General features: G+C 44.4%; 4 protein-coding genes and 1 long non-coding RNA gene across 10 annotated transcripts; 2 read left to right on the top strand and 3 right to left on the bottom strand.

The window, feature by feature from the left end:
* Positions 1 to 10165: 10165 nt before the first annotated feature.
* On the bottom strand, positions 10166 to 29572 carry GP2 (glycoprotein 2). 4 transcript variants are annotated; one of them, XM_043914442.1, is made up of 12 exons: positions 27952 to 29572; positions 26547 to 26646; positions 25173 to 25368; positions 22239 to 22679; positions 21637 to 21747; positions 20234 to 20451; positions 19590 to 19738; positions 18246 to 18491; positions 17203 to 17365; positions 15468 to 15552; positions 13955 to 13999; positions 10166 to 10649 (listed from the first exon to the last, which is right to left on the bottom strand). In XM_043914442.1, the coding sequence occupies exons 3-12, from the start codon at positions 25258 to 25260 to the stop codon at positions 10591 to 10593; spliced, it is 1605 nt and encodes a 534-aa protein (XP_043770377.1). In that variant the 5' UTR covers positions 25261 to 25368; positions 26547 to 26646; positions 27952 to 29572; the 3' UTR covers positions 10166 to 10590. The 4 variants fall into 4 exon arrangements, with proteins under 4 accessions (XP_043770377.1, XP_043770376.1, XP_043770379.1 ...); XM_043914441.1 differs by having other exon boundaries at positions 25173 to 25348; positions 26547 to 26690; XM_043914444.1 differs by having other exon boundaries at positions 25173 to 25344; positions 27952 to 29571.
* A 1552-nt stretch (positions 29573 to 31124) lies between these two features.
* UMOD (uromodulin) lies at positions 31125 to 46353 on the bottom strand. Its single transcript, XM_043914445.1, has 11 exons — positions 46238 to 46353; positions 44561 to 44757; positions 42667 to 43443; positions 42463 to 42570; positions 41035 to 41243; positions 39949 to 40097; positions 37451 to 37696; positions 34429 to 34591; positions 33757 to 33838; positions 32571 to 32612; positions 31125 to 31457 (listed from the first exon to the last, which is right to left on the bottom strand). Exons 2-11 carry the CDS (start codon positions 44652 to 44654, stop codon positions 31396 to 31398), a joined length of 1932 nt encoding a protein of 643 aa, XP_043770380.1. The 5' UTR covers positions 44655 to 44757; positions 46238 to 46353; the 3' UTR covers positions 31125 to 31395.
* Positions 46354 to 50241: 3888 nt separating this feature from the next.
* Positions 50242 to 91316, bottom strand: PDILT (protein disulfide isomerase like, testis expressed). Its single transcript, XM_043915601.1, has 11 exons — positions 91115 to 91316; positions 80009 to 80215; positions 71378 to 71511; positions 69929 to 70066; positions 65757 to 65867; positions 65550 to 65675; positions 60328 to 60525; positions 56816 to 56936; positions 54602 to 54780; positions 51421 to 51510; positions 50242 to 50614 (listed from the first exon to the last, which is right to left on the bottom strand). Exons 1-11 carry the CDS (start codon positions 91314 to 91316, stop codon positions 50384 to 50386), a joined length of 1737 nt encoding a protein of 578 aa, XP_043771536.1. The 3' UTR covers positions 50242 to 50383.
* LOC122702095 lies at positions 55805 to 71353 on the top strand. The gene is made up of 3 exons (XR_006343183.1): positions 55805 to 55888; positions 56196 to 56291; positions 71234 to 71353. It is a non-coding gene; the product is annotated as an uncharacterized LOC122702095 (long non-coding RNA).
* Positions 91317 to 101401: 10085 nt separating the features above from the next.
* ACSM5 (acyl-CoA synthetase medium chain family member 5) lies at positions 101402 to 128838 on the top strand. Of its 3 annotated transcripts, none has more exons than XM_043914446.1 (14): positions 101404 to 101591; positions 104238 to 104453; positions 108150 to 108360; positions 111281 to 111488; positions 114258 to 114401; positions 115878 to 116031; positions 118222 to 118301; positions 119683 to 119806; positions 120660 to 120740; positions 120879 to 120980; positions 124665 to 124792; positions 124877 to 124976; positions 127334 to 127453; positions 127859 to 128838. In XM_043914446.1, the coding sequence occupies exons 1-14, from the start codon at positions 101514 to 101516 to the stop codon at positions 127973 to 127975; spliced, it is 1863 nt and encodes a 620-aa protein (XP_043770381.1). In that variant the 5' UTR covers positions 101404 to 101513; the 3' UTR covers positions 127976 to 128838. The 3 variants fall into 3 exon arrangements, with proteins under 3 accessions (XP_043770383.1, XP_043770381.1, XP_043770382.1); XM_043914447.1 differs by lacking the exon at positions 101404 to 101591 and adding an exon at positions 101642 to 101791; XM_043914448.1 differs by lacking the exons at positions 115878 to 116031; positions 118222 to 118301 and having other exon boundaries at positions 101402 to 101591.
* The last annotated feature ends 14334 nt before the right edge of the window (positions 128839 to 143172 follow it).

The raw sequence follows: 143172 nt of genomic DNA on the forward strand, positions 1-143172 counted from the left end.
ATGGTTTGGGTCTGCAGAATGAAGATCCCTTCCGGCTCTGACTCTGACCGCTCCCTGCTTCCTTGGACATGTTCCCACAGTGCCCTCTGCTGGCCGTTCCGTAGAGAACAGGAAGCTCAGCTTCCCTGAACGGGAAGCGCAGCTCCCGGAAGATAGGAGGCCTGCGGAGATCTCCCCCTGCTAATGCTCCCCCAACCCCCCACTGTCCCCCCCCCCCAACCCCCAAAGGATTTAGGACACTTAGGGGGTACATATGGATCAGCACATCAGAATAAGAGTCAGGAAATCTGACTTCCTGGAATCATAATTTCGGAGAGAGAAACGTGGTCGTTTTTTCCTTTTTGCAAAGAGACTATTTATTGCAACAACAGCAGTATTAACTAACATTTGCTTACTGCTGGCTATTTACCAGGCCGGGCTGGTTGCAGTGCATGAAGTGGTGAGCGTAACAGTCACAGGCTTGAAAGGGGCGCATCAGTAATGAGACCTACAGGGTGAGCACTTGTCTATCCTTCACCTGGAAAGATTATGACAGGCCACGAGGATAGCATGTGCAAAGGCCCTGAAGGAGGCAAGGGTCTTGGTGTGCTCAAGGAATGGAAGAAAATAGAGTCAATAATCACTAGATACTGGCGGATAAAGAATCTTGGGATGTTTAAAAATAATTAAAAAGAAGCAGGTAGGATATAAGTACAATCACCTTGAAAAATGGCCCTAGTTGTTAATACTGTAGTTGAATATACACACTTCATCAGAAATGGGTACCTGTGCTCACCAAAAGTGATGAACAAGAGGCAGCACACTTCAGAACAGCTGAAAACTGGAAACAACTGACAAGCTTGTCAATAGTAGAAGTGATGCCTAATTTAGGTTGCATTCTTTGAATAGAATAATGTCGGTTAAACTATAATTAACACAACAACATGGATCAAGTTCACAAAGATAGCACTGACTATAAGAAGCCAGGCTCAAAAGAGACATTGTAGGATTCCTCTTAGATAAAGTTAAAAATCAGACAGAGCTACTCTGTGGTGCTGGAAGCTGGTACAGGTGCTGCATTTGGGAGATGCAATAACCAGGGGGACAGGAAGGGGGCTTCTATTTTTGAACTGGGTAGTGTTTGCATTGGAGTGCTCACTTTGTTAAAATTCATCAAACCGTATACATGAGATATGCACTTGACATGTGTATTGTTGTTCAGTCACTCAATCGTGTCCGACCCTTTGGGACCCCGTGGACTACAGCATGCCAGACCTCCCTGTCCTTCACCATCTCTCGGAACTTGCTCAAACTCATGTCCGTTGAGTCAGTAATGCTATCCAACCATCTCGTCCTCTGTCATCCCCTTCTCCTCCTGCCTTCAGTCTTTCCCAGCATCAGGGTCTTTTCTAATGTGTCAGATCTTCATATCAGGTGGCCAAAGTATTGGAGGTTCAGTTTCAGCATCAGTCCTTCCAATGAATATTTGGGACAGATTTCCTTTAGGATTGACTGGTTTGATCTCTTTGCAGTTCAAGGGACTCTCCAAAATCTTCTCCAACACCACAGTTCAAAAGCATCAGTTCTTCATAACTCAGCCTTCTTTATGGTTCAACTCTCACATCCATACATGACTACTGGAAAAACCATAGCTTTGACTATATGGACCTTTGTTGGCAAAATGATGTCTCTGCTTTTTAATATACTGTCTAGGTTTGTCATAACTTTTCTTCCAATGTAAGTGTTAGTTGCTCAGTCATGTCTGACTCTGTGCAACCCCAAGGACTGCAGCCCACCAGGCTCCCCCGTTCATGGAATTCTCCAGGCAAGAATACTGGAATGGGTTGCCTTTCCCTTCTCCATTTCCTCTAAAGAGCAAGAGTCTTTTAATTTCATGGCTGCAGTCACCGTCTGCAGTGATTTTGGAGCCCGAGAAAATAAAGTCTGTCACTATTTCCATTGTTTCCCCATCTATTTGCCATGAAGTGATGGGACCGGATGCCATGATCTCAGATATGTGTATTATACACCAGTAAAAGCATTCTGTGGCTACAAAGTGACATCACCTTTTCAATCACAGTTGCATTACTGTCGTTCACAATGTAACACAGCCACAACTATTTTGAGGACAAAAAAGGCTTTATGTGCCATTTTTCCACCTGAGAAGTTTCAGCTGGAAGGGACACTTGGCAAAGTAAACCAGTTCCAGGGAGTCCCCGAAGAGCAAAGAAAGACTAACACAAGAACTGGCCTACTGGACTCTTCAGAAAGAGCTTGAAGGAATCAAGGTAGGGAGCAGTCTCTGAGTACTGAACCGCCTTCCCGCCTAGCATTTCAGGACCAGAGAAGTCTTCTCCCAGGTTCTGAGGCGAATAGAGGGTTCTGAGGCCAAGTTTACCATGGAGAATGTATCTTGAGATAGCCCCAGGCTAGACAGAGACGACTGTGCTGGGACTAGAACGTGTGACAGCCACCGCCTGTCAATGGCAGAGTCAAAGATCATTAAGTGCAGTAGAGGAGATAGCATTATTTTCATTTACTGATGGCCTGAGGGAAGTTGAGTGGCATTCTTGAACTCACATCAGCAGATATCAGTCTAAAATCTGAATTTCTTGATTTTTGCCCCAGTGCATTTTGGGTGTTACTTTAGTTGTGGACACACGAGTGGATAGGATTAGATCGTCTGTAAATCTCCTCAGGTCTCCCAGGTCCAAAGAGCCTTCGGAATTCCTACTGAGTGGGAAAGGGTTTCAAGGATGTCTCAGGAAAAGTGGTTTTTATATCATTCAGCTTACAGTTAGTTATCTAGAGGCTGCCAAAACGCACATGCACATACACATGCGTGCATACACATACAAATACACGAAAAAGTGTGTGCATGTGTGTGTCTGTGCTCAGCCACTTCAGTCATGTCTGACTCTTTGCGACCCTCTGGACTGTAACCCGCCAGGCTCCTCTGTCTTTGGGCTTCTCCAGTGGGTTGCCATGCCCTTTGCCAAGGGATCTTCCCAACCCAGGGATCGAACCCACGTCTCTGTGTCTCCTGCATTGCAGGCAGATTCTTTACCCACCGAACCACCTGGGAAGCCCGTGTGCTTGCATACACACACACACATATGCATGTGCACATTTTGCCATAGTTCTGAGGTAGGCTTTTCACTGTCTTTGCAGAGCATCAAGGTTCATGCGGGGAGGCCAGTGTGATATGGAGGCAAGAGCACATATTTTAAATTTCTGCAACTCTGAGTTCCAGCCTCGGAGTCTGTCACTCCCTCACCGTGCAACCTTGAGCAAGTTACTAGTGTTTCAGGATCTCAGCTTCCTCCTCTGTAATATGTGAAATCTGAACTGCGGACCCATCGAGCACAGTACATAAATGACGGGTGTGTGCTATGCATGTGATGATGAGTCCCTTACATCTCCCAATACCTCAGTTTCTTCCTCTGTTAAGTGGGCATAATAGCACGTATCTCAAAGGATTATTGTGAGGATTAAGTTAGGTACTAAATGTAAAATGTGCAGCACACTGGTTTGTATGGAGTCCCGCCCCAAGGCCACAGGTGTGGGGCCTTGTACCAAGGCCACAGAAGCGGAGCCCAGAATCAAGGTCACTTTCGAAGCTGACTGAGCCCCACTGTAACCATTGTCAAAAGCCCCCCGATCATCACCAGCAAGCTTCTTGACCCCAAATTAGGCAAAAATGCCCACCCCGGTACTCTCTGTAGTGTTCTAACCATTCACCTAATACCAGCCTACCAGCAGGAATGTTCTTTACCTTGAGGCTATAAAAATTAGCTACTAACCCATGAAAAGCATCAGCTCTCCCTGGTCTGTCAGGAGGTCGGCCCACTGCATTTGCTGTGACTTCATTATGTCTGCTCCTGCCCTTAATAAACTCACTCCCTTCTGAAATTCTCTGTGTCAGGGAATTCTTTTTCCAACCTGTGCTCAGACAACACAAACAACAGTTTGTATGTACTAAGTTCTCATAAAGCATTACTCCATGTCTGAGGGAGGGAGTATACCCTTCCACATGCTGGCAAACACAAAGACTGTGGAAAACAATCTCTTTTGGTCCCATCTAGAAGCTAGGAGGACAAAGAGAGATGTGAGAAGGAGCTTACTACACTACAATGGGGAAATAGCCACGATATAGATGATTGGTCATGTTGGTGGTACTGCAGTCATCATCTGAATGTTTGCAAAGTGACTTCATGTCTTATATCTTCTTTACTTCGCTGGCAACCTTGCAACTCCCATTTTTACATTTAAGGAATGGGGGCACTTGCATGGGTTGTTTGGGACCCAGAGTCCGAGTGTGCTGCCCTTAAAAATCGTAGCTCTTCTCAATGAGTTTAGAACCAGGTTTAGGCACTGAAATAAGCTATGTACAAACCAGGCCCCTCTGCCTCCTTGCCAACCCAATTCACATGCAAAGTATTCTATGAAACAAAGCTAATTTTTCTCGAAGACAAGGGCTCCCAGATTCCGGTATTGTGGCTGGAGTGCACAACAGACTTTCTCTAATACTTGTCTGTTTGAAAGTTCCTCTCTGTGATTTTCTAAGACTTGTTTGCTGATTGGCTGCCAAGGGGGACAGAATTCACCACTACAAAATATGATACATGGGCATAAGGATCATTCTGAACTGTTATTTTTAAGAAATAGCAGACACAGGAGACTCTCTGAAACCTGAGTAGAAGTTATCTTTTGTAAGAGACATTCACATTTATGAGGGGAAACTCCATCTGTAAGGGTGTCTCCTCTGTACCAGAAAGAGAAAGATGACTCAAATCTTCTAGAAACCTCTATCAAAGGAGAAGCAAAGACTTAAATCTGTATAACAACTTAATTCCGCAAAACAACTTAACCCTTGTTTACCAGGTGACTGCCCGTAACTGACCTCCTCCCCACTCAGCTCCCCCAAATCTTCCTTCACCTTTAGCTGGAGATGATATTTAAGATGATGGCTTGGGCCATTTCAGGGAGTTACACAGTTTTCCTGGGCATCTCTCTTGTATACAGGAGGTATACATGTTATTAAGGTAGACATGTTATTAAGTTTGTTTGCTCTTCTCCTGTTAATCTGTCTTTTATTACTGTGTGTGTATGCGTGTGTGCGTGGGGGATGTGTCTCAACCTCCACTTGTAAGGGTAGTGGTGGTGGATTAGTCGCTAAGTTGTGCCGGACTCCTGTGACCCCACGGACTGTAACCTGCCAGGCTCCTCTGTCCATGGGATTCTCCAGGCCAGAATACTGGAGTGAGTTGCCATTTTCTTCTCCAGGGAAATCTTCCCGACCCAGGAATAGAACCCAGGTCTTCTAAATTGCAGGCAGATTCTTTACTGGCTGAGCTGCAAGGGAAGCCCTCTAAGGGTAGAAGGAATGCTATTTTTCCACCCAGTTGCTGTGTGCATTCAGTTCTGGGCTTAGTCTCCCTAGCACTTATGGGCTTGGTTTTTGTGGGCTTTTGTGTGTGTTTACCCCACTGCTGCTAAGTAGTAATCACTCTTCAGCCCTCTCAATTTGCTCTCCACCAATAACCACTTCATCAGTTTCATTATAACCCCTCTCAGTGAGAAAAAGAGGAAGAAAATACTCAGATTTCCAATCAACTTCCCCTGAAGCCAGAGAAGATGGAAACTAAAGGGAGAGAAAATTGATCCTCGGTGAGACTGGCTGACCCTGGGATGTGAGTGCACATTTGGGGTTGAACCCAGAGCTCCTATTCACATTCTGAGTTGGTTCTTTTATCATAATTATCCAAGTGAGAAGTTCTTCTTTATTTTTGAGTTAAGCTGTTTCTTCCCCTCCTGGAAGATGACAGCATGATGCAGCCTATGTCTTCATTTATCCAGTCAGTAATGTATGGATATGGCAAAGCCTCTGCCTTCAAAAAACCCAGCAGTCCAGGGTGGGGGATGTGGGGGATGAGTGTAAATAGATCACTTTAGAGGCAGATAACACACATGAACATGAGGTTCTGTAGAGGAGGGCTCACAGGGTGGAATGTGGTCAGCTCTAGACTGGGAAGCAGGGTCAGGAAGGCTTCTCAGAAGAAATGACCCTAAAGCTGATTAGGATCACAGGGTCACATCCCCAGCATGGGAAGGGTCTTCCAGGCAGTGAGACCAGCACATGTGAAGGCAGCACAGGTGAGGTAGAACAGGTCAGAGATCCAGGAAATTCAAAGCAGCCAGAACAAGGATATAAAACAGATGCATATAAGATCTAAGGCTGAAGAGACAGGCAGGGTTCAGACCGTGGAGGACTTTTCCAGCTAGGAGGCCAATCCCATCCCATAGAAGGTAAAGAGCTGGTGAAGGGGTTTCAAGAGAGAAGTAAAGTTGCTTTAAATGCTGGCTCACTGAAGAGTAGAGAGTGGATCAGGAGGGGTGAGACTGGAGACAGGCCACTTGAGGAACTACTATAGAGGTGAGAGAGGGCAGTAACTCAGAGAAGATCTGGGTCAGAGGAGTGGAAGAAAAGTGACTGAATGTACTAGTGTTTTAGAAGGGAGAATCTACTGTGATGAGGAAGGAAAAGAAAAGGGTGACTTCCAGTCCTTTGTAAGAGAAAGAGGTGGAAGTAGAAGGAGAGGATGAGAAGAGATTATGAAATGACTTAGGTGGATGGAATTTATCCTTTAGGGTCCTCATTCCAATTTCCTTCAGGTGACCCTTTGCAGGGGACCACTTTCTCCCTGCCCCACCCAGCTGGTTACAATATATCTTCTAGGATCCCTTATAGGATTAAGAATGGATGTGCTTGTTTCTCTTTTGGGGACCTCAGTTTCCACCCAGAAAATAAAGGAACTAAAAGTTCTCTGAGATGGGATCCTTGCCTCTTCTCCCAGGGTAAATCGAGTTTTCCTTTCTATGTTGCAGCAGTGTCTTTGTCACTCTCACACTGCTTGGCTTGGGCTGTCTGGAGTTTGCACGCTTGGCTTCCCCAGGTTGCCTCCAAGGTCCTAGAGGGCAGGGCTGCCCTGTTCTCTGCATCCTCAATCGCTGCTATGAGGAGATGCTCACACCCTCAAGGATGGAGACACCGGTGTTCCTGATACAGGTCAAGTTCCTTCTCACTGTCTCTCTCATCCTTCTACTCCAGGACTTCCAGATGCTGAGTCTAGAGTCTATTTTCACTGTGTCTTGGGATGGACTTCTTATCTCAGTGCTCAGCTGGGCAGGACTGGGGATGGAGGAGAGGAAAATGAATGAGAGAGGAGACATGGTTGGAATCCTGGCTCCTGGGGAGCTGGATTCAGGTCCTGTGTGTTGTAGGTATGTGTGCATATGCTTGTGTACCTGTAAGTATTTGTATGGGTGTGTATATATCATAAGATGTGTTTCTGGCTTTATTTTTCTGTACTAAGTTGTATGTGTCTGCATCTACATGGCCACACATAAGTCAGCGTGCACCTTAGCATCTGTGTGTCCATTAATATTCATGCCTGTCTATGTGTGAGGGTCTCTGTGTAAGCAAATGTATATGTCTGTCCACATGTGAGTGTCACTGTGTATGTATGTATTCCCACGTGTCTTATGTGAGTGGGTGCATGTTATATATATGGTGATACACGTGTGGGTATATGAGTATGTCTGTGTATGCGTGTGTGTGTGTGTGTGTGTGTGTGTGTGTGTGTGAGTGCTCTGTGTATAGAGGAAGCATAGAGTGTCTAGTTAACAGCAAATGCTCCAAATTCAGGCTACTTGTGTTCAAGCCCTGAATACAGCATTTAAAAGCTATAAGCTCTTGAGTGAGTAATTCCTTACTCCTTGGTTTACTCATCTCTAACTAGGGGTAATAAAAGTATGTATCTTCAGTATCTAATGTGAGGGTGGAATGATACAATGTCCAGAGTGCATCTAGAATGATGCACAGGGTAAAATGTTGGCTGTTACTAAGTTATTCATGGCAATAAATATGTAAGTGACTGAGCTTGAGGGCCCAGGTCAGGATCTCTGTGTATGAGATGCATCTTTGAGCACAAAAAGTTGACGTGTATATCAGTTGCAAGTGTATGTTGGCATGGGTGTGAGGACTAGGCCTGAGGGTCAGTGGTAAGTGAGTGTGTGTGAGTGTGATATGCATGCATGTGCCTCTGTGAATGTCTGCATTCCACCAGTTTTGAATGTCTTAGGGACAGGGACTGTGTTTCTTCATTATTTTACCCAGGCCCTTAGACTTGGAGTATAGCAATTGCTCAGCAGATTAGTGTTGATTGAATGAATGACACAGACTGAATATTCAGCGGCTGTTACTCATTCAGCATGCCCTTCATAGAAAACAAAAGGTTGTAAGTACATCAGTGATAGGCAGACAGACAGAGGGGGAAAGAGAGAGTAGGACTAGATGGATAGATAGATAGATAAATAGATAGATAGATAGATAGACAGATAGGAGACAGACAGATAGGATTGAGTCTAGTTAAGTAGAATACTGTGTAATTTATACTGGAAGAGATATTAGAGGTTGTATGTTCCAGGCAATTCCAAAAGTTTGCCCCTGGTAACCCTGTGGGTTATGGAGTTTCTCTGAGGGATCGAGGAGGGAAGCACAGAATGGAAGAGGTAAACCCTGGCATCAACAAGAGTCTGTTAACTTCTATATATTGGATGCTCAGGCAGACTTGTATTTATGAAAAAAAAGGCTCCTCTATAAATGTGAATCTTGTAATAGCCAAGCCCCTTTTCCCTACAAAAGGGAGAAGATGAGCCTCAGAGAGGGGAAAAATTTGGACCTCTGACCGCCTTTGAGATCCCTTCCTAGCACACCACCTTCCTTGGAATGTGGCAGTTGTGAATCCTCCCACTTACTGGGAAACAGAAAGCAATTCCTCCCAGGAACCCGCCTTTCAAAGAAGCCACTATCATAGTGGTCTTCTGAGAGATCTGTCCAAGGAGCACCCCCATTTATCTGAGACTTGCCCCCTCAGGTCATCCCTACTGGCTCTGTCTGTGCTAGACGATCCCACTCACATGGCCTCAACAGCTGGACCAGGGGAAGCACTCAGACCCATGCAGGGAGCTCATACTCCCTAGGTACAATTTGGATGTGGGATACCAAAATGCCAGTTGGTCTCTGTAGTCCCTGAAGTGATGTGAAGCTGCAATATCCATATTTAGTCAATAATGATGAATGAATGGGAAAAGTTAATTTCACAGAGAGAAGGGGAAATGAAGGGGACACACAAAAATAAGCAGGTATAAAGGCGGTGTGATTTCAGGAAGACTGACAGGAGGAAGAAGACAATCTGTTTCTCGTGGTTCTCCTTGTGCAGTCAGGCTGTATCTTTTGTCCTTGGACCTTGTGCTCCTTTATCCTTACAGTTAATCCCCCTTTGGTCTGAGTCCATTGAAGTGGGTTTTTTTTTTCTTGCAAACACATCATCTCTGACCAATGCAGCATTTTGCAAAGTCTCCTCCTGGCAGACGAATAGGCTCTGCCCCTGGTCACTTATGGGCTTCCCAGGCGGCGCAGTGGTAAAGAATCCACCTGCCAATGCAGGCGATGCAAGAGATGCAGGTTTAGTCCCTGGGTTGGGAAGATCCTCTGGGCTAGGAAATGGCAACTCACTCCAGTATTCTTGCCTGGAAAATTCCATGGACAGAGAAACCTGGCGGCTACAATCCATGGGGTCTCAAAGAGTCGGACAGGACCATGCATGCACTCCTGCTGATCTCCTAGCCTTAATCCTGTCCTGAAGCCCTTTCCCTGAAGCTGGCTTGGAGGGGCCTCAAGCATAGCATTCTCTATCTGAGGCATCTTTGTGGAATCTTTGTGAAGGTTCATTCAAGGTTTCCAGAAAGGGATTTTGCTCACCCTCCAGGCTCTGCTGCTATATCCTCAGGGCAGAATTGGTGCATTATTTTATACTGGGATTCCCTGCTGAACCCTTCAGAGCAAGGGCATCACTATTTATCACTAGAGGTGTGCTCTTGGGAGACAACATCTCTGCACCCAAACTGAGCAGTTCTTCTAGCATCCAGGTCCCAGGGGTAGGAGTTTGTATAGTTCCAGGTATGTCAAAGCAGGTCTGCAGTGTGGCGGGGTCAGCAGAGCAATGGGGACTAGTCCTCTCTGGTGCAAGTTCTCCAAAACTGGCCATGTTACAACATGTTTCCATAGAAATTGTTGAAACCATGATGGAAATACACCAGAGGAAGTGAGGTGAAAGCAAACATCAGTCTGTTCAATTTATTGGCAGTCAGAATGGAGGTACTTCAGCAGATCGTGGAGGGTACCTCATTTACAAGCTCTGCCCCTGCTCCTTCCCCTCATTGACATAGCCCCTCTTCCCTGAAGCTGTGAACATATGTTATACTTGTAGACACACAAGCACCTAGCAAGTTTGCTTTCAAGAGCCTGCTAATGAATGAGAAAAGTCAGTCCAGGCCAGGTATCAGAGCCCCCACCATGAGAAAAAGAGGAATATAAAGGCATTGAGAGTGTTAAATGAGGGGAAGCTCTTCTTTTTCTCCAAAACTAGTCAGGCCTGGAGACTACGTGATTTGTTTGAAGACAGAACCAGCAGAGTGGCAGGGTGACTGGAAGCCATCGCCAGAGGGAAGAACACAAGCTTCAAGGCCAGATGCCCAGCTGAGCTCTCAGAGCAGCCCAGCCAGGAGGACAGGCAGGAGAACCACGGACCAGGCCACCAGGAACCCTGAAACACAAGAGAGGACTGTCGGGTGCTGGGCTCTGGAACTCAGCAGCCAACATGAGGCATCCCTATCGTCTGCTGGACAAGGATGACAAAGCCAGAGTATCCTTAATATCCGTTTTAGATTTCCGCCCCTGGGAGGTGGCAAAGGGCCATGTTGTAGAGGCAAAGCTGACTCACCACCACCAAACACGTCATTTCCCTGTGGGCACGCAGGAAGGTACTTTTTCCCACATGCATTGCAGTAGGTAGGACCGTATGACTAGATCTGACCAGTAGAATGTGGGTAGAAGTCACATGTGCCGCTTTTAGACCTGGTTCTTAAAGCCTCCTACATAATTTTCCATGCTCCCTCATCCAGCATCTAGGGACCAGATGCAGAGGCTCCAAGAGGGGACTTTCAAGGGACAGCAGAGTTCCCAGAATTTACCAGAAGGTAAGAACTCCAGTTCCTAATGACTGTAAAGGGCACTGAGCTGCATCTTCCAGTGATTTCATGGGAAATAAACTGTTGCATAAAAGCACAGAAAGCTGTGGCTCGCTTGTCACAGTAGCTAGCATTACTCACTCTAATACTGAAGAGGCAGAAAGACACTGAGGGCAGAGAGAGAGGTTAAAAAAGCATTACCTCTGACGCCTGACTACTTAGTTTAGAATCCCAGCTCTGCAACTAGCTATGCAGGCCCAGGCGAGTTATTGAACCTCTCTGTGCCTGAAAGTCCTTGTGTGCAAAATAAGATCATTACTAACAGCTATTGCTACATGAGATTTTTGTAAGGTGAATGAGTGAACTCATAGCAAACATTTAGAACAGTGCCTGACGCATGGTAAACACCAGGTAAGTATTGGTTTTGAAAATCAGACTCTAAGATCTGGGAGGTTGGAATCATATCTCTTCTGAACATTACTGTATACTAAGGGTTAAAGAAGGGCTTGTCTCCTGGATCATAGCTGTCTCATATTAGAGGACCTAGGAAAGGCATGTGCAAGCCCCTTCCACCCAATACCAGATTACAGTGGCTCCCTAAGCCCTAAATTTCAAAATAACTTGCTGATATCCTTAGGAGGGAGAGGGAGAAGAATATCACAATTTTCAGAAATATATCATTATATGACAACCAGTTTATAATTACGAAACATAGGTTGATGTTCAATTAATTCTAAAATGTCATAAATGGCTGTGGGAAATAGCAAACTATGAAAACCATGAGTGTACTCTTGCGGTAATCTGCTACCACATCAGGTTGGAGTGATTCCCTCCATTTTCAAAAGTCTCCAGAAACCAGTACCCACCAAGAAATTAGTCAATTTAGCAAAGTCCATTGTGAAGCCAGGCTGTTCCAGGGACTATGCTAACCCAAAGGCCTGGAAGAAATGAATGAGATTGAGGTCCCTGACCTCAAGCTGCTTGCAGTCTGAGCTCTAACCATCTTCGATGAGTACTGCTTTTCTGAGCATTGTCTGAATGTTAGCACTGAGGTTACTTGGAAACATTTAGACTGTTACCTAGTTGGAGATTTGAGGATGGGCAGAACTTTTTAATGTCTGGGTTGACCAGTATAGGCCATTTTGGGGGATAGTGAAATCTTAATAGCATTGCTTTCCCTTTGGACCAAAATATATTTCTTAGATTTGTCTCCCTACTGAACTCCAATTCATTCATCAAAACCACATTCAGATGTTAACATCAGCTGAAATTCTCTTCTAATCTTATCCGATACAATTAATTACTCTTCTGCACTATCTACTTGCTTGTGATTTATTTGCTTATATGAGTATCTCATTTTTGCAACAGTTGTGCATTTTTCCTACAGGGCTTGTTCTGCTAATATTTGCATACCTGGCTCCTTTTTCTCATTTAGTTCAAATATTACCTCCTTCAAAACATTTTCTGACTATTTATCCATTTTGATATTCACTCTTCCTTCCTTATCTTGTTAACAGATCCATCAAACATTGGTTGGGTGTGTGACCATCCAGGATAAAGACTATTTCCCAACTTCCTTTGCAGCCAGATGTGGCCATGTGACTCAGCACTGATCAATGAGACGTAAGTGAAGATATAAGGTGTCAGCTTCCAGGATTGTTTCTTAAAAGTCATTGACTTCTTCCAAGTTCCCTCCATCCTGGCCTAGATACAAAGATTGGTGTTCTGTCTGCCATCTTGGACCATGAGTATGATGGCCACATCCTAAACATAGTAGAGGGGTGAAATGGAAGGAGCCTGGATTCTTTTGTTTTTTTTTAGAACCCAATCCCAACTAGTATGTGTGGCATGAGTAGTCCCCATCATAAGGTAGCAAAATCATTGCTAAAAAATTTCATCAGTTAGTGACTCAAGAGAACGTTCCTATTGAGGAGGGGAATTCTCTGTCCAGTGCAATGATTCCCCTTTAAGTACAGGGGAAATGGACTTAGTTAATTACTACTGCTTTATAGTAATGCCCTATTGCAGAAAGATGAGAAATGGAGGGGTTTTAATAGTTAGGGCCAAGTGAGAGAGCCAGAGTGTCTCTTTGGTAGGTAACTTTGTAAGAGGCCCTTATCTCCAGCATTAGGAGAGTGGATACCCCTGAGGAGCAAATTTGGACTCATTGTAGTTGCCAGGCTTAAAAGATGGTTGAATGGTCTGTCTCGGCAGCTTTGCAACAATGTCAGAGCCCTGGTTGGAAAAACCTGGGGGCTGAGGAACATGGGGTGGGATCATCTGGATAGAGGCTCCTATGGATTGTGATCCCTGAACCAATGCCTTCAGAGCCTCGCTCTCTTGATTAGGAGCTAGCCTTCCCTAACCCAAGAAGAGAGTCTGGATTCTTGATGACCTCATGATGCTGGCCTGCTAGTCCTGGATTGCTTGCCTTATTGACTTCATTTATGTGTGAGAGAAATCAACTTCTGTGTTGTTGAAGGCAGTATTACCCATGCTGGTAACTTTCTATCACATCATCATTCTCTTTTATTTCTAAACTGCCTTCTTAACTTTTTTTTAATCTATTTTGAAACTGGAACACAATCTCCATTAAGGCAGGCAACTGACCTGTACCATTCACCACTATAGCTTTAGCGCCAATAACAATGCCTAACACAGTTGGTGCTCAATAAACATTTTTTGGTCTAATGATGGCGCTCCTGCTGCACTGTGAGCATCTCTAGAGCCAGTCTAGGATTTGATTCATTTCAGGGTTCATAGTTCTTAGCACAGTTCTTGGGGCCTGGCACATAGAAGAAGCTAAATAAATATGCCTTGATTTAAAAAGAAGGAGAGTTGGGAGGGAGGGCTGTGGGAAAGGCGAGAGAAAATAATGTACCTGCAGTGCTGGGTGTTCCACTCATGACACCAAGAGCCTGGGCACCTGGAGACAAGATCAGAAGGTGAGGGTTTCCACAGTCATGCTCCGCTGGCTATGGCTCTGTAGCCATAGTTGCTCCAAGACCTCCTGGACCTGGTCATCACAGTCACTGGCAGTCCACATTGTGGAAACATCTATTATTTAGCAAGTACCTTTCAAAACACATTTCAGGCATTTGAAACTTAATCCCCCTGAGAGATTTGTGAAGAGTGTTCTCATTCCCATTTGACAGATGAGAAGACTGAGGCTCAGCAATGTCTGCCAATAAGTGGAAGAGTTTGGATTCGAACCCCAGTCTACCTGCTTACAAAGTGGAAGTTCTCAATCCCTCCTCCCTCCTCCCTGATCCACCCTGTGACAACACATGAGCTTCTAGTGGAAGATTCAATAAAAGAACAAGATAACTAGAGGCAGAGGCTTCTTCATGAGACAGCCTCAGTTTACTTATCTGGAGAATGGTAGTGGTAATAGTGCTTATGTCCCTAGACTGTTGTGAACATTCCATGTGATGATGCATATCAATATGGTGCCAGGCAGGAGGTATTATTATTAATGTTACTACTATTAATATTATTAATGTTGCATGCGTGCTAAGTCGCTTTAGTCGTTTCCGACTCTTTGCGACCCTATGGACTGTAGCCCACCAGGCTCCTCTGTCCATGGGATTCTCCAGGCAAGAATACTGGAGTGGGTTGCCATGCCCTCCTCCAGGGGATCTTCCTGTTCTAGGAATTGAGCCAGGGTCTTTTATGTCTCCGTATTGGCAGGTGGGTTCTTTCCCACTAGGGCCACCTGGGAAACCCATTATTAATGTTATTGCTCCTTAATTTCTCTAGGACAGAAAAAATGCTTTCAGTTTTTTGGATTTCTTGATTCTGTCAATTCAGTGCAAGTAAAAGCCATGAGAGTGCTGCTAACCTGCGGGATAGACAGATGAAAATTTAAGGAGCGTTTGGAAAGCTTCTCCTACGTCATGCCCCAGAACGCCATAACTGGATTTTGAGAAACATGGTCATTCTTCAGAAACCTAAGTTGGTTTAGCACTTAGACCTCAAAGGGATTGAGTTATAGGCACCTGGCTGGAGGAAAACGACAAAAGACACATGCTTGGGAATCAGCCTGAGCGGTGTTCAACGCTAACTCCAGCTGCTCATGAGTGGGTGATCTTAGGTGAGTCACTTAATCTCTCTGAGCTTCAGTTTCTCACCTGTAAAATGGATGCAGTCGGGGAGGATTGAGTCAGTGCATTCTGAGAGCTTAGCCTGATCTCTAGCACACAGGAAGCCCAGCACAAGTGGCAAATGCTATTATCATTACCCAGAACATCTCCTGGAAAGATGCATTCACCACTGGGTTTCCTGAGCAGGCAGAAAAGGACCTGGGCTGTTAAGTTGGTGACCCCCAGGCACCTGAGGTTAATGGTCAGCACTTGGCCAGCTGGAGCCATCAGCAGGACTTGGCTACTTCTTACCTTTGCGAGTGATGGGTCCCAGATCTAGAACCCGGGCTGGGTCAATAGCCACTCCTTCACTGCGGAGTTGACTTCTTGAGCAAGACTGTGGGGATGGAGAATTCTCATTATATCAAAATGTAAAGGCACGTTCCTATCCAAAGTGCTCCTGCCATGAACAGCTCTGGCCCAGGAATGGGCCCCCACCCACGATATGATCCTGACTCTGGTGCTGTGGTTTTCTCAGTCTAGAGAATTCTCAGTCATGTCAAATGAACCTGGGTTTGAATCTCCTCTCTTTTTTTCCAGTTGTCTAACTTGGGATAAATGACAATACCTCTCTACTATTATTAAATCATATCTTGGCTGTGAAGTTTAATAGGAAATATGTGTGCAACATACTGGCACACAGCAAGCACTCAAGAAATGCCAACTGTTAGTAGGCAGTGTTGAATCTGGGTTAAGAAAATGGGCATGTAAGTCACACCTCAGCCAGAGCATACTCAGCCCTGGTACTTTCTAGCTCTGAGACCCTTAGGCAAGTAACCTCTCTGAGCTCAGTTCCTTCACCTGTAAGATGTGGTTGATAAAAGAATCTACTTAAAAGTGTGCTGTGAGAATTAAATTGGATAAGGCATATAAAAGTTTTAGAATGGTGCTTGACACAGGCTTAAAACTCAACATTCAAAAAACCAAGATCATGGCATCCTGTCCCATCACTTCATGGCAAATAGATGGGGAAACAATGGAAACAGTGACAGACTTTATTTTCTTGGCCTCCAAAATCACTGCAGATGGTGATTGCAGCCATGAAATTAAAAAATGCTTGCTCCTTAGAAGAAAAGTTATGACCAACCTAGACAGCATATTAAAAAGAAGAGACATTAGTTTGTCAACAAAGGTCCATCTAGTCAAATCTATGATTTTTCCAGTGGTCATGTATGGATGTGAGAGTTGGACTATAAAGAAAGCTGAGAACCAAAGAACTGATGCTTTTGAAATGTGGTGTTGGAGAAGACTCTTGAGAGTCCCTTGGACAGCAAGGAGATCCAACCAGTCCATCCTAAAGGAGATCTGTCCTGAATATTCTTTGGAAGGACTGATGCTGAAGCCGAAACTCCAAAACTTTGGCCACCTGATGCGAAAAACTGACTCATTTGAAAAGACCCTGATGCTGGGAAAGATTGAAGGCAGGAGGAGAAGGGGACGACAGAGGATGAGGTGGTTGGATGGCACCACCGACTTGATGAACATGAGTTTGAGCAAGCTCTGGGAGTTGGTGATGGACACGGAAGCCCGATGTGCTACAGTCTATGGGGTCACAAAGAGTCGGACACGACTGAGCAACTGAACTGAACTGATCTGACACAGAGTAAGCACTAAAAGAAGTCAGCTATTATTAAAATCATTTAAAATGTTCTGTACCAAGGAAACGTAGTAGACACGCTCTTTCATCTAATATGATTCCTGGGGATACTCTAATTACTTACACATGAGCTTTTAGAGACTTAAGTTATATCCATTCATCCTTTCTTCCCTCTCTTTCTCTGTTTCTTCTTCCCTCCCTTCCATTAATTCATCCATCCATCCATCTTTCCCTTTCATCATCTATCTGATTTTCTTTCTCTCCCTTCCTCCCTTCCTTTCTCCTTCCCACCCTTTCTTCTTTCAATCCATCCATAATTCCAATAAACATATATGGAGGTACCAGGCCCCATCTCAGGCACTGGATAGTTTAGTCCGAAGAGATACTCACCGGTTGGCACTCTTCTTTAATGAAGTCGCAGAGAGAAACCTCGCAATGCAGGAAAACTAGGTCATAATTTCCAGCAAACCTGAACATCTGAACTGAGAACCGGCTTTCCGCTGACACCCCATTCTCTTCCACGGAGATAGTGGAATCATGTTGATTTGGGCAACTGGGAGGGTGACAGAGATAAGGATCTAGCTTCTAGGAAAACTCAGGGGGTCTGAGCTCTAATTGCATTTCTAATCTGCATCCAATGTAAAAACAACATTGGAGAGAAATAAAGAGCCTCCCCACCCCCCAACCAAGGTTTATTCCAACCTATAGCACAGACTTCTATTCGTCCTGGTTTTCTCCACAATGTGACCAATAAACTCACATGATTTAAATTTGGGGGCCTACAGTCCCCAGAATGAGACAGACTGATTTCAAATTTCAACCCAACCCACTTTCTAACTAAATGATCGTGAGCTGATTACTTAATTTTACTGAACCTCAGTTTTCTTCTCTGAAAAGTAGGGACAGGAATATGTACTTCCTAGGGTTGATGTGAGCATTTAATGAGATAATCCTTGTATTCTGCTTGGCACAATGCTTGGCACACAGCTAAACTCTATGCTAAATACTCACTAGTATTTTTACTACAGTTTGAAGCATGATCTATAGATAGGCATTTTCCTTTGTGTTTGCCAGTTAACAATATCCAATAATATTTTGTCCCATAACACACTGTTTTCATGTTGTTTAGTCAGTGTTAACCTCAGTATAAAAGTCCCCTTTGATCTATGACCCTACTGCCAAAATGATAAAAGATACTGAAATGAAAAATAACTGGCACTTCTTTACCTTGCCCATCTATTGTGCATTAATCTTTTAAGGCTACAATTTCAGGAGAGATATTTCTGAGTCAAAGGGTCTGCTCATGTCATACCGAATTGTTTTCCAAAAGAGGCAAGCCGATTTACACATCTGCCAGGCAGGGATGAGCTGATCACTGTTCTCTACCCCAAACCTCATTGAAGTCGAAAGATAACCCCGGATTGTCCAGTTACCTGTTCCTGATGATGAAGTATTTCACAGGGTCAGTCTTGTCTCCAGTGGGCGTGGCATAGCAGTTCTTCAACACCAGGTTAAATCGGGACGTGTCCCCTCTCTCCAAGATGGCGCCCACATAGAGCATGGATTCAACAGACAGAACGACTGTGGTCCCTTCATAGGGAGACCTGTAGTCCTGGTCTTGAAAGAGGGCCATCCGGACAGTGAACTCTCCCTCCCCATCCATAGTGATGTTCAGGGAACTGTGAACACAAAAACCACAAGAGTGAGGTTTTGAACAGTGAGAATAAAATCAAGTCCCACACTTGCGTAAGATTATGAAGCCAGAGGCACACCTTTGATTCCTAAATGCACTATTCATTTACTTATATCAAACATTTACTATCTTCTAGGCATTAAACTCAACAAACGGATGTCTGACTTCAGGTTTCCTACCAGTCTTTCCTGCATACCTCCTTCACTCAAAGAACACCTCCATCTTCTCACCTGTAGAACTGGGCTAATTTTCAGTGCAACATAATTTTCAGTGAAACATCAATTTTAACAAGATAAATAAAATAGCTTTAATATTTATTTTTTTATGAACCTTGGGCCCCAACATATTACAGACTGAAAACTAGAAATTGAACTAACAAAATTTCTAATCCTGATTCTGCCATTCTGTGAGCCCAGGAGACAAAAAGGTAATGGGGACAGGCACTCTGGGTTTCTAATACCCCAGAAAGTCTCCTAGCACATCTAGGAATGCCGAGGAATTCCTTCAACAGGGACCATTCCAGGCACAGTTAGATAGCAGTGAACAAACGACGAGACCCCCTACCCAAATTGAATTTCACCCAAATTGCTATTTGGTTCTATATTTGATGAGTTTATCCATTCAAAGCTGGTCTGGCTTAAATCCCACATGTGCAGGGAAGCTTCCTGCCCCCAGCTTTCCTCCCCAACCAAGATGAGGTCAGGGACCCTTGTTTCCTGCTCCCACAGCACCCTGTGCCTCCTCTACATTGCCTGCATCTCACTTGTAAATGATTTTTGATATAATGAGTTGTTTAATGCCTTTCTACCTCAAGATAAATGAAATCATCATGCTCTTCTGTTCCTCAGCTTATTTAATTAACACTGTTTCATGTCGTTGCATTGCTTCATAGTAATAATCTTCAATATCCATAAAATATTCTATGCCTGATTTGTTCATGCCAAACATCCTAATACATAATCAACAAATATTTGTGGAATGAATGGAAGTTCCTGAGGGAGGTGGGCAGCATCCTGTGGACATGATAAAATGTGCGTGAAGTCAGTCAGGGGTATAGGTCAAAGGGGAAAGATCAGTGCCATACCTTACAATGGGCTGCAGGGCAGTTTGAAGGCTCACTTTCATGTCCAGTGGGTAGGCACACTGGAAGCTGATGCTGAGGATGGTGTCTCTGATGATGAAATCATTGACCAAGGAGAGGGTGTTTTTGTAGATGGCATGGGTCTGGTTACTCTTTGGCATAAAAACAAGACCACATATATGTCGACATGGATGCAGGTACAAGTGTGTCTGGGATTCAGGTGTGTGTGACTCCAGAGCTGATGCTGTCAATCAAGCGGACAACCCTGTCCTCTGATCTCATGGGGGCAGTGAGCCTCCTCCCCCAGGGGCACTGGCACTTTATTGGAAGGGGAATGAGGACCCCAGATCGAAAACTAGAAGAATAAACTGCTGACTTTCAGGAACAGTCAGGAACTGCCACGCTTGCTCCTTTGTGAACCCCTCCCACATCATCCCTAAGTGAAAGAATCATAATCATAGCTTTCATTTACTGAGCTTAAGCATCAAGCCTATTCTAAGCTGCCTCCTGGACCAACATGTGTAATCTCACATGCCCCTAGAGGTCCGTGTAGGCTAAGTGACTTGTCCAGGGACTCACAGTTACTGAGACAGACCTCCCCTGCCGAGCTCCTGCACTCTGGCAGCAGGGATATAAACATCACTCACCTCCAGAATGTTTCCGCAGGCACCAGCCTGGGTGGGATTGGTCACGGATATCCAGTTCTCCTCTTCACTCTGCCCGAGGCTGCTGCAGTTCCAGTTCCCGTCTCGCAGGTAGGCATGGACCTCATCTCCAAAACCCAGGCTTCCCAGCAGACACTTGTCCAGTGACACTTTGATCTCCTTGTCCCCACAGTCCAGCTGAGGCTGCAAACTGTGCACATCTGGAAAGTCAAGGGGAAGGTAGGTAGAGTGGATAGGGGTCTGGAAGGAGTGGGCAGAGCTCGCACACTGTGCCCTTTGGCAAACCACCTTGCCCACAAGGAGGCTGGGGAGACTAGAGGGGCCTGAGGCCCACGTGGGGTTTACACTCAGGCTTGCAGTAGGTGAGGCTGGCCAAGATGCCCCGGGCCAAGATTTCCAAGCATGCTGTGTGCAGGCTTGGTGAAGGCTCTCACATCTGGTCCCCGTTGGGACCCAGAGTAGATGATCTCAAAATATGCCAAATGGTGTATTGATTATTTTGAATTAAAGTTACTTAAGTTGCAACTAATGCAAGAGCCACACTCTGACACACCTCTCTGTTTCCCTGAAAACAGAAAATGATTCTCCCATATGAAAGGTGATCTCTCTGCATGTGGAGTAGAAGGACACACTTGCCACCACGGATAGGTGACAGGCTCCTTCTTGTCCCTCAACATAGAACACTCTCTCCTCCTCAGGGGTGAGGAGTATGCACAGAGGAAAGCAGGCTTGTGCCCAAAGCAAGACTCAGAGGCCCTCATTCGAGTCTAGCAGGGAAGGAGATTGTCTCACTGGGAAGCTCCCCCAACTCCCACCCAGGGCTTACGGCTCATCTGTAGCCGTGGGTCACCTGCCTATGCTTGCTTACCTGCTGGGATGACAAGAACATCACCTCCAGAGCCTGCCCATTTGGACTGTTCTTACCAAATTCTCATAAAAGCCCTGCATGGTGGTTCTTTTTTTTTTTTAATTATTATCTCACTGCATTTTACAGATAAGGACATTAAGTTTCAGAGAGGGTAGTGGCTGGTCCCAGGTCCCAGACCCCACCCGACAAATCCAAGACTGACAGGAGACTGCCCCTGTTCCTCACGTGGAGACCATGCCGACACCTGAACACAACTTCCAACACCGGCAGAGTCCTCATCCTCAGTATCTTTGTCCCTCGTGAGTCAAGCCCACCCATTCCTGAGGCCGCAGTCCAGTGGCTGACCTGGAAATGTGCCCCACCCTTGCCCGCATCCTTGCAAACTCACTGGCTGGGCACGTCTCCTCCGCGGACCCCGGTTCCACCACCGCTGACTGTGATCCACACCTAGTCCTGACCCTTGGGAGCTCCCTCCCTCCTGCCCTGCCCGCTGGGTCAGCACAGTCCCAGCGCTCACCGGAGACGTTGAGGTCCTCTCTGCAGAAGCAGCCCCAGGTGCCACTGACCAGGCGACACTCTTCCTCGGGGCGGCAGGTCCTATCACACTTGTCCTCCGAGGTGGTAGGGTCTGGGATGAGGCATGGAGGAAGAAGATCAGGGTGCATAGCAGGGTGGACTTGAGGCCACCAAGGCCTACCTTATCATTCTACAGAAGATTTGCCATGTTTGGCAAGGGTTGCACCAACTTTGGTGGAAGCGATAAGCCTCAAACTTGAATTTCCCAACTCCCGGTCAGGTGGGGTGAGAACCTTGGAGCTGCCATCCTGGTGCTTTGACTACAGGGCAGGTGCTGTTCCCAGAACTTTCCACGCATGAACTCTTTCAGTTCACGTGTAGACCTCGTGGGGGTGGGGGTAGCGTGTGGATCGTGGAGCTGGGGTGCTAGGTTCAAATCTGGTTCTGCCACATTTCCAGCTCTGTGATGTTGGGAGAATGGCTTAACCTGTCTGTGCCCACTGCAGGCGCTGAATCGAGGCTGTTCTGTTCAGTCTCCTCCTGCCCCGCTGCGCCCACTTTACTGACCCTGGGCACTTCACCAGGCTGCCCCGCCCCACTCACCTGTGCAGTATCTCAGGTTGCATTGAGGGGTGCCCTCCAACTGATAGACGTGGTATGGGCCCGGACAGGCCTTCACCAGCACCTCTGTCTTCCAGAGGCAGCAGTTGGCACTCCAGTGGGCACAGGCGGTGCGGCTGACGATGCCCTCCCCAAGGCTGGGGTGGGTGCCATTCAGCCACAGGGGCGCAGACGTCTGGCATCGGAATGCGGGGACACAGGACTCCGGCATCCTGACCCCTCCGTCCCCCACAAATCGGTACCAGCCGTGTTTGTCACTGTCACAGCCCTGGAGGTCTTCTGTGTTCTCCGTGCTTCGAAAGGGTTCATTCAGGAGGGTGTAATTCTGGCAGGGGTCAAAACAGAACTGGGCGTCTGGGGTGCCAGGGGCTCCGCAATCCAGGTCCTCTTCATAGGAACCGGTGTCAGTGGAGTTGCTGTAACCTGGAGAATGAGGGTATGCTTGGGTTTACGGAGCAGACCCTGGGGCCGACAGGGTTTTTGTGCCCTACACGCTCTGTTTTGGGAATGCTAGGGAATGCAGTGAGGGCAAGAGGCACCCGATCCGTCAGTTGCCCATCAGCCTTCATCGCCTTGGGGTCAGAATAACAGTGAGGGCTTTGTGTGGTATATTATAGGCATTAAGGACATCAGAGTCCCCACCCTCTCTGCATAGCCCCGGAGGGTGTCACCCATACTGAGCCTCAGTGTTGATCCGGGCTCTGGACCTGCGCAGGGCTCCCCTCTGCCACCACACTCTGTGGTTCTGCCTGCCAGTATTTGTTTTCCCCATTGGAAATGCAGTACAGGCTCATGGGAGAAAACTCAAAGGTCATTAAACTGAATAAAGTAGAAACGACACCTGTCATAGTGCATTCCATTCCCAGACGTAACCATAAATTTGTCATACAGTTTTCGGACCCTTCCTATGCATATGTTTAAAACACAGTTTTTGTTTTTTTTTTAATAAAAATGGGTTTAATACTGTACAGCTTTCTTTCCACTTGCATTTATTATTTAGTATATCATAGAGGTTTTTCCTTTATCAGTAGATGGTGATCTCTCAGCCTCAGCTCTACTGATATTCAGGCTGGATAATTCTATGAGGGGATGGGCGCTGTCCCGTGCTCTGTAGGATGTTTGGCAGCTTCCTTGAGTTTTCTTCCTAGATGCCAAGAGTACTCCTCCCTGAAGTTGTTTCCAGATACTGCCAATTGTCCCCTGAAAAGCAAAATCACCCCCAACTGAGAACCACTGGGTCTAATAGGGCCATTCCCCATTGCTGGTCTCATGGTTTTTAACAGATTCAAGGACTGTGATATGTGAAGATCTGGAGAAGTAAAGCAGGGGTGGACACAGGGAGGAAGTCATAGGCCAGACAGTCTGGGTTTAAATCCAGCTCTGCACCTGCTGGCTGGCTGACCTTGGCAGATGGTTTAATTCCCCTGAGACTCTTCTGCAAAACACCACCTGTAAGCTAATACAAATATCATCCATTCCTATACTTTAGGTCATGGTTGTCCTTGTATTTGTCTCATGTGTTTTTTTCTCTTTATTTATACACTTAAATTTTGTACATTTATTGTGTTTAAGTTTATCTCAAAAAAGAAAAAAAACAACTGAAAGTAATATTGAACTCAGACTAATCATTTGCATGCTGAAATATTTACAGATAAAATGCACTGATGCCTGTAGTTTACTTTTTAAATTTTTTAAAAACCTTTTATTTTGTATTGAGTGATTAACAAGGTCATTATATATTTCATATGTTTCTTTCAGTGATTCTCTTTATAGATTCATTTCATCCTAAGGAATAGTATCCATAGGTATGATGTATTAGTTATATGATTTAATACCCATGAAGAAAAGTACATATAGCTTAGCTACCAAAAATTCTCTCTCTCTCTCTCTCTCTTTTTTTTTTGGCTATACCCTGAAGCATGTGGGATCTTAGTTTCCCAATCAAGAAGTGAACTCTTGCCCCTGCAGTTAAGAGTTTGCCATGCAACCTCATTTCGGGATATGCACGCCCCATTTGGGAGAATAAACCTTTAAAAAGCTGTTAGAAGGTTAAATGAGGTACTAGGTGTAAAATGGCATGCACAGCCCTGGAGCCTAGTAGTTCAAGCTAGTTCTCTCCTCTAGTTCTGAGATGCTGAATAGTACAAATGCCCTCATGATGAATTAAGTATATTCTACCAGGGTCACATTCCTTTTTTTCTTTTGATGCATTAAACTATTTAATGGGTGATCGTGTGCCCAGCACTGATGCATTGATTACTGGGGCTCAGTCCATCCCCACAAAGCTGGGATCACATTAGAGGAACTTTTAAGGAAAGAGCTTTTCAAGCCTTGCTTGTGTACATGCTTGTTTTAAGGAAAGAAGTCACTGCACTTATTATTCTTGGATTGGTTACTGCACACACTATTTTCCCAACGGAGGCCATGAGCTCAGTGCCTCCAGCCCCCTCCACAGGACACAGGCAGAAATTTTCACCCTTGTGCAAAGCCTGAGAACCCTTTCTACAAGCGTCTAAGATGCCCAATCCATGGATCTTTGGAGGGACCACAGAGAGATCACTAAGCCTGGTCTCTTCATCTTACAGATAAGAAAACTGATCTGGAGGAAAGAGAGATGCTTGCCAAAACAAGGCACAGAGGGACTGGGTGCTTCATGTCCTCATGAACCCCAGCACTCTGATTGCCACCATATCGGCATAGGAGCTTTTAGCTGGCTCTCACTGCCCTTGAGGGGGAATTTCTGATTTGGCTCTTTGAGAGACTGTGACTAGATCCCGGTTTCTCTCATCTTGTTTCCCTCAGGTTTTTATCATGCCCCTGTCTCCTCACTGACCCTGAACCACATTTTCTGCTCTCCCCTGCTGCCTCTCCAGGTATCACGGGTCATCTGAGATGCCAGGTGAACAGAGTACTCACCTTGCTGCTCTGTAGATGACAGGGTCAGAATGTAGGAGGCCAGGGCCAGCCACAGGATAGAAGTCATCCTTTCCAGGAGCTGAGACATGCGGGTCACTCAGCAACCTGCAGACTCTCCATGCAGTGGTCGTGGGGAGACCCAGATACGATCAGGGAGACGGAGGTTGTTCCCCTGACTGCAGGGGTAAGAAGGGAACTAGGGAACTCACATCAGATAGCACATGACTTGTACCAAGCCCCTTGCACACCTTAGCTCATTTAAGACACCAAACCACCCTCCAGGAAGGTATATTTATCATTCCCATTTTACAGATGAAATAGCTGTGACGCAGAGTAAATTAATCCCAGAAATATTTATTGAATTCCTCCTATGTGCAAGTACTATGCTGGAAGTGAAATAGGTTGCTTAGGCCCATTTTCTCAGAAATGTTCTGATGGTTTCTTTCATAAAGCCTGTATTGTTTTCAAGTCCTTTCTGTGACTTACAGAAAAGAGATGTTATAACAGGAGCAGGAGATTTGTCAAGTGGGTGAGGTTGACAACAAGAGAACCAGAGGTTGACAGCAAGAGAACCAAAGGCAAGCACAGAGCCAGCCAAGACTACTGAATGTCCTAAAAGGTCTCAGGGCAGTTCCTACTCGGATCAAGGTAGAGGCTCTTGGAGACTGGATGGAGGGGAGGGTGACCGTGCTATGAATGTCTGCAGACAAAAGTAGCCACTCCCCTTTCTCGGTTCTGTGCATCACGCACCATGCTGAGAGAGCCTGAAGCGTCCTCTGTGTATGTAGATGTCTGTGAGGGTGAGACCATGTCAGACTGAGCCCATCATAGGCTCCTCACACGGTGCCCAGAGCACAAGAGGTGCTCAGGAGACATTTGAGGGATGTGTGAATAAGAAGCAAGGAGGGAGTGGATAGAAACAAGGAACTGTGAAGAGCCTGCCAACACTCAAACAAATAACATCTCCTCTTCTGGGAAATTCGTTTCTCAAATGGGAAACTCTTTGGATAATGCCCTACAGCCTCTGAAAGACTTCAATTGAAGATAGAAGTTTGTTTCTGGAAGGGATATCGTGGCTATGTTATGAGAGAGTGCCCGGGACTGGTAATTCTTGGAGGTGAAATCCTAAGTAGACGCCTGTCTTCCTGGGGAGTAGGGGGCAGGCAGTGTCCAGAGACAAGGGAAGGGGGCACTTTTTGCCCTGGAGCAGCCAGCATATAGCTGGAGGCACAGTTGAACTGGAAATACAGTGCTATCTGGAGTCTTCAATAAAGGCCAGGGTCCAAACTCCTTGCTGGGTTCTGAAAGGGTCAAGTATCAGAGGAGGCCCCCAGGCTGGGGAGAAAGCCTTCCGGGGCTCGAAGCAGGACTTACCTGGTGGTGAGAACGCGGAATGTTCTTCCTTCTCTGACTGTGGAAATGCACATCTGCTGTGGACCGTCCTTTTATTGCCGTTTCCCACCCATGTGGCTCTCTAGGATTGGTGCAGAGATGTTAGCCTCCCAGGCATACACTGGGCTGGTTGGGTGCAGGTAAGATAAACAATTTACCAGAAAGGGTGGAGAAGGGAAGGCCCCTTTGTTCCCACAGCCCCTGCCCACCGCGCCCCCCCCCCCCCCCCCCCCCCCCCCCCGGCCCGCCGCAGGTAACCCTTCCAGCAGTCTCTCCTCCATGCAAATGCTTCTCTATAAACAAGAGCAGCATGTACTAAATGCTGAACACACCTGAGCACTGCTTTGCACCCATTATTTCTCACATTTAATCTTCACAATGAAACCATAAAGTAGTACCATGTTTATTACTGGAAACCAAACATTAATCAAAAGGAAGCTTAATATCCAAAGGGAAGTGGAGAGAAATCAAACAGGCACTTGTTTGCACAATAGATTTCCAATTGTTTCTTGCATTCCTAGCTAATCACCTTAAAACACTTCTGTTTCTGTCTGGAACCACTCAACTTGAAGTCAGTTAGGACCAGGGACTAAATAAAGAAGGGCGGATGGGTGTTTCTCGTTTTTGGCCCATAGAATCTACCCAACTGCAGATGCTCCATGCTGAGAAGTCTGGGAAAGGCCAATCTGGAGACATGTGAATCACAGACTAGCAAAGGCTAGCCTAGACCCTTGGACAAAATAAGCATCTGAAAAGCCTGTCCATATGTGGGCCACCCCAGAGACTGGGAGGTAGAGAACTGAGAGGAAGCTGAAGATCTTGGACTTTTAAATTTCAAGCTTGAACCTGGCTTTGTAGGAAAGTGGATATTATGGAATTAACAAAAGAGTCAAAGCTTCAGCAGAATCAATGGCCATTGCCTTTCTGTGTTACTCTGGGACTCTTCAAGGAGCCAAGGCTACAGGGTCAGGGAGCTGGGGGTCCTGGGAGCTGGGGGTCCTGCCTTGGTAACACCTTCCAGCAAAAACTCAACATGGACAAAGAAGAGATGGACAAGCCACCTTCTTAAACATAGTGCATTTGGAGAAGAAACCCCTAAATGTGGAACTTACAACAACTACAAATGCTGGATTCAGAAATCCATCTGAGCCCACAAAATAGCCCACGTGTCCATTCCTTTAAACCAGGTACCCACCCTAGTCTCCCCAGTGGCCGCTCTCAACCTTCTTTCTTTTAAACAGTCTCTGCGGCCATTCCTACTCACTTCACTCTCCCACTTTCTCTGTTCTCAGCAGGTGTCTTACGTTCCACTTCAAGAAAATGTAGGCCATCACACTTGACCTCGCTCAACTTTGTGTCCCCTTCCTCTAGAAACATAAACACCTACCTCCACTTTCCACCTCCTCCCCAGCTTCTGATAAGGTGATCTTTCCTCTTTTCAAAATCAGTTCCTCCACCTGTCTCTGACTTCTCCATTCCAATCTGAAAGTGAAAGTGAAGTTGCTCAGTCATGATTGACTCTTTGCGACCCCGTGGACTGTTTGAGGCATATGGCTAAGACTGCCTTGCAAACGTCCCCTCTTATGCAAGTCCACTGGGCATTTTCCCTGGCCTCTTGTCAATGGATTTTTTTGCTGCTTCCTTTAGGCACTCTGCGTTTCCCTGACTCCCCTGCACCAATTGCTTTCTTTATTCTCCTCTATCTGGATACTTGTGCTCTAAAATTATCATGATCATTGTCATGATAATTACCTTCTTCCTCCAGTTGTCCTTGAGAGGGCTGCTGGGTCTTATCTCTGTTACTCCAGGGAATCTCCCTGGGAGGTGTCAAGTTATCTCATGGTTTCAAGTACCATCCACAGGCTGATGAGTTCCAAATCTGTACCTCCATCCCTGACTACTTCCTTAATTTCAGATCCACCTTCCCAGGTGCCTGCTGGACTGCTTTACTTGGACTGAGATGCTCAAGGCACCTTGAACCTTAGCAGGTCCACATCCTAACTCATCATTTCCCCTATATCCTGCTCTCCTCATTGCATCATCTATCTTAATAATCGGCACCACTGCTCACCTGGTCACCTGAACTAGAAACCTGGTTCCTGCCTTTACCCCTCAGTCTAACATTTTCAGTAATTGCTAATATCTCAAATATTTGTGAACCTGTCTTTCCTTCTTCATGCCCATTTCATCAACCTTAAGTCAGGCCACCATCATCTCTTAGAAGAGTGATTTTAACAGCTGCCTACTGGGTCTCTTTTGTTCTTGTCCCCTTTGATTCTGTTATCTCCCTGCAGCCAGATGTCACGGCATCACCTCTCTGCATTATTCCCCACCAATTGCATGTGAAGTATCCTGGGATCTGACCCCTGTTCACAGCTCCCACCTCATCTACAGCTTCTCCCAGCATACCATATGCTTGCTTGGATCACTCTGTGCCCAGCCTCTTGCTACCGCTTACCTTCAGGCTTGCCTCTCCCAGGAAGTCTTTCCTAAATTCCACAGGTTGGCTGGAGCTGCTCATCTGTGCTCCTGTGCCTCTCTGGGCTGATTGCAGTTGCACTCAATTACCCACTAATGTATCTGTCTCCCTCTGAAGGTTGTAAGGTCTTTGCAGATTTCAATCTTATCTTTGCAGTTCTAATGAGCACCTAGTAAGTACTAGTTGAGTTAGCAAATGGACAAAAATGACAGTATGTATGTTTAAGACCCTTTCCTGTGAGTGATGCCTCAAACTTTAGGTGTCCAAGTCTCAGTGAAAGCTTGGTAGAAAGACACAAGGCCTCAAGGCATTTGCACTTGCTGGCCCACCACTGGTAGTCTTCCTCAGATATTCATTTTCTTCTCTCAGTTTCTGCATCTCAGTGAGACCTTTCCCCAGTCATCCTGTATAAACTAACACCTTCTTTGCCTTATTACTGCTGTTTCCCCCTGCCCCCCTGTCAGTTGCTTCAGTCATGTCTGACTCTTTGCGACCCTATGGACTGTGACCCACCAGGCTCCTCTGCGCATGGGGATTCTCCAGGCAAGAATACTGGAGTGGGTTGCCATGCTCTCTTCCAGGGGACCTTCCTGACCCAGGGATCGAAGCTACGTCTCTTTATGTCTCCTGCACTGGCAGGCAGGTTCTTTACCACTAGCGCCAACTGGGAAGCCCCAGGTGGCTTATCACATAGCTATTGTTTAAACTTATCCCCCCTTTAAACATAAGGTCCTTATCAGCAAGGGCTCTGTTCTGATCACTGGTAATTTCCCTGCTACCTATAAAAGTGTCAAGTCTTGAATCTATGCTCAAAATACTTGTCAAATATTGAGTTGAACAACTATTAGATAGCAAACAAGAGTGAAACATAAAGGGAAGGGGAAAAAAGGAACAGAGGGATAAAGGGATAAATTCTGATATATTTTTTCCTCCTGGCTGTTGACCCTTGTTTTCATTTTTTTATGTTATCTTGTACCGGAATCAAAGTATAGATTGTGCACACATCTAGCTGGCCCATCTGACCCTGGACGTCCTCCCATAGCTCTGACATAAAGGCAGCGGGCGTGGGGATTCAGTGCATGTCTGTGTGTGATAAGAGGTTCCTTAACTTGAGATGTGCTGACCTCACAGCTCCCTGTTTGCTGATACACACGTGTGGCTTTCCCTGGGATCAGAGGTTCTAAAAATGGGTCAGGGCCTTGGTCTCTTCTGAAAGCCACAGCTGGGGTCCAGGGAAGCAGCTGGCATCAAGGTGGACATTTCCCACGAGCATCAGCTTCCTTTGGTCCACTTGTTAAAGAAGTCCAGAGCCCCTTGAGATATCTGGGTCTCCTGGGCGGTCTCCAGCTGTGCCTCCAAGGAACCTCATAGAGGTCTCCCTTGCAAAACATCCTCTCTCAATGGAGTTAATGGTCTGTTTTCTGTTTTTGCTGCCAAGTCCTTGTAAACAGGTCTACCTCTCCTGCATTGGGCAGGGAGAGAAGTGCAAAGGATGGCGGAACATGCCATCTAAGTCCCTTATATAAGGATTGTGACACTCCAGAAAGCCTGGGACTGTGTCTATTCTATTCAGGACTATCCTTTCCTAGCACCTAGCATAGTTCCTGGCACATACTGGGTGCTCAAATAAATGTTTCTGGAATCCTGAATGAACCCTGGGAGGGTATCACAATTATCCCCATAATATAGAAGCAGCAGCCTCCTGTTATACCCTCCATTTCTGCAATGCCTGACAGACTTATGATTACTTGTTCAAGTTCTTTTCCCCTGGCAGGCCTTAAGCTCCGGGAAGGCAGAGATTGTTTACAGCTGTATCCCCAGTACATTGCTTCGATCATAGTAGGTGACCAGCAAATATTTCTTGACTGAGTGAAAGGATAGATGGATGGATAAAGTTCAGAGACAGTGTGCATTTTATTTAAGCTCATAAAATCAGAGCTGAACCCAGTCTGTGACCAGACCAAGAAGTCCATGAGGGCAGGAATGGAGTCTGGTTTTTCTCACCATCAGATCCTTAGCACCACGGACAGTGCCGACATGGAGCAGGAGCATAATAAATACTTGTTGAATGAATGAATGACTCACGGACTGAGCTTGTTTTAATTATTATTTTGCAACACCCTTCAAGGAGATAGGGACCTTATGAACAGACATATCACAAGTCCCATTTTGAGAGAAAGCATTTAAAGACAGGCTGTTTTTCTGTAGCAAAGATTAAAGGGGAGAAAAATAGGAGCAGAGTGACTGAAGTGTTGGCTCCTTTATCTGTGGGTGGAGTGCTAGCGTGCATCGCCTCGCCAGTCAGTAGGAAGTGAGTTGGTAGCCACAGAGTACTGGATTTCTGGCCACTGATCACGGAGACGTCAGGGTCAAAGTGGCCGACAGAAGCAGAGGCAGCCAGACCTGCAGGAGCCCTGAAAAGAAAGAGATTACAGGGTTGCTCCTAGCACTGGCGTGCACATTTAATGTGCAAAACTAACAAAAAATGCCTCCTCTAAACTGACGAGTTAGGAAAGGACATGTTCTCTGAGCGGGTCAGTTAGAAAAAGGAAGTTTTTAATCGCTTCTCGGCCTTTTGGCTAAGATCAAGTGTAGAAAAAGGAAGTTTTTTCTTTATCTGCCCTGAAAACCAGTTAGAAAAAGGTGCCCTCCCAGATGGGCCAATCTGAAAAAGGTAGCCTTTCTGCAGGCACTAGCTGGTATCCACTCAAAAGGGTACTCCTGTGCAGTGACCAAACTACTCAACCTTGGTGACCTTGAGGGATAGTCACAAAGGGCAAGCCTTTTGGGGTACCTTGCCTCTCCAGGACTGGGCTCACTGATACTGGGATGAACTAGCTCATGTCAAACACTAGGCTGGTGTAACAACCCACTCAGATCTAGGTGCCAAGAGCCAAGCAGAGCAACAGTTACACAGATTCACTTTTTATCCAGATTTTCAGACCATTCAGTGGCCATAAAAGTCAAGGGCCATTAAAATGCTGCCAGTCTCCGGTCTTTGTGGTCAGAGGAGCAGAGAAGCAGAAAACAGAGTGTTTTGTTTGTCTGCCGTGTTCATCCTGGCACCAAACATCCTGACAAAGGCATTAGAGATACATCTTGAAGCTTCAGGAAACGCCCAAGATGCAGATCACAATGCAGCGTGCTTGTCCACTACGTCCAGGTGTGTAACAAGCATGCGTATGTCTGCATTTGCAGATTCACACACAAGCAGCTGCAGCTGTCATGACGTTTGTGTGCGAGTGTGACTATATGCATGTGACCTCGTGGGCGTGTCTGAAAAAGCCTAGGTGATGTCTGCTCTTGTGCACCCATCTGTGTGTGCCTGTGTCCTTGTGCACTGTCGTGGGACAGCACAGGTGTGTGTGCACATGCGCAGCCCCAGGTCCAAGACTTCCCCAAACGCAGTCACCCCTTCAGAGCTTAGGCCAAGCAGGCCGGGAGCTCCAGGGCACCCTAGGCCAACAGATAAAAGCCCCAGACAGAGGTTTTGGTCAAATCCCTGTGCAAAGAGGATCTGAACTTACCCAAGCTACTGGGAGCAGCCCTTGACACTGCAGCCTGGCCCCCTGTGGGAGGAAACAGAAGGATCAGCACACGGGAAGCCTGGAAGAAGCCCCTTCCATCTGCTCTTCCTTGCAGCTAGAGTGTGGTCTTTTTGAAACCCCAATCTGATCATCTCACTCCGCTGCTTGGATCCCTCGGGAGCTGCCGTCTACTTTCAGGAGAAAGGGCCCAAAACCTTAGCAAGAACTACATGTCATCTATAGTTCAAGTAGAAGAAGGAGAAAGGGAAGGGGAAGGAGAAGAAGAAAAAAGAGAAGTACTATCATTGGAAGGACTGATGTTGAAGCTGAAACTCCAATGCTTTGGCCACCTCATGTGAAGAGCTGACTCATTTGAAAAGACCCTGATGCTGGGAAAGATTGAGGGCAGGAGGAGAAGGGGACAACAGAGGATGAGATGATTGGATGGCATCACCAACTCAACGGACATGAGTCTGGGTAAGCTCCGGGAGTTGGTGATGGACAGGGAGGCCTGGTGTGCTGTGGTTCATGAGGTTGCAAAGAGTCGGACACAACTGAGCGACTGAACTGAACTGATAAGGCCTCACGTGGTCTGGTCCCCCACCTCCATCAGCTCGCCCACACCAACCTCTCCTCCTCCTCTAGCATCCTGGGTTCCCTCCTGCTCAGGCCTTTTGCTCATTCTCTACTCTCTCCCTGGGATGCCTCCCTCTTTTCCGCTTCTCCTGACCCCTGTTACTTAATCCTTTCTCAGTTTCCAAACCTTACTTCCTTTTTCCCCCAATCCTCCAGACTAGGTCTGCTTCCCCTGCAGCAAGAGCTCAGAGTTCCTGATCCATCTTCACGCCTGCACTTATCACAACTCCAGAGACACATGATTATTTAAATGATGTCTTCTCTACCAGTCCATAAGTGGCACATGAGCCAGGCTTGTACCCACCGCTGCTCATCCTGAGACCCCAGCCACTAACACAAGGCCTGGCACAAGGCAGGCATGAGAAGACAGCTGTGCAATGAATGAGAACTGCAGGAGGAAGGCAGCTTATAGACTACCTCGCCTCACAGGATTTACTTGCTCCAGTTCTTCAGATCCCGGTAAGATCCCAAGTGCCAGGTTCTCTCAGCTCTCCTCATCTCCAGAGAACATTTCTCACTGGGAACATGGAGAGGGGAGTGGCCTTCTTACCCTTCCGTGTGATGGGACCCAAGTTCAGGACCCGGGTTTGGTCTATGATGCTCCCACTGCGGAATCTGGTCTCAGGGCAGGTCTGCAGAGAGAGGGTGACAAAGAAACCTTTCCACAAGAGAGACTGAATGAGGCCCTGCCATGGAAACCTGGGTGCCCCCTTTGTAAGAGCAACCTCTTGCCTTAGGCTGGGACTTGAGGATGGTAGAGGCAGGGGTTGTTAGGAGAACTGAATACATGGGTTCCTGTCCCAGCTCTGCCATCTGTTAGATGTATGATCTTAGGAAAGTCACTTACATTTTCCAAGCCTCTCTCCCCATATGGAAAAGGGGCTGGTAAAATACCTCCCTTATAGAGTTGCCATGAAGTATCAAAAAGTTAACACACGCAAGTCGTACACAGTGCTTAAAAATGTCAGTTTCTGCTATTAGCACACAAGCTTGCAGATAAGTGAGAGGTTTACCAGCCTACTGCAGCGCCCTGATCTCACCCAGCTTCCCCACAGCCTAGTCTCCTGTCTGGCCAGGCCAGCCTCATCTTATAGCTCTGTCTACCCCTGCACTAAAATGAAAATACGGCAGAGATGTTTGTTTTCTTTTAACTTGTGGCCAAGCGTCTTCAGTGGGGTGTGAGGTGTGGCAAGCAGACTGAGGGAAGAGGGGTCTGACTCACAGGTCGGCACTTTTCATTCACGGTGTCACAGAGATACACTTCACAATGCAGGTACACCAGATCGTAGTTTCCAGCAAAACGGAACATCTGAACAGAAAAGCGGCCCTGAGGAGACTCCCCATTCTCCTCCACTTGGATGGTTGAGTCCGCAGTGCGTGGACATCTGGGAAGCATACATCATATAACATGGTTGGTTGTGCAAACACTCTGGGGCCAGGCTTCCTGGGTTCCGATATCACTCTATCACTTATCAGCTGTGTGACTATGGGCAATTTACTCAGTCTCCCTGAGCCTGTTGCCCTATCTATGTGTGAAGAATAATAATTTTAGCTTGCATCACAAAGATAGCTGCGACAATTAAATGAGTTAAATTGTCAGCATGGGCCGTACAATAGGTGCTACGTGTATGTGACTCCAAAATACAAATGTAATCAGTTCAGAGCTTAAACTATCCTCAAGTAAGCACTTTCTGATTTCCCAGGAAATGGCATTCAGGAGTCATTACCTACCATTTATTGGCTACCTCCTAGTGCCTGGTGTTAATTCTCACATTGGAAACATCTCAGCACTGAAGGCCGCTGGCCAAACTGGGCTGTGTGTTTGCTCATCAGCATACATTATTACCCAGCGCACCCAAACACACAGATAGAAACTCAAAACTGCATGTGCAGAGACTCACGTGTACTGGGCTGGATCAGGGCATGCAGGCACCCTGAGCAGGCAAATCAGGCACCCCGTCTGCTCTTTGACACAACCCGCTCAAAATGGACTTTAAAAAGGGGCTGAAGGCGTCAGACCAAGAAGGGAACTCCTCGGGATGGTGTTCACTTTGTTCTGTGTCCCCCACAATTCAAATCTGACTCCATTTGGCAAAAGAAAAGCCCTGTAGTTAAGGGAACCCACCTTCCAAAAAGCAGAGAGAGTGGCAGCCAGCACTGCCCTTGGCAGCCCCAGGCAGTCAACCCAAGAAAGGCGCCTACTTGTCTCCCCCAGCCCCTAAGCACCTCCCCAATTCATCCCCTCCTTACACCCCTGTGATATTCTGAGTGTCTCACAGACTGGCAGTCCTCAGCCCGGCTCCCACCCATGACACGGCAGACACACAGGGCCACAGCCAGCATTTCTTCATGCTTCGTTTTCAAGACTTTGTAAGCTTTTCACAATGCACATGCTCTACCTTTATACTCAGAAGAAAAAAAACAAAGCTTAAAAATCCCTGCACAGTAGGTTTTCTTCATGCCTGTTTCACATATGAGAACATAAATAGACAGATGAGCTGACTTGTGTCTTGAACTAAGAAACAGCAAACCCATGCTATGAACCCAAGTCTCTGTGATGTCCCAGTCAAGGTCACGTCAGCATTTTTCAAATTTTAGTTCTTTTAGCTTTATACAGAAACCACCGCCCTGAATGTTTTCCAGTTTACCAATATTTGTACTATTATTTTACATTATTATATTATTATTACTACTTTCTTCAAATCTACATACGTTTTTGTTGAACTACATTTATTTTTTAAAAAGATCATGACCACAAATAGCAAACCAAGGGCTTCCCAGGTGGCAAAAAAAAAAAAAGAACCTCCACCTGCCAATGCAGGAGATGCAAGAGATGAGGGTTCCATCCTGAGGTCAGGAAGATCCCCTGGAGTAGGAAATGGCAACCCACTTCAGTACTCCTGCCTGCAGACTTAACGTGGACAGAGGAGCCTGGCAGGCTACAGTCCGTGGGGTCACAAAGAAGTGAACGACTGAGAACACAGCACATTACTTGCCATAAATAAAACACAACCATACAAACACAGTCAGATACTGCTATTACATTTTACTTCAACACTGTTGATTGTAAAAGACCCCCAAAAGATTTCTGTTCTTCTTTCCTTTTGTTGTAAAGGGAGATTAGCAAATAACAAAAGTGTGAACACCAGATGAGCACCCAACTGAGCCTTTTCCCCTTAATGCGACCAGGCGGATTCTAAAAAAACTGAGACAGAAATAGGTCAGGGTCTCCTGGGAATGCTTTCTCTGACTGCACTATTAAAAACAGCAAATCCCCTCCCTTTTCCCTACTTCATTTTTTTCTCTAAAGCCCCGTCATCATTAACATGCCATGGATGGTACTTTCGTTTAATTGTTGATCTCCCCACTTAGAATATCAGCTATAAGGGTGCAGAGACTTTTGTCTCTTCTATTCACTGTTATCCACATAGCCTGGCACCCAGTGAGCTTCCAAAAATATCTGTTCGATTTATGAATGAAAATGTGAACTACTTTCTCGCAGTGTGGTTCCTGTTTCCCTAATGTGCTTGAGTCAAAAGTAGTCCATCTGTGTCCTCCCTGTTTCAACTGACTCTTGTCTAACCATGCCTCTGCTGTACTCCCAGCCAAGTGCCAGCCTGCTCCTGTCCAGGGCCTGCCTTTCCATCAGGTTCCTTATCCTTCTCTGAATCCTAGACCCCCTCCGCCATCTGGTGAAGCCCATGCATTCCTCCTCAAAAGTAATGCTTTAAATGCATACAGTAAATTACATTAGATAATAAAGAAAACCAATTAAATATAATTCTTAAAATATTAAACTTAATGCATTATATATTTACATATCTAGATATAGATATCTACATATTTACAAATACCTATATTTGATATATATAAAATAATAAGATCTAGTAGAAATTCTAATACTATAATATAGTAACTAAAAATACTGACTTGTATGCTGCTGCTGCTAAGTCATGTCAGTCGTGTCCAACTCTGTGAGACCCCATGGACTGTAACCTACCAGGCTCCTCCGTCCATGGGGTTCTCCAGGCAAGAGTACTGGAGTGGGTTGCCATTGCCTTCTCCGACTGACTTGTATAAATGTCTTCAAATGTCCTGCTAATACTTTTCTGGCTTGTTGCCTATATCATACTGAATGCCAGTGCTAAATTTCAGCTAGAGGTGAATGAATGTGAAGATGTACTTTGTACCCATCCAAGTCTAAAGACCCTCCACAGCCCCAAATTCCATCCGACGGGCCTTACCTGTCCTGGATGATAAAGTATTTCAAGGGGTCTGTGGCATTGCTGCTGGGCGTGGCATAGCAGTTGGTCATGAGCAGTACAAACCGGGACAAGTCGCCCCCGTCCAGCATGGTACCGACGTAGAGAAACGCCTCGGTGGACAGGGTCACGGAGGAGCCTTGGTAGGGCTGTGTGTAGGCAGGGCTCTGGAAAAGTGCCATCCGCACGGTGAATGTGCCGGTCCCGCCCATGCTGATATTGAGGGCGCTGCAGGGGGAGAGAGGCTGGTGAGAGAACCAGAACCAAAAACAGCAACAGATAGGCCACTCTCTCTGATCTGCATTCCTGGGCAGTCCCTGGCAGTTATTTGGATTTTTATCCAGCAACAGGACTGGAATCCACCAACCATTGCTCTGCAAAACACAATAATCACACACAGGTCTCTTAGGGATCTTGTTGAAATGCAGATTCTGGATCTGTAGCTTTGGGATAGGGCTCAAGGTTCTGCATTTCTAATAAGCTCCCAGGTGATGCCGCTGCTTCTGATCCAGAGATCATATTTTTCCGTAACATGTCCACCCCCTCACATGGTGGTCTTTGCATCCAAGAAGTGCAGCAAACGCATTCTCAAGGGAATCATCTAGATTCCTTTTTTTTTTAATCTTAATATAGAACAGTTTTAAAAGATGGGCTATGAGTCCTATAGGCCTTAGAGTTCTGGCTCCACCTACAGCAGAAGATTAGGTTAAACAGCCACACTGATGGCAAATCCATGGGGATTATTCTACAAAGGACACTGAAAGACTGATGCCCCAGGAAAGGGGGTACTTGAGAACAGTAATGCGGAAGTCCATTTTAGAGGTGAGTACTGGGTTATTTATTTGGACTTGGTGTTCAACTGGGGTGAGATTTCTAGCTTAAGCCAGAGAGAGATCTGCATACAGATGTTTTGTTCCCTGGAACCTATCAGGTCTGGGACATGGCCACATTGCTCCAGAGCACTTCTTGGCCAGGTGATATTCCACACAGAGGCAGACAAGGAGCAGCTGTCTTCCTTCAAGTCAGCCGAGCACCTTCATCAGCATCAGGTGCCCTTCCCCAAGTCTGGCTGGCCCAGAAAACACGTGCCCATGGACAAGCTTCAAAGAAGAGGTCATGGTAGAGTGGAGGCTCTATGCCTGACGGCCTGGGTTTGAATCCCAGCTCTGTAACTTACTATCGTCTACCACTTTGGACAAGTTACCAAACTTTCTTCGAACTTCAATTTCAATAACAATACTAACACCTTCTAGGCCATGCTAAGATTTCAATGAGGTGTTCCATGTAGAGCACTTAGCACAATGCCTGACATATGGTCAGCTCTTGATAAACACTTGCTATTATCACAACATTATTTTTTCCCCAGTATCTGCATCACTGGCTTGTGATTCATCCTATTCAGAAACTTTCAAGTTTATTTAGCAACAAGATCCTTTTATTTTTTTAAGTAATAAAATTGATAGAGAAGATGTGGTACATATACACAATGGAATACTACTCAGCTATAAAAAAGGATGGGATAATGCCATTTGCAGCACATGGAAGAAACTAGAGATTGTCATACTAAGTAAAGTCAGAAAGAGAAAGATAAATATTATATGATATCACTTACATGTAGAATCTAAAATATGGCACAAATGAAGCAATCTATGAAACAGAAATAGACCCACAGATATATAGAACAGACTTGTGGCTGTCAGGGGAAGGGGGGATGGAGTGGGGGGGGTTGGGGTTAGCAAATTTAAGCTATTATACACAGAATGGATAAATAGTAAGGTCCTACTGTATAGCACTGGAAACTAGAATCAATAACCTATGATAAACCATAATGGAAAAGAATATAAAAAAAAAGAATGTATAAAAATTAACACAACACTGTAAATCAACTATACTTCAATTAAAAAACTAAAATTAAAAAAGTTCTCTGGTTCACATCCCCAAATCACCTCCTTAAAGACCTTCACACTCTAAGAAGCATAATTTGTAAACCCCTCTTTATTCAAAGTTCTCCTATTTACAGAGAAAGAAACTGAGGTCCAAATATGGGGTACGATTTGCCCAGTCCCACAGCAGGTCTGAACTGAGACGCCTCCCTTCTTTCCTCTGGTCCAACCACCCTACCCCTCAGATAAACCAGGGACCTTAATATTGGTTTCACCTCTGCAGAGCACTTTTGTGCTTCTAAGAAAGACAGTACATTACTGCTAAATCCATTTCACATACAAGAAGACTGATGCCTAGAATAGGGCTATCAATTTCCCAAAGCCATTTGTGTGATAGAGCCAGGATTTGAAAGTGGGCTCCAGATTTCCTAGCTGGGCTCCTCATGGACTCTTTTTGGAGTCCAACACTGCCTCCCAGCTGACCGCCTCCAATCAACTCCTTATTGGTGGCAGCTGACAGAGAAGCTGAGGTCCTGGTGGCCAAGGGTTTGTGGGGTGGAGTTGGCCAGGGACACTGGGGACCCTCTCTGGCCGCACCTGACCATTGGCTGCAGCGAGGTCTTCAGGCTGACTTTCATGTCCAGGGGATAGGAGCACGCAAAGTTGATTCTGATGTTGAGGTCACGGATGATGATCTCATCTGCCAGGTAGAGAGTGTTGCTGTATGTGGCGTGGGTCTCATTCCTCTGTATTGGGGTAGGAAGGTGGGGGGAGGAAGGGTGGAAAAGGCATATAATCTGAGTAGGTTTCAAAACCAAAGGCATTGTAATTGCTGAAAGTGCCTTCCCAGTTTCCATGAGCACAAGTCATGAGCTAGGCACCCCCCGCCCAAGCTGAACGTCCTGACTGCACCTTTGCATGGATCCTTCAATGACCCTGAAAGGCAGGATGACCACCTCCCTAATATAGATGGGAGTTCATGGGAACTGGGTAACTTATCCATGGTACAGGGGGTCTAAGAAGCCTGGACTCTTCCCATCACCTCATGCCTCCTCTCGCACATGCCAAAAGACTAAAAATCACATTCTGAGTCATCATTAATGGTAGATTGTCAAAAAGTCATATTTGGCAAATGACAATTATTTCCTTGTTTCTTGTGTCTTTTTTTTTTTTCCTCTGTGCAGGATGAGGGAGATGCGAGGAAGCAGAACCCACTCACACAGATATTTACCTCTGGGTCTTTTTGGAGGAGGCTTCTGTAGCTGAGGCCCTGGCTCTCTGAACACTGAAGGTGCAGACCCTGCCTCCCAGGAACCATCAGAGACAAACAGATCTGCTTCTGAACTCAGTGCTTGTACCTACTGGCTTAGAATTGCCCTGTTGCGGCATTACCTTTCCCATCTGTCAAACAGGGAACTATCACTATAGATTGTCCTCTTTATTTGAAACTGACATTTATTGAGCACTTACTTTGTGCCAGTCACTGTCCTAATCACTTTGCACATAGTAACTCCTTTAACTCTCCTAACCCTGTGAAGGAGTTACTATCAGTCCATTTTCAGCAGAGGAAGCTGAGCCACATCCAGGTTAAATAACTCACCCAGTTCACACAACTAGTAAGTGGTGGGGCTGGGCTTGACCCAGGCAGTGCTCCGACCCTGCCCCACACCGGCCAGAACATACCGTCATCACTGTCCCACAGGGGCCAGCCCTGGCTGGGGTCACCACAGACATCCAGTCCCGGTCACCCCTCTCAGGGAAGCCTGAGCACTGGCTGTCATGCAGGTACATGAAGACCTTCTCAAAGCCCAGACTCTTCAGCTGGCACTTGCTCAGGGACAACTTAATGTCATCAACCCCACATTCCAGCCTGCGCTCCAGGAGGGAGAGATCTGAAACGGTCAGGGAAGGCAGGATTGGAGGCCTGTGACCACAGTTCAGGGTTCAGCACATCCCCAGGGCCCGGGTCCAGCTAGCCGGGTTGGCCACCAGCTGGGGGTACTCAGAGCCATGCTGTGGTCTCCCCTCTCAGAGAGGTGAAGACATGAGACTGGGTTCCCAGCATCACTGGATGGATCCGTGTAACTAACCACCCAGCTCATGTTACCCTAAGCATAGGCTGTATGCAAAGAAAAGTAACACATTTGGGTCATTCACTACTCTCTGTGTATTCAGACATGTCCAACTCTTTGCAACTCTATGGACAGACTGTAGCCTGCCAGACTCCACAGCCCCAGCATTAAATAACATTGAATCCTAGTAAAACAAAACAAATAACAAGCAAACAAAGCTAATAAGTTAATGGCAATTTCTTTCCATCCTTCTGCATCAAGGGGACGGTCCCCAAGATTTGCTAATATTTTTATTATTAACACCATACACTTGCTAATTTTCCTTGAAACCACAGAGAGCAGACCTCTGGTTAAGTATTTGCAGCATATAAAGAGATCCAGTTAGATTTTTAAAATTAAAGTATTACATAGTTTATGTAGTTTATGTAGTAAATGAAGTTTAACAACTTTCATTGTATTCATTATTAGCTACTGCCTATCTAAGGTGTTACTTGCCACAGATAAGTCACAGTAGTGAACTTCAACAGCCCAAGTTTACTTAAAAGAAGGTTGTGACTAAGACCAAGACTGAAATTTGGGAAACACTAGCCTGCTTCAATCATTATGTATACAGGGAAACAGGTTTAGAGATGGCCAAGGCTCTGCTCAGGGTCCTCAGCTGGTCAGTGGAGGGTCCAGTCCAAGAAACCCCAGACTGCTGGCCAGGCCTGTGTTCTTGTGCTGTGGGAATACAGCTCAGGTTAGCCTTTGGCCAACAGGTGGCAACCTCCTGCTTATCCATCCCGGTGTTGGGGGCCTCAGAAGCAAGCCTGGGGGTGGGGTTGTTCCTCAAGCTCTGGGAACTTATGGGTCAACCAAGGGGAGACTCCAGGAACCCAGAGAGCTTCTTGCTGATTTTAATGGGTATTACTGGCCTGACTTTCCACTCAGATTGGATAAGATGCAGTCCTTGGGTCATCCCCACAGGCCCCCAATTTACACACAGGAATAGCTGTCCCTGGCATTTCTGAGCACCACCCCGCCTCCCCACCGGCCTCACCAGTGACGTTGGAGTCCTGTTGGCACTGGCAGTGCCATTCGCCATTATCCGATTTGCAGTCCTCGTCCACACGGCACTCCTCACACGTCCCCTCCACAGAGCTGGGGTCTGCAGGGGCCACAGATACAGGCAACAAGGATGAGCCCCAGGCTCTCGGGGCGCCCACAGGGCCCAGGGTGGGGCTGCTGGGAGACACCCGCTCACCTGTGCAGTAAGCCAGATGGCACTCAGGGGGCGCCGTCAGATTGTACACGTAGTAGCCGCCGGCACAGGCCTTCACTTGGACGGGCGCGTCCCACAGACAGCAGTCGCCGCTCCAGTGCGCGCAGGCCACGCGGTTCACGACGCCGTCGTCACTCGACGGGTGCGTGCCGTTGAGCCACATAGGCGCGGCCGTGTTGCAGTGCAGGGTGGGCACGCAGGTCTCGGGCAGGCGCACGCCGCCCTGGCCCACGAAGCGGTACCAGCCGCCCAGACTGACATCACAGACGTAGCCGGGGCCGTACTCTGCGCTGCGCCAGTATTCGTCCAGAATGCGATGCGCCTGGCACGGGTCAGCACACACGAGCTCGCCGCCCTCCCGCACGCAGTCTAGCCCGGGCCCGCAGGAGCCCGGGGAACACTCACAGTGCCGTCCGTCCCCCCGGTAGCCCGCGGGACACACGCACGAGTAGTTGCCCTCGCCATTGACACAGGTGGCCAGGGCGTGGCAGCGGCTGAGCCCTGGTTCTGCACACTCGTCCACGTCCACGCAGCCGAGCTCCGGGCTCAGGAGGAAACCTTCGGGGCAGACGCACGTGTAGGAGCCCAGCGTGTTCACGCAGCTGCTGCTGGTGGAGCAGTTGTGTGCCCCCGGAATGGCGCATTCGTCCAGATCCGCGCACTCGAGGCCGTCGCCAGAGAAGCCCTCCTGGCAGGCGCAGGTCGTGGCAGCCCCGTCCACCGTACAAGTGGCGTTGGCGTGACATTCAGAGCAGCTTTCTGCAGACAGAAAAGCCCAGATTGAAAGTGGGGGCCGCTAGGCCACTGTTCACCAAGAGACTCTTTCCATGGTCCTTAGGGGTCTTTAAGATATAGCAGACCCCCTTCAAAAGAAACAAATCAACCTTCCCTGATGTCTAAACACCCGCCTGCATTCTTGTGTTAAGCACTGCATTCAAGCTGTATCGTCTTTTCAAACATCCACCTTTCCACCCCCAGAGGAATAAGGCAGAGTTCTTGACACTTCGGTAAGGATTTAGGGAACCCTGTCACCCCTTCCCCAACTTGATATATTCTATGCCTCTTGCTCAGATCTCCTTCCCTTGGACCCCCTCTCTACCTAGCAATAGTACCCACACTTTGTGTGTTCCTCTGTGACAATAATAACAGTAAAGATGTCATCTATCAAGCACTTAGGATATGCCAGACACTGGGATAGGCATTTTCTACCCATTGTCTCACAGAATCCTCTCCAGTGGCCCTGGAAAATGATTTTTGTATTTAGCCATATTTTAAAGGTGAGGAAACTTGAGATTCAGAAGGTTTAAGCTACTTGCTTCATTGGTAAGCAGCAGAGCCAGGACACAAATCGAGGTTGCAGGACCACAGTGTGTGTGCTCCATGATGACACAATGGTATTTACTCTGCTCCAGAGAACTCCAGTTGGGGTTTGTGTAGAGGTGTCTAGCTCCCTTCTCCAAGAAAAAGCTAACAGCAATATGCAACCCAATGGAAGGGTCACTTATGTATGAAAGGGGATGTCTTTGGGTACCACCTGGGTATGTTCACATCTCTCGTGTGGTTGAGTATGTTGACCTTCCAGTAAAGTGCCAGGGGGGCTTAGTGATGTTCTAAACTCTGGTTTCTCAATATGTGATCCAAGGATCACACCATCAGCATCATCTGGGAGCTTGTTAGAACGCAGAGTCTCAGGCCCCACCCCAGGTCTACTGAATCAGAATCTGCATTTTAGTAAAATTCCTGGGTGAGTCCTATGTACATTAAAGTATAAGAAATGAATTTAGAATAAAGACTATGCAAATCCCAAGTATAAAAGGAGAGGGACTGAGACTTCTCTGCTAACGGTAACACTGCTCTCTACACACACAACACTCACTTGCTGATGAGGCGTCAGTTGCTGCAGGTATGATGACCCAAGAGGTCACCACCACTGCCATCCACATCAAGGTGGGAGAGAAAAGACACTTCATCCTTTCTGCTCCTCACAGCTTCTTCTGTTCTGGGAAGACTTTCCCAAAGGCAAGGAAAGGCTGGCCTCTTGAGATTTCCTCCCCACCCCTGATCCCTGAAGTCCTGTGAACAGAGACAAATGAGATAAATACATGATGGAACTCCCTTCCCCGCAGCTGGGAAAATGCTTTGGTTGTGCACTGTGCAAGTTCAGGAGATGCCATTTATGTGAACCACAAAAAGTGCGTAGTGCTGTGGTCCTTGCTTTGGTAAAGATTTCCCCTCTGTGGCCTTACTCTTAATTCCCACCACATCCCAGCCTCAGCTCCCCAAGTCTCAGTGCATTTGAAAGAGCTGAGTCTCTCATCTGGAGCAGGAACCTGCAAGATGGGGCGGGGTTGGGGGGGGGATGTTCTGGACTCACCATTTTATTGGACGCACCCTTGGGTTTTAACAGTCAACTCCTGATCCCCTCATGGAAAACTTTAAACTTTCCTAGATGCAGTTATTCATTCAACAGATATTTATTGAGTAGTGCCAAACAGGAAGCTATGAACCAAATGACAGACAAGATCCCTGACTTCATGCAATTCACGTATTGTAAAGAAGTGGCTTGAGATAAGCAGCTTGAGAGGTGATTAACCTTCATAATGTATTTTAATGTTTCCAGAGTGCTCACATATTATTTCACTCACCCGGCAAAATAATCTACTAATACCCCCAATTTTTATAGCAGCAAAATAAGGTAGCATAGTGGTTAAAGGTATAGGACCTGGAGGCTGCAACAAGGATTTGAACCCCTATTTTACCAATCACTATGATTGGTAAACTCACATGTGACATTGGGCAGTGTATTTCAATTCACTAAGACTCAGTTTCCTCATCTATGAAATAGATTATTGCTTGCACAGACTGAGTGGCTACAATGCATCAGGCTCAGTGTGAAGTCTCCTGTTAGTTAAAGAACCTGCTTCCTAGGAAAGTGTTTTACAAACCTTTGTGACCACGATCTGCTATAAGGAAAATATTTTATTCCATGATCCAGTACAGTTGCATGTACACATACACACACATGCACACATGAAATAAATGTTTTATAAAACAATTCTTACCATTACTATGTGCATTCCTTGCTGATATATCCTATCACATCTAATTAAAAGAAAATTCTGTATGTAACCCACAAATCATTCTGTAATCCACTAACGGGTTGTGAACTATAGTTTGGCTAATAATGGACTGCATATTGTCTTCCCGGTATTAACAAAGATGATATATGCAAAGCAGGTTCAGAGCAGATGCTCTTGTTTACTGCTCTATCCATCCCCAATGCCTGGTATATAACAGGAACTTCACTCATGTACATTGAACAAATGGAAAAATTGTAGTCATTGTTACTAGGGAAGTGCAAGATCAAAGAGAGGGAAGTTGATTTGCCAAAGCCCTTAAAGTCAATAGTCAGCCGAATAATGACTTATCCTAGGTTTGATTCAAGTGTCCAATCTCTTCATTTCCAGACCCCCATCCCTCAAACAGAATGGGAGTCAGCAAAGACTAGATGGGAGAAGTGGCTAGGAGAAGTGAGAGCTGCAGACAGCCTTACCTGAAACCAGAAAGGTAGAATTAATCCTTTAACAAGTAGGTGACTTTCATATCTATATATATATACATCTGTCCCCCACTGGCAATCTCTCCTCCAATTATCCTCTGCTGTTTCTTAATTATTTTAATGGGGGTGGAATATTTTTCCCTTTGACACAGTGTTTTCCTTTTTTAGGCTGTGAGGTGGTTGTTGTTCTTTTCCCTAATAGGTAGAGACCCCAAATGATTGACATTGGGGGTCACAGTTGTGCCCACAATTACAAGGGCTCTGTTTTATACCTTTTGGCAACAAGAGGTTCTTTAGTTAGGAATTAACTGGGTAAACAATTCCAAGGGCCTGGGCTTTTCTTGGTCATTGAAAAGCACAAGGTGGAGCCAAGCAAAGGCAAGAATCTGAAGCCAGGCTGCTCCAGGAGCAAAGGGGAGTTCATCGTTCCCACTGGGGTGTGTACTTGTGGCCACTCAGTTCCAAAGCAAATTCCATCCTCACGGGTTCAGCCAGCTCCCCTGGGGTCCAGATGTGAGCAGGAAAGGAGCTGAGAATGGCTGAAGGTCAGAGACAGAAGACGATTCAGACATCATTGGACCAGATGCTCTGTGAATCAAGAAATTTGAATTCCCATGAAGGAAGGTCCTTGAGAAGTAGATAATTTTGTAAATGAACAGACTGACTTTGGAGTCAGTCTATCTGAATCCTGGTCAGCATTTTCTTGTGTGTGTGCCAGTGAGCTCACTTCTTTCCTTCCTGAGGTAATTTTCATCATCTTTAAAACAAGAATACCTGTGTCCTAGGATTGTTATGTCCATTAAAGGAGATGATGCAAGTTAAGGCATATAGCGATGGTACCATCTGTGGGAGTCACTGCCAATGCTGCTTTGGTGATGTGCAGTCATGGGGTAGAGGATGACAGGGCTTGGTTCAACCTTATGTCTCCTGACCTAATTCCACATTAATGACAATGCCATATTGAGAAAAATCAGGTGCGTGTGAACTCAGGCTGAGCAGGAAATATGACAGTGATCCATAGCATCTACTCTTTGAGGGCTTTCTCCTTCTGTCTGGCTTAGTAGTTGGGTGACTATCAGCAGTGGCTCACTCACCTCCTCAGGGGAATTTCATAGGAAAAGAGGAAGCACAGTTTTCGTTGATATTTCTTCCCAAATAGCACCCCAGAGAGATCTATAACAATTAGTTTACAATCCCAGTGCTGTACTCAGCCACCCTGGGCATTAACTTTCCTCTTTGTGGAAAAGTGAGAAATATCTCATTGTTATTTACTTTTGCAGTTCTTTGATGCAAAAGGAAGTTATCTTTTCATTTTCTTCCTATTTATTCTTTTCTGAACTGCTTGTATCCTTTGCCCGTTTCCTCCCCCCCCCCCATATGAATGTTTTTTTCCCTTTGCTATAACTTAAGAAGAAAATAAAGGTTCTTAATATTTTTTTCTCAATCCTAGATGGTGAATGTCATTTCTGGTTGGTGAACATGAGGCTCTGTCAAAACCTAAGTCTGGGTGTCTTTAATGGATTAAAGATGGAGCTCCAGGTAGCTCCTGAAGCTGTCTGAGCAGAGATCTCGGGTAGGAAAATAGGGAGTTTGGGCTGAGACTATTCTTAAGTCTAATAGCCAACCACATTATTTAAGCTTTTGTGTTTGATGCTTTTACATCTTGAACCTTTGGTGATTCTGGAGGGATTGCCCCACTGAGGGTGAACTAGAGGTAGCATTGGAGATACACCTCGCTACCTCTAGGAACATCATATTCCTGAAAGCATGCCTTTCATATGCAAAACAGTCTAGATCCTTCACCCAAGCTCTCCTCTGTCAAGCTCACACTCAGGACCAGATACCAGATAACTAGGGACAATTTTCCAAGTCCCAGAGCCTACTGACATTATTCCAGCTAGCCAATCCTAAATCTGCTTACCTTGCCTCTTCTGTTCCTTCCTATGGAAACCACAATAAAGGCTACATTTTCAGATTATAGTCAGGTTTCCCCCTTGCTTCCTCTGCCCTCTGACCAACCCTAACACTTTCCTATGTGCCCCCCTCATGGCATGACATATACCCTCCTCTTAGAATCTGAGAGTATAATAAACTATCTTTTGATGACAGTTATCTCCTGATCTGTTGCCCTTGTCATACCTGAATTATAATAAAATCTGTATTTTAAAACAGTAAACATCAACTTCATTTAACACAACTGGATCATCTTGTGGTATTTCTCTAATCAGCTTTTTCCACTCTTTGTTCTTCCCACCCTCCCCCCTCCCACCCACCCCACACACTCAATGATGACATGGCATACTTCATTGGAATCATTAAGCCATGCCTCCCACATCTTCTCCATCTACCTGCCTCTGGACTCATCTTCCTCATCCCCTTCTCCTTTCATAGAGACAATATCCTTCTGTAAAAGGTCTTTCTCTCCCTGTATGCTCTAATGACCTCCCAGCAGAGAGTCATCACCTGCCCTATCTACCCACACTGTATTTACCCATCTGAGCCCCCACTTCCTAAGGCCCCACTGCATCTGGGGGACAGGCAAGTAGCACATCCATTTTCTGGCTCACGGCCAGTCAGGAGCTCTGTTCCATGTGATTTAGTTCCACGTGATTTCCTAGCAGCACCCGGGGACCCCTCCTTCAACTGGCAGCCACATGGCTTTAAGGTTGAAGCAGGTGAGCTTGGAATCGTGTCTTGAATACTAACACCTGCTCCTGCCAGGGCAACTGGTTCAGGTGAGTTCCAGGGCCCCAGGCTGTTCCCTGCTTGGTCTGGATGACAAGGCCCAGTTTGGGGAAGGAGAGACTGGGGCACTGGCTATTGAGGCCTGATAAAATACAATCAGCCTTTGTGTTACATAATGGGAAGGCTGTGGAGAGGCCCGGGTGGTTTGTGTAGACCTTAGTCCCTAAAATATTATGCCCTCCTTTTACCAAGAGGAGGTCTGTTATACATGAATTAAGTGAATGTCACAAACCAGCAGCGTGAATATGAATGACCTCGTAATATGTTTATGTCCTAATCCCCAGAACCTGTAAATGTTACCTTACATGGCAAAAGGGACTTTGTGGGTATAATTAAGATCGGCATCTTGAGACCAGATTATCTGGGCAGGCCCAGTGCAATTACAGTGATGCTTATGAGAGAGATACATGAAGAATTAGAGGAAGCAAGAAGAGTGAGGATGGAAGCAAATGGTCAGAGTTCTTTGAGGAAGAAATCATGAAAGGCAGGTCGCCACTAGAAGCTAGAAAAATGGGATAGTACCATGAGCTCTCATGATACGGCTTTTTAAAAGATCACTTTAACAGCTTTAGAGAATGTGGATTGTGTGTATGTGTGTTGGGGGGGCTTCGAGGTACAAAGCAGCAGTAGAGGGACCAATTGGAAGACTTCTGTGGCTGAGACTGGTGGTTGGAGATGGGGAATAGTGGATGGAATCACTTGGAAGGAAATAGGAGTCATGTGGTTTGGTGGAGTTACTTTTATGGTAATAAAAGGAAAGAAGGGACTTGAGGGTTAGCCTAGCATGTGGTTGCTTACGAGAATGGGTCATTTTGAGATGTGAAAGACTAGGGAGAGATTTTGGATCGAATCTCTTTCCTACTGTGCTACAATGAAGCATAAAAAGATCATTCCACCTCTTTGAAAGCATCAGCTACCATCTCTGGGGATCCCAATGTGGTAGTGGTGATGGTGATGTATGCACCACCTGTGGAGTGAGATTGCCCAGAATCATTTTTCAAGGACTTTCTAGCCTTGTGATCCTGCCTGGTTGTTCAACCTCTCTTTGCCTCAGTTTCCTCATCTGAAAAATGGGGATGATGAAACCTAGCTCTCAGTGAGGCTGTGAGAACTAAGCGAATGCCCAGCATGTTGTAAACACTCATTAAATGCTACTATTATGGCTTCCCTTGCAGCCCTATCTGAATTCGAGGCCAAACAGCTCTTCTAAGGCAACACCAAGCAGAGAAAAAGAGATAATGAGTGACACGGGGCCAAAGACATTCAAGGGCTTTTATTATCCAGCCTCCACCCACCTACCACAATGATATAGAATTTTATTTGGAGTAGATCCACTCAGAAAATGATGCCAGGGTCTGGAAAATGGGCACCCTCTCTTCCTGGCTCTGGAGAGCCTTACAGTTCTTCCTTCACTCTTGGTTCCTTCCCCTGTGTTGGAGGTTCCTTTGGCTCAGCTGCCTTCTCCTCCTCAGCCTTTTCTTTCTGCTCAGCTGCCCCTTCGAATTTGGTCACATTCTCCAACTCAGGCAAATTCCTTTCTGGTAGCTCTTTCTTCATAAAAGCTTCCTCCTTTTCCCCCGCTAACACCTCCTTTTCTGTCTCTTCACTTTCCTCAATAGAGAGTAGCTATTTAAGAAAAGAAGAGTGAGAGGGAGAAAGGGTTGGAGGAGGAAAAATAGAGGCAAGAATTATGCAGTAATTGTCATTGTACTGCCAAGCAGCCTTTCGCTGCTCTAAGCCCAGAGATGCCGTTGCCCCAGGCCTGGCTACTGAGATTCTTCCCAGGACATGTGCTAGGACTACTAAAGACCTGGTATTATTAATAATACTTTCTTTGCAAGCTGAGAAGGTGTTAGCTGAGAGCTGTGGAGCAGTCACTGCCCCTCCGTGGGGAAATGCCTGCTTGGGAATGAAGCAAACAGGAAAAGAGAGATGGGGAGACAGAAAATGACTCTGAGCTTCAGAATCCACCCACATTTGATGTTCTCCCAGTTATAGAGGATAAATTCCCATTGCTGCTTAAGCCAAACAGTGCTATAGTTTCTGACATTTGCAACTGAAAGGGTCCTAACTAACACAGATGACCCCTTCCAGCAGACGGCCTTACTGAGGCATGGCCAGAATTAGGAGGGAATGAAGATTGTAGAACGATGTCAGGGCACCGGAGCCCATCAGGACACGTGGTTAAGCTCTCGAGAATAGTGGACCTAGGGGAGCAGCTTAGGAGCTGTGTGAGACCTTGTCCTTCTCTGTGTCTCATTTCTGCCTTTCTAGTAGCATGTGTCCTTGAAATAAAGTCATCCAACCTGGATCCAGCCTCCATTCTCTCCCATAAGATTATAGAACCCTTGGCACCCTCTTTCCTAATCTACTGAGCTCTTGATGGTTCTGTGTGGGACAGAATGGTCTAGGGTACTGCTGCTTCACCTTACCTCATCTTCATCCTCAATCTGGATCTTGATTTGACTTTCCAGGAAGTCAGAAAAGCCTTTCAGGGTATATTCACCGTTATACTGTACATCCTAGGAAGAAAATGGAGCAGAGTTGAAATGGTAGCCCCTTCCCGCAGGATACTCAGGGATTGCTCCACAGGCAAATCCGGAGTCAAATTCTTAACAACCTGAGCGCAGTGAGCAAGTTCCTTAACTTCTCTGAGCTTTCATTACCATAAGAATAAGGAAATATCCTCCATCATAAGGCTGTGATGTAGTTGTTCAGAGCAAGAACTACGGGGCCACAGTGTTGGGGCTCAAACCCTGGCTTCATCACTTTGCAGTGTTGTCTGGAAGCTTAAATACTCTGTGACTCAGTTTCCTTAACTGTAACATGAAGTCCCTCTCTCACGGTGTTGTTATGTGGATTTAACGAGTTACTATGTGAAAAGGAGGCTTCCCTGGTGGCTCAGAGGTAAATCTGCCTTCAATGCAGGAGACCTGTGTTCTATTCCTGGGCTGGGAAGAGCCCCTGGAGAAAAAAAAAAAGGCAATCCACTCCAGTACTCTTGTTTGGGAAATCTCATGGACAGAGAAGCCTGGTGGGCTTACAGTCCATGGGGTCGCAAACAACATGCAAAAGGCACTTAAAATAATGCCTGACTCATAGGAGCACTATATATATCTATATGCTATTTTATTATTAAAGATTAAGAATATTTGTTTTACAAAGTGTCTGGCATATGTTCTTGCTCAGCTATCACTAGCTTCCTTTCCTTTTTCAGTCTTTAAGAAGATTAGGAAACTGCTTATTGCCCTCTGGCTGTCTAAACTCCTTTTCAGACAACTGAAGATCTGAACCAGTTCCATCCACCTTTCAATCTAGCCTCATTTTCCGTGTGCATCTTCTATACCAGGACGATGACATCTCTTTCAAAGTTCTGTGGTGAGCCTTCTGCCTGCCCCCTTGTTTATATATGCTCCCTACTTATAATTCACACACTTCTGATTTAAATCCCTACCATTCTTTAAAGTGTCATATTTTCATGAAGACTTCCAGCCATACCTGCCCTCCCGAATCTGCCCTATTTAATGCCAGTTGCATTTGGAGATGAGGCTATACCATGACTTTCAGTTCAGTTCAGTTCAGTCGCTCAGTCGCGTCCAACTCTTTGCGACTCCATGAACCGCAGCATGCCAGGCCTCCCTGTCCATCACCAACTCCCGGAGTTTACCCAAACTCATGTCCATTGAGTCGGTGATGCCATCTAACCATCACATCCTCTGTCGTCCCCTTCTCCTCCCGCCTTCAATCTTTCCCAGCATCAGGGTCTTTTCAAATGAGTCAGCTCTTCGCATCAGGTGACCAAAATATTGGAGTTTCAGCTTCAACATCAGTCCTTCCAATGAACACCCAGGACTGATTTCCTCCAGGATGGATTGGTTGGATCTCTTTGCAGTCCAAGGGACTCTCAAGAGTCTTCTCCAACACCACAGTTCAAAAGCATCAATTCTACACTCAGCTTTCTTTATAGTCCAACTCTCACATCCATACATGACCACAGGAAAAACCATAGCCTTGACTAGATGGATCTTTGTTGACAAAGTAATGTCTCTACTTTTTAATATGCTATCTATATTGGTCATAACTGTCCTTCCAAGGAGTAAACTGTCTTTTAATTTCATGGCTGCAATCACCATCTGCAGTGATTTTGGAGCCCCCAAAAATAAAGTCAGCCATTGTTTACACTGTTTCCCCATCTATTTGCCATGAAGTGATGCCATGATCTTTGTTTTCTGAATGTTGAGCTTTAAGCCAACTTTTTCACTCTCCTCTTTCACTTTCATCAAGAGGCTCTTTAGTTCTTCTTCACTTTCTGCCATAAGGGTGGTGTCATCTGTATATCTGAGGTTATTGATATTTCTCCTGGTGGTCTTGATTCCAGCTTGTGCTTCTTCCAGCCCAGCATTTCTCATGATGTACTCTGCATATAAGTTAAATAATCAGGGTGACAATATGCAGCCTTGACATACTCCTTTTTCTATTTGGAACCAGTCTGTTGTTCCATGTCCAGTTCTAACTGTTGCTTCCTGACCTGCATACAGGTTTCTCAAGAAGCAAGTCAGGTGGTCTGGTATTCCCATCTCTTTAAGAATTTTCCACAGTTTATTGTGATCCACTCAGTCAGAGGTTTTGGCATAGTCAATAAAGCAGAAATAGATGTTTTTCTGGAACTCTTTTGCTTTTATGATGATCCAGCGAATGTTGGCAATTTGATCTCTGGTTCCTCTGCCTTTTCTAAAACCAGCTTGAACATCTGGAAGTTCATAGTTCACGTATTGCTGAAGCCTGGCTTGGAGAATTTTGAGCATTACTTAGCTAGCGTGTGAGATGAGTGCAATTGTGCGGTAGTTTGAGCATTCTTTGGGATTGCCTTTCTTTGGGATTGGAATGAAAACTGACCTTTTCCAGTCCTGTGGCCACTGCTGAGTTTTCCAAGTTTGCTGACATATTGTGTGCAGCACTTTCCCAGCATTGTCTTTTAGGATTTGAAATAGCTCAACTGGAATTCCATCACCGCCACTGTGAAGTATCATTCACAGTGATACTTCCTAAGGCCCACTTGACTTCACATTCCATGACTTTACCCAACACTTAATCATACTCTTCTTGGGACCAAAGACCTTGGCTTGTGATTCTTTGACGTTCTTCCCCACATACCAAAGTAGCATGAAGTATGTGTTCCATGAACACTGGTGATGTTCAATGGCTCTAAAGCCAAAGTGTAAAGTACTTAATTGTCTCCATCATGCAGTCTTCCTTCTTCTGGTACCACCCCACCCCCAATATTCACATGGTGACTCCTCCTGCCTTATTCCATATAGTCTGAGTCAAGCTCAGCTCTAATACCAGAGGGAACCATTTGACCTAGGCCTGACCATCAAAACACCCACATCCTCTTTGCCCCAATGATTGGGTTAGGAGGACCCAATCAGACTGAGTTGGGAATTTTCTGAAAGCTAGTGGAAATTATTCTCTAACTTGAATATGAAAAGTTAATAGGAGTTGGAGCTAAGAATGAAGTTGATTTGGTAAAAGGTAGAGATGGAGACTGAGAGACACTGAGTCCTTGACAATAATATAACATTTCCAGTTATGTGAATCCCAAGAGCCCCTCACTTTTTGAGAGTCAGCGGGGAAGAGTCTGAAGAAGGGGTACCGGTCCTGGTATGTCAGCTGAATATCATTTGCCGTGATGTCGATCTTGGCGATGGTGACTGTGGAGTGGTTTTGATACTTTCTGCCCAACTCTTCCAACACTGGGAATAGCACCATGCACTTCTGGGACCAGGGTGCATCTGAAAAAGAAGGGCCATCACTCAAGCTCACACTCATAAAGACCCTGAAAGCCACACTCCCCCATAGACACCATCACTGTGCTCCACTAATGGTCTGCTGCCATGCAAATTGCACTCCCTGTCTCTTTTAAAGTATGTTAGGTTATCTTGGGCTTCCCTGGTAGCTCAGTTGATAAAGAAACCACCTGCAATGCAGAAGACCCTGATTTGATTCCTGGGTTGGGAAGATCCCCTGGAGAAGGGATAGGCTACCCACGCCAGTATTCTTGGACTTCCCTTGTGGCTCAGCTGGTAAAGAATCCACCTGCAATGTGGGATACCAGGGTTCGATCCCTGGGTTGGGACAATCCCCTGGAGAAGGGAATGGCTACCCACTCCAGTATGCTGGCCTGGAGAATGGGGTCACAAAGAGTCAGACACAACTGAGCAACATTCACTTTCACTTACTTCATTTAGGTTATCTTACATTTCAGCTATAGTATCTGGTCATCACTATATAAACTAGAAAAAAAATAATAACCTAGTCCCCTTCCACTCAGGCATTAACATGTTGGGACATTTTCTTCCATTCTCTAATTTCCCTTTAACATTTCCTTCCATCCAGCTGAACAGGAAAACCAAACCAAGAAAAAAATATTTGTGTTCTGCCAAAAAGTGTGTGTATTTGTGTATGTGAGAGAGAGCACAAGAGTTTTCCAACAGCAGTTAAGCTTAGAGCTCAAGGTCACTTAATGATTTAAGCAGAGAAAGTGGGATTAGCAGGCAGGCTGCTTTGACTTGTGACCACTGTATCACACCCCTTTCAGTCCCATGGAGAGTACACCCAGGAAGTGAAGACTTCCTGCAGACTATAAACACCTGACTCTGTGGATGAATGTCCATTTCAATGAGAGTTTTAAAGGCCTGCATAATGTAACCTGATCCTTGTTTCACCCTCTAGGAAATGATGGCATCAGACCTGGATTTGAATTTTTTGTCTTGCAGCTTACTTGCTATGTGATCTGGGGTAAAGTAATTCATTTCTCTGAGGCTAGGTTCTCTGATCTGTATCATGGGGAAATCCACTGTACCTTCCCAAGAGGCTTGGTTAGAGGAGGAATGAGAACAGGTATATAAACAGCAAACTCATCAGTGCTCAATAAATATTAACTCCTCCTGTTAAGTAAAAGAGGGATCCGAAGTCACTGCATTACCACCCTTCTCTGTGTCTCAGGATGAAAGAGAAGATCCCTTGGCTTTGGCTTTCACATGCAAATCAGAAACAATGGAGGAAGAGCAACAGTCCTCTTGACTATGAAAATAATCAAAATTATGATTATGATTATTATGAAAATAATCAATAATATGATTATGGAAATAATTGTAACAGGGAAAATAATGGCAATAGTACCTGACTTTTTTTTTTTTTTTTTTAGTACCTGACTTTTATCATGTGCTTACAAGATGCCAGACACTGTTCCAGGTCTTTTACATGCATGACGTGAGTCTTCATTTTGGTTGCTCCAACTCAGGTGTGTTAAATATGGGCTATTTGATGTTACTTAACTTATACTGGTACAGTAGTTACCCATGTAGCCACTGGATTCAGACTGACTAGGTTTCAATCCCTTACTTACTTAAGGTTACCCACTAGCTGCATAACTTTAGTAAAGTTTCACTTCCCTGGGACTCTGTTTACTCACCTGTTAGGTGAGAGCAATAAAGTAGCTACTTTCAAAAGCAAGGTGTGAGGATTGAGTGAGATAGCATAGAGACTGACAGTGCAGTCTAGCATTCAGCGTCAGCCATCAGTGTTACTGTTGTTACAAATAGCCACAGGCTTCGATTGTGTGAAAGCTATTCCACACACTTCAAGAATTTGATCTGGGGGGAGCGTTGCTTTGTAGCTGATAGCATCTTGATGGATGTCTGAAGACCATTCTTGGCATGATGCTTTGATAGGATTTGGAGATTTGGGCACCCAAGAATTCAGGAACCTACACTTGAAAAAGTAACGTTGGAGCCAGTGCCTCGTGGCCTCTGCAGAGATACTCACAGAACATCACAAACACGTCCCTTTCCTTGTCAAACACCACAACGTTGAAGTTCTTCCCAACAAGCTGCTTAACCAGCCCCTGGTCCCAGTAATTTGGAATTTCTTCACTGGATAGATGTTTCTAGGAAATAGACGAGACATTTTAACAGTCTCCAGAAACAGGTTGGCAATTGGGGTCCCCTGGCTGGAAACAATAGAAAATTCTCTCTTGTTTTTACAGCAGCCTTGGGAAAGCGTTTGAAATGCTAAGAAAGGTCATGAGCTAAATGTGCAACCTGGATTGTCCAGGGCACTGGAGTCAGAGGGCTGAGGAGGCAGCAGAGTCCCAAACCAGGGTGGATTCCAGAATTCCGAATACATGATTCTTAGAATTCTTAGATGAGAGTGGATTTCACATCATTAACATTTAACCTAGTCTATGTCCCTTCTCCCAAAAATATAGCTGTCCTCAATTATCCCAAGAATCAAACTAAGATCATTTATGTCACCTATAAAATATATATTATACTTTGCATCCTGCCCCCTTCTCCATGCTCATCATTCTTCCCTTGCTTTCTTCAGCCACACTGGTCTATTCACTCAAAGGGCTAGCCTTCTTCCCACTTTCTTATTCCCATGCTCCCTTCTCTATCAGAATTATCCCTAACTCAGATTTGTCTTTCAGAATGACGTCAAAGGAAGATTTCCCTGACTCTCTCCCAGGCTAGGTCACAGCCCTGCTTTCATAAATTCTCATAATACTTGGTACTTTTCCTGTATCACTTATTTACCATTTATATTTATTTTATGGTTATGTGATTAATGTGTCCCTATCTCAGTGGATGGAATGTCCCAAAGGACTTTTCTTCCCTTATCACTGAGTACCACTGAGTACTGGACATCATGAGACCTCAGTCAATATTGTGAACAAATGAAAAAATGAACTCAGTTCTTGCTTCTCTTTGAAGGAGGTGATGAAAAATTCCAGAACATATATTTTTCTTTGCAACCATTGTTTTCTGAACAGCTCTTGAATTCACACCTTTCTGTCTGCACTGCTACTGCTGTGGCCAGGTAGCTTTCATCTCTCCTCTAGGTCACTGTTATTACAGTGTCCTCTCTTTATCTCCTCCTAATCCTCTTCACACCTTTGTTCTCCTAAAAGCAGGTTCTACTTTCACCAGGCGCATGTGGCTTCCCGTTGCTCTTAGAATACCAAATCCTTAATATGCTTACAAGTCCTTGCTGGGTGGTCTTTGCCCAACTCACCAGCCTTGTCACCTACAATAGCTTCCCTCATCCCTACCCCCACCTCTGGAAAGCACCTGAAGATTCCTTGTGAGGGAGCATAAAAAGAATGGGGACTGGATGTGCTTCCCTCATCCCTACCCCCACCTCTGGAAAGGACCTGAAGATTCCTTGTGAGGGAGCATAAAAAGAATTGGGACTGGATGTGAGGGATGGGAAATAGAGAAAATGATGGAGAATTAGCAATGGGCCAGATCAGACTCATGACATCTTATAGGTCAGATGAAAGATGCTACTCTTTGTTCCAAGAACACAAGAGGATGTGCTGGTCCTTGAGAGGAAGACAAACACCTCCTGAGATATAACCAGCATGAGAAAAAGAGGACAGGCAGAGCTCCAAGTAGATCTGCAGATGTGGTGATAGAAAATGAGAGGCCCCTGTCTGAAAACTTCTATTTTCTTAATGATATATTAGAACACTCAGCTCAGACTGAAAGGAGGAATGAGGTTGAGGAGAAATAGACTCCAAGATTAAGAGAATGAACACATTAAGTGAAATTTCTATAAATGTCAGAACATTTCTAAGAGCCCACAGGAGGTTTGGTTTGTGACTCCATGAAGCCAGCCTGCCTCAGGGTGATGTTCTTTTTCTCCAGGATTGGCCGGGAAACAGTAGGAAAGTTAAGTGGGTTCAACTGGAGTTGTGATTTTGCCTGGGAAATGCTACAGGATGTAGAGGAGGTAGAAGGTGGAAGGGATGGAGGAGTTAAGGGAATCATCATCAGAGCGATGGACATGGAATCCAAGTTAACAAAGAAGGGCACTAAAGCGATTAAGAAATGAGATCAGGAGACTGGAACCATGAAAAGGGTAAGGGGTTGTAGCCATGTGGCTACTAGAGATGGGAACCGAGAGGACAGGAAGGGTGAAATCAGGCTTTCAGAGGGGCTGCCATCTCTAGAGTATGGCCATAAGAGCAGGTGGCTGAGAGGGTATGGACACACCATAACTGGAGAAGAGATGAGGGTTTTGGATATTGACAGCTCTGTAAATGAAGACAGAATAGGGGTGGAGGGCATGCCTGCATCCTCAGAAAGTGAAAGGGAAGTGATCAGAACAGCCACGGGAGGCAGGAGCTGGTGGTCTAAAGTCCAAAGGCATGGAATCTAAAGAATTTGGAGTTTTTAAACGCAGGAGGAGGAGAAATGGTTTAGAAGTGGCATGGAGGACACCAGTCTTACCAACTGGTGTGTGACAATGCTGTACATAAAAGTCAGCTTTCATTTGAGGCTACAGAGGAAGCAGTGTTTGTGGGGGATGGACATTAGTAGAGGGAGCCTTCCAAAATATGGTTATCATACGTTCCTGTTTGCCTGCAGTGTCCCAATTTATTCCTGCCATTTAGAATACTTCCAAAGAATGCTCCCGTTACTCTCAAAAGTGTCCGCATTTGGAAAAATAAATAATATGATCACCTAACTCAGCAGAAAGTAACTCAGAAGGGCGGTTGAGGATATAGCAAGAGCTAAATAAATAGCAGGTGGTTATGTAATGGGGCAACATAGTGTTTGTAGCCCTCTTTTTGAAGCCTCTCCTCCTGAGTCCCTGAAGCTCTTTGAGGTTAAGTCCTGTTTGCTCCATATATGCCACCCCATCTTCTCCCCCAAGCAAGCATCTACCCTGTGCCCAAGTAAATCTTTCACTTTAGAGTCTGAAAGAAGAATAAGAACCTACTTTGAGAGGATGCCAGGCTGGGAGTGCTTATTTCAACTGGAGATTCCTATAGAGAAAATGTCTTGATTTTAAGAATAACAAATTAATGGTGGAATTATAAGGTCAGGACACATGAAAATTTGAATAGATTTGAGATGGGGAGATGCAGGTATTTCATCACAGGAACCGTAAGATTGACCTTTCCATTCAGATGACCAAAGCCAGCAGACTGACAGAAAAATGATTATTTTGAGGACCTCCCTGGTGGCACAGTGGATAAGAATCTGCCTGCCAATGCAGGGGACATGGGTTCGATCACTGGTCAAGGAAGATTCCACATGCTTCAGGGCAACTAAGATTGTGCACCACAACTACTGAAGCCAAGCTTGCCTAAGAACCTTTATCGGGAAATAAGAGAAGCCAACACAATGAGAAGCCTGAGCATCACAATGAAGAGTCGGCACCGCTTACTGACAACTAGAGAAAGCCTAAGTGAAACAATGAAGACCCAGCACAGCCAAAAAAGAATTATTGTGAGGTTCTGAATAAATGTTATCCAAGGACAGGCTTACCTTAGCCTTTCTACTCAGGAAGCTCTGGCCGAAACGCTGGAGGTTTTCGTAGGTTATTTCCTCGAAAGGCATTTTGTACCTCGCATCGGAGCTTAAGTTTAGGATTTGGATACATGGGACATCGACATCTGAGATCTGGAAGTATTTGAAGACACGTCTATTTCTGGGCACATCTGTATCCACAAGGATGAAAAGGATCTGCCAAATCAAATGAAACCCATGTCTGTCTGGACTGGAGGTATGAAAAGGGTGAGGGGGAGAAACTGTGGGGAGCTACGGGAGGGCACTTGTAGTAGCAGTAGTTTGAGTTGAGTTGCTCAGTCATATCCGACTCTTTGTAACCCCATGGACTATAGCCCGTCAGGTTCCTCTGTCCATGGAATTCTCCAGGCAAGAATACTGGAGTGGGTAGCCATTCCCTTCTCCGGGGGGTCTTCCTGACCCAGAGACAGAATCCGAGTCCCCTGCATTGCAGGCAGATTCTTGACTGTCTGGGCCACCAGGGAAGCCTGGAAAGGCACTTAATGAAATGCAGAGAGCAGTGTCTATGGAGCACCTCTGTAAAGGCTCCTTTCCATCAGGTGCAGTCCTGAACATCGCTGCATAGACAGGCATGAGCTGTCATCCTGGTTTCACCATCCTTGTGCAAGACAGCATTCATGCAACTGCAGGAAGTCAGGAGGTCCTGAGCTTTCATCTCAGTTCCTTGGGCAAAACAGTAACTTCCCCTCCATGTGCTACAGTTTTTCTAATCTGTAAATGATCATTATAATAGTATCCGCATTACAGGGTTGCTGTGAGAATGAAATAGGACACTGTATATAAAAGGCTTAGTTCAGTGACTGGGAGGTAGAAATTGCTCAGTACATGTCAACTCATTATTATTGTAAATTATTCTTCCATCTAGGAAATTCATAACTCATTCAACGATGCATTCTACACCTATTTGCGGAGTGGCTACTAGGAATTTTACTAAGTACTGGGGAAACAAGGTAGACAAAACTCATGCCTTCATGGAGCTCACGTTCTAGTGGAGAAGACAGGCAAGAAATGAGTAAAGAAATTAGTCGATTAGATAGCAATGAGTGAGTGCCAACTGGATAATGAGACAGGGCATGGTGAGAGAGTGACTGCACAGATAGGGTGACATGGGGCTCAATATTTTGTAAGAAGGTCAGGAAGCGTATCTGAGGGGGTGACATCTGAGCTTGGATCTGAGTGATGAGTAACTAGTCAGGGGAGCACTTATTTAAGCAGTGAAAACTGTCACTGAAAAGGCCTGGGTGGGGGGATGGGGAATGCTTAGAGTGTTCTAGAACAGATAGGCAGCCCAGTGTGGCTACAGCACCATGAGGGAGAGAGTCATGGGAGATGGTGAGAGATGAGGTCAGATCTACAGTGAGGAGCTGGGGGTTGATATGAAAGAGATGAGAAGTTGCTGAGGATAATAAGCCAGAGTGTGACATGGTGATAATTTTAAAAGACCACTCTGGTTGTAGATAAGAAGGAAGTGTGGAAGAAGGAGACCATTTAGAGGCTCTTGAAGACCCTGGATTTGGACATTCTCAGGTCATTCATGATTCAAAATATTAACAGTCCTACTGTGTGTCAGACAGTCTTCCAGGTGCTGGGGAGAGAGTGAAAAACAAAGTGGACATATTAAAACCACGTATATTTTCAATAGACATTTGTTAGAGGAGAACAAGATAAGGGGCATGACCTGTTGGAATAATATGTATGCAACTGCATCTCTTTGCCTCAAAAATGGAGCACAATCAATGAATGACATTCAGCAAGCTTGCTAAATGGGATAAAGGCAATCAACAACCTCAATCTTTTGATACATGCCAAAATAAATTCCATCTAGATTAAAGAGATAAATTAAAAAATTAATCTAGAAGAATTATGGCTAAGCAATTATGCTTCCCTGGTGGCTCAGTGGTAAAGAATCTGCCTGATGATTCAGGAGATGTGCATTCAATCCCTGGGTCAGGAAGATTCCCCTGGAGAAGAAAATGGCAACCTACTTCAGTATTCTTGCTGGGAGAGTTCAAGGGCAGAAAAGCCTGGGGGGCTACAGTCCATGGGGTCAAAAGAGAGTCGGATATGACTTAGCGACTTGTTGTACACTAGCTCAGTCATGCACAACTCTTTGCCACCCCCATGGACTACAGCACACCAGACTTTCCTGTCCTTCACCATCTCCTGGAGTTTGCTCAAACTTATATCCATTTAATCAGTCATGCCATTGAACCATCTCATCCTCTGTCATTGCCTTCTCCTCCTGCCTTCAATCTTTCCCAGCATCAGGGTCTTTTCAATGAATCTATGAATCAGCTCTTCACATCAGATGGCCAGAGTATTGGAGCTTCAGTTTCAGCATCAGTCCTTCCAATGAATATTTAGGGTTGAGTTCCTTTAGAAATGACTGGTTTGATCTCCTTGCTGTTCAAGGGCCTCTCAAGAGTCTTCTCCAACACCACAGGTCAAAAGTATCAATTCATCGGTGCTCAGCTTTTTTTATTGTCCAGCTCTCACATCCATACATGACTACAGGAAAAACCATAGCTTTGACTATACAGACCTTTGTCAGCAAAGTGATGTCTCTACTTTTTTAATACACTGTCTAGGTCTGTCATTGCTTTTTTTCCAAGGAGCAAGCGTCTTTTAGTTTCATGGCTGCAGTTACTATCCACAGTGATTTTGGAGCCCAGAAAATAAAGTCTTTCACTGTTTCCATTGTTTCCCCATCTATTTGCCATGAAGTGATGGGACCGGATGCCATGATTTTAGTTTTCTGAATGTTGAGTTGTAAGCTAGCTTTTCCACTCTCCTCTTTCACCTTCATCAAGAGGCTTTTTATTTCCTGTTCACTTTCTTCCATAAGGGTGGTGTCATCTTTGTATCTGAGGTTGTTGATATTTATCCTGGCAATCTTGATTCTGGCTTGTGCTTCATCTAGCCTGGCATTTCTCATGATGCACTCTCTCTGCATATAAGTTAAATAAGCAGGATGACAATATATAGCCTTGAAGTACTCCTTTCTCAATTTTGAACTAGTCAGTTGTTCCATGTACAGGTCTAACTGTTGCTCCTTGACCTACGTACAAGTATCTCACGAGGTAGGTCAGGTGGTCTGGTATTCCCATCTTTTTAAGAATTTTCCACTGTTTGTTGAGATCTACACAGTCAAAAGATTTAGCACAGTTAATTAAACAGGAATAGATGTTTTTCTAGAACTCTCTTGCTTTTTCTATGATCCAGAGGATGTTGGAAGTTCGATCTCTGGTAAATCTGCCTTTTCTAAATCCAGCTTGAACATCTAGAAGTTCTCAGTTCACATATTGTTGAAGCCTACCTTGAAGGATTTTGAGCATTACTTTGCTAGTATGTGAAATGAGTGCCATTGTGCAACAGTTTGAATATTCTTTGGTATTGCCCTTTTTGGGATTGGAATGAAAACTGCCATTTTCCAGTCCTGTGGCCACTGCTGAGTCTTCCAAATTTGCTGGCATGTTGAGTGCAGCACTTTCCCAGCATCATCTTTTAGGATTTGAAATAGCTCAACTGGAATTCCATCACCTCCTCTAGCTTTGTTCGCAGTGATGCTTCCTAAGGCCCACTTGACTTCACACTCCAGCATGTCTGGCTCTAGGTGAGTGATCACACCATCGTGGTTATCTGGGTCATTAAGATCTTTTTTGCATAGATCTTGTGTATTCTTGCCACTTCTTCTTACTGTCTTCTGTTTCTGTTAGGTCCATATCATTTCTGTCCTTTATTGTGTCTATCTTTGCATGAAATGTTCCTTTGGTATCTATAATTTTCTTGAAGAGATCTCTAGTCTTTCCCATTCTATTGTTTTCTTCTATTTTTTTTTTTTTTGCATTGTTCACTTAAGAAAGCTTTCTTCTCTCTCCTTGCTATTCTCTGAAACTCTGCAATCAGATGGGTATGTTTTCTTTTTCTGCTTTGTCTTTCATTTCTCTTAGTGACTAAGCAACAACAAATTGACCATTATAACAAAAATAGTGGAAAAGCAATCAGATTGTAATCAATTTAATTACATAAAAAATCTAAGTTAAAATTGAATAAACCAGGAATGTACTGCTTCTCAGGTTGTGCTAGGGATAAAGAACCCACCTGCCAATGCAGGAGACATAAGACAGGCAGGTTGGATCCCTGGGTTGGAAAGATTCCCTGGAGAAGGAACTGGCAAGCCACTCCAGCATTCTTGCCTGTGAAATCCCATGGACAGAGGAGCCTGGAGGTCTGCAGTCCATGGGTCGCAATGAGTAGGACACGACTAAGCACATGTGTATGTGTGCATGCATACACACACACACATATACACACACACAGAGGAATGTATTTACAACAGATGTTTCTGTAATTAGAACAACTTTCCTGGAGAATAATGAGGTGGGGTGTAGCATGGACTTTAAATATGTGCGTGCATAGTGGCTTTATTATGTGTTCATTTGAGTCTTCAAAGTTTTTAATTGTTTTGTTTAAATTTCAGAATAATTTTCTTACCTTACTTCTTTATAAAAATAAAGAGGAAAAGGAAGTAAATAGCCTCCATAATCCAGATGGAGGTAACTACATAAATATGGATATAATACTTAGGAAACACTGATGTGTTTCTAATGATAATAAAAGTAAGCACTGTTTATTGTACATTTGCTCACTGCTTTACATAAAACACTTCTAATTCTTGTTCTAATTCCCCGTTTTTCACTGAAAGTGACTGAGCCTGAGACATTAAACTCATCTAAGACAAAATCACTTGTAAGAGGAAGAGAATTTGCACCGAAGCCTGTTGATGCTGAATCCTAGAACCCCAGCAACTGCTGTCTGTACTGTTTCACATCTTCAGGCTTTTCACAGCCCCTGACCTCAGGTCTTGACTTCCCCTCTCCTCCAGGCCAAATTCTAGCCGTAGTGCAGTCACCCACTCTTAGCAGAGCTTGGTCCATCAAAAAAAAAAGCCGAAACAATCATGTTACCATAGTAGACTTCTTAAGAAAAAGCAAAGCTTTGGTGAGAAAGAGACACTGGGCCAGAAGAAGACTGCAAATCAGGAAAGTGGTATGCAAACGAATATGCCAATTCTTCTTAGATTCATTTACAATCAGCAAAGCAGATGGATGGCATCAGGGTCTACAGGACTTTGATTCCTATACGAAGAACCCTAAAAAGCAGTGGCAACTTCCACAAACCTTATTTTGGAATATCTTCGATGCCAACTTGTAATGCTGCATTATCATACGAAATGACTCGGAGCTTTTGGAGACAAAGAGCAACATGTGATTCAGGATGTTCAATTCGTAAATCAGATCCCTATTCTGAAATTAAAAAGAAAACAAGTCATTCTGTGCACACAGCTACCGAAGCTACCCTCCTCCTGAGACCCTTTGCTCACGGACCTCAGTGTTGTATTCAATGACAAAATCTGTGAGTTGTTCTTTTATGAGTTTATTGAGGATTTGTTTGTTGACATTGTCATTAATAAGCTCCTGGCGGTTCACAATTCTTCCCTTGGACAAAAGAAGAAAAACATTAGAGGGCAGTAGCATCCATGACATAACCACTTAGTAAATGTAAATAGCACAATTTTCACCTTGGATAAAAGGGAAACACCATGGTAACAGGTGTGACATATAATCTAGATACTTAATAAATATAGACATCCAAGCAGACTAACCTGAGGGTGGAATATGGGTATGGGGAAGCCATGAAAACCTCTGGTCTACAGAGCAGGGAGTATAGATGACTGATAGCCCCATCTGCCTTTCTCTGAAATCTTGTCAATGTATTTGTGCTGATGCTGAGGAGTTTTTCACACACTGCTCCTAACCAATGAATTTTTCAAGGATACCAAGGCAAGCCCATTTCTGGGAGATGCAGGACTTTTCTTATGGAGGACTTTGATGAACTTTCTTAGGATTACACTGCAATCAAAGACTTCCATTTCACCTTCCTTCCTTCCAAGGGTCAGATCTGCATCATGGTCTGATAAGTTTCCCCAGCTCCCTCTCTGTTTTCCTTCACAGGCATTTCCCCTAATTTTTGCATGACTAATCCTGCTTAATGACTGCTTCTCAGAAGGACCTGGATTAACACAGGAAATTATATAAATTCTCTGTAGCACAGGATCAAAGTCTGTGGAGGAAGGAGAAAAAAGTAGCCATCTCCTAATTTCTCTCTACTCCATCTCCTTCTCTACATCTGTACCAATTCCAACCTCTAGTCCATACATATTCCCTGGGTTCCTACAATAGTTTCCTAATAGTCTTCCCACTTATTCCCCTGCTTCCCTTCAATCTGTCCCCTAAAGTTCAGCCAGAGTGATGTTGCAACTCTTTCTTTTTTTTTTCCCCATTTATTATTAGTTGGAGGCTAATTACTTTACAATATTGTAGTGGTTTTTGCCATACATTGACATGAATCAGCCATGGATTTACACGTATTCCCCATCCCGATCCCCCCCCCACCTCCCTCCCCACCCCATCCCTCTGGGTCTTCCTAGTGCACCAGCCCCGAGCACTTGTCTCATGCATCCAACCTGGGCTGGTGATCTGTTTCACCCTGGATAGTATACTTGTTTCAGTGCTGTTCTCTCAGAACATCCCACCCTCGCCTTCTCCCACAGAGTCCAAAAGTCTGTTCTGTACATCTGTGTCTCTTTTTCTGTTTTGCATATAGGGTTATCGTTACCATCTTTCTAAATTCCATATATATGTGTTGGTATACTGTATTGGTCTTTATCTTTCTGGCTTACAGAAGGAGCATACCTCAACATATTAAAAGCTATATATGACAAACCCACAGCAAGCATTACTCTCAATGGTGAAAAATTGAAAGCATTTCCCCTAAAATCAGGAACAAGACAAGGGTACCCACTCTCACCACTACTATTCAACATAGTTTTGGAAGTTTTGGCCACAGCAATCAGAGAAGAAAAAGAAGTAAAAGGAATCCAGATAGGAAAAGAAGAAGTGAAACTCTCCCTGTTTGCAGATGACATGATCCTCTACATAGAAAACCCTAAAGACTCTACCAGAAAATTACTAGAGCTAATAAATGAATATAGTAAAGTTGCAGGATATAAAATTAACATGACTCTTTCTTAAACATAAGCCCTGTTGTCCTCTAGATACAGCCTACTCTCCTGTCTGGTTGTAATAGTAGTTTAATAATACTAATTAAACTTACGGAGAGCTCAAGTTGTACCAGCCACAGTTCTAAACATGTTGTATGTATTAACTCATTTAATCCTCATAACATCTCATTGAGCCATATACTATTATTTTGCCCATTTTATAGTTGAGAAAATTGAGGCACAGAGGAGTGAAGTGACTTGCCCGGGGTTGTTAAGCTAGATGTGGAGCTAAGTAAGACGTGGAGCCAAAATTCCAGTTCAGGCAATCTGACTCTAGTGCCCATGTTCTTAACCATTAACATAGACCAAATCTCTCTTAAATGCAATGCCAAGTTTGCTGTTTTGTTTTTTATTTTGTGACTGGGTTTGTTCTGCAGAGGGCTTCCCTGGTAGCTCAGCTTGTAAAGAATCTACTTGCACTGTGGGAGACCTGGGTTTGATCCCTGGGTTGGGAAGATCCCCTGGAGAAGGGAACAGCTACCCACTCCAGTATTCTAGCCTGGAGAATTCCATGGACTGTGTAGTCCACGGGGTTGCAAAGAGTTGGACATGACTGAGTGACCTTCACTTATTCTTCAGAATTTAACATTTTTTTGTATGGTCCAAATTTATCAGTGGTTTCTTTTCCTATTTTCTAGGGTTTCTGTCATGCTTCATAAAGGGACTCTTCCCCTCCCTCCAAGGTTACAAAGCAAATTCTCCTATGGCATTTCTAGTCTTTCAACTAGTTTCATTGTTATATTTTTAAATTAAGGGTCAATCTGAAATTTAATTTGGTGGCAGGAATGACATGGATTTAGCTTTAGCTTTCTTTTTTCAAATGGCTACCCAATTCTCTCAATGCTAGTCTGAATAACATAGTCTGCCTACTAGTCTAAAGTATCATCTTTTTTAAATACTAAATTTCAGTATGCATTTGGATCTACTTCTGGACTCTATGTTGGAAGAGTCTGGACTCTCCATTCAAAAACACAAATCAGGTTATTTTATTCTCTAGCTTGGAATCTTTCAGTGACTTCCATGGGCCTAAGTCAAACACAGTGGCTCACAGTCTTCCCTATGAGAAGTCAACCAGCATCTGGATCTTTTCATCTACTTCCTGTGTGGCCTTGAGCAAGTAACCTAACCTCTCTGAGCCATGTCTTTAAGTTATATGGTTATTGTAAGGATTTAGTGTTGTGTAGGGAGGGAATAATGCATATTCCAGGAACCAAACTACAGAGTCTAAAGTGACACTTCAGTAGAATTTTCTGAGATGATGGATTTGCTCTGTAAATCAATGATATTAAATATAGTAGCCACTATCTACTAATAGCTAGTTTGATTGAAGAACTAAAATTTTAATGTTAAATAGTCACATGTGATTAGTGGTTGCTGCATTGAACAGCTCAGATTTAGATCCCAGAGAGGGAGAGGAGGAAAGTTTGTAATAGAGGTTAGACTGTGGAAAGCCTTGTGGGCCGCATCAAAGACTCATATTTATCCTAACAATTATAGGAAGCTGTTAAAGGGCTTTCAATTAGAAGGAGAAAAATAACAATCAGATTTTAATTTTGAAAAGATATCTCTTTAGAGGATGAGATAAAATGTGGTAGACCAGTTGAATGTATGTGGCACTAGGCTGTGGGATATGAATGGTCACTTGATCTATGATGGTAGCAGTAGAAAGAAGTGGACAGATTCATGGAATATTTTAAATTTAAAAATCAGTGGGATTGAGCTGATGGATTGGTTAGGAGGGATGGAAAAGAGGGAGGTGTTAGAATGATGCCTAGGTGTTCTGATTTTGTTTACAGAGGAGTTGGGAGTGATGGTGACATCTCACTATGAGATGATCACATTTCCCTAGGATTCATGATGTTGAACATTTGTATTGTGTTCATGTGCCATGTGTATGTCTTCTTTGATAAAAATGCCTATTTTTATTTATAACTGAGAAGATAATAAAAGAAATTTTTTTGAACTTCACTTTTCTTCAGTGACTGCTGGGTGGAATAAATGTTTATGCTATTCACAAAAAGAGAGAGAGAATACCAGAAGAGGATTTGGAAGGGAGATCATGACTTTAGGCTTGACCATGTTGAGACATCTGGTGATGGATTTAAAGGCCTGGAGATTAGAGAAGTCTGGCTGGAGATGGAGATTTGTAAATCATGGGTATATCGATTGATGGGGAAGCTTGGATGTACCAGAAGAAAATGCAGGGCAGAAGACCGAGCCTTAATTAATGGCATTTACTGGTTAAGGAAAGGAGGAGCTCCCAATGGGAAATGGCTGGAAAGGTCAGAGAAACGTCTAGAGACTGATTTCCCAGAAACCAACTGGTCAATGCCACTTAGTTCACAAGTGCAGAACCAGAATTTACACCCAAAGCCCATGCATGGTTCATTATTTTGAACTAGAGACCCCTCACTAGCAATAAAACTCAAGTCTTACCTTTTTGAACACTATAACACTGTCAAGGGTGACATGGTAACGCCCAATGGCATGTCTAATCAATATCGCTCCAAACGTTAGCTCTGGAAAGTCTTTGATCATATCATAGAACAACTCCGCTACTTCTTCCTCTAAGTCCTATTTGGGAAGAGATGTTTGATGAGGCTTCAACAGAAAGCAGAACGTCTGGCAATTTTAAGGACAGGGTGAAAATGGTGACTAACTCATCTCTTCACCTTTCCAAGTTCTGTGGTTTTGGTAGGCTACCTAAATCCACCTTCATGGATGTTTCATACCCAGAATACTTCTATGGCTACACTGCTGCTGCTGCTGCTGCTAAGTCACATCAGTCGTGTCCGACTCTGTGCGACCCCATAGGCTGCAGCCTACCAGGCTCCTCCATCCATGGGATTCTCCAGGCAAGAGTACTGGAGTGGGTTGTCATTGCCTTCTCCTCTATGGCTATGACTAAGGCCAAAATAGTCAAATCCACAGAGATAAACAGAGAGAATTGATAAACTTGACCTTTTCCAAGTATGAGGGTGAAGGCTGTACTAACACAGTTGTTGAGACTCTTTATTAATAACATTTAGTCCTTAAATGGGCTTCCCTGGTGGCTCAGATGGTAAAGAATCTGCCTGCAAGGTGGGAGACCTGGTTTCAATCCCTGGGTTGGGAAGATCCCCTGGAGGAGGGTATGGCAACCTACTCCAATATTCTTGCCTGGAGAATCCCCATGGACAGAGGAGCCTGGCAGACTATAGTCAGTGGGGTTGCAAAGAGTTGGACACAACTGAGTGACTAAGCACACATGCACACACAGTCCTTAATTGCCTTCAGAAGAAGCCATTGATTTAATCACGTGTAGTAGCAAATATGAACTTCATATTAAGATATGACTGTAGTTTCAGCCTTCATTCTTTAGCTTGAAAGAAAATTGCAGCCAAAAACAATGTCAAAATGTAAAATGGAAGAGAAAAAAGTACAAATTCTTCCCGTGTATAAATAAATATAACCCCAAAGTTCTGATTTCTACTCAGAAAAAGGGAGGAGTCATCAAAGTTATAGGAAATGAACAAAGATGTATAAGAAACTCATTCTCCAAAAGCAAGGGCAATTTGAAAATCATTTATTATTCGTTGATGTTCTAAGTGGACCTCAAAAAGATAAGTTATACTATCAAAACTAGTTCAAAATATATTAATCGCCTCTTCTCTCTTCCCATTACTGTCTGCCTTTGTAGTTAGCTCCTCCTGCCTTTCACTTGTTCAGCTTCCACTTTTTCTTTATTTTTTATCCTTCCAGTTTTCCCAGAAAACCACTCATTGAAAAAGGAAGAATGGGCATGGATTTAACCTAAATGGAAGACCTCTCTTCACCCCACCCACCCTCCCAGACACAGAATCCTTAGCAACTGAGAAGCCCCCTCCCACCTCTTGAATGCAGTACCTGGAAGAAACCGACGATGACCAAGGGCCTGGAATTCACAAATTCTGCTATCTCACTGCTGTCAGAGAACAGAAATGCTTTCTGGCTAATTTGTCTTCTCAACCAAACAACCAAGGCAGTAGATTCAACCACTCCTGGAGAGAGAGGTACAATTAAATGGATCCCACAGAAGTTTCCCCTTGAACTGGAGCAAGGCCTATCTTCCCCAAGTTAAATGAGTAGCAACTGCTTGCCTTAGATTCCCACCCCTTGAAAGCCAAGGTCAATTCTTCCTCTCTTCCTCAACCTGAGGCCCAAGGATGTAAACTTTAATAACAACTAAACTTTACTGAACACTTACCAAGGACCAGGCACTATGCTGAGCATTTTGCATGTATTACATCTCCATGGTAACCCTATGGGATACATATTGAGGTTTCAACTTGCTGTTGGCTACCCCACTAGTGAACCTGGGAATCAAACCCAGGAGGAAGCATGCCCAGCCGTGTTTTTTTATTCACCATTCAAAGTGAGATGGATTTATTTTTTAAAACATAAAAATTTTAAAGGTAAATAAAAAGACCAGCTAGTTCTGCACCCTCAGGAAAATTCCATTATCTCCCTGTGTCTCCCATTCCTTTGCTGAGACATGGATGTCCTCTAAGGTCATCGATCCTGACTTCCATTTCTCAGCTATCATATAGGAAATGCCAAGCATACAGAAAGCTTCTAAAATTGAGACACATCTACCATATCTGGGAGACATAATAGTCTGCCAAAATGTACACAAGGCTACAAATGGACTGTGCTTGCTAGGATCATGGATGTTATATAATGGCAGGTAATTAAAATATTTTCTGTCAAAGACTAATAGAATAGAACGGATCATTTAAAATGAATTTATGAGCTAGAGCAATGTTAGTTGTGATTTGCTTTGTATGACATAAAAAGGCCTTTATTCCCTCATGATTCATTCCCTCACTCATTCATTCATTTGATAAATATGCATTGGAGTGCTGTGTTAGAGTGCTGTGTTTGGTCCTGGGGATAAAATGGTGAACAGAAATAAGACCTTGCCTCTGCTATGCAGCTCTCATTCTGTTGAGGAAGATAATTGTCAAATAACTGCATAAAAAAGTATGTAATCACAGCCAAAGTTAGCATTGAAAAGCAAAATTCTGTGGCCCAGTAGAAAAGATACATGACCTACACTGTGAAGTTGAGGAGGAAATCCTGGAGGAAATCCCTTATGAGCTGAAAACTGAAGGATACATAGGAGTTAACAGGAAGCAGCTAGAGAAGGAAAGGCAGAGAAAACAGGCTGTGCAAAGGCCCTGTGGCAGGAGGAATTGCAGCCTGGGGCTTGAGGAATGCACACTGAGTTGCTAAATTGTCTGAAAAAGACATTATTGTTAAATTGACTGAAAAGGGCACTGAGGGTCTTTACTTACCTTTCCTAAGAACATCAGGCCTTTAAAAAATTTCTAATGAAGTATGTTTACGTGGAGAAAGGTACACAAATTATAATATACAGTTTGACTGTTCATAAAATGAACAGACATGTGCAAATACCACCCAGATAAAGAAATAGAAAATTATCAGCCCCTTAGAAGTCCCCATGTGCCCCCTCCAAGCCTCTACCCTACTGTCACCTAGAGGTAACTATAAGTGACAATTATCCTAGCTTCTAACAGCTTGTTCTTGAACTGCATATAAACAGAGTCACACAGTATATGTTTGAGGATCTGGCTTCAGTGCACATGTGAGATTCCTCCATGTTGTACTTTGAGATTCATTCCCACTGCTGTGTAGCACTCTGTTGTGTGAATGACTTATTTATCCATTCCTTATTAATGGGCATTTGGTTTGTTTACAGGTTGGGGCTGTTAAGAATTAATTCTTGGGCATGTCTCTAGGGGCACATTATATGCACTTCTGTTGGGTACATGCCCAAGAGAAGAATTTCTGGTCATGGGGACACAATGTCCAGCTTCAGTAGATACAGATTAGGCCATTAAAAAAGTCACGGTGAGTCAGGCCTCTGAAAGTTCATAAGAGGATGATGTGGTGGTTTCAAGGAACAGAGTGGGTGGGGAGGCATTATGTCGTCCTCAGACCATGGTTAGACTCACAGCAGTCATCCCCCCCCAACGCAGATACCAGCCCAAGGTTAAGATTCTATTTTCACAGTGGTCCAAGCCATCTTTTAGGAAGATAGAGCCTCACATCATGAAAAAAAAAAAAAAAAAACAACTTTCTCCTAAAGGCTTTGCCTGAAAAAGTTATTTTTTTTAAGTGACCTGAAAGAAATTAGCTTAGAAATTCTGAAAATACCAAAAAAGGTGAATAAAATCCCTCCAAATGAGTTTGCATTTCAGGTCATCAGAACCCTTGCTCTGATTTCCCTCTGTGCTACCCTCTCTCTGAGTCCACACTCCAGTCATACCCTTGTCTTCCAGCACACCGGGCTTGGGATCCACCAGTCCCTCTGCCTGGACTGTCCTTTCCTCTCAGCTCTCAAGTGCATCTCATCCTGCCTATTTAATCCTCAGTTTGGTCTTTTCCTACTCTCCTTTCAATCATTCTCTGTATTATGACCTGTTGTATTTTCTTCACTGAATCTGTTTCTGAGGTTATGAGTTTTTGCTAACTTTCTCAGTAGCTCCTGAGGGATAACAGAATATGCCACCTCAAATTCTACTACTTGGGCATATTATTTTGAATTAAAGGTACTTGAGAAACAGCCTGTGCAAAAAAGATGTTCTGACTCTTCTTTATCCCTCTGAAAGCAGGAAATAAATCTCCCATGTGGCGGTACCATCCCAATACTAGCAGGATAGATGACATCCTTATTACCACTCATAGGGATTTAAGGTCAAGAAGGCTATATAAACAAACCTGGTTACTTCCTCACTAATTTTCTACCCCAAGCTCCAACCCCTTTTTTCTTGTCAATTGTTCACAACTTTATTGTTTCTTTGTCTAAAAGATATAAAATCTAGCTACTTTGATCACTTCTTTTTAGCCTCAAATCTTTGGGACTCCTGTACATATGAAATTAATTTTTCTTTCGTTAATCTCTCTTATGTAAATTTAATTATTAGACCACCCAAAGAACCTCGAAGGGAAGAAAGGAAAAGTTTTCCTCCCCCTACATCTTGTGATGTCTGGTTCATAGTAGGTGCTCAGGAAATCATGGAATGAATGAACGAGGTGAATGAATCATTAGACAACTCTGTTTGAGGGAACTTGATCTTGAACCCTCTTCTCTAGGATGGATGAACTCCACTTGGCCCCCTGGGCCCCATGGGACTGAGATAGCTCTGAACCTGGCAAACAGTTTGTTTTTGAGTGTCGGGCACTGTCCCTGCTATGCGGGTGCCTCTCCTGTTGCTCGGCTCTGAGCCAGAGGACACAGTGACAACTGAGGTGTGAATGTTGTGTCAATAATTAACTGGGGCCGTCACTCTGCTGCATATTTCCAGGCACAAGCTGTGAATGCATCATTAATTGAGGGCCTGGAGGCAGCCTGAATCTCCCTCCCTCAAAGGAGATGGTCAAAGCCAAGTCTCCCACCATCAGTCCTTGGAGACCAGAGGAGAACCTGAATTTGACTCAACAAGGACTAAACCCAACCTACATCTGAGGGAAGTTTTCATAGAAGTCACAGTGTAGGAGGCCGGTAAAGTACCATCACCCGCTTGGCTCAGGAAGGCCTGTCAAGTGGCAGAATTGGCACAAATCATTCTTTTTAGGAAGTGACAGATCAAGGCTGCCTCAAGTTTTCACAGCTAGTACTCATCCTAAAATCTGGGCCCTGACTGCATCCCAGTATCCCACTGCCTCTTTCCATGGCTGAGGGTCATACTGAGAAAGAAGGAGATGGTTAAGCCTAGTACAAATGAGAGCTGGCTTCTTTACTCCAAGCCTGCTGCGGTGGGGACCTTCTAATACCACCCCATTCAAACACAAAATATGCATTAAAAACCTAAGCATTCCAGGCCCTGGACTAGGGTCAGAAAAGTAACAGTCTGAGGATAATAATAACCACATTCTTTAAACTGTGGTTTTGGAGAAGACTCTTGAGAGTCCGTTGGACTGCAAGGAGATCAAACCAGTCAATCCTAAAAGAAATCAACCCCGAATATTCATTGGGAGGACTGATGCTGAAGTTGAAGCTCCATTACCTTGGCCACCTGATGCGAAGAGCGAAGTCATTAGAAAAGACCCTGATGCGGGTAAAGATTGAAGGCAGGAGGAGAAGGAGATGACCAAGGATGAAGTGATTGGATGGCATCGCTGACTCAATGGACATGAGTTTGAGCAAGCTCCGGGAGTTGGTGATGGACAGGGAAGCCTGGTGTAGTGCAGTCCATGGGGTCACAGAGTTGGACACGACTGAGTGATTGAACAATAATAACCACACCTGCCATTTACTTAGAGGACAGAACAATGTGCAGGAAGGATCCGTCAACTATAGCCCATGGGCCAAATCTGACCAGCCATCTAATTTTATAAGTTATTTTTATTGGGACAGAGCCACATCTGTTTGTGTATGGCTCCTTTTTCAGAGCATCAGCAGAGTTAAATTGTTGCAACAGAGACTGGCCTGTAAAGCCTGAAATATTTACTTTCTGGTCCTTTAGAGAAAATGTTTGCGAATCTCACTGCTTATTAGCTGGGGAGCCTTGAGGGTTATTCCACTCTCTGCACCTTATTTTCCCCACCTGTAAAAGCACCTCCTACACTGTGTCATGACATCTGAGAGGGGCCTAGAACAGTATCTGTAACACAGCAAATGCTTCAGACATGTGCACTTATCTTTCTTCCCAGGAACCCTCTGAGGTAGATATCTTTGCTATCCACACTTCACAGATGAAGAAATCAGAATTCGATGGGAGGGAGTGGCTGCTCCTCAGGTACATAGTTAGGATTTGAAGTCACAGTGTCAACCAGTTCTGGTAGCCTTTTCAGAGACCCCAGGAAAGGAAGTGAGATTGGATTCTGTCCTGTGCTCTCAGGTGAGAGGTAAGATCTTTGAGAAGGAAGGACAGTTACTGTGGGACCACAGGAACAGGGCAGGCACCATGACCCAGGCAATCAGGGGAGACTTCCTGGAGGAGGTGATGGTGACACTTCCTGAATGACGAGGAGGTTCCAGGCACTGGCTCCCAGCACAAAGAGGGCTCAGACAGTCTGGAAGTGGCTATGCTATAACCTTTTTACCCTTAAGTGGAGTGGACCTCACCTGTCCTTTAGGATGTGAGGGCATCCCAAGAGGCTGCGTAACTCCATGAGCAGATATGTACTTTGACAAAGTAACTTCGGGCTTTTATTTTTTTCACAGCCCTCCTCTGAACCAACACATCACAAAGGGCTCCTCACTTAGGTCAGTGGGTAGCCATGGAGGGTTATCAATGCATAGGAAGCAGCAGTCTTTACCCTTTCTCTCACTCCTTTCCTCTCTCCTCATCTCTTTCTCTTACTCCCTCACACACCACCCTCCTACAAACCAGCTGGGAGGAGGCTCCAAGTCTTTTATGCAATCTGCCCTGAGGCATCTCATACTCTGTGTCTGTTCTGAGAACCGCAAGGCAGCCTGCAGCCCCTGCACATGGTGGCCCTCTCCACTCCTCCCCTTTGGTTCTTGCAACCACTCTCAAATAGGATTTTTTCAAACATGCTGAATGCTGGGCCCTGCAAAAGACAGACTCAGTTTTCTGTGATTCAATCATTCAACATACACAATGGGAACATTCTACTAATATAGGAAGGGTTGTGTTGGGCATTTCTGTGTTCATCAGTTTTATTCCATCCATCTATCAATTTATCTACACATTCAGTTCAGTTCACTTGCTCAGTCATGTCCGACTCTTTGCGACCCCATAAACAACAGCACACGAGGTCTCCCTGTCCATCACCAACTCCCAGAATCTACCCAAACTCATGTCCATCGAGTTGGTGATGCCATTCAGCCATCTCATCTTCTGTCATCCCCTTCTCCTCCTGCCCTCAATCTTTCCCAGCATCAGGGTCTTTTCAAATGAATTAGCCCTTCGCATCAGGTGACCAAGGTATTGGAGTTTCAGCTTCAACATCAGTCCTTCCAATGAACACCCAGGACCAATTTCCCTTAGGAAGACTCTCAAGAGTCTTCTCCAACACCACAGTTCAAAAGCATCAATTCTTCTGCACTCAGCTTTCTTTATAGTCCAACTCTCACATCCGTATATGACCACTGGAAAAACCATAGCCTTGACTAGATGAACCTTTATTGACAAAGTAATGTCTGCTTTTTAATACGCTGTCTGGTTTGGTCATAACTTTCCTTCCAAGGAGCAAGAATCTTTTAATTTCACGGCTGCAGTCACCATCTGCTGTGATTTTAGAGCCCAACAAAATAAAGTCTGTCATTATTTCCGTTGTTTCCCTCCCATCTATTTGCCATGAAGTGATGGGACTGGATGCCATGATCTTAGTTTGTTGAATGTTGAATTTTAAGCCAACTATTTCACTCTCTTCTTTCACTTTGATCAAGAGGCTCTTTAGTTCTTCTTCACTTTCTGCCATTATGGTGGTGTTATCTGCGTATCTGAGGTTATTGATATTTCTCCTGGCAATATTGATTCCAGCTTGTGCCTCATCCAGCCTGGCATTTCGCATGATGTACTCTGCATATAAGTTGAGTAAGCAAGATGACTATATACAGCCTTGATGTACTCTTCCTCCAATTTGGAACCAGTCTGTTGTTCCATGTCCAGTTCTAAGTGTTGCTTCTTGACCTGCATACAGATTTCTAAGCAGGCAAGTAAGGTGGTCTGCTACTCCCATCTCTAAGAATTTTCCACAGTTTGTTGTGATCCACACAAAGTAGATGTTTTTCTGGAACTCTCTTGCTTTTTTGATGATCCAACAGATGTTGGCAATTTGATCTCTGGTTCCTCTGCCTTTTCTAAATCCAACTTGAACATCTGGAAGTTCACGGTTCACGTACTGTTGAAACCTGGCTTGGAGAATTTTGAGCATTACTTTGCTAGCGTGTGAGATGAGTGCAATTGTGTGGTAGTTTGAGCATTCTTTGGCATTGCCTTTCTTTGGGATTGGGATTAAAACTGACCTTTTCCAGTCCTGAGGCCACTGCTGAGTTTTCCAAATTTGTTGGCATGTTGAGTGCAGCACTTTCACAGCATCATCTTTTAGGATTTGAAATAGCTCAACTGGAATTCCATCACTTCTACTTGCTTTGTTCGTAGTGATGCTTCTTAAAGCCCACTTGACTTCACACTCCAGGATGTCTGGCTCTAGGTGAGTGATCACTCCATAGTGGTTTTCCGGGTCATGAAGATCTTTTTTGTATAGTTCTTCTGTGTATTTTTGCCACTTCTTACTATCTTCTGCTTCTGTTAGATCCATATAGTTTCTCTCCTTTATTGTGCCCATCTTTGCATGAAATATTCCCTTGGTGTCTCTAATTTTCTTGAAGAGATTTCTAGTCTTTCCCATTCTATTTTTTTCCCTCTGTTTCTTTGCTTTGTTCATTTAGGAAGGCTTTCTTGTTTCTCCTAGCTATTCTTGGGAACTCTGCATTCAAATGGATATATCTTTCCTTTCTCCCCTTTACCTTTAGCTTCTCCATATATTTAACACTTTTTAAAAATTAAGACCTACTATGTGTCACACTGAGACACAAAATTCTTCAAAATTCCCCGACATTAAGATAGGGCTTGAGGGATTTCCCAGATGGTCCAGGGGCTAAGACTCTATGCTCCTAATGCAGGGAGCCTGGGTTCAATCCCTGGTCAGGGAACTAGATTCCACATGCCACAACTAAAATCCTGTGCAGCCAAATAAATAAAAATAAATGAATATTTTTAAAAGGTGGGGCTTGGTACATGTTAGGTTCTTAATAAAAAGGGTATGGAATAAGTGGGTGGATGAGTTAATGAAATGGATGGTGACAGAAGCTTTAGCTTCTAGTTTAGTAGTCACCCTGTCCCATACTCATCTTTGTCTAGCACCTCCCAGTCTCCCTTTTGATCAGTCAGTGCTTCCTTGGCTGAGACTGCATCAAGATCATTCTAAAGTGGAAGAGTGCAGTGGGAGTGGGGAGTTAGTTAAGCTGGGAACTCACTCTGGTCTTTTTAGTTTAGAAACCATGTACCTCACTGCACCATCTCATGTGCCTCCAGGGCCCACCAGCTCAGATATGGTGGAAGTAAGTACATGTCCACCAAAATCTATTTTTTTCCTTATGGTCATAGAGCGGGGCCTTAATTCCCAGTCTTTCAGTTGGATGGAGCCACATAACTGAATTCAGGTCAATGGGATGAGAATAGAAGTGATATTCACCACCTCCAGGTCTGGGCTATGGACCCCACTGGTGGCACTCCTCTGCCTCCCAGCACCAACTTCTGGCCAGACACAGAGGAAACAGTCAGAGAATCGGAGGTCCTAGGGGAGGATAGTGCCACAGGCTGAAAGGGACTTGGGTCCTTGAAAGATTGTGTAGACCAGAAGCCCCACAGCCAACCTTGCTACAACTGGGTTCGGTGCAAGCAAGACATAAACTTGTAATTCTGTTAAACCACTGAAATATAGATTTTTGTGTTTCCATAGTTAGCATTCCTTTGATTGACACACAAATACCATTACCTTGGCAGCTGATGGGCTGTGATCTGTTGCCCTCAAAAAACAGCTTCAACTCTGGGGCCTTCTTGACATCAAACTCCTTCCGAAGTTCCTTCTCAACTGTGATGTCCACTTTGCCAAAGCCAATCCCATTCTTGCCTTTGCCCATGATCTCCACGGCTTTGCCCAGCTCCTCAGCTAAGCTCCTGGATTGCTTTGAGGATGGGTTATCTGAAAGAGCCAATAAGAAGACAGAACTCACTAGAACCTCTCCTCCATCCCATCTCCCAAGGAGGAGGCTTTGTTAAGTTTAAGCCTTTGTTAAGACTTTTTTTTAAAGTTAAGCCCTGCTTAACTCCTGGGTTTTTCTCATGCTCCACTGCTAATGGGTAGATTCAGAAATGTGACAGGATATCACAGTTCATGAAACTGATCAGTTTGGGAGATATGAATCAGGTTTTTTTTGGGGTTCAGCAACACTGGAAACAATACAACTTTGGGCAATTTAATTTCTTAAAGACCCACATGCCTCATCAATAAAGTGGGGAAATAGTGGTTGCTTTGTGAAGCTGAGTCAAAAGATTTAACAATCAATTATATAGTGCTTATTACTTTCTAAGAGGTTTATGGGGATTAAGCCACTGAATCCTCCTAGTACCCCTATGGGGTGTGTGTGTGTGTGTGTGTGTGTGTGTTAGATGCACTCAGTCATGTCTGACTCTTTGAAACCCCATGGACTGTAGCCCACCCCCGTCCACATAATTCTCCAGGCAAGAATACTGGGGTGGGTTGCCATTTCCTTCTCCAAGGGATCTTCCCAACCCAGGGATCGAACCTGGGTCTCTCACATTCCAGGCAGATTCTTTACATCTGAGCCACCAGAGAAGCTTCTATGGTGGTAGGTATGGCTATTATTATCTCACTGTGATAGAGGAGGAAACTGTTGCATAATTGAAATGACTTATTTGCCCAAAGCTGCATGGCAATAGGAGTAGCAGCAGGATGGGACTCACTCGCTCTGGCTTGGGGGCTTGCTCTCTAACCTCCACTGGGCCTGTCCTTAGCATCAGGCCTGGCACTTGGTCAGTATATAAGGCCTTCTTATTAATACTGTTATTAGGGTAAAAATTCTGTCAGAAATCATAGTAGAGGGAGAGAGAGAGTGAGGAGGAGGGAGGTGAGAGGAGAGAAAAAGAGAGAGAAGGGGGTGGGTGGGGCATGGAGAGAGAGGGAGAATGAGCACCACCTGGTGGAAGTTCCTGGATCTAACAGAACAGGTTCTGCCCCTTCATTTGCCCTGTATCTACATGTAATACGGCAGGGGACATGCTTGTGAAAACGAGACCAGATGTGAGAAGGGTAAGGGGATGGGGGGAGGTTATGATGGCCCCCTACCCACCCAGCTCATCTCCTTGGTCCGGCGTGTTGAAGAGATCTGACACTATTGATCAGGATTCCTTGGCCTCTCACATTGCCAGGCGGTGGGCTGGAAGTAGACGTGAGGGGCCCTTTTCTGGAAAGAGCCCTGGGGGCCTAGCATGCTATCCCAGCAGCAGTAGACTTCCTGGCCTAAGTGGGAGGGGCTGAAAGGCAATCACGTTTGTCTCCCTTCCTCCTGACAATGTCATGAGACTGTGGGCCCCTCACTGGCTCTCACAGCCCAGTGTCTGCAGCAGGTGGGTTGAGCCAGGGCAGGGGGTCATTGATTCCCTTTTAAGCCAGAATGCTTTATGTTCCTCAAACTCCTTTGTCCATCTGGAGCACTTAAAACCAGTGCAAGTCACTTCCACTGCCATGGGCAAGTTCCAAGTACAAGAGAGAGTGCTTTTGTAAAGCAAAACCCAGAAAGCCAGGCCTGGGACAACTGGCACATGCCCCATTGCCAGTCAGCACACTGCTCCGGTGATGGAACCCAAATGAGAATGGTCACTTTCATTAAACTCTCAATCAATGGACAGGAAGTGTGACTTTTCTTCTCCCTTGTAGAGTGCCTGTCCACTGCCTGCTTTGTCACCCGCATTGCCTTCAACACCCCATCCCTCACCACCAGCAGGGGTTGGGCCTGTTGCCAGCAGCTCTGGCCTGCAGGCCTCTCCTCTGGCTTCCTCACGGATTTGGCCATGCCTGGCTCAGGGCTGCTGATTGACATAACATCCAAATCTGAGTTTCTAAGCTTGGGACAAGAGAAACACTTGGAATGATTGCCCAAACAGTGGAGTTTTTGAGGTTCCACCCATAGCCCAGTGCTTTTTGGTGTCTAGCATGGAAGTGAGAGAAAGAGACTGTAACCACTGGGGCGTGAGAGTTGGATGGATGGGACCTACTCGTTACAGTAATGGGATTCATTCATTCACTCATCTAACAAATCTTTTTTAGAATCTCCCATGTGCCAGGAAGTATTTTAGGTATTGGGGACTTAACAATGAACAGACTGGTAAAAATCACTGCTCTCATTGGAAAAGGTAGACAGTAAAGAAACAGGCTGTATTCTATGTTAGAAGCTAAGTGCTATGGAGAAAAAACAAACAGATATGGAAGTTGGGAGTGTCTGGGAATGGAGTTTAAGTTGGGAGGTAAAAGGAGGTGTCACTGAGAAGAGGATGGAACATTTTAATAAAGATTGAAGAAGATGAGGGAGCAAGCTGTGTGCTCACTCACAGGAGAGAGAGAGAGTTCCAGGCAAAGGAGCCATATGAACAAAGGCCTTGAAGTAAGAGAACATCAACATGTCTGAGGGATGACAAGAAGTCCACTGGGTCTGGCGCAGAATGAACTGGGATGAGGTCAGTTGACACAGGCCTTGTAGATCACTGAATAGACTTTGGTCTTTCCTCTGAAGCTTGTGGAAATGTACTAGAGGGTTTGGAGCCGTGTTAGATGTGATGACTTACATTTTTACTGGATTGTTTTGAATGTTACCTGGAGATTGGACCACAGAGAAAAAAGGAGGCCAGCTGGAGACCACTGTAATAATACAGATGAGAAAGTTTAATGGCTTGAATCAGGGGAGTAGCAATGGAAGGGGTGAGAAGTGGTCAGAGCCTTGAGGGGTCTTGAAGGAGGAATTGACAAGGTTTATTTATTGATGGATTGGAGGTGGAATATTGTAAATGAAAGAAATCAAGGATGACTCTGACATTTTGACCCGAGCAACCAGAAGGATGATGACAGTGATGATGATGGTAATCATTGTGATGATGATGGTAGTATTGATAACAAGATAACAGCATTTATTGGTCACTTACTATGCCAAGTACGTTGCTAAATGTTATGTGCATTATCTTGATTAGTCCTCAGAATAAGCCTAGGAGTCATCTACTATTACAGGTGAGGAATGTTAGATGAGGAAACAGAAACCCAGAAGTCTCACAGCTAGTAAGCATTAGGCCAAGACTCAGCTCCAAGCCTGGCTGACTCCAAACTCCATGCTCTAACTGACCTTGTAGGCAAGCCAGACTAGAAAAAATACTCTTTTTCCCTGGAGGGGTGAGTTTCCAATCTCCCCTGCTCTGGGTGGTTCATATCAGAGCAGATAGACTCTGGAGAAACAAATCTACTTTTTAAGTCCAGTCCTGTTTACTAGTTTCTATCTTTTTAAAATTTGCAAATCAATGTTTACCTCTGGATCCTTGAATGCCAAGCGTGTAAAGCTGAAATGAGTGCATACATCCTCAGGTCTTGGTGACTATGTCTCATGGGGCATGGAGTCAATTCAGCTGTACATTGGAACCTGGGCAAAGCAGTGCCCAGTGGACTGTGGATGGGCAGGGAGCCCTTTGCTGGGAGCTCCTTCAGTTTTAGCCCTCTTCAGGTTCTAACTAGGGTCCATTGTCTGGCACATACCAGATATTCAATGAACATGATTTCCTTAGGTTTCATAAATGAGAGACAGTTATGGTGGCTTACAGCACCTGTGGTCCAGGAAAGGTGTTTTTTAAACATCTCTGAACCTTAGCTTCTTCACCTAGAGAATGGGGATAGTGATAGTTTCCATACCTTAGAATAAGCCTACATAGTAAGCCAAGGTATGCAAAGCTCTGATACAGAAGTGCCCAATAAACATTAAGCATTATGATAACATGGGGGAAATTCATGGTCTCGCTCTGACCAGATGTTCTCTGGGGAGGAAGGATCCTATGTAGTTATCAGGGTTTTCAGCAAATCTGGTTCCTGGGGAAAGGAAGACAAGGGTGACAAGCCATCCAAACAAGGCTGAGGCCTATTCTGTGGCTCTCTCGTGGGTTTTGGGGTTGAGCAAATTGTACCCAGGGTCCCATTAGAGTCGGCAGTGGCTCTTGACAGTGGGCCTAGTGTGTGAATGTGTTAATGGCTAATGGACCTAGAATCAATGTTTGCCTGGGTCTTTACTAGGTAACCCCATGCTCCCTTTTTGGAGCAGTGGATGTGGGTCAGGAGAGGGGCTGATGGATGGGGAAGGTGTGAGTGTAGGGACTGGAGATTAGCTCCCAGCACAGGGAGCTGGAGTCTGCCTTTCTTTAGACTGTGGTTCTCAACAGGGCACATTGGGCGCTATCTGGAGACATTATTGGTTGTCACATCTGGAATGCTACCAGCACTGAGTTGGTAAAAGCAAGGGATGCTACTAAATATCCCACAGTGCACAAGACACCCTCCTCCCCCATCTCACACACACATACATAGAGAGACAGCGCTAAGAATTAGCCAGCAGAAATGTCAACAGTGCTAAGGATGAGAAACCCCACTTTAGACCGAGTTCAAGATCAAGCATGGAAAAGGATCATGAGTACAATACTCTCCCCATTCCATAGGATGCTTTACAGTGCTCACAGGTGATAAGGACTTCAGGATGGTCTCCAACTCCCAGCTCCTCAGGGTCCAGCCAGCAAGTTTCTTTGACCATTGAAAAGGCCTACAAAACTCTACTGATCTGCTCCTTACCCTTCTGATCTTATTTCCCACTACTTTTCTCTTCAGCAACTCAGCTTAGCCACTCTGCCCATTCCCACCTCAGGGCCTTTGCACTTGCTGTTCCTTCTGCCTGAAATTTTCTCAGGTTGTTGTTTTACTGCCTTCACGTCTTTGTTCAATTTCCATCTTCACAGGAAAGCCTTCTCTGGCTACCCTGTACATAACCACAGCCCCACTTGCACCACTCTTTGTACTTCCTAAGGGCTCTGCTCTGTTTTTCTCCATAGTACGTCTACCCTTAAGATATGCTACATTTTTCATTTCTGCATCATTTTATCTTGAGTCTCCTCTCTCTGAGCTTCTCTTGTGGCTCACCTGGTAAAGAATCCACCTGCAATGCAGGAGACCTTGGTTTGATTCCTAGGTTGGGAAGATCTGCTGGTGAAGGGATAGGCTACCCGCTCCAGTGTTCTTGGGCTTCCCTTGTGGCTCAGCTGGTAAAGAATCCACTTGCAATGCGGGAGACCTGGGTCCGAACCCTGGGTTGGAAGGATCCCCTGGAGAAGGGAAAGGCTACCCACTCCAGTGTTCTGGCCTGGAGAATTCCATGAACCGTATAGTCCACGGAGAGTCGGACACAACTGAGCAACTTTCACTTTCATTTTCACTCCCCTCTCCAGGATAAAAGATCCGTAAAGCAAGGGTGTCTGTTTGGCTTACCATTCAGTGCCTAGAATAGATCTGGCATATAATAAATATTCAATAAATGTTTAATGAATGAATGTTTCAATTATCAGCACTGTTTAAGAAGAATTGAGTGTTAGACCTGGTCTGCAATCCAGGCCTCATCACTTACCAGTTGTATAATTTTGGGCAAATCCTAAACCTTTCTGAGACTTTATTTACTTCATAATATAAGACAGGGACAATGAGAACAAGCCCAGTGCCTGGAATACAGGTCTGAGTAAATGGTCTTCCTCATTTTCATCATGATGATTGCCCCATTATCGCCATCATTGCCATCCTCTTCACCATCCTCATTTCTATACCATCTACATCATCTAATCTGCTCCCAAGGCAGACCCTTGCCACCTCTGCCTTAGGGAAGACTAATCAATGAACCTACAGACAGCTCCTATTAAGTTTCATTTTGGCCTCCTCCACTAAATGTAGCTTTTCCTTTTCTCTTGTCTCCTTTATGGAGAACACTGTGGGCCAAAGGAAAGCTCATTTATTTATCAACATCTCCAAACGCCTACTGTGCTCCAGGCACAATCCTAGATGTTAGCAATCAAGAGATGAATCAGTTTTGACCCTTGTCCCCTGTGGAACTCACAAGTTTAAAAGCAGTTTCAAAGCAGTGTGGCAAATGTTATGAATAGCAGGGTTTTCATAACCCTGAGTGAGCATGCCAGAGCCTAGGTGGGAGGGAGGTGAACACAGCCTCTTGACAAGGCAACTTCATGAACTTAAACCTCATAATCTAGCTGAAGAAGGTCAGGAAGGACACTATAAGTAGAGGGAACCTCAAGTGTAAAGGCCAGGAGGCCAGGGCCAGTGTGACCAACCTGGTAGCCACACTCAGGGTGTAGAGCACAGACTTCAAGTGGAATGGAAAAGTAGGCCTGGGTTAAATCAAGCAAAGGACACTGTAGCTATGTTAAGGAGTTTGGAGACTTTGGGATTTTCAATTAGGGAGTGATCCAATCAGATGTGCATTTTAGCCTCTAAGAACGATGTTGTCAGTGCAGACATGTTTGAAGGCGCAGTGGCCTTCAATAATCACTTCTGTTCTTCCTGTTCACATTTTTTCTTTTGAAAGGCTCCAAAGGCTTGTCTTTTAATGCAGCGTGCTAAGTCTCCGTGTGGCAAAGCAGTTTTGAAGATTTCATGGCTTTGTTGGATAGCTGGTCACCATATAAAGTGAGCTTAGAGAATATAAATCACCTGTTGCAATGAGCCTGTAACATAAGTCTCTTGATATTTTCTTGTAAATGCGGCTTTCTTTTTGTTGGCAGTCTTAGAATATTCTGCTATCTCATAATTCAGTCTTTCCCTCTTTTCAAAGAAGCTCCCCAGTGACACTCATTTTTTTACTCATTTTGGCTAGAATTAGCTTGTGAGTTTGCCAAAACTGTGACTGAGATAAACTCACAGTGTGGAAAAGAGGCAGAGACAGAAGTGGTAAATAAAATGGGCAGGCCATGCATGGACTAAAATAAGTGTCAGATTCTGACTTAAAACCTGCCACCAAGGTGCAATTGTACAATTGAAGAAATTCACCTCACTTGCCACTATAAAGTCTGCCCCCAGATGCAGCTTAATTGTCTCTTGCCACTCACTGATAGGGTTTTGATGAGTCTGCAAGCAATTGATTTATTAGGATCTCTGCCTCAGCTCATCAGGCATTAGATTCTCAGAACACACAACCTAGACCCCTTGCACGTGCAATTCACAGTAGGGTTTGTGCTCCTATGAGAATCTAATGCCGTCAGTGACATGACAGAAGGTAGAGCTCAGGCAGTAACGTGAATAATGAGGAATGGCTGTAAATACAGATGAAGCTTTGCTTGCTCACCCACCACTCACCTCCTGCTGTGTGGCCCAGTTCCTACCCCTGATCTAGAAGATGCCACAGTGGTTCAGGGAGAGAATGATGAGGTCATAACTATAGCAGTTATAGCGGGGGGAATGGGGAGGACTGGAAATTGCAGAGGGCTTCGGGAGGTAGTTTCAATAGGACTCAGTGAGAGATTAGAGATGAGACTAGAAAGGAGTCAAGAATGATCTAGGATTTCTGACTTTGACATTATAAAGATAGTCATGCTGTCAATCAAGCCAGGATGTGAGAAAAAGCAAATCAAGTAAAGATGTTGAGGTCTATTTTGGACACATGTGACATTGAGATGTGTGAGATATCCAAGAGAAAAGATGCCTCTGAGTGTTGGTTCTTGAACCTGAAGTCCTTGGAGAAATGAGAAACTGGGCAGCAGCTAAGGATTTGATAGTTACCAGGACAGTATTTCCCTGGGACAATATTGGAAAGACCTTTTTGTAAAGAGCCATTTACTCCTGGAAAAAAACAAAACAAACAAAACAAAAAACCACTTTTATAATGCTCGTCCTAAGAGATTCGTTTTTCCAAAGGTCATTTTAAAGGGTCTGCCAGCTTTTGAGAATTCATTTTTATTTAAACTGCGTATTTGAAGGAATCAAATTTTCAAATGAAATGAGTTTGAGTGTCTTTTAGATAGCATCTCTGCCGGTGTTCACCGAATTGAAATATCTGCTGGTGGGAAGACTTTAAAGTATTCAAATTGGTTGTTATTAGGTAAAATTAAAGAATATAAAATGGATTGGCTCCCTTCATAGCCCCAGGCACAATGTCAATCCCTAAGTTATAAAACGTCAACATCCCAAAGAACCATGAACTTGCCCTTCTGCCCTGATTAAAGCAGAGTGGTCATGTACAGAGTCCTGCCTTCTCACACAGATAGGATAGGTTACCCAGGCTTGTCCACCTGCTGTGTCATTTTGGAAGCATAAATGAGTGTTGTGGTGTGTGCATGCAAAGTGTGTGGCTCTAAATCCTTCAATATCTCCACTGGTGGTCCAGGATTCAGGGATTAAGTTTGCAGCAAAAAAGAGAAGACGCCTTAGACGGCTGACCTGTGCAAACCATTAACTCACAAGCCACAGCAGGTAGAGCAGCTGTAGAGTTCTCAATTCTTCCCTGAGAAAAGAACCATGAACCAAATGTCCAAGTGGTGACCCAAGTCTTGATGTGGATGAGGGAGGTAGGGAACCAGCTGGAGGAGTAGTTCAGTAAGATGGAAATTATGTCCTGCTCATAGGCTCCTATAAAGAAAATGGTCCAAACTGGATCTCACCTAGGTCTTGCTCCATGGGCTGGAAGCAAAATCAGGTGTGCATTCTGACACTTTGAAGGAAACAAACCATTAACAGCCTGAACTGGATGGAGGTCAGAGGCTTGGAATTATTTTGATAGAACTTTACACAATAGGCACACTTCATGTTCAGTTCAGTTCAGTTGCTCAGCCGTGTCCGATTCTTTGCGACCCCATGAACCGCAGCACACCAGGCCTCCCTGTCCATCACCAACTCCCGGAGTTTACCCAAACTCATGTCCATTTAGTCAGTGATGCCATCCAACCATCTCATCCGCTGTCATCCCCTTCTCCTCCTGCCTTCAATCTTTCCCAACATCAGGGTCTTTTCAAATGAGTCAGCCCTTCGCATCAGGTGGCCAAAATACTGGAGTTTCAGCTTCAACATCAGTCTTTCCAATGAACACCCCCAGGACTGATCTCCTTTAGGATGGACTGGTTGGATCTCCTTGCAGTCCAAGGGACTTTCAAGAGTCTTCTCCAACACCACAGTTCAAAAGCATCAATTCTTCTGTGCTCAGCTTTCTTTATGGTCCAGCTCTCACATCCATACATGACCACTGGAAAAACCATAGCCTTGACTAGATGGACCTTTGTTGACAAACTAATGTCTCTGCTTTTTAATGTGCTGTCTAGGTTGGTCATAACTTTCCTTCCAAGGAGTAAGTGTCTTTTAATTTCATGGCTGCAATCACCATCTGCAGTGATTTTGGAGCCCAGAAAAATAAAGTCAGCCACTGTTTCCACTGTTTCCCCATCTATTTGCCATGAAGTGATGGGACCTGATGCCATGATCTTCGTTTTCTGAATGTTGAGCTTTAAGCCAACTTTTTCACTCTCCTCTTTCACTTTCATCAAGAGGCTCTTTAGTTCTTCTTCACTTTCTGCCATAAGGGTGAAAGTTGGAAGGAGGCAAAATGACCCAATTCTATTTTCTCTCCTGGGAACTACGAAGGTTAAGGGCACAAAAAGAATGTTTTTGTTGTATGTTGCTATGAAGTGGCTGCACACGTCAGTTGAGGAAGCAATGGGATCCATGGTAACTGAGCTACTGATACTGTCACTGGCACAAAATGCCTGCTGATGCAAAGACCACCCCACTGAAGTGGTGTAACTCAGAGAGAATGTATCAAATGAGAAGAGACAGTAGTTGAGGAAGGGGCTGGGAGGCCTGAATTTCAGGCAGAAGACAGAAACTCAGATGCTAGAGGGGTGAGGCAGGGGTGTGACTATGTGGGGCTGGCTGACTAGGAATGTGGCAAACAGACAAGTGTGTTTTTTCTGATCACAAGGGGGAAATTGTCACTCAGCTCCAGCCAACTGTCACATTATAGGAATGTAAGCCAGGGCTTCCAGATCTTTTGGTTTTTCAAGAGCAGATGTAAATTGAATTTCAATTATGAAATGTCCCCAAATAGGGAGGCAAATAGTGGCAGTACACCGGGTGATTATGAAGAGTATGTGAGAACATTTAGTGGGGCTCTAAGGACAGTTCCTGCCACACTCTAAGTGCTTGCTATGTGAAAGTTGTTATGAACATCCCTTCCATCCTATCTCAGAGCACAGACATGGGTCTGTGTCAATGTCTCAGGAAAAATAAGTCTGTTTCCTCCATCAAAATGCCTGCTGATGCAAAATCTGAAGAATAAAAGTAGGCATGCAAAATTCAGATGAAAAAGCTGATGATCTAAAAATCTCCACAGTGCCCATAACTGTGTCCCAGCAACTTACAATATTATTTAGCAACTTAACAACTTATTTTGTCTTTACAATAATCCAATGTGGCGCTTGTGTTTATACCTATTTTACAGAGGAGAAAACTAAGGTTCGGAATGGTAAAGACACCTGAAGGTAAATCCTGGCTTCTTGCCTTCAGTGGAACAGAGGAGCCAGATACAAATCAAGACCGAAGAGGCAAAATAGTGTCTTGCAAATGACTTAATTTCTCTGGACCTCAGTACTCTCATCTGGAAATTAAGGATGATGCTATTTTTAAAATTATTATTGAAATGTGTTCTCATGTATTTGTGCTAAGTTGCTTCTGTTGTGTCCACCTCTTTGTGGACCCCATGGACGGTAGCCTGCCAGGCTCCTCTGCCCATGGGATTTTTCAGGCAAGAATACTGGAGTGGGTTGCCATTTCCTTCTCCAGGGGATCTTCCCAACCCAGGGATTGAACCCACGTCACTTATGTCTCCTGCACAGGCAGGCAGGTTCTTTTCCACCAGCGCCACCTGTTTAGCAATACTTAAAATTCCTCTGGCTGCCAGAAGAAAGGGAGGCAGGTCTCAGCCCACCCACCACCCATTGCCCAGGAGTGGGGGACACTCACGGAAGAGCACCATCAGGAAGCGCGTCTCGTTCAGCATCTGAGTCAGGCCAGGAGGTGTTAGCACCATCAAGTTTTCCTCCACAAGGATATGCAAGGGCTGGGACATGTCAATGCTCTCATTCTTGCCATTCATCTTTGGTGAGCCCTGGACAGTGCCGACACAAGAGGCTACCAGCAGGAGAGACATCCAGCGCAGCTCCATGGCTGTCCTTCAAGGGCAGGAGAAAGAACAAGGACTCTTATCACCATGGGTGGTGGGGACCCACGTCATCACTCCCTCCCCATCTCCTTTCCTAAAAGGTCAGTCCTGATGTGGAGAACATGGCCTGGGCATGCCCCACTGGCTTCCTAGCAGTGCCCAGAGCTCAGCAAAGCAAGCTGGAAAAGGAGATGCAAACTTTGCCAGTGAGGTTAACCTTGGGGCCCATTGAAACTGCATGAGATTAGCTCAGAGCAGCAGGGTCCCACTCGGAGCAACAGAAAGCCAAATCACAAACCAACACTCAAGCCCACTGGCTCCCCAGACACTAGGTAAGAATATTTTTAGATGTGAAACTCAGTCCGGAATCCCAAGGTGAGCCTCTGGGTCTCAGAGATGACTAATCCAATCCCTATCACAGCCTCTGCTTCAGGCTCCCCCGACTCCTGCTTGAATACCTCTTTTGATGGGAAGCTTACTACTGGCAGTGTACCCCATTTGACTTTTGAGCAAATTTTCTCAAATGTAAATGTTTCTTTCAAAAGTAATCACCATAACGTACACATGTAAAAATTCCAAGCAACACAATAAAAAAATGTCAAGTAGAAAACAAAAATTTCTCCCATAACCCCACCCCTGAGAAAGTGGCTCAGTTTGGAATGAATCTTTACCTATGTTGAAAATGCCAGTGTGAATGTATATTTAAATGTACATATGTAAACATATTAATAAATGGAATTAGATAGGCAATACTGTTCATTGTCCAACTGTCTTACTCAATGATGTAAAATATATCCAGATACCTTTCTGATAAGAGTACATATTAGGTCTATAACATGATTTCCTTTCCTCTTTTTTTTTTTCCCTCATTTTTTTTTCTTTTCCTTTTTATCTTTTCTTTTACTGTTCTTATCTGTTCAGATGGTTTGGGTCAGCAGTTGTCTCTCTTTAAATGCCACTCTCCCCAGTAACGTTTTCCCTGATAATTTAGAGGATAGGATCACTGTCACAGATCTTTGCATGTTGTGCTTAAGCACAGAACCATTTTCCTATGTGGCGTACAGACTACTCAAGTGTTTTGAACACGGCAAATAGCTAGTCCAGATTAAATTTATAAGGACCTCAATTTCTTTGAGAGCTGTATTCCTAGCACCTGGTATTTATGATAGGCAAATAAACATGAATGAATGAGTGGATATTTGATACATACCTGGTAAATATGTTTGGCACAGTATCTGAGGATTTTTTAAAAGTAAATATTCTAATGTAATTTTTTTGGTCTAATACTAAAATAACTGGTATTAGATAATTGGTCACAGTGTTAAATTTTATAAATACCTGTAGCTAAATATACTTGTCATGTATGGCTGTTCTATGCATTCCCCGCCATCATCTCTCCTATGACAATTCTATAAGATAGTAATATTATAACCCCCATTTAGTGAGTATAAAATGAGGCACATAGAGGTTAAGTGATTTGTCCAAGGCCATACAGCTAACATGTGACAGAGACAGGATTTCAAACAAGGCAATCTAGCAACAGAATCCGTGTCCTTAACCAGAATGATGTACTGTCTCTCTAGTGCCCCCTGTAAAACTGGTGCAGTGAACAGTGTCTTTAGACAGTAACTGAGACTTCCTAACTCCAACCGCCATCTCTGGTATCCACCATCTAATCGTGCTCTGTCTCAGAAGTGGAGGACTGAGGCTGGCAACAGAACAGAATCAAATTTTTGGTTTGGAGTGATAAAACAGGCCTTTAAAACTCAGGAGGGGCTTGCAAATCAGGGTTCTAATTGCAAGAACTAGGCCTTTCAGGAAAATAAAAAAGGGTTTTTGACTACTCAAAGGTTTATGTTATAAACTCTAGGTAAGGAAGAACACGTTGACAGAAGGAACATTTACCTTCCCCAAAGGAGATAAAAGTGTGCCTTTTTATCAAGAGGGAGGAGAGCAGGAAGGAATGGCAGGAGCTTTGATGCTTCTAGGGCCCTGAGAAAGGGTTCTGACCTCTGTCCCTTCTCTTTTGGCTCACCACTGCAGTCCCTATCCCAGTCGCACTCTGGTCATAGTAATAAATCAATCACTGTGTATTAAACTAGCGTTTGAGCTTTACACACATCATCTCATTAACCCTCACAGCACGTCTGTGAGGTAGGTGCAATTATGATGCCCAACTTACAAAGGTGGAGACCCACCCTAGAAGAAGGAGCAAGACTTGAGCTCAGGTATATCTAAGCTTAGTGCATATGGGTCTAAACCAGGGCTCACAATCTACAGCCCACTGACTTCCTTGTAAATACCGTGTTAGAGGATTCACAGCTACATCCATTCCATCACTATTGCCTATGGTTGCCTTTACCACAACTATTCAGTTAAGTAGTTGTAACTGTGGCCAGCCCTATGTGGCCAGCAAAGCCAAAAATATTTATTATCTGGCCCTCTTCAGGAAAAGTTTGCTAACCTCGGGTCTAAATCACCATACCACCCTGCCCTCATGGCCACACCTCAGATTTTGTACTTGGGAAGTGGTCACAGATTCTCAGATTTGCAAAGTCCACTATCAGAGCACAACACCTCCCTCTGCAGAATGGGTGAGTGGCCTTTCATCCCAGAGTAGTTGTGAAGATTCATAAAGAACTTGTGCTTGATTAGCACATGCAGGAGACCCGGTTTCAATCCCTGGGCTGAGAAAATTCCTTGGAGGAGGAAATGGCATCCCTACTCCAGTATTCTTGCCTGGAGAATCCCAGGGAAGAATTCCAGAGAATCCCAGAGGAACCTGGCAGGCTACAGTCCATAGGACCGCAACAAGTTGGACAGGACTGAACAACTAACATGAACTAAGAACCTGGATTCACATTAAAATTCTCTAGGGAATTTTTAAGGTGATACTGATGCTCCTCTGACCCTTTATTATTCAAAATTGCTCAAGGTGGGGTCCAGATATCTGTATGTTTAAAAAGCTCTCCAGGTGATTATTTTAACTTTCTATTTGGAAAATTTTGAACATAAAAACAGAATGGTATGGTACAACATACCCCCACGGTAACTCACCACTCAACCTCAGTTGTCACCCCCAATCATATCGTTTATACTCCTGTCAGCTCCCTGCCCTGGATTATTTTGAAGCCAGTCCCATGCATCGTACTATTCCATCCATATATATTTCATCATGAATCTCTAAAAGATGAAAACCTGATAATAAAACATGACTACAACACCATTATCACACTTAACAAAATTCACTCTAATCCCGCATATCATCAAATATCTAGGCAATAAACTACTCTGATTATTCCCTAAGTTTTAGGTTTGTTTGAATCAGAATCCAATTGAGATCCATGTATTGTCATTTACTGTTGGGTCTCTTAAGCCTTCCAGGTAATTCTACCGTGCAGCCTGTAGGTTGAGAACTAAAATAAAAATAAAATAAAATCAATAAGGGAGAGTTGAGATAAGGATGAAGGCAGAGTGGAGAGCCTGGTTTTCTGGAAAGCTGAGTGATGCATATTATTCAAATCTACACTTCAGCCAAAGGGCTCATTACTGCCACCCAGCCTGAAGGGTGCTTAATGACCCCCAGAATCCCAGGACCCACAGATAACATGCCACTTGTTAGTCCTGGGGAAGGCTGGTACAGGGTGATGACTATCAGATGGGGCTTTTGTTCTTAGTATTAATTCACCTTTGTCGAAAACACACAACATAAGAGCTGTGGGTTGAACTTAGTATCTTTTTGAAGACTATAGCCTGGGGAGACAGTCTCTCAGACGGCTCTGAGAAACTGCTCAAAAGATGTAAGGGAGGAGGTCAGAATATATATAATTTTGGTGAAGGAGTACATGTAAGCAAACACACAACTTGGTAGAAGGTTGCTATTGGTCACAAGGAACCAATGTCTTAGTTATCGGTTTTAGTGCTTTTCTAAGTATGAGAAAACGCAAGAAATTGGGTTTATAAAAATTTCTCCTAAAAATATTTAACTATTTTGAAGACCTAGTCTGCTGGTTTTCCTAGAGCACAGAGTACTTCATTCTTCATATTTGCCCTGAACTCCTTTCAGAATGTATTGAAGGTCAGCGACTGCAATGACTAATGACTTAATTCTTATAGAACCAGATGGTGAGCTCTATTCTTTCATTGGCACCTGTTTGCTTATTTGTTTGTTCATTGATTAATTTACTTGCAAGAGAAACTCTCATCTAAATTTCTCTGTCTAGATGAAGACATTAAAGTGCTAGAGAGTTAACTTTTATTTTACAGGCAATCACAAGAATAACCCCTTATCTATTATGTAAACAGAAGACAGTGAGAGCCACCCAGAGCCTTTCTGTGACTGCCCATTGGTGACCCCTTCCAAACCTCTTGGCACCCAAAATCTCTTGTTTGGCAGGGGTGGGAGGGATTTGCCAAAGTACCAGGGGGTCTTCAGGAAAGAAATCTCAAGATTGGAGGTTGCTAGACTCTCTCTGAGATATCCAGATGGCTCTTGTCAGAGGGAAGGGAAGCCTGGGCCAGCGGTCCACCTCAGCTCCAGGACTTGGGAGAACTGTGCTGGCCCTTCTCAAGCCCGTGGGTGACCCAGCAGCCAAGACAGTGGGGGCTGTAGGGTCTGCCCTGTGCTTTCTCCCCTCACAGGGCTTGGACACAGGATTCCCGGGGACTCCTGAACAATTCATGGGGAAGGAGAAGTGGGAGGCCCCGAGAGGGAGGAGTCAGGTTTCCTGCTAACCTGGACAGGTTGAAACAGGAGCCCCCGAAGGCTTCCAGTGCACCAGGTCTCACAGGATGGAGCTCAAGCCCCTTGAGCTGTGTGGAAAGCCTTTCACAGTCAGACTTTGCCCACTTCAGTCTTCCTTCCCTCCGGCCTTGCAGAACCAGCCACAACCCCTGTTCATTCGTTCATCTACCCACTCACTCATTCATTTGTTTTGTTCACATGGAAAGCATCACTCAGAAGTTGACATTTTACTGAAAGAGGCAAAGAAGTGAACTATTTGCATCTCTGGGAGCAGGCTGTGGGGTGGCAGGGAGAGGAGTCTCTCTCTCTCTGTCTCCCTCTTGTGTTCTCTCTTGAGACTCACTGTGGCCGTGGCTCTGTCCTACCTCATCACAGGGCTCCCCTCAAACTCTGGACCCCATTCTGGTTCAACCCCAGGCACTAGTCCCCCCGCTGTGTGCTGAGGTCCCTCTGTTCGCTGGGCCTGTGGACCTCAGTTCTCCCAGCACCTGCCCTTCTGATCAGGCATCCCTGTTGCCTGCTCTGTATCCCCTCAGGCACCATCTGCCCAAGCCCCACAGATTCCAGCATCCCTCCCCCGTACCCAACTCGAGGAGAGTGCTGTGATAGGAAATTTTTATTAATAAGAACAAGAATAGCTACCACGGAGGGGCTTGCTACCCCGCGGCTGGTGCGCTGAGCGCTGTGTGTGTGTGTGTGTTGTCTCCACCAGCATTCCCAGAGAGGCCCCTCTTCCCCGTACTGTCGGCCCTCGTCCAGTTGGAGCAGTATCCTCCTGTCTGATCCTTCTACTTATTCTCTTTACTTCCCCTCATCCAGTTCCCTCACAGCAGTTATCGATTTTCTTTTTAAATATAATGTGGATCACATTGCTCTCTTACTGAAAGGTCCTCGGCTGGCTGTCCTGGACAATCCCACCACACGTCTGTCCCCTCAGGCCCCTCAGGCCAACTCCGGCCTCCGTAGCTCTTTTTCCCTCTGACATCAGCCCTCCATTCTCCACTCCCATTCACAGGGCACCAGCCACGTTGCTTTCCTTTTCTCTCCTCAAACACACCCTGCTTCTGGGCCTTTGCCTTGGCCTGAAATCCCTCAACCTGATCTTCATTCAGCCTTTTCTGAAGGGTCCGGTGCAAGCACCAGCAACTCAGAAGGGTCTCCACAGGCCACTCTGTCTCCCCAAACCCCAACTTTGTTCACTCTTGGTCACATCACAACAGTTTGCTTCAAATGTTCTATTTTTACATCCCACTGCATCTTGTTTATATTTCTAACTTTTTAATGTAAGTGCCATTGTTCACGGCTGTGGCTGTTTCCCCTCCTCCTAGAATGGTGTCCGGCCAAGATTTGGAGCTCAAGGAATTTGAATTAATGAATGGATAAATAAGCTAATTTAATTCTCACGCAAACCCCACAAGTCTGTTTCAGTGGTTCTCAGCCATGACTGTGCATTTCAATCTCCCAGAGCGCTTAAAAAGAATACTGATGCTTTAACGCAAACACATTGGATTCAATTTCATTGATCTGGGGTGGGGTGAGTCTGGGCATCTTTTCTTTTTAAGCCCTCTTGGTCATCTTAGTGTGTAACCATTTATGTTAAAACTCACACTTAAAATTATAACCACCTTGGCAGAAGGAAGGCTGTCAGGGCAGGGCCCTTCAGTCAGAACTGCCATTTTCACTTAAGTTCATACCTGAAAGATGCCTGGTTTCTCTCAGGCCCCCTGGGGCTGAGCCAGGGCTGGGGCAACGAACTCTTCTGCCCTTGAGGAGGGCAGTCGTGGGCTGAAGAGTAGGCTCCTGACTTTTCTTTGTGACCAGAGCAGGACCCAAAAGCAGCTGAGTGCTCTAAAGAAATCCAGAGGCAAAAAAGGAGTCCCTTCCTGGACACACTGAGGCCACAGCAGCCATAGCCGCAGTGTTCTGAGTTCTGGGGTTCTGGAGGACCAGGGGTGGCCTGGGAGAAGAATAGGCCATTGTTGAGTAAGAGGGGGCCCTCCTCTACCCATGCTGATCTGGAGGAGGGGGGCTGAAGGTCACAAGAAGGGCCAGAAACAAAACACACTGTGGGGTACTGGGTGTCCCCATCAAAGGTGCCTACAGATTGGAATTTGGATCCCAGCTCCGTTCCTAAGCATCTGTGTGATCTCAGGAGTGTCACTTAGGCTTTCTGAGGCTCAGTTTTATCACCAGTAAAATTGAAACCATTTACCTTAGATTGGGACTTGAACTCACGTGACCAGCACTCGAACCCAGCCAAAGCCCACAGTAATGAAGCTCAGGTTCTTGATATCTCATCACAGAAAGAATTCAGTGAGAGACAAAGTGATAGTTAAGAAGTGGTTTTATTCAGAGAGAAACATGCTCCATAGACAAAGTGCGGGGGCATTGCAGAGGGTGAAAACAGGGGCCCCCAAATGTGGTGTGGTTAGCTTTTATGGGCTGGGCAATTTCATAGGCTAATGAGTGGGAAGATTATTCTAACTACTTTGGGGAGGGGGTGGAGATTTCCAGGAATTGGGCCACTGACCACTTTTTGGTTTTGATGGTGCCTTGGAACTGTCATGCCACCTCTGGGTGTGTCATTTAGCTTGCTGATTGAGGATCAAAGTCTAGTCGAAGTTGACTTGCCTGCCATCGTGGGCCCATTTGATTCTAATTGGTTTACGTTATATCCATGGGCTATGCCATTCTTTCAAAAGTTGTGCCCTGCCCCCTTTCTTCTTGTTTTTAAAATGACATACAACACCTAGAAAGGTTGTAAGTGTTAGACGAGATGATACCTACAGATAGTACCTGGAAGGCTAGAAACCCTGCCCTGGTAATCACGTACATGTGTATCAAGTCATCACATTGTGTGCCTAAGTATATACACTTTCATTTGTCAGTCATACTGAAAGCTCCAGGCTGGACATTTACAGTCAGTCAGTCTCCTGAGATAAGAGACAGGTGGGGTCCACCTGAGGAATTTATAACCAGCCCCCTGTTGACTGGTAAATAGCCAGTCATAGTCTCTTGTAACAAGAGACTTCCCTGTAGCTCAAATGCTAAAGAATCTGCCTGCAATGCAGGAGACCAGGGTTTCATCCCTGGGTCAGGAAGATCCTCTGGCGAAGGGAATGGCAATCCACTCCAATATTCTTGCTGGGAGAATCCCACAGACAGAGGAGTCTGGTGGGCTACAGTCCGTGGCATTTTGCAAAAAGTTGACACAACTGAGCAACTAACATACAGGGAGCTAACATCCAACATGCCTTGTAGAGCTATATTAAAAAGCAGAGATATTATTTGCCAACTAAGTTCCATCTAGTCAAAGCTATGGTTTTTCCAGTGTATGGATATGAGAGTTGGATGATAAAGAAAGCTGAGCACTGAAGAATTGATGCTTTTGAACTGTGGTGTTGAAGAAGACTCTTAAGAATTCCTTGGACTTCAAGGAGATCCAACCAGTCTATCCTTAAAGGAAATCAGTCCTGAATATTCATTGGAAGGGCTGAGGCTGAAGCTGAAACTCCAATACTTTGCCCACCTGTTGCAAAGAACTGACTCATTTGAAAAGACCCTGATGCTGGGAAAGATTGAAGGCAGGAGAAGGGGATGACAGAGGATGAGATGGTTGGATGGCATCACGGACTCAGTGGACATGAGTTTGAGCCAGCTCCAGGAGTTGATGATGGACAGGGAAGCCTGGAGTGCTACAGTCCATGGGGTCGCAAAGAGTTGGACACAACTGAGCAACTGTACTGAACTGAACTGATACAGGTACAGAAAGACTCCTTGGAGTCAAAAGTTGGAGGGTGATTCCAGGCCATAATGAGTCTTGCTCCTCCCAGAAGACTTCACTTTGAGATTCAAATGGTGTGCATGAGATTAGCCACACATTAATAGCTAAAGTGTACATGTGCACCTCAGGGGAGGGTCCTGAGACAAATTAGCCAGTGTGGAGCAAAGCAAGGTGATTGACCTGAGGGAAGACAGACCTGGAGAAATGCCCCTTATAAAGGATTTAAACTTCCAGAGGCTTGACTATCTCTCTGAGCTCGCCCATGCGCCTTTCCGCCTGTACTTTTCCTTTCAATAAACTTTTTACTTTACTCTTTACCTTCTGCCTCCTCACCTGAATTCATTCTTGACTAGGCAGGCAGGACTAGGGAACTTAGCCCTAACTGCTGGCCCCTGTGGTCCAGTGGTTAGGACTCCAGTCTGGGAAACTAAGACCCTGCTTCCAGCTGCCACTTACTATTGCACATGTCCGGAATCAATACCTCAGTGAAGTTGGAGAAAAATAAAAATAAAAACATATTTTAACATATATCAACTGTTAGAAAGTGATTAATCCTGGGAAGGAAGGTCGAGCAGAGAACCATGGGTAGGAAGCATCAGATGGGAGAGGATTCCACTTTCGATGAGGGAGTGGGTTGAAGGCGCCATGAACTGAGCCATGTGGATGGAGCTTCCTGGCAGAGGATCTGCAAGAAGACCTGAAGCAGCACTGGCCGGAGCCAGCCTGAGAGCTTGCTAATATTTAGAAGTTTTGCAACTCTGGTCGGTTGAAACTTGGAATCGAAACTGGCCACGGTGGGAATTTTTAACTGCAGGTACTGGCAAACACTGTAAGTCAATTGTGCGGTTTTTGTTCTCAGAGAACCAGTTTACCAGCAGCCCCACCCCAAGCCAGAACTTCAATCCCACAAGGAGACCACAGTGGCTGCAGCCCAATAAGCCCAGTGAGAACTGTTTTTGAGACTTTGCCTTTGACGCTAAGAGACACAAGGCAACAGAGGAGGTTTAGTTATTTTTAGTAGCTTTATTTAGGTATAATTCACACACCAAAAAATTCACTCATTTCAAGTGTACAATTATTTGTATTACTGTTAATTTCCTTTGGTAAGTTTATAGAGCCCATGGGGTCGCAAAGTCCATGGGGTCACAAAGAGTCGGACACGACTGAGCGACAACTGAACTGAACTGAAGTTTATAGAGATGTGCAGTCATGGCCATGCTCCCAGTTTAGAACATTTCCAACAAAGAGATCCCTTGTGTCCTGTTGCTCTAGGCAACTGCCCATCTACTTCTTGTCTGTTTCCTGTCTCTGGAGGGTTTTGCACAGAAAAGGGACATGATTTGATTTATATTATTATCACTATTGCCTCCTTTCTGCCAGAATATAATAAAGTTCCTGTTCCCTTTCTGGATTAGATGGTGACCTGAATTTTCAGGGAAAATATCCCCTAAAGGAGTCCAGGACCCTCCAGGCCCTGGGGTTGGAATTGCATCTCCCAGCTGTGAAAAAAGGTTGCAGGGCAACTCTCGCTGGCTCAAGTGTGCTGACCAGCTGACGCCATGTGTCCTCTGCTGGCTTCAGGCTCTGCCCTCTCTTGGCTGCATTTGGGGCCCAGGTTCCCACGGGAGGCTGAGTTAGCAGATTGCCTTTGCCAGCGTTCCTGGGAGCCTGAATGTTTACAGGCACAAAGGCCTGCATTCCACTGAAGCAAAACCTGGAAGTCTTTGCATTTCCTGGGTTCAAGAACAAGGTACAGTGAAGAGAAATGCTCGGCAGGAGGTGTCAGCTGCCCCAAGCCTTTACTGATTAAGCCTAAAGGGGGTAGGGCCGGGAATGGGACTTTGTACACTTAGGAAGGAAGCCTGAGATTCTAACGATCTGCTGTCAAGGGACCCCAGGAATAGAGGAGAGAAAGGCAGAGGAAAGGGTTTTGGGCAGAGCTCTGGAGAGGTAAGGAGTAAGGGAGGGAGGTGAAGGAAAGGGAGTCCTGAAGCTGCAGCCACCACCCCCAGCCCAGCCCACAGAGGGGCTGGTGGCCACACAGGGGCTGAGGTCTAGCTTTCTGGGAGGTGAGACCTGGAAGTCACTTTTTCTCTCCAAGCCTTGCTTTCTTTATCTGTAAAATAGAGAACATAACACATTACACAGTTATGAAGATTTAAGGAAGTAACATTTATAAAGCCCTTTTCAAATGCTTGAGATGAGAGCTGTTATTGCTTTTCTTGTTATCCTGGCATGTTATTATTGTTGTCTTAGTCGTTCTGGCTGCTATACAAAAATACCACATACTAGGTGGTTTAAACAAGTTTGTCATAGTTCCAGAGGCTGGAAAGTGCAAGATCAAGGCACCATGGGCAGATTGGTGTCTGGTGAGGGCCTGTTTCCTGGTTCATAGTTCTAGCCTCAACAAGCAGAAGGAAGGTGGGAGTTCTCTGGGGTCTCTTTTATAAGGGTTCCACCCTCATGACTTTATCACCAATCAGCAGCCTCACCTCCTCACACCATTACATTGGAGGTTAGGAATAAATTACATATGGATTGGGGGAGAGCACAAACATTTAGTCTATGGCAGTTATTATTACTGCATTCTATTATTATTATTACTAAGAGGAACTTGGCAGAAAGGAAATGAATCTGGGGATATAGTCCTGTGGCCACTGCTTCACTTCTTAAACTTTAATGTGCTCAGCTGGCCTGGGGTTCATGTTGAAATGCAGATTCTAATTCCACAGGTCTTGGGTGAGGTCTAAGGTTCTGCATTTGTAACCTGTTCCCAAGTAATGCTGATGTTGCTGGTCCATAGACCACACTCTGAATATCCAGATACTAAAACTATTCTGGTCCAATACAGTAGAGACTAGCCACGTGTAGCTTTTGGAGCATTTGAATGTGGCTGGTCGAAACCGAAGTGTGCCTGTAAATGGAAAATGCACATTGGACTTCAAAGACTTAAGAACAACAAAATATAAAATATCTCTCTAATAATGCCTTCTGATATTGATTACATGTTTGAGATTATAGGATACAGCTAGTGTCAACTGAAAAATTAGTCACAACTTGAAAGTAGAGAATTATTTTATTTGGTGGGGATGTTAAGGACTCCCAGCCCAGGAGGCAGCATCTCAGGAGCCCTGAGAAAATTGCTTTGAGGAGGCAGAAAAGGGAGTCAGGCGATATACAAGTTTGGAACAAAGAGGGCAGGCAGTATGAACATCAAAGATTATTAAGTATGGAAAACCAGATATTAAGGAATTTAGCTTCAATCTGTAGGAGGATGCTAGCCTCTGGGCTCACTGAATTCATTCCTTTCATATGTCCCTCTGGAGAAGGAAATGACAACCCACTCCAGTAATCTTGCCTGAAGAATTCCATGGACAGAGGGACCTGGCAGGTTACAGTTCATACAGAGTCAGGCATGACTGAGCAACACTCACTCACTCATATGCCCCTCAGCTATCTGGGGCCAAACCCTGTTTCTTGATTGTTTACATCCTTAATTCTTTGTTCACCACAAGGCATGCAGAAGTAGTGGATGGTTGCTTCTTGCATTTCCCACCCCTTCCCCAGCTCTTCAGCAATCACCATAGGGGGCATCGCATCAGATGGATAGCAGGCGTTGCATTCCCTTTGGGGAGCCTGCATTCACATTTGGAGGCCCAAAATCACTGATGGCTGTGGCATTTCTTGCCCACTGATATGGCAGGAAGTATTCCATTTCACAAGGGCTTCCCTTGTGGCTCAGGCGGTAAAGAATCCACCTGCAATGCGAAAGACCTGGGTTCAATCCCTGGGTTGGGAAGATCCTTTGGAAAAGGGAATGAACGGCTACCCACTCCAGTATTCTGGCCTGGAGAATTCCATGAACTGTATAATCCATGGGGTCACAAAGAGTCAGACACAACTGAGCGACTCACTTCACTTCATTCCATTCCATTCCACAATAGTTAAATAAAATGTATTCACCTGTTTCTTTTTAATTTTTTTGAATGAAACTACCAGAGAATTGTGCATTACAGGAGAAGGTGTGGTTCATATCACATATCTTTTGGAAGGTGCTGCCCTGGAGCTTTCTTCAGACTTGTCAGGGCAGTTCAGGATTTGCCAAAGGCTTTTTGAGGGATTCAGTTTGAAGGACTGAGCCTTGGGAGGTGGGCTGTGAGTTCCTGCCCTCCACAGAGATCCAACAGGCCGTGAAAGGTGGAAGAAATGAACCCCAGGCCCAGGGAGGAGAAATGATCAAAATCACACCATGGAACTCAGATTAAAGCCCAAGACTCTGCTCTACAAGCTGATATGTGCTGTGGTCACCCTAGGGCTGACCACAGGTTTCTCTCCAACCTCAGTCTCCCTAAGGCCCCAAATTCGTGATGACATTCTCTCTTTTCTTTGATGACAGGCAGGAGGCAACATGAGGCTATGGCTAAGAGAACTGGTCCTCCATGCACTGAGAAACGCTCGGGGTATCTGTGGGTCTCATGGGCAGCCACCGCCTCTTCCTGTCCCGGAGAAGATTGTGGCCACATGGGAAGCCATCAGCCTGGGCAGGCAGCCAGTGCCTGAGTATTTCAACTTTGCCCATGATGTGCTGGACGTGTGGAGTCAGCTGGAAAAGGTGAAGCTCACAGTGTCCTAGGGTCCAACTTGGGCATCAGATTCCTCCTTCGCAAAACCCCAGTGAGTCTCGAGGCTGTAAGACACGTGTACATCGTGGCTTGAGAGTTTTGCAAGTCTTAAAATTTAAACTGTGAGCATTTAAGCCTTAAAAAAGCTATTATGACTAAGTCTTGGAGCCTTAGACACCCCTACCTAATCCCTAGTATTCTCACATTCCTAAACCCAAATTACCCAGGGGGAGAGTTATGCCCCAATCAAATCAACGATTTTATTTTCTTTGAATCATTCTGAGCAAGTGAAGGAGAAAGTTTTGTACTACTACTAATCTGGTTTTAGTATCTTCCTCACATTGGCTCCATCCCTTTTTAAATACGGGGAGAGCTTGGCTCAGGCTCAAACTTTTCACAGATCACAGCAAATACATAGGATTGAGTTCAGATGATCTTGATTTCCTTGTATGTCTCAGTGCATTTGCTCCCTTCTTTATCTTCCCTTCCTTGTCTGTCTGTTGTGCCTCTCTTTGTACTGTATGTTAAAGATACCTTTTGTTTATAGTAGAAGAATATAAACTTTATCTCAAAGAAATTTATTTATGTTAATTTTAAGAAGAGCTTGTTTAAAGAAAAAAGATGAGCTAAGTAATATTGTAAGTAGACGTAGTAATAGTCTACTGTTAGTGGGTATGGTTAAATGTATGAGGTGGTACGAGAATGACTGAGATGTAAAAGTAAGTTTTGCTGTCAGTTGTGCTTTATCTGCTTGAAACATGACCTTGAGCAAATCGCTAGGCTCCTTGTATCGCAGTTACCTCATCTATAAAAATGGAGTCATACAGTATGCCAACTGGAGCTGTGAGAATTCAATGAGAGGTAAGAGACTGGGGACAGGGTGCTCCTTTACTATCTATAAAGTGTAAGATTTAAAAAAAAAAACAAAACCACATTAAGCTTATCCAGTGCTTCCCTGAAATGACCTTCCTGCCAGGCTCTGTAGTCCCCTGGATTTCATAAGCCCACAGGCTATGTGGGCCTGAAGTGGCCCCAGCTCCTTGCCTGTAGAGTGGGGATGACAGCAGCTCCCTCCTGCCTTGGAGAAGGCAATGGCACCCCACTCCAGTATTCTTGCTTGGAAAATCCCATGGACAGAGGAGCCTGGCAGGCTATAGTCCATGGGGTCACAAAGAGTCAGATGGGACTAAAGCGACTTAGCATGCATACACACAAGCTCATTCTTAGAAGACTTCTCCTCATGAAAAAAATCAAACAAAGAGGGTTAAGTCAGCAAAAATAATGGAATAAGAACTTTTTGAAATTTTATTCTCCGTCAAAGCAAAACAAAAAACTTAGTCATAATCAACTTTTCAGAACTCTAGAAACTAATTAAAGATTAGAGTAATCCAGGGAACGTATACTAAAGACACTCTGGTTAACATCTGGGTGTACCTCAATGAAAATGCCCCAGAGATATTATCTCATTATGCAAAAATTACATATCCTTCATGACTATTTTGAAAATGTTAAAACACATCTGATGAAATTTAACTTTCAGCAGCCAGGAACTAACAGAAAATAATTATGTGTTATGTTATGCATACTTTTAAAAGCTTACCTGAAGTCTCTTCTATAAAGGAATAGTATGAATAAGTTGATCTGTATGTTTTAAAAACTGAATTGTTATTAAGGCAGAAATTATGAAGTTGCAAAAAAATGACAATATATACCAAATTGATTTACATACTCAATGTAAGCTTTATCAAAATTCCAGTAGACTTCTTTGCAAAAATATACAATCTTGTCCAAACAGTCATGCAGAAATGCAAGGGACCCATAATAACCAAAACAATCTTGAAAAAGAAGCACAACCTGGTGGACACACACTTTCTTATTTCAATGCCTACTACAAAGTTACAGTAATCAAGACTGTGTGGGAAAAAAAGAAGAAGACAATTTGGTGCTGGCATAAGGATAGGCACAGATGAATGGGATAAACCTAAGAATCAGAAATATACCCATAAATCTATGGGTATATTTTACCTTTCAACAAAGGTGCCAAGAAAATTAAATGAGGAAAGAATTGCCCTTCCAATTAATGGTGCTGGCATAACTGGATATTCACATGCAAAAAAAGAATGTGATCCCAACCTCACACCACATACAAGAATTAACTCAAAAATGGATCAAAGACCTAAATAAAGGAGAAAACAACTATAAAATTCTTAGAAGAAAATATAGGTGCATATCCTGGATTAGGTAATGGTTTCTAAAGTATAAGCAATGAAAGAAAGTAGATAAATTGAATTTCATGAAAATTTCTAGCATTTGTAGGTCAAAATGAAAAGACAACCCACAAAATCACATATCTGAGATATATAATTTATGTATATATGTGTGTGTGTGTGCATATACATATATATATATATATATATATATATATATATATAGCACATATCTGCAATGTATGAAGAACCCAATTAAAATATTGGCTAAGTATTCAAATAGGCATTTCTCTAAAGAATATAAACAAATTGCCAACAGACACATGGCAAAATGCTCAACATCTTTATTCATTAGGGGAATGCAATCCCAACCACAAAGAGGTACAATTTCATACAGAGTGACATGGCTAAAAGCAAAAACAGACAAACAAAAAAGTGTTGGGCAAGAAGAAATAAACAGAAAAAATAGGGAAAGAAAACCAAAGTGTTTGCTAAGAAGTGTTAACAAAGATATAGAGAAATTAGAAACCTCATACATTACTGGTGGAAACGTAAAATGGTACAGATGCTGTGGAAAACAGTTTGGCAATTCCTCATAGAGTTATCATATGACCTAGCACTACTCTCATAGGTGTGTATCCCAGAGAAGAGAAAGCACATGTTCATACAAAAACTTATGCATAAATGTTCATAACAACTTTATGGAAGTGGAAGCAACCCTAATGTCCATCAGCTGATGAATGGATAAACAAAATATGGTCTATCCATGCAGTAGAATACTATTCGGCCATTAAAAGGAACGTAACAGCAGTACATGCTACAACATGGATAAACCTTGAAAACATGCTAAGTGAAAGAAACCAGACACAAAAGACCACATATTGCATAATTTCATTCATGTCAAATAACCAGAATAGACAAATCCATACAGAAAATAGTTTAGTGGTTGTCAGGGGCTGGATAAGGAAAGAATAAAGTGTGACTACTAATGTGTAAAACATTTTTTTAGGATAATGAAAATTTTCTGGAGTTAGATAGTAGTGATGGTTACATAACTTTGTGAATATACCAAAAACCCTTGAATTGTGTGCTTCAAAATGGTAAATTTTATGGTAGGAGAATTGCATCTCAATTTTTAAAAAAAGGGAGGACACAGAATAGTGTGAATCTTAGGCTATCTTTTGCGTTAAAAAGATGGGATGGAAAAAAAGAATATACTTATGTTTGCCTAAAGATGCACTGGAAGGATTTGCAGGAAACTAATAATATTGGTTGCTCATTGAGACAGGTGAAGTGGGGAGCAGGATAGGCACAGTGTGGAAGAAGCCTTCTCAATGCATGTTTTTTCATATCATTTTGATTTTTTAACCCTGTGACTTTAATAACTATTGTAAAAAAAAGTTAAAAAAAAAGAAGAGCAAGCAAACAAAAATCCTCACCCATGTCTTCCATTTCTTTTTTGCCTATACAATTCTCTAGGCTGGCCACCGGCCCCCAATCCCTGCCTTCTGGTGGGTTGATGGTACAGGAGCAGAGGTCAAGTGGAGCTTTGAAGAGCTGGGGGAGCAGTCCAGGAAGGCGGCTAATGTGCTGGAGCGTGCCTGTGGCCTGCAGCCTGGAGACAGAATGATGCTGGTGCTCCCACGGCTCCCGGAGTGGTGGCTGGTCAGCGTGGCTTGTATGCGGACAGGTCAGTGAGCCGGGTTGAGACTCCCAGGTGGGGCTGACACAACCTGCCCGAGTTTGGGCAGCATCCACAAGGTCTGGGAGATGGAGCAAGTTGAACCTCCTGTGGAGTTTTGTTTACTTTCCAATCACAGCATGATTGTGTGCAGGGGCCAGAGAGCACTGTAATTGATCAAAGCAGGTCAGTATGTGTTTCGTCAAACATTTCCACTTTCGTCTCAGGTTCAAAGGATTTGTTAACAAAGTAAACCACTCGTTTTATGCAAGTAGAGAATACAGATATTAGAGAATTATTAGAGAGAATTAGGTATTAGGTATTAATTAAAATTAGAGAATTAAGTATTAGAGAATTATCTAGCTTACTTTCAACATACCAACATTAAAAGAAAAGAGAAATAGAAAAAGCAGAGACTACATCACCAAATTGGGTTTTGACCAACATCCAGACTTAAACAGCACGGGGAAGCCCCATGTCACAGCACATTTGGAGTCCCGATTGGGAAAGGGTCCCAGGCAGTGTCGACTCCATGGGTGAGACTTCAAAGATTGCAGTTCAGTGTTCTGTTTATAATCCCGGGACTACAAAAACTGATCTCATCATCAATCTGTGACCAAATCGCAAGCCTGGTTTCATGTTAATGCTGTTTGTTTTGTCTTGTAAAACTTAGAATGTTGCTAAGCCTGGGGCTTGGTTGGCCAGGCCCCCTCTAGGGGCTCAACAATCTCAAGATTTCTCCCTCATCTTATCTTTGGTGCTGCAAGTCTTGCATTCACAACAGGCAGTCACTCCCAGTCAGGGCTGTGTCCCTGAAGGTTAGAGGCAAGGTCAGAGGACTGCTCAGCTTTGTCTCTGAAGCCTAAACAAGACTATTCGTTTAATTTCCCTAACAATGTGAGGCAGCAGGGAGTGCTGAGGACTGGTGAGCTAGAGCTCACATGCCTCACCCATCAAGGGATGACTGCTGTCTTGAGCATATTGATCTTCAGACGGTTCCTTCCTCGAAGGATGGGAGGCCAAAGGATACAGCCCTCGGTGCCCCAAGAGCCTCTGCTGGCTCTGTCCTATGCACATGTTGAAAGGGCTGGAGTTTTTAGGCAGATTTTTCAAAAGCAAGACATCGACTTTTGGTGGAAGGCTAGTTTCTCCATCGCCTAGGAACTTTCTACCACTTAGAATGTCGTCCACTCCCTTCCAGTCATATCTGTAGAACAATCTACCTGAAATCTGTTGTCACAAATGTTTGCAAATCAGTACAAACTCATATCAGAAAATTAACCTTTCTGTATGATCAAGCTTAATCCAACCATTTTGTGAATAGGTTGTTCTCCCCAAAATTTTGTTTTTACCTATTTTTGGACAACAAATAAAAGTGAGCACCATTACAGTGTATCCAGCTCTGAAGAAAAGAAACAGGCACACAGGTTTGGGGACTTCTCCATATTCTGCCATGAACATAAAATCCATTTAAATGAGGACTGAGGTAAGGGAGCTCCTGAGGATCTGCTCTGCTCCAAGCACTGTGTTAGGCACCTTGCATGATCAAAACTTCTCTTTGCAGTATTATTATCATTTGTCTCCAGTTTCCCCAATTATACACATACCCTATTTCTTTGCTGTCCAAGTAGCTCAAGACCATGTTCTCCATCGCCACATCAAGTCTAGCATCCTGTTCATTCCCAAGGCGACACAACCTGAATGACCTCACATTCTCACATCCCCATGTTCTCCTGATAAGCACTTGTCACTTTTCTTCCGGTCTATGGTGTTCACCTCATTTCTCTTGCTGACAGCTCTGGCTGTCCACCATCTCTGGGCCACCAAAGCTCTGGATAGAACAGACTTGCATTAGAAACAGCTAACACAGAGAGGTGGAGTGAAGAACCAAACTGCTCAGCTCCCAAAGTGTTCATGCTGGGCTTTAAATCCTGTAAAGTTTGGGAGATGGAGAGAAGGGAAATGAGGGTTTTGCTTGGACTCCACCCTATTTGGGATTGGCCCTTTCCTCTGTCTTCTGTCCTCATTCACTGGGTGGCCGATTGTTTTAGGATCTCTTTCTCCTCCTCTGTGAAATGAGAATGTTGGACTCAGTGGAGTGTGGAGTTGTTTACAGCCTGCATTTTGAGATGTTCAAGTGGTTTTTCAAGTGTCTGATTAAAATTTTCCCCTGCTTTCTGCCTCCTTATCACTTCCCCTTAAGAGTAGATGAACTCAACTACTAGAGTGGTTTTTTCTGAAGTAATATGGGGCCATGGAGCCCCCACTGCTATACCCTTGCCCCTGCCCCTAGTGACCCACACCCAATGCTAAGATTCACTATAGCCTTTTGTTTGAAAGGCCTGAAAAAGCATTGAATTAGGTAATCTCTGCGTGTGTGCTTGCTAAGTTGCTTCAGTCTGTCCAACTCTTTGAGACCCTATAGACTGTAGCCTGCCAGGCTCCTCTTTCCATGGGATTCTCCAGGCAAGTATAATGGAGTGGATTGCCATTTCTTTCTCCAGGTAATTTCTAGGACAATGTAATACAGTGTTCAAGATCATGGAGTCTTAAGGTTACCACTGCCTGGGTTCACAGTCACAGCTCTACAACATTTTAGCTGTATGATCCTGGGATAGTTAATTTATTTAAGGCAGAAAGGTCTAGGTCTTAGTGTTTTGAATCTGCCAAATGGGTTTAATGATAACGTCTACTTTCCAGGGTTGTAAGAATTAAATGAAATAATGCATGTAAAGTTCTTAGCATGTGTAAATATTCTGTAAATATTCTCTGAATTTCAATATTTTATCATTAATAGTGCCTTTTCCAGTTCAGGCATTTTAAGTATCTCTGGCCCTTTCCTGCTTCTATCTGGGAATATCTGGCCTGGACCTGTTCACAGGGGTCTTCCCTGTCACCCAGGCAACATCCCCTCTCTGTGTGGTATCAGGGGCCATCATGATTCCCGGCATCTCTCAGCTGACAGAAAAAGACCTCAAATTTCGGCTGCAGGCATCCAGAGCCAAGTCCATTATCACCAGTGACTCCTTGGCTCCACGGGTGGATGCCATTAGCTCCGACTGCCCTTCCCTTCAGACCAAGCTGCTTGTGTCAGACAGCTATCGGCCAGGCTGGATGAACTTCAGGGAACTCCTCCGGTAAGTTGGAACTCTCCAGAGGCGAGCTTAAAAATGAGGCCAAGGCATTTCCCCCTGCGTAAAAAGAATGGATTTCTCATTGCACATGGAGAGAGTGAATCAGAAAGGCGAATCACTTTGGAAGCCAGACAGACCTGAGACCTAATCCTCCTGGGGACTACCTGAAGTTCCTTCAGTGGTATTCATTTAGTCAGTACTAGAATTGTTCTTAGATTTTTTTGTGCATTTGTCTCTATGATGTGGTAATAAATACAGATTATCAGATGGAGTAAATGAGATGATTTACATGATGCACTTAGTACATTATAGTGCTTAATGTATTCTGAACTGTGGTGTTGGAGAAGACTCTTGAGAGTCCCGTGGACTGCAGGGAGATCCAACCAGTCCAACCTAAAGGAAATCAGTTCTGAATATTCATTGGAAGGAATATGAATATTCATTCATGTTGAAGCTGAAACTCCAATACTTTGGCCACCTGATGCAAAGAACTGACTCATTAGAAAAGACCCTGATGCTGGGAAAGATCGACGGCAGGAGGAGAAGGGGACGACAGAGGATGAGATGGTTGGATGGCATCACCGACTCAGTGGACCTGAGTTTGAGTAAACTCCAGGAGTTGGTGATGGACAGGGAGGCCTGGCGTGCTGCAGTCCATGGGGTCGCAAAGAGTCAGACACAACTGAGCAGCTGAACTGAACTGCATGTATTCCAGGTGTTGTGCTGAGTTAGCATTCACCTGCATTCAATCTTGCAACAAAAATTTAGCTAACATCTGTTTTGTGACAAGCATGGTATTTGATACTCAGACAATAATGAATCAGCATTGTCTTATTTAATCCTTGAAAAACCCTATAAAGTGCACTTTACCCTAATTTTCCAGATGATGAAACTGAGACCTGGAAAGATAAAGTGATGTGTTTGAGATGATGTTAAGTAATGACGTCAAGGTTGGGACTGAACCAAAGCCATTTGCCTTTCAGTAAGGACTCGTAGAAATCAAACTGGGCATTTGAGATTTTGTCTTGACTGGAGGCCAGAACTAAAATGGGTCCCTCACACGGGCCTGCACTGTTAAGTCACAAATGCTTGTCTTCATAGATCAGGGGCATCAGATTCACCTGCTATTTTACTTTCTTTTTTTTTTTTTTTGACTAATCTCAGCATTTGTCTCTTGTCCCTAGCTTAAAAGAAAACTTTGTGTCACTTGCATTTAATTGTATTATAATTTTTAGGACTATAAGACTCACAAGCACAGGTTATAAATAATGTGTCCTGTATTTTACAAAATATTATATTTCCAACATATGGCCTTGTCTGTACTTTCCTTATATTCCAGTATAATTATAAGCAGCTGAAACTTGAACAGAAAATAATCAATATATGTAAGAAATACAGTTAAATACAAAGATATATTTAAAAGTTTGAGGACATGGTAAATGCTTTTTTGAATGTCCTTTCCTACAATAGAATATAAACTTTCTACCATAAAATTATGGAAATTATTTATTTATTTATTTATTTATTTGAGTGTGTGCTTAGTCACTTCCATTGTGTCTGACTCTTTGTGACCCTATGGACTGTAGCCCACCAGGCTCTTCTGTCCATGGGATTCTCCAGGCAAGAATACTGGAGGGAGTTGCCGTGCCCTCTTCCAGGGGATCTTCCTGACCCGGGAATTGAACTCTCATCTCTCATGTCTCCTGCATTGGCAGGCAGGTTCTTTACCACTAGCACCACCTGGGAAGCCCCATTTTATTTCTTGATTTTGGGGTGAGGTTTGAAATACAGATTTTAAGTTCCCACATCTGACCTACTTGCTGCTGCTGCTAAGTCGCTTCAGTTGTGTCCGACTCTGTTGCGACCCCATAGACGGCAGCCCACCAGGCTCCCCCGTCCCTAGGATTCTCCAGGCAAGAACACTGGAGTGGGTTGACATTTCCTTCTCCAATGCAGGAAAGTGAAAAGTGAAAGTGAAATCGCTCAGTCGTGTCCGACTCTTAGCGACCCCATGGACTGCAGCCCACCAGGCTCCTCTGTCCATGGGATTTTCCAGGCAAGAGCACTGGAGTGGGGTGCCATTGCCTTCTCCGCTGACCTACTTAACCAGGCATATATGAACAAGGGCCCAAATCCTTATATTCAGTGATCTGCCCACGTGATTTTGATGAGTGTCAGGCTGGTCTGAATCAGCAGGCTCTCAATTTTGGCTGTCATTAGAATTACATAAGGAACTTAGGGAAAAAAAAAAAAAAAAACAGCGCCCAGGCCCACCAACAAAGATTCTGATTCCATTTTCTTCAGCTTGGAGCCCACGGAATGGTATTTATTTCAAAAAACCTATCAGGTGATCCTAAGATGCAGCCAGGATTGAGAAATAGTGAGTTAGAACATTCTCCAGATCACAAAACTTTTAGGAATTACCCACATCTCAAAAATCCAAATTTAGGGAACACTTAAGAAAACAACTCTGAATTACCAGGAACTGAGGTAGAACTCATAAATGCTGGTTCCACCAGAAGGTCTCATGCCTTGATAAAAGCACAGGTTTTTTTGAGTGAGTCATTTAATTATTCTGAGCCTCAGTTTCCTTATGTGCAAATGGTTATAACCCCATGAGGTGATTGTAGGGGTCAGAGATAACAAGCTGGAGCTTCCAGCAGGTACCTTACACATGGTATTTATCATATGTAGCCTGTCTTGTTGTTATAGATATTACTGTGACTGTTGGCACTCCTAGCAGTACCCCTGTAATATTTTTATATTTTACAGGGAGGCATCCACGGAACACAACTGCACAAGGACCAGGAGTCAAGACCCAGTGGCTGTCTACTTCACAAGCGGGACGACTGGGGCCCCCAAGATGGTTGAGCACACCCAGGCCAGCTACGGACTGGGCTTTGTGGCGAGTGGGAGGTACCAGGGGTTGGCTTGTCTGGTGGGTCCAAGAAGAGAAAAGTAGGTAGGTGAGCTGGAGGAGTGTGGGTGAGGGGGAAAGTGGCAGGAGTCAAAGTTAGGAGCTAACAAGGGGGCAAATCAGGTAAAATCAGAAGGCTTTAGGCTTTGCTTTGAGTGAGGTGAGAAGCAACTGGAGGTGTTTCGGTTTTTTTTTTTTTTTAAGTGTGGTAAACTACATGTGCCGTTAAATCTACCATTTTAAACATTTTAAGTATACAGTTCAGTGTCATTAAGTAAATTCACATTTTTGTGCAATCATCCCCACCATTCAACTGCAAAACTTTTTCATCTTGCAAATCTGAAACCCTGTGCTCATTGTACAAAATCTCCCTAATGCCTCCTACCCCCCAGCTCTGAAACAACCATTCTACTTTCTGTCTTAATGAATTTGACTACTCTGGGAACCTCATAAAAGTAGAAAAATACAATATTTTTCCTTTTGTGTCTTACTTATTTTACTAAGCATAATGCCTTCAAGGTTCATTCATGTTGTAGCCTATGTAAGAATCTCCTCCTTTTTTTGAAAGAAATCTCCTTCTTATTCTTTGAACTGAATAATGTTCCATTGTGTCTATACTAATACTGCTTATTCATTGCTTATCCACTGATGGACACTTGGACTGCTCCCACCTTTTACCTGTTGTCCATTGTGCTGCTATGAACATGGGTGGACAAATATCTGTTCAATTCTTCTGGATATATGATCAGAAGTAGAATTGCTGGAGAACATGGTGATCCTATGTAATTTTTTGAGGAACACTGGAGTATTCTGAGCAGAGGAGTGACAAGATATGATTTGCTTTTTTTTTTTAAAGGATAACTCAGAATATTGGGTTAAGAATAAACTATAGGAGGCAAAGGTGAAGCAGAGGGCCACTTAAGAGGCCAGTGCATTGAGAGGCAAAGGTAAAGTCTTGCCTGGGGGAATAGCAGAGGAAGGAGCTAGAGGAAGTGTGATCCTGAAAGTATTTTGAATGCAGACCTAATAAGATTTGATGAGAGGTGAGAGACAAACCTCAAGGATGATGCCAAGTTTATGCTTATACTTACTAAACTATAAGCCCCTCCAAGCAAGACTAATCATTCATTTCTCTATCCCTAATGGTAAGGGCAAGATAAATACTGAACAAATATTGACTGAATAAATAAAGTGCCCTTCCATATTATACTGAGATTACTTGTTCCCTTAAGTATCACTCTAGACTTTGAAGTCTTTGGAAGCAGCACATTTGTCTTTTTGATTCTGGCCTAGGAGATAAGAATATAGAAGATGCTCAATAAATGCTTTGGAGGCAGTTTGGCTCTATGGTTCTTATACATATATGACAAGTGTAAGTGAGTGAGTAAGGCTCCAAAGAGGAGAACAGACTGATGTAATTCTTTTTAAAGGTAGAAATATTGCTGAGGGTTCTCATTTTCTCCCATTTCTGGCAGGAGGTGGGTGGCCTTGACCAAATCAGACATCTTCTGGAACACAACCGACACTGGCTGGGTGAAGGCAGCCTGGACTCTCTTCTCTGCCTGGCCTAATGGATCTTGCATTTTTGTGCACGAGTTGCCCCGGGTTGATGCCAAATTTATCCTAAATGTAAGAGATAAAAACACCTCTTCTGTGTTGGGCATAAATTAGATGAGTGGGATATAGGTTTTGAGTTTGCAGGATAAAAAGCATGAATCAGTGACTATAAAGTTTCTTTGATGTTGATATTAACCCAAAAGTCTCCCAGGACCTTCCATAATCTGGTTCATGCCCTCCTGGTTGTCTTGAGTTATTGCCCATCCTCTAACTATATTCCTAGACATAAGACCACTTAATATCTCCAAACCTTTGCAGGTTCTATTTGTTTTTTTGTGGGGTGCCTTTTCTGGTACTACTTTCTTCCTCGTGCTCTTGTCAAAACCAGAGTTATTTCTCAACACCTTGGGGGAAAATTATAACCTCCTCCTCAACATTGTGTGCTGCTGTCCATGGTGCAAAGCATGGATAATTCACCCAACCCTGGGCTCTCCAGCCCATCCTTCCAGGATTTTCTCATAATCCATGTCCCCAGTGAAGATATAGGGCATCTTTCTTCTGCCCTCCACATCCTAACCACAGTTTTTTAAAATATCAGAGGAACCATCTGCCCATGTTCTTTGCATTGAGGCAAGCTGTATAACATGGTGGCTAATAGAATAGGCTGGGCCATTAGTCAAACCCGGCCTTTGATCCTACATCTGCCATTTGCTCACTGTTTTCTTGGGAGAGTCGTGTAATCTCCTTGAGCCTCATGTTTCTCATTGGCAGGGAAGAAAGGGATAATAAGGTTCTAGAGAGCTGTTATGAGAATTAAATAATATTAGACATATGGCCTGGCACATAGTAGGTTCTTAACACATATTAATTATTTTATCATCATTATCAAACTCACCATCATTATTACTCGTCCAGGGCTTGATAGACCAACGTGTGCCTTCTCCCTCCACCTCCCCCAACTCTGAAGTAGTGTGTTAGTCATCTACTGCCATGTAGTAAATCACTCCAAAATATATTAATTAAAAAGGGGTTTCCCTGGTGGCTCAGTGGTAAAGAATCCACCTTCCAATGCAGGAGACACAGGTTCAATCCCTGAGTTGGGAAGATCACCTGGAGAAGGAAATGGTAACCCACTCCAGTATTCTTGCCTCAAAAGAGTCAGACATGACTTAGTAACCAAAACAACATAGAAATTTAAAGCATAATTATTTATTATCTCACAGTTTCTGATGATCAGGAATCTGGGATCAGCTTCCAGGTGGATCTGGATCTGGGTTTCTCAAAGGGTTGCCGTCAAGATGTCAGAAAGCTATGCTCATGTCGATAGTGGCATTATTCATAATTGTCAAAAGGTGGAAGCAATCCAAGTTCTATCAACCCAGATAAAATGTGACACATACTTGCAATGGATTATTATTCTGCCTTTAAAAAGAAGGAAATTCTGCTACATACTACCTCATCTTGAAAACATTATGTTAAGTGAAACAATATATAGGACAGAAGAACAGATAATATATAAATACCTAGGGTAATCAAATTCATGGAAACAAAGTAGATGGTCAGAGGATGGGGGGAGGGGAAATAAGGAGTTATCATGTAACAGATGGAGAGTTTTAGTTTGGGAAGATTACAAAAGGTTCTAGAGGTGAATGGTGGTGATGATTGCAAAAGAGCATGAATTTACTTAATACTGCTGGACTGTACTTAAAAATAGTTAAAATGGTAACTTTTCTCTTATGTTTATCACAATAATAAGAAAAAAGATGTCAGCCAGGGCCGCAGCTATCTTGAGATTTGAGACTGGGATTGGAGATTATGTTTTAAACTGCACTTATGTAGGTTTTAGAAAATTTCAATTCCTCACTGGTTCTTAGCCAGAAGCTTCAGTTGCTCACTACATGAACTTGTCCATTGGACGACTGGAGTATATTCACAACACAGCAGCTTGTTTTTCCCAGAGTGAGTGAGCCAAGAGACAGAGAGCCAGCGACAGTGCCCAAGGGGAAGCTGTAGTCCAAACGCCACATCTGTGTTATGCTATTCGTCACATAGACCAAATTTGGTACACTGTGGGAGGGGACCGAGTTTGAATACTGGTAGGTGGAAATCATTCCAGGCCACCTTGGAGGCTGGGTACCACATGGCATTTTCAACTTTTCTCCTCTGGTAATGGGAATATAAAGACCTGATTCACCCACTCCCCCTCCGTGAAATCCCACCCTCGTAACTCTAAGAAGCTCTCCACACTTTGTTTTTGTTTAGGCTCTGTCCAGGTTCCCGATCACCACCTTCTGTTGTGTCCCCACCATGTTCCGTCTACTTGTGCAGGAGGATCTAACCAGGTATGGCTCATCCTCTTGGTGCTTTGGTGCTTTTAGATACCCAAGTATCTAAATATATAGCACAGGAATCCCTTATAACACGTGTCCCCTCTTATTCCAATTTTTTTTCTCTCAGTGTCTCTCTTTCTCTCTCTCACACACACATGTATACACATACTCACAAGCATATATACCCATATCCTTTGTAGACACCTCTTAGGAATGAACTTCTGGCCCCCAAGAATTTGCAACCAAATGGAACTGAACTGAGCAGAACTTAGCAGTCTGAAATTTCCGTGCTTACACCCATATACCCATAGGCCATTCCCTCAGCAATGAGATTAGAAAAATTGATGGATAATTGCTAATCACCTGTGGAATAGGTTTGTGGCCAGAGCCTTAGGTCTGCTGGGACTAACAAATCCACCACAATGGAAGCTCCATCCCTAGTCCCATACTAACTCCCGCCAGCCATTCTCAAGTGAATGCCACTGGACACCCAACAGAAGGTAACAAGATACTGCAGATGGCTCCCATCTTGGGTGAATCCAAAGCAACATCTTCTGGTAGGGCGAGTTTCACTGCTGGGGTGGGTAGAGAGAGGCCCATGCCCATTGGTAACCTACTGACCCTCATCTCTGTCTCCCTTGTCTATTCTCTCCCAAATAAAGGGAGTTGCCCCAACCACCCTCATCTTCCCTAATCCCATATATCTGTTCATAAAGTGCCTAAGAGAGTGAGTTCTTCCATGATTCTCAAGGTTAATTCTCCTATGATGTAAGAATTCTTCATAACCATTGATCTATTGTGAATATTTACACAGCATGATTTGATCAAAAGCAGACTTAGAATGATTTGTTCAAGCAGAAAGTGATTGAAAGATACTTGGTAATATTAGGTAATAGCCAAACCAATTTAATCCAAAGGGGAAAATGATCACAAATTTATTTACAGTCTCTTATCTTTCACATTTTGAATAATTTGTTGAATACTTTTGCAACATATTTAATATCTGTCAGAATTTGGGGGTTTCTAAAGGGCTACTTTTCTATCTTCTTAGTTGTTAATTGATTTCTCTTTTTCACAGGTGGTTGTCCTAACCAACTTATTATCAATCAGTTTGTTTGCAACTAAATCATTTTGACCAATTCATGTGGAATTCACCAGTGTTATGCCAAAGCCTACTGTATGAGGTTCTGATTTTATTTCAAACTCAGATAAGATTTTTTAAAAAATTCTCTGTCCATGCCTGCAAGGTCAGGGCACTTGGGGCAGATTTATAATCTTTATTAGTATGGGAGCCTATGCTTTAGTGCCTCGAGGTATCTGCCAACAGTGCTAGAGTATTGGATTGGGCATGGGGATTCTAACATATGTGGCCTTGTTTTTTTGGCTGAGAAAGGTACCAGTTTCAGAGCTTGAGACACTGTGTGACCGGAGGGGAGGCTCTGACTCCTGATGTGAGGGAAAAGTGGAAGAGCCAGACGGGCCTGGAGCTGCACGAAGGCTATGGCCAGTCTGAAACCGTGAGTACTGCCAGGCCAGTCCCTGCCAAGGCCACCTCCATCTGGGCCCTCAGACAGTCTGTAGGGATAGCTGGTCTGCAGAGCCTCCTGCGTTTCTGGCTGTCGTCTCTGTGACACCTTCAGGGACTGCCCTGTCCACAAGGAGGAGAAGTGAAGTTGCTTAGTCATGTCCGATTCTTTGCGACCCCACAGACTGTAGCCCACCAGGCTCCTCCGTCCATGGGATTTTCCAGGCAAGAGTACTGGAGTGGGTTGCCATTTCCTGCTCCAGGGGATCTTCCCCACCCAGGGATCGAACCCAGCTCTCCCGCATTGCAGGCAGACGCTTTACCATCTGAGCCACCAGGGAAATCCATTCCCCGTTCACAAGGAGAAGCTAGTGACAAAACACTAGCTTTTGTTAGAAACACAATCAGCCTTTCTTCTCCTTTGTTTTAAAGGTAATTTAATTTCACAATGACACCATAGCCAGCAAACCAACGCTTGTGGCTGAGGTGTTTGTCTCCACCAGGACGGCCCAGTCTGTCTCTGGTCAGAGCCCAATCTTAAACAGCATTCTCTGCAGCCACCTGGGCACAGACTTGGTCATCAATTGAGTCTTTTAGCTTCGTGATAGCTTAAGTTCTTTATGTGTGAGTGTCCGATTGAATGTTCCATAAGTGTTTGTTCTCTGTGGAAAGAACTGAAGGAAGAAAGGAAGGAAAGGGAGGGAAGGAAGAAAGGAAAGATGAAAGGAAGGGGAGAGGAAGAAGAAAGAAGGAGACAGAGTTTGAAGTCAGAGTGAAAGGAAAGGCATGGGCCAGGAAGGAGACTGAGATAAGCCGCCTCCTTATTGGTTCTGGTTTCTCTTCAGGTTCTAATCTGTGCCAATCCAAAAGGGATGAAAATCAAGTCAGGATCCATGGGGAAAGCATCCCCACCATATGATGTACAGGTAGGCAGCCTCCCCCAACTGTTGATAAGACTTGAAGAAGAGAGCAAACACACATATCTGGATTAGCAATAGCAGACAGCCGGCAGGCTGGCCTGGCTGTACAGACATCAAGACACCATCCTGTGATCTCTCTGCCAGGTTGTAGATGAGGAGGGGAACATCTTACCTCCCGGAGAAGAAGGGAATGTTGCTATCCGTGTCAGACCCACCAGGCCCTTCTGTTTCTTCACGTGCTATTTGGTAAGTAACAGGGAATGGCCATTTTCATAGCAATTGCACTGTGCCAAGCATGGTGCTCTATGCTTTATGAGTATTTATTTGTTTAACTTTTGCAATAACTGCATGAGTTGGCACTAACATTGATAAGATGTTATTACCAATAAGGAGGCTGCTATAGAAAGATGAAGTGACTTATCCAATATTGATCACTTAGTATTAATATGTACAGGACATGGGATTTAAATGTGGTGTGTCCAAGGGCACATTCCATCATTTTAATGATGAGATAAGGGCAACTCAATCATTTTAATAATGATAAAATCAAGGTTCAGAGAAGGGAAGGGACTTATCAAAGGTCAAATTAAAATTTCTTAGAAGAGCCAAGTTTTCAGGGTTCTTTGCCTTGAATCTTGTGTGGGTAAGGGTTTGCTGTCAGGGCTTGTGTCCTGGGTTTCCAGTCCAAGTTTCTGTGATAATCCAGTAATTAATTCTCCCTTATACCCACCTTGGGTGGTGTTTATGACAGATTCTGTTTTCTCCAAACTCTTCTCTACAAAACTCTGCTGACCTGGTTCTCAATCCTGGATGCTCATTAGTAGCAGCTTGGAAGCTTCACACATTACTGATACTCAAGTTTCAAGTCAGTGAGAGGCAACTTTCTGAGAATGGGCATCAGCTCCCCAGGTGATCCATATGTGTGGCCCAACTTTATAGGAACTCCATCTGCTGTGTATACAGCCATCAGTCAGCAGCAATATTGGAAGAAGCAGATGAAAAACAGTCCATTTGTTTTTGAAATGCTGCACATGTATTTTGTGACTTTTCTGTGATTACAAGCAGAAAATCTTTCATGACATTCCATTTAAAGTCATAGAAAGCTACCTACAAAACAACAACAATAATAAGATAGTAATTCCATCAAGCAGAGATGATGTGAAAATTTAAATGCATTTCCTTCTAATCACTTTTGTAAACAAAAGTAAATCCTTGACTTTCCTGAAGAATTTATTCCTGTATTCACTGAGTACCTACTTCATGCCACTAAGTATACAGTACTGGACAGGAAAGATAAGACCCTTGTCCTCATAGGGCTTCCATACAGGACCTTTGTGAGTCTGTGATCATGCTATTGAGAGTCAATGTAACATTTTTTCCTAACAAGAACATTTCCTTTCTTCAACTTTTTCATTTCATCCTAGCACTAGCTGTTAGTTTTGTTTCTGGGTGATTTTTAGCAAAGAAAATTCTTAAAGCATTTAATCTCTTCATGAGAATCATGGAACATTGAAAATTAATAGACATTGTCAGGCCAGAGTTGCTCTGTGAATGCTGAGTTGTCAGTAGGACTGACCAGGTAAGCTCATCCCCCTACATTAATGTGTACATTCCAAATAGCTGAGATTGTCCTTGTCAATTAAACTCACGTGCCTACGTCAATTTTATGCCCAGTGTAAGAAATTTATTTATCTTCCTATGGAAACAAACTGTCAAATGCCAGATGTTCATTAGAATGTTGTTTATAACAGACAAAAAATTGTGGACATACTATCTGAATTTCTAACAGTGGGAAATTAGTTACATAAATGATATTACAGCACTGCATATTTAAAAAAAGGAGAAGAAGAGAGAGAAAGATAGAAAAAGAAGAAAAAGGAAAGGGAAAGAACTAAAAAGAAAATTAATCCAATTTCTAATAACATGAAATTGTTTAAATAAATAATATTGCAGTCACACAGGGGAATATTATGCAACTATCTTATATTTCATTAGACTTTTTATTATTCTGAGGAGATGTTCATGATATATTGTTAACTAAAGTAAAATTGGATTTTAGAAACACATAGAACAGAATATTTTGCATTCACACAAATGTGTATATGCATAGAATCACAGATAAGCCATGAAAAGGTCCCATATACAAGATTAAATTTTTAGCCTTAGTTATCTGAATAGTGAGACTGATCTTTGGTCATCCTTCATCTTTATTTTGTATTTATTCGATAAGAAATATATGATTATATAATACAGAAATGATACATTTTTTTTAAATGAAAGGCTCCTCAAGTATAGTTTCACATATAATGGGCAACATACCATACCACAGCTTTGTACTAGGTACTTATTAACATCATGTCATGAGTCTTTTTTGTGGCACTCAGTATTTTGGGAAAAATTCATTTTTTATGACTACTTAGAGGTCCTCCACTCTGGGAGTAATATGATAATTAAGCTTTGTATAGGACATTCCCTCCTGAGGGCCTTGGTCTGCTGGCAGCACATTGAGGACATCCCCGTGCCCAGCCTGACAACAAGCATCATTACCCTGAGAAAGTTAGAGACGCATTCACAAAAACATTATCATAAGTCTCAGTATCTAATAGAACAAGTTTCTCCTTCTTACTTAACTTCTTTAGAAATGTTTTACCTACTTACTCTTATTTCTCTTCTCTTTCATAGTCAGTTTAGAATCAACTTGTCAGGTTCTCTGGAAACTGTTAGCATTTTAGTTGAAGTTGCATTGTTCATAGATCAATGTGTGGATAATTAACATATTTATGATATTAAGTGTATCTTTCCAGTTATGCATATCTTCTTTGATGTTCTAGAGAGTTTTATATTTTCTGTATATGCTTCTTACAGATTTTGTGTTAGATTTACTTTTAGGTATTGATAGCTTAGCCTTTTCTTTATTTTTCAGAATGCATTTTTAAAATTAAAGTATAATTTACATACAGTGAAATGGCCCTGTGTTACATGTACAGATCAATAACCTTTGACATGTGTATTCACCTGTGTAACCACCATGGCAATTAAGATATAGAACATTTTTTATTTCCCCCAAAAGTTCTGTTGTGCCCTTTGGCAGTCAACTCCCAGACTCCAGGCAATTGCTAAATTGCTTGTCATCATTGAAGAATAATTTTCCCCTTTATTAAAAAAAAAGAACTTTATATAAATAGAATCAAAGTAGTAACTTGTGTGTGTCTGCTTTCTTTTTTTCAGCACACATTTTTGAGATTCATCTGTATGTGCCGATAACTTGTTCTTTTTTCCTGTTGAGTGGTAGCTTTTACTTTAAAGCTTTGAGAATCAGAATTTGATGTTTTATTTCTTTCCTGTACCCTTGCTTTTGCCAACCATCCCCTTTCTATTTTCAGTGATTGCTGAGCACAAAGAGTATCAGTGTGCTCTTTTATCCTGAAAAAACAGCTCAAACCGGGGCTTTGAAACAACCTAGGGGAGTGGGATGGGGAGGGAGGTGGGAGGGAGACTCAAGAGGGAGGGGACATACGTATACCTATGGCTGATTCATGTCAATGTTTGATAGAAGTTAACACAATTCTGTAAAGCAGTTATCCTTCAATTAAAAAATAAATTAATTAAAAAAAAAAAAGACAGAGCTAACAGCCCTGTGCCCACCTCCCTGCCCACAAGTATGCTGCCTAGACACGTCTAAGCATGGTAGTGAGTGTCTGTCCCTGGCAGCTTCCTTTTAGTTAAAAAAGGGAAAACCCACAGATTCACAGCTTCCTTTTAGTTAAAAAAGGGAAAACCCACAGATTCACAGCTTCCTGTCCAGTGGGGACTTCTGGCCACTGGATTTCCTGTTGAGGGGTCCTCAGACATCTGCAAGGGACTGCTCAGGCCATATGTACTGGGTGACTGTGTTCAGATGGCCCTTAATGGGCTCACTGTGTCTTTCAGGACAACCCTGAGAAGACAGCAGCATCAGAACGAGGGGACTTTTACATCACGGGGGACCGAGCCTACATGGACAAGGATGGCTACTTTTGGTTCATGGGAAGAAATGATGACGTGATCAATTCCTCAAGGTCAAGTTGTCTACACTTTCCTTCTTCCTTGAAGTTTCATAGGAGAGAGGAGGACCCTTGAAAGAGTTTGTTTTTCTCTTCCAGCTACCGGATCGGGCCTGTTGAGGTGGAGAGTGCACTCGCTGAGCACCCAGCTGTCCTGGAGTCTGCTGTGGTCAGCAGCCCAGACCCCATCAGAGGGGAGGTAACTAGTCCAACCAAGAGCATTACCTCCTGGTTCTGTACTTACTAGCACCCAGCAGAGTAACCTGGAAGGCCCAGGTTCACCCATATCTCACTCCATCCAGGTACCGCAAAGCCTGAAAAGCCACCATCAGGCAAACACACATGTCTTTTGGTTAAGCATTGCCTTCATGTCTTTAAGGATACAAATACTCTCCAGAGGGACACCATGGGAAGATATAAGCACTTTGGTGTCAAATGGACATGGAACTGGATCCAAAAGGGGCTATTAGATGGAGATGTTGGTGGCAGGTGCAGACTTTGTCATTCATCCTGTCCAATAAAAGGTCTTTTCCATCTGCAGATGAGAGTATAGTGAGCACACCAAACATGGTCACTGTTGGCTGTGACCTGGTAGGGATAGCCAACATGAGGGATGACATAATAAATACCCCAAGTGATCTTGAAATGTCAGATGTGCTCAGTCACTCAGTCATGTCCGACTCTTTGCAGCCCCATAGACTGTAGCCTGTCAGATTCCTCTGCCCATGGAATCTTCCAGGCAAGAATACTGGAGTGGGGCAGCCTTTCCTACTTTAAGAGATCTTCCCAACCCAGGGACCAAACCTGCATCTCTTGTGTCTCCTGCATTGGCAAGCAGATTCTTTACCACGAGTACCATCTGGGAAGTCCATGATGTATCAGAAAGATGAGCCAATTTCAATAAGCTGGCCTTTCTCAGGAAATATGTAAATACCTTCCAATGGGTCGCAGAAGAAGGGACAGTATGAGAGAAATAAACTCATAGGCAGACCTATGAACTTTTCAGTGGCTGTAAATCCAACATAATCCTGATGTATAATGTAGTTACTTTATGAAAGTTAGTACAAGAACAAGCTACATCCTCAGAAGCCTCAGGAGAGAGGAGTGACTTGCAAAGTCTGGACCCTGGACTGCTCACAGCTGCATCTTCTGGGAGCTTTGTTTAAAATACAGATTTCTAGACTTAAAGTGAGACTTGTTGAATCAAAGTGATTGGGGATGCAGCCTTAAGGAATCTTCATTTTTGACCAGAAGCCCCTAGCCAAGTGATTCTGATACCCACTAAAATTTGAGACCACTAATATACAGTGAAGGCGATGAGAGTTCCATCTTTGAGGTACAGAAATTGTGCCTGGAAAAGTATGCCTAGTCCTGCATGCCCCAGATTAACTGGGGCTGTGACAAATGCCTGTGTGTTCAAAGTTAAGTCAAGTATAGTGCTCAGAATAGAACCTGGCACATAGAAACTGTTTGATAAATGCTGGATAGTTTTAACAGTAAGAGAAGGCCCTTCCTAAAAGCCAGATCTATCTGCACCTAAAATGGTATGAGATGCCCACCACTGGCATATATGTAAAGACAATGAACCACTGCTTCGGGTATTGTTGGCAGAGTTGTATGCTGGCCTTTTGAACTCTTCCATGAACTCTTCCATGGTTTCCATCAGAAACCATGTTCTGTTGTGCCTGAGTTTTGGACTGTTTCTTATCCTTAGCAAGAGGCAACCTGCAAGAAAGATACAGGCAGAGAGAGCTAAGGTGCAGAATGTCCAGGATGTTTCAGGATGCCTGAAACAGCTGTGCAGAAAAATGCTTGCTGATTGCAAATACTCATACAGGCAGTCTCAGAAAGACCCACCACCCCTTGAAAATGGTATAAATTGCGCCCCCTCCCCCAGTCCTGCCTCTCCAACCCTATTCCTAGCTGCCTTCGTAGATAGGAAAACCTGTAAGTAATGAGCCCTAAAAGACTTCCCTGGTGGCTCAGATGGTAAAAAAAAAAAAAAAAATCTACCTGCAATGCAAGAGACCTGGGTTCGATCCCTGAGTTGGAAAGATTCCTTGAAAAGGGAATGACTATCCACTCCAGTATCCTTGCCTGGAAAATCCCATGGACAGAGGAGCCTGGTGGACTACAGTCCATGGAGTCACAAAGAGTCAGCCACAACTGAGTAACTAAGCAGACTCAAGCACGCTAGGAGCCCGAAGGAGGCTGTGAATGTCCTCTCTCCAAAGTATTGGCATCTTAAGAGAAGCATGTTGGTTTCTAACAGTGTCATTTCATGTATGGGGAAGAGTTTGGTAAATAGGATCCTAAATCACTCCATAAAAGCCATAATTCCCAATAATTACTCCCAATGATTGATCCTAAAAAGGCAGACAACAGAAAAAAATTGGTGTCCAATTTGCTGGCCGAGTCCAAGGCACTGGTAAAAGTTTCATGTTGAGCTGGTAAATGTAAGCACTTATTCACAAGGCTTGGTTAAAGAGAAAAGAGTTGTTATATGGGGACTGATTCTTTGTTTTTTCCTTTGTTTGGTTTTGGTTCTCTCAACAGGTGGTAAAGGCATTTATAGTTCTTTCTCCAGCCTATTCCTCGCATGACCCAGAGAAACTAACCCAAGAACTCCAGGAGCATGTGAAAAGGGTGACTGCACCATACAAGTACCCCAGGAAGGTAAACATCTGGAAGTCCTAGGACTTGAAAAGCTGGGAAATCAAGTGGGTATGTGCTCCCTGCACTCCTACTCAGGGCCAGGCACTAGGAGTGTGAAGACTGTGTAACTCTGGCTGCTGCTTCATCCATGTCTCCCTGTTTCTTCACTGGGCCTTCCTTAGAGTACACTGTGTGCCCACCCTAAGAATTGGCATAAACAGGATTCAGTGGGTGGTACTGAAATGCTTCTGGAAAGTGCATGTATTTCAGGCCAGCTGTTTTTATTGTTGCCATTTGGGGAAAACCAGGAATCATGGATGCTTTCCAATGACATGTCAGAGGGTAATGATTCTTTCAGGACAGAAGTCTTGCTGTGAAATGATCATTGTAAAGAGTTTTCTTGTTTTTTGTTTTTATGGTCCCTAGATGGCCTTTGTTTCAGAACTTCCAAAGACGGTTTCTGGAAAGATTCAAAGGAGTAAATTGAGAAATCAAGAGTGGGGAAATGAGAAGCAACCCCAGAAAGGTCCCATAAGTCTCTGAAACTTCTAAGAGGAACTGGTGGGATCACTGGTTATTCCCCACTTGGAGCATCATCCTTTCAACCCTACTGAAATCGAAGGCTTGCCGTCTCCAAATGGGCATCTTTAGAATCACTGGATGACCCTGGAAGAAAACAGAGAACATCATTAACCACCAGTTCAGAGCCACTGACAGTCTAGCAACTGTTCGGTGGCTTGACTTCCTCATCTGTCTGGAGGTATCCTCAGTAGCTGCCCATGGGTCTTACTTCTTAATAAGCTTTTAGCTAGCCCTCCAAAGGACAGGTCACCAGAGTGTTGGGGGCACTTGTGATCTTACTGCCAGGGGCAGTATAACCACTTGACCCTTTTGATAAAGCTATTTGGTAATCATATCCAGGGCCAAAAAAAAATTAGTCATACTCTTTAGTTCAGAAACTCCACCTTTGGAAATCACTACAAAACAAAATATTCGAGAGATAGTTACTATAGAATTGTTTAAAACAGTGACAAATTGGGGGGGGGGGGGGGGAAATTAACGCCTAAGTAATAGTTCAATGATTATCTAAATTGTGGTAGATTAACTCAATAACATGTTTTGTAGCTGGCCATTAAAAATGTGTGTTGGGAAAAATGGGCTAAATTCATTTTGTCTGAATAAAAATAATATATGTATAGTGGGGAACCACAACTATTTATATGACAAAGGAAAATCTACAGAAGAAAAAAGACCGGAGGGAGATACACTAAATGTTAATAGCAATTTTCTTGAGTATTGAAAATAATGGGTGATAGATTTTTTCCTTTCCCCACATTTCTCTATTTTCCAAGTTTTTCAGTGAGTATATTTAACTCTTTTAATGAAAAAAAATTATTTTAGAGAAATGATCACTGAATATCACACTCTGCCCCATATCTTGTTCTTCCTCCATATACAAACACATCAACTCCAAATGCTAGCATGTTGTCTCACCCAGGAAAAATACAGAGACCTGAAGTCATGTCTCAGAAGCCCAGAAATGGAAAGGGTTGCTCTGAGCAGCTGAAACCAACCATGCAGAGAAGAAGCAGGTGGAAACTGACCCTAGAGCTGCTATTGGACTCTCAGCACTTTCATTCACTCATTGATCAATGTTTATTGAGTGCCTACTCAGTCCTGGACTGGGGACACACAAGGATAAGCAAAGCCAACTGGTTGTTATCTGTATTAGTCTGCTTGGGCTTTTATAACAAAGTACCATGAGCTGGGCAGCTTTAATAAAAGAGATGTATTCCCTCCGTTCTTCATCCTGTAAATCCCAGATCAAGGTGTTGGCAGGGTTGGTTTCAGTCTGAGGCCTCTCTCCTTGGTTTGTAGATGCTACTTTCTCACGGGTCTTCACATAGCCCCTTTTTTGTGCATGTCTGTATCCCAATCTCTTCTTATAAGAACAATAGTTATAATGGATTAAGGACCCAAATTCATTTTAGCTTAATCACCTTTTTAGGCCCCCATCTGTAAGTACAACTACATTCAGAGGTCTGGCAGTTAGGACTTCAACATATAAACTGTAAGGGGACATAATTTGGCCCATGACACTGTTGTAGCCATGCATTCTGGGAAACAAACTCACTCAGAAGGATAATGCAGATAGTGTAGTGCAGTTTATTACACCAGTGGGCCCAAGGCAGAGTCTCCTCTTAGCCAAGGACCCCGACCAGTTTTTGTGAAAACCTTACATACCCTTAGTGTACATGCCCAAACCCACCTCCCCAAATTCCATGAAACTAGTCTGAACAAAGGAAAAGTAATATACAATCAAAGATAACCCATGATTCATATGCCTTAGGCCTAGGTAGTTAACAGTGGACAATTATCAATAGGCCTGTGATCATACCCCGAAAAGCATAATAGAGTTTATGATTCTATTCGGTTACACAAATAATTAGGGCATTCTTTTAGGCGATGGAGAGTCTAGGTATGAGCCCTGGGCTCTTCCGTCCGGGGGTCTGGTTTTCCAGTTGGTATGTCCTTGCCACAGATACTGGACATATAGCTCAAAGTCCACAGTCTGGCCCAAGATGGAGTCCTGCTTTCAAGATGGAGCCTGTTCTGTCTATTTCCTCCTTCATTCCCCACTCTTGATGCTCTTAACTCATAGTATGAGCGTCATTCATAGGGATATATTGTACCCTGGCTCTCTGACCGCCAATTTGAGAGAATGACACCAACTTTTGGGCTACAAAGTTCATAATACATTGTAAAATGAAGGGTCTACAAAACAGAACTATCAAGGCAACTATAACAATGGTAAATATAGTTTTCCACTATATTAGGAAAGATAGGACCAAAGTCCAAAAAGGAAGATTATCATCCGACAGTTTTACCTGACGTTTCATATCATCTAGGGTGACTGATATATTGTGAGATAAATCAGGAATATATACAAAACATTCAACTTTTAATTATAGCACAGGTCCCTCCTTGTGCTGAGACTATGATTAGTCTCAAGATGATACCGGCAAGTCCTTGTAGCAACAGTTGATTGTAGAGCTTCATCTCTTTTTCTTCTTTAAGACAGTCTTGGTTTCATAGGGATCAGTGGGGTCCTTTTGTGTAGTCCACTCGGCATCCTCCAGGTCTGCATGGTATGACCTCTACACCCTCACGTGGTAGATCCAGGGAGTGACACCTGCAACTTTAACAGCTTTAGGGGTGGTTAGAACAACAGTATATGGACCCTTTCAATGTGGGGTCAAGGAGTCGTGTTTCCAGTCCTTGACCACACCTGATCACCGGGCACAAATTCAGAAATCTGTTCCCCAAGGGGGAACGGCACCCTTTCTTGTACAAATTTAGTTCCGTGATTTATTACCTTGCCCAGTTGTTCCATCTTCTGTGAAATCTCATCCCCCCTTACCTGAGGCAAATTTGTTGACACCTCTTTTATTATGGGAGGGGACCTCCCATACACAATTTCATATGGAGAATAGCCATGGGACCACGGGGTAATCCTGAGTCTGAACAGAGCCATCGGAAGCAAGTCCACCCAGGAGCAGCCAGTCTCTATGATCCATTTGGAAAACGTCTCTGTAAGAGTCCAGTTGGTTCGTTCCACCATCCCAGAACTCTGGGGCCTATATGCAGTGTGCAGTTTTCACTTGATATTTAGAGCTTTACATACCTGTTGAATTAAGTTGGCTACTAAGGCAGGGCCGTTGTCTGATCCTATACTGGTTGGGAACCCGAATCTGGGGATTATTTCTTGAAGCAGACAGTGAGCCACTTCATTTGCTTTTTCAGTTTGGGTGGGGAAGGCTTCCACCCATCCTGAGAAGGTACATACCATGACCAGTAAATAACAGTAGTGTCTGCACAGTTTCATCTCAGTAAAGTCCACTTCTAACTGTTCAAAGGGTAGAGTGACTTTTAACTGTTTTCCTGAAGGTTTTTGTTTATGTCCAGGGGCAGCATCGACCTGTGAGGAAGCAGAACAGTTTCAGGACTCCATTCTACATGAGGAGGAAAGTCGTGGAATTAAGAAATATTTTTGAATTAATTTTTCCATTCTCTCATGTCCCAAGTGAGCTGCCTGGTGAACCTGAGATACCAGTGTGGGGGCTAATGCCTCGGGTACCAGTGCCCTGCCATCCGGCAGTTCCCACCAACATTTTTCATTTTGGGTGGTCCTTTCTGCTTCAGCCAGCTGGTCTTGGGCCGGGGTATACTGTAGGAGAGTCAAAGTTAACTCAGGTATTTTTGAGAGTGCAAAGGTTCTGATAGATCCTCCACCTGCAGCCCCAAATTTTTCAGCCGCATGTTTTGCAGCTTTATCTGCTAGTCAGTTTCCCCATGTTTGTGGAGTGTCTTCTTTTTGGTGACCCCAACAATGCATCACTGCTACTTTTTAAGGTTCCCATACAACATCTAATGGAGTCAAGATTTCTTCTTTGCCTTTAATATCTTTTTCACTAACTGTCAAAAGGCTTTTCTCCTTATACAGAGCCCCATGTACACGTGGTGTGGCAAAAGCATACCTGGAGTCTGTGTAAATGTTTGTCTTCTTACCTTTTGCCGGCTGGAGGGCCCAGATTAGAGCATATAGTTTGGTCCATTGAGCAGACCAGTGTGATGACAAAGAGCTAGCCTCAACGATGGTTTCTTCCATGACTACTGCATATCCTGATAGTCGTTGTCCTTGTTTCACCAGTCTGGTGCCATTGGTATACAGGACCCAATCTGGGTCTGGGATTGGCTGGTCTTTCAAGTCAGGTCTGCTGGCATAAACTTCTTCTAGGATTTCCTTGTAATCATGTGAGGGCCCACCTTCTCCCACAGGAAGGAGAGTGGCCAGCTTCAGGGCCTGACAAGCCTCAATAGCAACGTGGGGGTTCTCACATAACAGTCTCTGGTATTGAGTAATCTGGGATGTCGACAGCCATTTATGGGGGTCCCCTCGCAAGAGAATGTTGACCTCATGCAGGACTTTTACAATCAAATCTTGGCCCAAAGTCAGCTTGGTTGCCTCCCGGACCAGTAGGGCAACCACAGCAACTGCCCGTAAGCATCCTGGCCACCCAGTGACAACATTGTCCAGCCGATTCGAAAGATAAGCCACAGGTCTGTCCCAGGTCCCCACAGTCTGGGACAACACTGCCATAGACACCTTGTACTTTTCAGTCGTGTAAAGAGTAAATGGCTTAGCAAGGTCTGGCAGGCCCAAGGCGAGTGTTGATGTAATTGTACTGGCTTTGAATTCTAGTACCACTGGGACTTGTTGTTTTCCACCCAGACCTCAGGGAATTGTTGAGTTAACACACTTGTGCGCGCTCTCTCTCTCGACTGTTTAGCCCATCCGGTTTCCCTTCCAGGAGATTGTGCAACCTCCATTCATCTCGAGGGGTTACTAAGAGGGACAGTAAATAGGTGGTTGAGCCCATTCAAAGAGTGGGTGTTTCACTGGGGGCATGGGTAAGGTCTAAATTGTGCCCCCAATTTAGACAGCGAGTACCTCTTCCCAACAAAGGTACTGGGCATTCAGGGGTGTATAAAGTTCATGAGTCACTTGATGTCCCCACATCTGACGTTTTGGGGTAAGCTTGAGACACAAAGGCTGCATTTATCATCATCTGAGACCCAGCGGGCACTGGATCTATTGGCGTATAAAGTCTATAGGCCTTGCACAGTCTTTCATAGAACTCAGAGGGTGATTCTGCTTCCCTTTGAATCACTTCAGAGGGTTTTGCCATATTCATAGGTTTTCGGGCCCCTCTCTTGAGGCCTTGTAAAATAACTGCACGTTATCTCTCCAGGTGACCCTCCCTTCCTCGGTTTTACAATCCCATTCAGGCCTCTCATCGGGGGCGGCTGGTTCTGCCTACGGCTGCAGGTTTGCAATACCCCAGATGCCATTTCTCTTAACCGTTTTCTGGCCTCAGTTAGGATCCTGTATCTTTCCTCAGTGCTGAAAAGGGAGACTAGTAGTTGAATTATGTCATCCCATGTAGGGCGGTGGGTTTTAAAAATAGTCTCCATTAGCCTAATCATGGCTTGTGGCTCCCCCAAGTTCTGTGGAGTGTGTGTCTGCCAGTTTAATATATCCGTGGAGGAAAATGGCCGGTAATAATAGGCTACAGGGGGCTGATGGTAGTGCCCACATGCGTCCTCAACCGGAGCTGTTGTAGCTCTCTGAGGGGCATCTGCAGTGGGGTTCTTTTCCCCCTGTTCCTTGGCTGAGCACAGCCTCTGTCTAATTCCTGTATTTTCTTCCCCCTTGCCATCAGTACTCACTGGGAGAGGTGGATACAATCTAGGAGGTTCGGCTGAGGTGGAATCTTGGGGGTGTTGACCGGACCCATTTGCTGGGATTGCAGCCTGCTGAAATGGCTGCTCTGCCATCTCTGGGAGAGCTGGCGGAGGAGCAGAAGCTGCTGCAGTAACTTCACCGGGCCCTGGATCGGGCATTAAGGCAGCCTCTGGTCCTGAGGGAGCACTGGGCGGCGGGGGCGTCATTATCCAGTACGGGGGAGGGGGCAGGTCATCTCCATCCATATCCTGTAGAAATTCCTTTTTTACCATCAGTCAATTCTTGTGCCATTAACATTTTTCCCTTTCCCTTCTGGATACAAAACCTTGTCCAAGTAAGAGGGTCTTGAGCTAACCCTAGCCATGAGTCGATATATGGATATTGATCCAGGTGTCCTTGCTCTCCTGTGACTACTGTATAGACTGCTTCCACTATTTTTAAGTTCATGGTGTTCTCTGGTGGCCATCCTACTCCCATTGGGTCCCATTCGACCTCACAGAGTATGTGGAGGCGGTTAGGCATCATCTTCACCGCATCAGTTCAGTTCAGTTCAGTCGCTCAGTCGTGTCCGACTCTTCGCGACCCCATGAATTGCAGCACGCCAGGCCTCCCTGTCCAACACCAACTCCTGGAGTTGACTCAAACTGATGCCCATCGAGTCAGTGATGCCATCCAGCCATCTCATCCTCTGTCGTCCCTTCCTCCTCCTGCCCCCAATCCCTCCCACTTTCTGTCTACAAAGTTCTTGGTACCCTATGTACTTCTGATATTTCCACTCAATGAAACACTTATATTGCCATTCTGCCTCCTTCCTAATTGGGGTGAGAAGAGCCTTACCTGCCAGATCCCAGAGGGAGAAGGGGGATCGGCCAGTTGGCATGGCCGAACCAGAACACCACATGGTCCAAGACTGTTTCTCCCTTAACTTTTAAAGTCCGTTCTGCCTTGGTGGGTTTGATCAGTTGCGGATGAAAACACAGATGGGTTAAATACCCCATGTCCCAGGCCATCTCCGGAAAATCCAATTCGTACTCACTTATGTATCCCCCACCTTCTAGCCTGACAATTCCAAGGAGGTCAAGAGTTTCACAGCAGAGGGGACACCTCCTCGGGGAGGGCAGAATACGAGCACACAAAGACCAAGTTTCTTCTCCTAACAATCCCCTGGCGATGGCTTGGTAATAATTTTCCTTAAGACGGCATGGACACCACCTCCTAAATGACATTCACAAATTTCCTTCCTAAGCCCTAACACACTCGTCAACCTGTGTACCAAGCAATCACTGCTGCCTGCCTATTCCAGGCTCCTGTGGGTCTGTGTCCCTTCTGATCCCTCCCAGGGGGGTGATCAGGCCTCCTCTTCCACCCTGATGGATGGGTTCCTCCTCACCTGAGCACTCAGTTCCCCTGCTGCCATCCACTAGCTGCTAACATGAAAGGTCTGGGCATTGAGAAGCAGAATCCGTCCAGAAGGGAGAGGCACCATCCCCTTCTAGAAGATTCGAGCCGCAAGGCCTCGGAGTAGTCCCAAATGGGAGTTGTCTCCAAAGTGAGGAGTTTCCTGGCCAATGCATGAAATGTTGTAGCCACGCCTTCTGGGAAACAAACTCACTCAGAAGGACAATGCAGATAGTGGAGTGGAGTGTATTACACCAGCAGGCCCAAGGCAGAGTCTCCTCTTAGCCAAGGATCGCAAGCAGTTTTTGTGAAAACCTTATATACCTTAAGTGTATGTGCCCAAACCCACTTCCCCAAATTCCCTGAAACTAGTCTGAACAAAGGAAAAGAAAGATACAATCAAAGATAAACGATGATTCATATGCCTTAGGCCTAGGTAGTTAACAGTGGACAATTATCAATAGGCCTGTGGTCATACCCCGAAAAGCCTTTTTTTTTTTTTTTTTCTTTTTTTTTTTATTAGTTGGAGGCTAATTACTTTACAACATTTCAGTGGGTTTTGTCATACATTGACATGAATCAGCCATAGAGTTACATGTATTCCCCATCCCGATCCCCCCTCCCACCTCCCTCTGCACCCGAAGCCTAATAGAATTTATTATTCTTTTCAGTTGTACAGACAATTAGGGTATTCTTTAAGGTGATGGAGAGTCTAGGTATGAGCCCTGGGGCTCTTCTATCCGGGGGGTCTGGTTTTCCAGCTGGTATGTCCTTTCCATAGATACTGGACATATAGCTCAAAGTCCACTGTCTGGCCCAAGATGGAGTCCTGCTTTCAAGATGAAGCCTGTTCTGTCTGTTTCCCCCTTCAACACTACCCTTATGTCTAATGGTGATGTTGATATCATCCATCAAAGAATAATGCAAATAAGACATGGATGTGAAAAATGTCATGAAGCAAAGAGTACTGTTAAAACACAGATTGGGATACTGATCAAGAATACAGAGGACTCAGGGTTTCGAGATCAGTTTCCATAAGGAAGTTCCCAGTGAGCTGGTATCAAAGGAAAAGTGGAAGTAAACTAAGAAAATTAGGAACGAGCTTTCTGAACACAGGATACAGCTTGTGCAAAGAGTTTGGTTTGGAAAAGACAGGTTTTGTGTTTCTAATAACAGCTCACACTCAGCTCAATTCTTAATTTTTAAATTCTCAACCATCCTGTCAGGCAGGTATTGATAATACTTTCATTTTATAGATATGTCAATTGGAATAAAAATGCATGTAAAAACTGTAAATTTCAGTTTTATTTGGAGACTTACTGAGGACTATAGTCCAGGGGCAGTCTCTCAGATTGTTCTGAGGAACTGCTCAGAAGAGGTAGTGGGGAGGTAAAAGGATATGTGCACGCAAGTGCACATCTCAGCATAAGATTGCTGCTAGTCATAAGGAAAAAATATCTCAGTTACTAAGTCACGATTGATTCAGGATAGCCTGATTTAGGAATTTTGTTCTTCTGTGAGTCCTAGGGAGACACTGAAGGTTTATGGCAGAGAAACATACCTCCTAAAATTTCAGTAGTCCTTAAAAAAGAAAAAAAATTTTTTTTTTATATCTTGTCTTTACAACATTCCTGGACTGGGCAAATTTGCTTTATTATTGTATGAAGGTGTAATTTCAGAGGACTTTGGCAATTTGCACAACAGCTAACAGGAGGGGTCACCAGAGGCAAAGAAAACATGCATGTCCAACTCAGATCACCAATGCTCTAGTACTGAGGCTTGTAGTCTTGGTTGGGTGCTCCTGGAATTCTTAATGAGCTCCAAAATGTCAGTTCCCTGAAAGCCTGGAAATCACACCTGGGGAGGCAGCACCTATCATTTCTGTCATTGTGGTTACACTGCTTTCTTCTCTAAGCCTCAGCTGCCTTGCAAGCCGGGCTGATCTCTGGGTTTCACTTCCCTACATCCTGGGCTGAAGCAGTCTGTTCTCCACTTGTATTCAAAGCTCTCCACCCAGGGCCCTTTTTCAGACTTCAGTCTGAACTAGACAAAGATAATAAAGGGTGGAGGAAACCCAGTTCCCTTCCCTTCCCCTTAGGACCACTCGCCCTCCCCCTCCTCCAACACAACGAATCCCTCGGTCAGTTCTCTCACAGTAATCTCAGCCTAGTTCTGCTCCAAAAAATAAGAAGCAAAGCTCTCAACTGCCTTACCATAGGGAGCCACCAGCACACCGACTCAGAAATCATTGGTAGTGACAGCAATAGCAAATGTTATCACTTTATCAGCAATTTATTTCATGCTGAGCATTGTGCTAGAGGCTCTGCTGAAATCTTCACCTCAATCTTTACTCATTCCTATTCTACCATCAGGATTGTAGCTTTAGCCACACACCATCTGTGCTGGAAATCAACTCACCTTTCCAATGCACACATCTAAACACTAAGCAACATACTATGCATTAAAAGAGGAGTCTGTAGCTCTCCTTCACCAAAATCACATAAATATCAACCTTTCCCTGCCTACCTCTTTGGAGCAGTTTCTCAGAGCTGTTTGAGGTGCTATCTCGTGAGACAGCTCTGAGAAACTGTTCCAAATGTTGCAGAGAAGAAGCCAATTCTGACTTCATGTTGGAACCTGTTTCTTTGGGTTGCTTTTTGTTGCTTTTTATTTTATAATCATACATAGAGGTTTGCTTAGAAGGACCTTACCCTATTTGTGTGCCTATTTGTAAACTAAAGTGCCTATGTACAGCTTATAGGGAGATAAACTGACCCTGCCAAACTTTGAATAGAGGAGATTAACACACCCCTTCCAAAGACTGGCCAGTCCCATGGAGATGTTTTGCAAGACTGAAGACCCTTTCACTTAACTTCCCCACTGCCTCTCCCTCTCTCTTCTGCCTTTGGACTTTAGTTCCATATTGCTTCTTTCTCTCTGACTCTGAAGAAGGAATTCATAGGGCCTGGACTCCATCTCAGGCCTGTCTGTGCTGATCGTGCGCGGCCACCTCTCCAGTGGACTCTGAACTCTGTGCTTAGCGCCTGTGGGAATGACAATGGAAGGATAAGACCCCCCTCTGGGCAGGGGAAGCTTGAAGAACAGACACTAATCACCCCTGCCTCTGGATACTATCTATCAGAATGTAAGCACAGGCTTATCAGTTATTAACTATTTGGAATGTAACTGCGGGCTTATTGATTATTGACTGTTTGAACACATAACACGTGAATGATGGGGTTATTGTAGTTGTATTTACCCTTCCTTTGTTTATGTAAGTCTCAAGGGAATTGGGGTAGTGGGTTTGGACACATGGGGTATAAAAGATTTTCACAAATGCTGGTCGGGGTCCTTGGCTAAGAGGAGACTCTGCCTTGCGCCCGCCGGTGTAATAAACTGCACTCCACTATCTGCACTGTCCTTCTGAGTGAGTTTGTTTCCCGGGAAGTGTGGCTATAACATTTGGTGCATTGGCCGGGAAACTCCTCACTTTGAGGAGACAGGTCTCATTTGAGGCCACCCCGAGGCTTTGTGGCTTGAATCTCCTAGAGGGGGGAAGGCGCCTCGCCCCTCTGGAAGGATTCTGCTTCTCAACGCCCGGGCCTTTCCCGTCAGCAGGTAGTGGACGGCAGCAGGGGAACTGAGCGCTCAGGTGTGGAGGAACCCACCTGGCAGGGTGGAAGAGGGGGCCTGATCACCCCCCTGGGAGGGACTAGAAGGAGCAAGGACCCATAGGAGCCTGGAATAGGCAGGCGGCGATTGCTTGGTACACAGGTCGACGAGCGTGCTAGGGTTTAGGAAGGAAATTTGTGAAGGTCATTTAGGAGGTGTTTCCACGCCGTCTCGGGGAAAATTATTACCAAGCGATCGCCAGGGGATTTTTAGGATAGGAAACTGGTCCTTGTATGCTCGTATTCTGCCCTCCCCCAGGAGGTGTCCTGTCTGCTGTGAAATTCTTGACCCCCTCGGAATTGTTAGGCTAGAAGGAGGGGGATACAGAAGTGAGTATGAATTGGCTTTTCCGGAGATGGCCTGGGACATGGGATATTTAACCCATCTGTGTTTCTGATCAAGCCCACCAAGGCAGAATGGACTTGAAGGGAGAAACAGTCTTGGACCTTGTGATGTTCTGGTTCAGCTATGCTGACTGGCAGGTGAAGACACGCCGATCCCCCTTCTCCCTCTGGGGTCTGGCAGGTAAGGCTCTTCTCACCCCAATTAGGAAGGAGGCAGAATGGCAATTTAAGTGTCACTGAGTGGAAATATCAGAAGTACATAGGGTACTGAGAACTTCGTAGACAGAACGAAAAGGAAAAGTAGAAGAAGGTCCGAGAAGGTAAGCAAGATGGGGGAAAGTGAATCTAAGGCAACTGTATTGGAGTGCATGATTAAAAATTTAAAGAAGGGATTAGGAGGAGACTATGGGGTGAAGATGAAGCCTAACTGCCTCCACATACTCTGTGAGGTCGAATGGCCCCCTATGGGAGCAGGATGGCCACCAGAGAACACCGTGAACTTAAAGTCACAGGAGAGCCAGGACACCTGGATCAATATCCATCTATTGACTCATGGCTAGGGTTAGCTCGAGACCCTCCTACTTGGACAAGTTTCTGTATCCAGAAGGGAAAGGGAAAAATATTAATGGCACAAAAATTGACTGATGATAAAAAAGGAAATTCTACAGGATTTGGACGGGGATGACCTGACCCCTCCCGCATACTGGATAATGACACGCCTGCCTCCCAGTGCTTCACCAGGACCGGAGGCTGCCTTAATGCCCGATCCAGGGCCGGGTGAAGTTTCTGCAACAGCCAGCTTTCCCGGAGTTCGTAGAGCCGCCGTTTGGGCAGGCTCCGATCCCGGTGACAGAAGCCTCTGGCCAACACTTCCAGAATCCGGCTCCAACAGAACCGCCCAAGCTATACCCGCCTCTCCCAGTGAGTACTGACAAGAGGGGGAGGGAGACGTTGGAATTAAGCAGAGGCCGCGCTCTGCCAGAGAGCTGGAGGGAACGAAAGAGAACAGACAAGAGACTTATAGTGCAAGCTGCTGCTCTGGGAAAGTCTATCTCGGGCCCTCCAGAAAACCTCATCTGCCCCAAGGACAGGACAGTCCTTCAGCAGGTCCCAAGGGAGGCCCTGGGCCCATTACAGCCAAACCAGTGTGCCTGGCGCCGAGCTTTTGGCCACTGGAAGAATGAATGCCCTAAGGCAAGGAAGGAAGAGGAAGCTCCTGCAGTTGTGGGGCTTGCTGACCTGGAAATTAACTAGGGCTGCCAGGGCTCAGAGATATCAGGTCCCTGAGAGCCCATGGTAACCGTAAAAGTGGGGGACCAAAACATTGACTTCATGGTGGATACAGGAGCAGAACTGTCGGTAGTAACAAAACCTGTGGCACCTCTGTCCACAAAGACTACCGCTGTAACTGGAGTATCGGGAGAAGAGATGACTAAATCGTTTTGCCAGCCCAGAAAATGTCGGGGGGGTGGGGGGTGGCACCAAGTGATTCATGAATTCCTCTACATTCCTGAGTGCCCAGTACCCCTGTTGGGAAGAGACTTGCTCTCCAAACTAGGAGCACAAGTGACTTTCTCCCCTGAGAGAGGCCCACCTTCTGGACGGACTCTATGACTTATTTGCCCTCTCTCTCAGTACCAACCCAAGATGAGTGGAGGTTGCATGAGCCTCTGAAGGCAGAACCGGGTGGGCCGGAAGAGCATGAGGGAGCTAACTCAATTATTCCCTGAGGTCTGGGTGGAAGACAACCCCTCCTCCCCCCAGGCTGGCTAAACATCACGCCCCAGTGATAATGGAACTCAAACCAGGCACCATCCCGGTTAGAGGGCGCCAGTACCCACTATGGATGGAGGCCTGAACCGGCATATTGCCCCACATCAATAGATTGAAACAAGCAGGCATTCTAGTAGAGTGACAGTCGGCTTGGAATACGCCAATCCTGCCAGTCAAAAGTGAAGGAGACTATAGGCCTGTACAAGATCTCAGGCTAGTCAGCCAGGCTACTGTGACTTTACACGCCACTGTTCCAAACCCCTATACCTTACTTAGCCTCCTCCCACCGAGGACTAAAGTTTACACTTACCTAGATCTCAAGGATGCCTTCTTCTGCATATGCCTCGCCCCAGCGTCACAGCCCATCTTTGCCTTTGAATGGGAAGATCCAGTGGGGAGCACCAAACAACAGCTCATCTGGACTCCCCCACAAGGGTTTAAAAACTTCCCAGCCATCTTTGGGGAAGCCTTGGCTTCTGATCTGGACTCATTCCATCCGGAAGAGTATGGATGTCTGCCGGGCCAGCCGGAAGATTTCAGCGAGCAACACGACGCGTTCCTTTAGGCTAAGAAAAAAGGAGACAGAACAGATGGGGTCGAGAGGATCGCTGCAGTCAACGATGATTCTTTATTTCTCAGGGTTACATATATACTAAACCAAGAAGAGAGGCATCCCAAAGAAAATTCTTCCCCATGTACATCATCTTTAAGATAACAATCACCAGAGCTCTCTCCTGGCGCCAAAGGCATCCTACTTATCTTAAGGGCAGTCGTGCAAAGCCATCTATCTGCACCTTGTGTGCATTCAAGGCTCACTAATGGTCTGTTAGGAGTTAACTTGGATAGTAAATTTCAGAGGGGTGGCGGGACAGAGAGCTATGTCTGCGAACAGACCCTCGACAATCAATCAAGGCAGCTCCCAGAGTCAGCTCTTTCAAGCCGCTCCCCGCAGCTCCCCCTCTTTTATTTAATAAAATGGCACGCCTGATTCTTTTGGCGTAAATAATTACTGTGTAGGACAGCCTTGATGTCCCACAGCTCTTTGACAAATTTCTTTATGATACAAGGAGTAATGCACACAAAAAGCGCTAATACCAGAAGCATGGCCACGACCCCTGAAAAAAGATGCCAAAGTGAGGTTATTGAAGGAAAATTGGAAAACAAACTGTTAACAAACTCTTCAGCATTTTCTGCCAAATCCATACTAGCCCGAGGAGCATTTTCTATATCAAGAATTTCCTGATGAAGTTGTAATAGATCTAAGGAAATGTTTTCATTACGCCAAATACCATCTAAATGTGATTTCACTCTGTCCCAAGGAGTTTCAGTATCATTATAAATTTTTGGTGTAACACAAATCCAACGATAGTTAGCATGACATCTAATTTTTGTTCTTAGCTTTAACCCTTGCACTTCTTCTCCCAAAAATCTTACTGCATCATAAAGCGCATTTAGTCTATCCTCTAATTTTCTATCTATATCTTCTTGAATCCCTAAAGCCTTTGAAGTGTTTTTTGCCAAATCGTCTACAATGCCAGCAGTATGCACAGATTGAGCTAAAGATACAGAAGCAGTAACAGCAGAAGCAGTTAAAGTTATAAGCGTTACTACTCCTAGAATTATTAATCCTATCCCCCTTCGTGGCCTAGCAAGGGCTGTACGCACCTTATTCCACAGCTCAAGCCCTGACTCTTCATACCAAGGCTCAGTAAGATTTACAGGCAACATAACAAAAGGTGGTTGTTTAACTATCAAGACTCCAGAATTATTTCTTATTCCTCGAATGCAATTGGTTAGGGTACAATTAAAACAATGAATATAATATTGACTATTATTCTTAGTAAGATTTACAGAACCAGCAATAATCATAAATGGATAAGGTACACAAGCCCGAGGATATCTCCAGGTTGCATTCCAAAAAAGTCCACCTTTAACCTTTTCTCCAGTCTACATGAAGGATCCGCTTGTTTCAAAAGCGGCCAGCAACTTCCAGACCTCAGTTTGATAAACAAGGGTGCCGCCAAGATTCCAAATTCTCGCTGCAAACTGTCTGTTACTTTCCTTTCCGGGGTTTCTCTCTGAGTCTGGCGACCAGTCCCACAGTGAGTGCGTGTCATTAGTAATAGAATATACAGTAGCAGTCTCATCTCTACAAAGTTTCCATGGCACAGCTATATATCGTCCTTTTACCCCCAGGCCACAAAATGGAATGTCTTTAGGTCCGGTTCCATTGACTCGTCGTGCAT

This window comes from Cervus elaphus, chromosome 10, assembly GCF_910594005.1.
Source record: "Cervus elaphus chromosome 10, mCerEla1.1, whole genome shotgun sequence".
NCBI classification, from domain to species: Eukaryota; Metazoa; Chordata; class Mammalia; order Artiodactyla; family Cervidae; genus Cervus; species Cervus elaphus.

Coding starts and splice junctions, on each gene's coding strand:
- GP2 (XM_043914442.1), bottom strand. CDS start 25,260: ATGTCTCAGCTCCTGGAAAGGATGACTTCTATCCTGTGGCTGGCCCTG. Junction 22,680..25,172: donor GTCATCTACAGAGCAGCAAG/GTGAGTACTCTG, acceptor CTCATTCTCCAG/GTTACAGCAACTCCACTGAC. Junction 10,650..13,954: donor TGGAACACCCAGCACTGCAG/GTACATTATTTT, acceptor CTTGTGTTTCAG/GGTTCCTGGTGGCCTGGTCC.
- PDILT (XM_043915601.1), bottom strand. CDS start 91,316: ATGGAGCTGCGCTGGATGTCTCTCCTGCTGGTAGCCTCTTGTGTCGGC. Junction 70,067..71,377: donor TCATCGTCGGTTTCTTCCAG/GTACTGCATTCA, acceptor CTTCCCAAATAG/GACTTAGAGGAAGAAGTAGC. Junction 54,781..56,815: donor GGACGTGTTTGTGATGTTCT/GTGAGTATCTCT, acceptor CTTCTTTTTCAG/ATGCACCCTGGTCCCAGAAG.
- UMOD (XM_043914445.1), bottom strand. CDS start 44,654: ATGAAGTGTCTTTTCTCTCCCACCTTGATGTGGATGGCAGTGGTGGTG. Junction 40,098..41,034: donor CCTGTGGGACAGTGATGACG/GTATGTTCTGGC, acceptor ACCCCAATACAG/AGGAATGAGACCCACGCCAC. Junction 34,592..37,450: donor TACTTTATCATCCAGGACAG/GTAAGGCCCGTC, acceptor TATGCTTCCCAG/ATGTCCACGCACTGCGGACT.
- ACSM5 (XM_043914446.1), top strand. CDS start 101,514: ATGTTTACAGGCACAAAGGCCTGCATTCCACTGAAGCAAAACCTGGAA. Junction 120,981..124,664: donor GTTTCTTCACGTGCTATTTG/GTAAGTAACAGG, acceptor TGTGTCTTTCAG/GACAACCCTGAGAAGACAGC. Junction 127,454..127,858: donor CATACAAGTACCCCAGGAAG/GTAAACATCTGG, acceptor TATGGTCCCTAG/ATGGCCTTTGTTTCAGAACT.